This window comes from Cyclopterus lumpus, chromosome 13 (genome assembly GCF_009769545.1).
Source record: "Cyclopterus lumpus isolate fCycLum1 chromosome 13, fCycLum1.pri, whole genome shotgun sequence".
Classification (NCBI taxonomy): domain Eukaryota; kingdom Metazoa; phylum Chordata; class Actinopteri; order Perciformes; family Cyclopteridae; genus Cyclopterus; species Cyclopterus lumpus.
In genome coordinates, this window is record NC_046978.1 from 12,085,093 (window position 1) to 12,226,864 (window position 141,772).

Consider the following 141,772-nt stretch of genomic DNA (forward strand, 5'->3'; position numbering starts at 1 on the left):
ATTGAGAGTGAAGCCGTGGGCAGAATGACCGTTTATTAACCGGTAATAAGTGAACCTCACACACGAACCCAGAGCGCTCGGTTACATTAATATTGTACAGGCATGATAGTCTCGTCTACAATAGCATAATTCCATTTCCACTAACAATCTATATATATATATAAAATGCAGATGACAGGCAATGACTGTTGACCGAATCCAAAATAATTTGTGTAATCTGTATCTACTGCCCACCGGTGGTCAGTGAGGGGAACTGCAACATTAACGTCATCAAATTTGTCGACGGTGGACACAAGTAGAGATCAGAACAGAAACGAACTGTCTAATTAGTATCAATGCAGATAAGAATCAGACTATTTCCGGTAAATATTTTAAAATGAAATAAACATGCAATCAGAAATATATATATATATTTTAATTGCCAGTTTAGGAATACAATTCACAGTAAGCAGGCAGTGTATAGTCGTGATGGAAGTAAAAGGTATCACCTCAACAACCCAGTAATATTATTAGAAGATTGCTTAAGTACGATTTAAAAAAAAAAACCTTTTGCAAAGCACTACACACAACTCAAACAACCACACACACATATATGGGGACACCCAAGACATTTTGCAAAATGAAAAACATATTATTGTATAGTCACAAAACTAATTTAAAACTATACAATAATTAATATTTTTTTAAATGTCACCGTACACACAGTTCATTCGATCTGATTTAGTTTTAACCAGTTATGCACTGCCGTGCTCAATCTCAACCCCTTTTAACATTTCTACTTTACTAATGATATAGTCTGAGTTAGATTTTTCAGCAATATTGTTAAAGTGTATGAATATGTTGACCAAACACAGCACACAAGACCAATAGCTACTGCATATATATTTATTGCTCTCCACATTGAAAAACAAAAGAAAAGAAGAAAGTCAATACAAACAGCTAAATATTTGATGAAACAAAAAAAGTAAACATAAATTGCATTTTCTTTTTCATATTTCTCATACACATTTTTGAAAACAGGACTCTGGCTGTTCTGTTGGTTTCCATTGTTGTTGTAAGGAGATCTTTTTAAAGAGCGTACATCCTGAATTACAAGTTGACCAATTGGCCAATTGGTCCAGGGGTATTTAATTTTGAATGTCAGTCTTTGAAATGCAAAACAAGTGGCTTCATGTCAGATTCCTGTGTCTTCAGTAGAGAAATGTGTGCAGTGTGTTGAATTGCAAATTGGGTAAAAAGCAGAAAACGTGTTGACTGTCAGTCTCAATAATGGTACATTTTTCTCTGCATTGTACCCATCCTTAGTTATTAAGGAGCAGTGGGCTGCAGTGAAGCGCCCGGGGAACAACTGGGGGTTCAGTGTCTTGCTCAAGGGCACTAAGACATGCATGGAACCGGGTACCTTGGTTACAGGACGACCACTCGTCCCTATGAGCTACAGCCAACACCTCATTACTGTTTTGAGGTCAATTAATAAAAATCCTCTCTGACGAGTGCTTTTTAACAACATGACTAAGGAAGAAATAATACTAGACACAATTGTACTACTTTAATAAACTGCATTAATCCTATTGTGTTTTTTTGGGATCAATGTGCAGCTACTTAAGTGTCTTTTGTGTTGGATACCTTCAATAAATGGAAATGAGCGCCACATTGCAGCCTATGTGTTTCCTATAGCCAAAGAAAAGGCAAAGTAACACTTGAAGAGAGTTTGACCCTTTTCTTACTGAACCTCTGTGAGCTAAAACGTTAAAGTAATTATCTGCTCGGTTGTCGTTCTCTTCTGAATTTTTGTTCCCACGATTAGACTCGACAAACAAACGTGTGCAAATTCAACTTGTTCAAACACGTCTACTGGCTGATTGTTTCAAAAATGAATAACCCTTTTGAGTGCCATGCCTGAAGCAACGATCACATTTACAGGATAAACGTCAGAGAGAAATACAACTGACAATTTAGGAAGAAAAGAAACGCGTTGGGGACGACATAATCAAATCACAAAAGGCTGATGGTGTTGTTTATGTGTGTGTGTGTGTGTGTGTGTGTGTGTGTGTGCGTGCACACACTCGCGCATTTGTGCAATATCCCCATTAATGCAACCAATTGAACAAAGAAAATGAGCTCTTTGTCCATTACATTACCTTCAAATTATCCCTCCGGTTGGATCATTTGCTCAGTCTTTAACATCCAGAATATATTGGTTCTATTCAATGAAAGAAGGGCAAAGCCTAACTAGCCCACTGGTATTCTAATCAAATAGTTTCTTTCATAAAGAAGAATTATTTGAATGTGCTGTTCTTCTTCCAAAAAGAAAAGCATTTCATTTAAACAGAAGTGTTGCACGAAGTATATGTGGACTATTTACTTACGTCGCAATACCACATTATGCATTATTAAGACACTCCATTACAAGTAAAGGTCCTGACTGAATGGTTACTTAAGTAAATGCACATACATATTTGCAGTAAAATACACGTATCTCTGAGAGACCCACAGACCCGTTTTGTCTTCTTTTTCAGGTGTGTGCGTGTGTGCGTGTAGAGGGAGGGGGGAGGGGGGGGGGGATCTTTATGTGGAGATAGTTGGTCAACAGCTTACAGTAAACTTGAAAGAATGGCCTTTTTCTGCGATGGGACAGCCTTCTGTTGTGTAAACTGCTCAGAAACCACCTTATTGTCCCTCAACCAGAGGGGAGCCATGCATCCTCTGAATGCCCTCCGTCTCTATTGTGGCTGTAAAGTTTCATGAGGCTGCAATTATCCTAGAGGTCACAGTAGGTCATTTTAAATAGTGATATCAAGTTGGAAAAAATGTTCTCGTCGGATGTGGCTACTATGGGGGCTACATCATCACGTACTAAAAGGGGGGTCATTGGATCAACACGACTCTCAGTTTTCCAGTCATACCAAATCCATACCCCATTTTAGCATAGGAGAAAACAACACATTTAGGCTCAATAAAAACAACTGAATTTTGGCCAAAATTCACGTTTATAGTAAGAGGTCATGGGATTCCCTCCAGAACTCACAATACCAGTTTTCCCTGGGTTCCCTGAATTTGGAGCGTTATCCAGCCCCCTTCACCATTTTAAGTCTAGCTCTGTCATAGTTTTTTATTTTCATTCTATATACTTCTAAATACATGTTTAATGTATCTTTACCTCTACTTCTCTCTGTCACTGTGATGCTGCAACACACTGACGTCCTTACACCACACCTTTATTGATCCCTATAAGCCTTAGGGATCAATACATGCGTATCTTATTTTCATTTCTACTACTTTTGTTGCAGGCTGAATCTTGCATTTCTGTTTATTTCACATAATTCCACTGCAGAATGTATATGTTGAGTAAAACATCACATGCAGAGGCCCAACGGACGGATAGACTTGATGTGCGCTCCCGCAGCCGGCCGCCCGGTGGCGCAGTGTGCGCCATTGCGCGTGGACCCGCTGAGCCGGAGAGGAGAGAGGAGGCAGGGAGGAGGCAGGAGGGAGGAGGCAGGAGGGAGGAGGGAGGAGGCAGGAGGCAGCAGAGCCGCCACACAGACCATAAACCCGCCGTCCACATTTACAGAGGACTCCGACACTCAGTCTGCCGCCGACATTCTCCCTCGAGCTCGGGTAACAAAACAAGCGGAGCAGCACTCGTCCCGCTCTCCGGGAGACATTACAGACTCTTCCCCCCGGACTCGCTCTTCTCCCGGCCGCAGCTCGCGCACGGAGCTCTCCCGGGATATACAAGTTGTTGTCGCTACAACCGGAGACCGTGGAAGATGGGTTCAGTCCCGGCGATATCCGTCCTGATTTTGGCCATTGTGGTCCCCGCGCTGGCTGGCTACATCGAGGTACGTGGTCTGAAGTGGTCTCTCGTGGTCTCTCGTGGTCTCTAGTGGTCTCTGCTTTATTCTGGGACGGTTAGTCTGAAACAATAAATCACCAGCGCGTGTTTTGCTCATGCAGAAGCAAATGTGTTCGGCCTGCAGATTTGTCCTCTGCTCACGTGAGACATGTGTGGCAGACACTGTTTTATCTTCTTCTTCTTCTTCTTCTTCTCCTTCTTCTTCCTCTTCCTCTTCATCTTCCTCTTCCCCTCTTCCTCCCGACAAGATTCCCACACAAGTCCGTCGATGGGCTAACGTCGGGATTCAGGCAACACTTCCGTTATCTGTGCGTGCACGGGGTGTGAAGGTTCTCGTGAAGGCGCGCGTGGTGTGAGTCCTGCTGGCTCCCAGGTCGTTCTCTTTCCCCCCGGGTTGTTGATGGGAGCGGAACAACGTGCGGCCGGAAGGTGCTTTACCAGAAAGACAGCGGGGGCTTTGCCAGCCTTCTGGGGACACGTTGGACCACACACTCCTGCTCCGTGTAACAGTTGTGTCCATCATGTCGTATATTTATTATACACAGAGGAGGAACTCCTTTTCCTAGGCATTCTAATTCCACCCTTTCCTGTGTCAACAGGTCGGCCCCCTGGTCTTTAATGGTCTATGTAGGCCTTATTACAACGTGAACCATTCAAATACAGGCAGGTTCTCCTGTACAAATTCAGTTTATTTTGTATAGCCCAATATCACAAATGTGCACACTTGCCACTTGCACACACTCACTACTACCTGATGTGTTCCCACTATTGTCTGTGGACACTGATGCCTGCAGTTTCAGACGCTTGTGTTATCGAATAACAATGCACCCATTTTCAGAGCCCCCCCCCCCCCCCCCCCCCCCCCCCCCCCCCACACACACACACACACACACACACACACACACACACACACACACACACAGAGGGTAAACACAAGTGTTCCTGCTTCACTGCTGAAGCAACCATGACAAAACATTTGAACAAGACGTCTCCCCTTGGTACTGTTGTGCAAAGTGGTCAGGCAATGTGTCTCCCTCTCCCGCATTTGTAACAACAAACCTCGGCCATTTTGAGGCAGTATGTTGGGCGGCATTGTGTGTGTGTGGGGGGAAATAATGGTTATTATGTCCCCAATAAAATCTATGCAGCTGCTGCACTCTCTCCACAAAGACCTGTCCCCTCTGCAATGATTGCCTCCTCACAGCCCGCCTTCCTTACCGCACAGACGTGCTCATACTGGACCGACTCTCCTGAGATGATTCGTGGAGGGAATCAATGAATTTTCCTGATCAGTCAACCAGATGCAATTGTTCTGAAGGGCAAGGCTTTTTTCTTGGTTTGATGTGGCTTTTTCATTTGCAGTAAAACATCACATGCATAGAATATGGATATTCACATCCTTTCCTTTTTTTTTGCACACATGCCTCCAAATCCAAACCGAAACTGAAGGCTTAGGACTAAAGGGGAAATAAAGAAACAACTGTAGAATACAAATAGGAACACCTTTGGAGTTGGAGAATGAAGACAACAAATCCAAAGAGACGACTGTATACATTTTATTTACATCAGGTTACAGCCGGACTAAATTACAGGAGTTAAACATTAACGTGTCATTTTCTCAGCCAGGACGCAAATGCAGCCAAAGCCTTTCCGTACATTTCTAAATTGTTGAACCGTGCCGGGACTGGACAGCACAAAAGCAACAGCCTGCTGTTTGTCAGTGAAGCTGCAGCTGTGTGCAGACCGGGCCCTGCTGATGAGGCTGAGGTGGATATTGCGATGCTGACATGCTGACTGACGACACTCCCCTGGACCTTGAGCTCGAATTTTACGAGCCGGTGAGAGCTCCTCACTGTCGGTCGGGGATGGTTTATTCCCTCTCCTGCACCTCTCTCCTCCCATTGTCCCCTCATCTCTTTGTGTGTCGAGGTGTCATCGGACCGAAGCGGCCCTCTTGTTTTGCAGTTTTTCCTTGTCAAACGTTTTGGGATTAGTGGGCGACCTCAGCTGTGTAAACGGTTTTGTTTTGTCAGATACCTGCAAGAGGGCCCGAGCTTTTGTTTCTTCAGCTGTTTCCCCCCTCTCGTCTGACCATCTCTGTGTCGCAGGCTTTAAAGTCTGCGGTGGCTCCAAAAGAGGTTCAGCATCGGTGATTTCTCGCTCTTGACATATAATTTCATATCCCTCATTGAATCAGTAAAAAACTAGGACGTTTATTTTTATTTCAATTTCACTCTCCCATGGAAACTCCAGGGTGAGCAGCTTCATTTTTTTTCTGAAGCTAATTTAGAAACTGGGCGCAGGCAAAAACCACATAGCAGGTTTACCCAGAGAATTGCCTCATACTGAGGCCTTCGCTGTTGTGACTCCCACTGGATTAATGGAAGACAGACAATCTGGAACAGTTAATGCAGTCGGCACATTTTATTCTCTGCTGATTTAAGCAAGCGCAGAGATTATCACAGCCATGACACACAGTGTAAAAAGGAAAAAATATGCAACAGATCATTACATTTGTGTGCCTGTCATAAAATACAAATTGTTGGTGTCATATAAATCTTCGCACCCTGCATGGAAGAGACTTGTTTAAAAACCACGGTGTTAACTCGTGCTGGTGGGTCTGAGAGGAGTGCACAAGCTGATCCAATCAACAAAAGTGCAGAAATGCTGAATACTGAAGACAGGAAAAAAATCCCAATGACTTGGGTGCTGTGCTTATTGCGCTTTGGTTGCAGTGCTCTTGCAGCAGCAGTTTTCTTCCATCATCTTAAGTCTGTGTGTGTGTGCTTTGCTGCAGGCGAGCATTGATATTAAAAGTTGGCCTCCCATGTCTGTATTTGCTCTGGATACGGGCTGATAGTGAACAATTACACGTGAATGAATGCCCAGAGTTGGCTGTGATTGTCGGGGCGAGTGCTGTGGAGCCGTCCTGAGTGATTCCCCACGAGGGCCTATTGTGTTTCCCTGAATAGCCCGGGACGACCCCGGGTGTTATTACAACTCAGAGGTGATCAAGATACCGAGGGGAGACGAGGACAAGGGTGTCTGTCGGCTGACGTTTCACGCCTGAACAAAACCCAAGTCAACATCCAGTGGCACTTGCATTTGATCATGCATCCTCATGGGTGGTGGGGCGGCAATAAAGCCCTCCGTTTGCTGTTCTCCTCTCCTTTAAAGCCGCAAAGATTACTACCTCTTTGACTTCCACGTTTTGCCATGTTAATCAAGTTGAAGGCAGCAGCATGCGCTCCATCAGCCGAGAATCAGCCTGACTCTGCCTTGCATTTGTAGATTAGCGCCTTAAAACCCTTGCTTTTAATTGTTGAGTGGGACAGCCCCATATCCTATTAAATCCTCTTAGCGACAAGAAACTCTGGGTGCTTATAGATCTGCGCAGGGAAAGGTGCTAATCCCGAAGCCCTGCCATATGCTCACTCAGTTCCGTCGCCCACTCAGTCAAAACTGACTTCACAGTGATACAGAACAATGTGAGTCACCTGTGCGTAATATCAGTGGCGTTCGCTCCACATTGATGTTTGATCTGTGCTCTGCGACTAACAGTAGGAAGGGATGTCTGATTGAATCTTTATTCTCCGTCCTTTCATTTCCTCCAAGACACCTTCCTGCCGCTCAGTTCATCTACAGTTTGTTTCTCCGTCTTCTTTTCATTGCCGTGGCTGTTTCTTCCTCTAAGCCTGTGCATGTTTCCTGGAGCGATTCCATCGACAGACACACTCTCAGCTCATCCTGGGGATTTAAATAGAGCGGCCTCATGGCGAGTCTTGTTCTCCCGATGCCGGGCTCTGTCTCCCAGGGTCTGTGTGCGCTCTAATTATCCAAAGTGAGCCCAGTTGCATCCTTTTCTTTTGCAACTGGAAATGCATGTTTGTGTGTCTGTATATTGCTCCACAATGTGTGTGTGTGTGTGGTTTTGTCTGCCCAAATCCTCTTACAGCTCAGCTCATCACATATTTAGTCAGTTCTTTCTCAGTGAGGGATCCTGGGCGGTGAGGACTCGGCGCAGAGTGAGTGAGTTCAAATCGGCACACTCATGACTGCACACCGCTTAAGTTGCACCAGGCCTCCTGCCATATGTAGGCCAATCTGCACCGCCATGACACTCCTCCTCGTGTATTACGTGGCCAACGCGAGCGCCACTACACCTGAGTCTGTGTTGTGGACAATAGCCTGGCTCAGCATGGCTGCATGAGAATTCCTTTTGTCGGCTCATATGCCAGAGTGCTCAGGAATGCATAGCCAGAAGTGCTAACGGCTCACTGTATTGTGCAGCGAGCGGCTCTCTTCCTCTGAGAGCGCCGTGAGCGAGGGACGGAGAGAGAGAGAGAGAGAGAGGGAGAGAGAGGGAGAGAAAGCAACTACACTGACTAGTTCAGTAGACAAAAACATCTCCTTTTAAATCCCTTTGATAGGAGCCCTGCCATCTCAGACTTTATTTTTTAATGTGTTTTCTGTTTGAGAATGAGAAGACAGTCAATGTAGGTGGGGTAAACCCTGTCACCCCCTCCTCAGTTTGTGTGTGTGTGTGTGTGTGTGTGTGTGTGTGTGTGTGTGTGTGCGTGTGTGTTTGTGTCCCTGTGGCTCAGTGAGTCACTCTTGCTGCTTGGGTTTTTCTTCCCATGAATAAAATATCTGGTGTGCTATCTATGAGTTATTGCGCTCCTGCACCTCTGCTTGTGGCCCCGCCCGTCTCTTCCTCAGTCCCCTTCTGACCACACGTGAGGAAGACCTACTGTCCCCCTCTTTGTCTCATTCAGGTGTGCAGATCTCAGTTTTATAAGATCAGTGATTCATATGCAAACTCTGGCGTGGCCTGTGCACTGATTTGTCTGCCTTTTTTTGTTTTTTTGCCTGCACACAAAGTGCAATCGAATGGAGTCAGGCAGCTGATAATCAAAGAGCCAGTTTAACTGAGTGCCAGGCATTGTTTCCTGCTGTTTGTGTGAGCATAAATTACTCAAGGGTTGTTTGAACCCATCTTTAATGGAATTTTGTCTCTATTGTCGAACAAGAGCTTTCGAATCAGACCCAGTTTTGCAAACTTCAGTTATAATAGATGTGTCTTTTCTTAGCACTTCGTTGATCTGCTTCTTTGTCTCAAGTGCGAGCTTGAGTGTCCTTGCATCATACGTGTCTGTTCTTATTTCTCGTGTGCTCCACGCTGGTGGGACATTTTATTTTGATGTTTTCGGTCCTTGGCATCATGTTCATCATGCTGAAGGATGATTGAGGATAGTCACATTTTTTAGGTGATTTGAGAGCCAATGGAAGTCCCTCTCTTAACGTATCTGCTCGTCCAGGTGTAAACACAGTGCCAGTTTTATAGCTGAAGGAGAATGGGGAAGGAGGTGAAGCTCTTGCCTTGATAAGCTGGCAGGATGCCTGGCTGTAGTGCTCTGTTTTGCTGAGCAACACTGCACAAATACGCCGTCCAGTGCCAGGGAAAACCCAGCATGTTAGTTCCAGCTCCCTCCCTTTCCATCTTTCTGCTTATCAAGCTTCCTTCATATCCCTCCTCTCTTTACCCCCCGTGACTGGAGTGGAAATGGTATCCTCCGGCCTGGATTCAACGGTGGCACGAAGTCATGTTTCCTTTTTCTACAGTTTATCTTTTTTTCCCCTCAAGAGAGTTGGGTGAACGGAAATTGTCAGAAGGGAAAGAGATGGAAGCAGTGCAGTGTAACGGTATAGCCCCAGAGTGAGGCCTGTGCTGCTGCTCACGCTATGTGGCGGCCCTGTTAGCAGCCTGAGACAGCACTTTTTCAAGGGGAAGGTGGCCAAGGGCAAACAGCAGCTCTGTAGGTCGGTCCACTTGAGACACAGACAGATTTCACCTTTGGGGAACAGGAGATGCTAGCATTCCACATTGGATGCTAGCATTCCACATATGTTGTAATATGAATTAGATATTTTTTTCTTTTTCTTTGAGTTTTCCCCCTCCTATTCCTTAAACTCCTACTTTAATTAAATCAGGTATTCAAGAATGAAGAGCTAAAGGTTGCAGATACCCCCCCCTGCCCTCACACATAATAAAAAGAAGGGTTGTGTTTTGATGATTTCTTCAGTCTAAAGTAGAAAACATCCGATGACTGAATGAGTGAAATTAATGTAGCTTGAATGCTGGCAGGAAAACTCTGGGAAATAAAAGGCACAAACTGATTGTGACACGTATATTTTCACTGAGGGCATGTGCTACAACTCCCTATTCTGCCTCAGTCCTTTATTTTCCCTGCATCCACTGTGCATACGTTTCAATAATACAGTTTATTGAAGGAGCAGGAACAATAACTTAGTCATAAATGTAGAACAGCCAGTTGCAGTGTTACAAGTAATGATGATTTTCACCACTGACTAATATGGTGAGTATTTTCTCAACAAATTTCAAACTCACTTAATTGCCAGAAGTGATTATCAAAAGGCCCTAGATCGCAACATTTCTTTCAGGTCGCTTGTTTTGTCCAATCGATAATTCTAAACCCAAAGATATACAATTCATAATTGCAATAATGAAAACAACACATCTTCACATTTGAGAAACTGACACCAGTAAATGTTTGGCCTTTTTTTCGCTTGATCAATGACATAACAGGTTAATCAATTATCTAAATGATCAGTTAATTGCCAGTTGATTGATTAATATATTAATTAATAACTATTTCTGCATCAGGCTGTTCACAAAGCCGTGTGTCAGTTTGTGTGCTGAGTGTTACTACAGGCTTATTGTTGCCAGCATAGCAGTCTGCACCAGACCCCCCCTCCACCCAGATCAGGCAGTGGCTGAGCTATGACCCTGATATTATTCTTGTCGTATCTCTCTTATTAATTCTCAAACTAATGACAACTATCTGTCACAAGAAGTTATTAGAAGACCATTCGCACTTATACATCCGTGGGGAATAACTCTGATAGCAACAATGATGTATGCAATAGTGCATCAAACCATGCATTATGATTGCTCTCTAATCACCAGCTGAAGGAGCACTCATGTTACTTGACATCATGTGTGCATGTTTGGTTTCCATGTCCACTTTCCACGCATCCACATGATAGTGCCCTAATATTGTTCTTTTTTTGGGGGGTCACAATGCTGCAGCTCAGGAATGCTGCAGCCATGCACCTCTATCAGCCATTTTGATCTGAGATCAAAACCAATCGAGAGAATTCCATTAGTTTGATGAGATATGAATATAGCTCCAAGCGGAAATCTGAAATCTGAAATAGACTGCTGTTTTCAGACAAACCCATTAAAAGTCATTTGATCTTCTGCAGCTAATTATAGAGCCTTCTGAGCAGCGGGCCACCTTGACCGGACACCCCCTCCATTCCCCACCTCCCCTTCAACCGCTCCCTTCAGTGTTCATCACATCCCGTCCTTATGTTTCAGGAGCCTATTTAGCGCCACTGCGCTATTATTGAGGTCCTGGGAGCTGACAGGCAGCCCAGTCACACGAGGGCTCAGGGATTCGCCCGCCTCACAATCACTGTCATTATGCTTATTTGGATTTGGGATTCCTCCCAGAGAAGTAGTAGCATGCAGCAGAGGGTTCCCACTTGGGCCATACACTGTGGGGAAAGACACAGGAGGTGGGGAGCAAGGTCAATCGATGGACAAAAAGCGAGTGTAGTGGACGGATGCTCCTGCTGTGAAGTCTGTGTCTTCTCCATAGAGACATGACTGATTAGCTGTTGGCCTCAGCATGGCTTACTGGAGTTATACTCTTCACCAGTCTGATTGAAATCCCTCCGCCGTCCCCCAGAGGAGAGGCCGAGGGAGGACAGAGCTGGGCTTAATGACAGATAAGCATATCTACATTACATCCATCATTTTCCCCCGGTAAAGATGGCCTCCCTTGCATTGCCCGGATCATCACAGGCTAATGCAGGCACGTAGGCTGTGTGTCTGCTCCACTGCTCAGTGTCTGCAGGGGAGAAAAGGGAGCGGGGAGCTCTGCAATCAGCACAGATTCATTTAAAATCTGCTTGGGTGGTGTTGGTCCAACTCAGCTGCCGTCTATAACTTATTTCCAATTGGTAATTAGAGTGGTTGAGTGTCATCACTATAGGACGGACAATTGTCATAAAGCCTAGTACGAGGGTGATGAACTTAAAATGTAATTGAACAGAAAGATTTACACGTACAATATGTTCTAAAAAATGTCTTTTGCTATCTGAAGAATTATTTTCACATCACCTCCACAGGGCATTTAAGTGCAAGGGAAATTGGAATATGTGAGTAATAAGAGATGTCAAACGTGACGAAAAGATTCAGTGTTCATGGGTTACTACCCGTGCTCCACATTTAAAAGGGCAAACATTTGGTGGGTTTATTATTACTGAATTATTACTGAAACAAACGAGCGTGGGTTGCAGACATGTCTGAGTAAAATGTGGGTGCACACGACTCAATCTCTTTTTTGTTTGTTTTGTAGTATCGACTATGAGTTCAAAGTCAATTCCCTGCTATCATGCCAATACAAGTAAGGTCAACCTGTTTCTCCTCTCTTTCAGCATTCCCATGCAGCACATCTGTCACCTGCTCTCATTTCATGTTGTCAGATCTTAGACACTTTGCATGTCCTTGATCTCGCACTCCTGCAGTCCTCTGGCAGGTCTCCTGCTCCAGCGTGACCTCACCACAACTCCTGGCGGCCTTATAGCGACTGAATGTGATATTTCCATGTTGCCCTTGAAACTGCGTTCCACCGCCTGCTCTCAATGTCAGCGCCCACTGTGCAGCATTCGCCCCGCAGTCCATCTAATTTAGAAACAGTGTTCTTGGCCCCCTCTTCTCCCGTCGCTGACTGTACTGGGCCACACATTTTAGGGGGAAAAAATGTCTATTTAATGTCTTACTTTGTTCCCTGGAACATTCTGCCCTTGCGCTTCCCTCTCCTCCCTCTTCTCTCACTCTACTATCTCTCTGTTACACCTCTCACCTCATGGCCACTTTTTCCCTTCTTGCCTCCCTAATTTCTCTTTTGCGTGCTCATTAACTGAGAGAGACGTCAGTGACGGGGCTGAAGGCCTCGCTGAGATGCCCTGTTACTGCATGTTGTTCCTTTATTGACAAGTCTGCCTGCCTGGTCCTGAGGAGCAGCCGCGTGGTGCTGCATGCTGATAAGCGTGGAGTCATCCAGCAGGGAAATGAAAAGGAGGGAGTGGGAGTGACGGAAGGAAGGATGCGGCACTGTGTTTTCACTCAACTAGGAGGGTATATGAGGAAGAGAAGCAAGAGGTCATTTCTTCCAAATCCCTTCTCCTCAGCGCCAGAGATTAGTAGGCAGTGCTCTCCAGCAGACGAGAGAGAGACACACTCCTGTGTCTAATCCTCCTCTTTTAAACTGCTGAGAGTGCAGTACAAAGTGGGGGAAGAGTCAGTGTCCACATAAAGCGCCCCGCAGAAAACACAGGCCCACAGTTCAAAACAAACTGAGCCCTGTCTAACAATCGCCTAAGCCCTAAATCTCCTGCACAGCCGCTGCCAGAGCCGAGCCCACCGTTGACTTTTTCCCGCCTGGCTATTGCTTCCCAACAGCCCCCCTCCCCCCTGTCCCCTGTCCTTCACCTCACCTGAAATTCTACCACAGAATGCCAGCACTGTGTCAGAAATACCCCTTGCAACCCTCATTAACTTCTCCGCCATGGTGATGTCAGGCTTAGACACACGCATGACAGCGATACACACCATGTACACACACACACATACACACACAGCCTGGCCCACTCCTACTGCACTCACAGGCTGGATGGGTCTCCCACCCAGCAACAAGAGGCTTTATATAAATGGACAGGCTATGGCCAATTTAATCATGCTGTTACAGTGGGTTGCTTATCGGCTATTTGATCTCCATACTGGCTTATTGGAGAGAGCTGGGAGCAGGAGCTGCAGGAGGAAGAATTGAAAAGCGTAAGCTTGTGTGGTTGAAAGGAAACAATGACGTGAAAATTTAAAAAAAACTAGTCAATTTAGTTTCCTGAACAATGCAATAAAGTCAGCAGCTCTGATTCCAACTTGAAAAAGGTGGACGTTAGAAACAAAGCAGGGGAGATTATTAGGCAAAATGAAACATGTCCTATGTAAACAGAGGAACCTGTTTAAGCTTAAATGGGAACTGTGATGTCAAGTGTTGGCTAAGTGCATTGTTTGCCTTAGTGGTGAGGATAGTTGCTCTGTCTATTTTAGTCATAAACATCTGGCACAGTGATGTCAAGAATGTAATCCGCTCTTGGCCACATGGACGGTAAGCCCGGATAAAGAGGGCTGAGAGGGTCGCCACAGCTCACATGGCTCTGAGAGAGAGAGAGAGAGAGACGGGCTGAGAGAGTGTGAGAAGCAGGAGAGAGGTAAATGTATAGAGATAGTTGAGGCAAGAGGAGTTGGGGGCACAAACAGTTGTCCAGAGTGCTCAAAGTGAATAGAGATGAAAGGAGGGCAATGGAGGATTGAAGGGGTTGTTCATGCAAAGGGCTTTTAGTGGGCAGAAGGAAAGAATGGGTCATTGTGCTGACAGGAGCTCTGCAGAAGAGCTGGGCATATTCAGCCCTATTGCCAGCACACCATGCAGCTGTGAGGCTGCCGCAAAAAAAGAATGACCTGAAAATGGACCTTGATCATCACAATCCTCGAAAAGCAATTATCTTCTTCCTGCAAGAAATAGTTTTTACACCCCAGCGCTTTACTTATGCAATCATGCAACTGCGTAGCTTAGCAACTACACAACAAGCTCTGTGTAATTATCTCTTTATCGCTGCAGCACACAGTTATCAGTTATCAGTTGACTGACTTTAATTCGTATACCAACCGGCTCTGCAAACAACAGCACACACTTTGAGACTTTTTGGCTTGTTTTGTTGTATTTCTTTCAGAGATTTGATATTGGCTCATATTCACGCCTCTGATAAACCCCTCAGTCAGAACTGCTGCAATTAGGTATCTATTCACAATTCATTGAGTCTGGCGGTGTTTTTGTTTCTCTTTTTACTGATGACAACTCATCGTTATGCTAGCTCAGGGATGGATAATTATTGAGATGGCCAATAGCAGAGTCTGTGCTTTATTGGGTAATCCTCACACTCGCCTGCCTCTCCCCTTTCAGCCCATCTTTATTCCTGCATTCTTTGCCTCCTTCCCAACAGGATATGACAATGATTGGACTAACGAGGAAGCCCTTGCTCTCACTTGACATGTCTTTCCCCAAATTCGGCAGCATACACTGCTAATAGTAAACCCGGAGTAGAATCGAAAGATATTTCCTCGCTTGCTACCTCCTCCCCTACATCCCCTGTCCTCTCTGCCTCCTGCTCCTCCACCAGCCAGAAACCAATCTGCTCTGGATCTAATCGAACCAGGTGGGTAAGGAAAACCCAAATGCAATATTATGACGTCTGCGGATGACCCTCAAGGCTGTGTTTGATGGGGCTGGCGAGGTGGACGGAGAGGAATAATATTCCAGGGAGATGCGTGCAACTGAAATCTGTGTCGAGAGGGGCCCAAGGGGAAATGTCTCTTCGGTCCTCTGCCCTGCTCTCCTCGCATCACTGCCAGTCCCTGCCCTCAGTATAAAAGAGTACCGAAATGTTGCTGTTGTCGGCCGTCAGGCACTCGTTTCACAAGCAGGCATCCGAACAGCAGCCCTGTGTGTGTGTGTCGCAGCGCAGAGAGCGGCTTCGACAAAGACGGGGAAACCAAACACAGGATGGACAACGCTGGGTGTGTGAGGAAAGGTGTCACAAGGGACAGCTATGTAACGTGAGGGAGGGGAAAGAGGAGACGTGAGGACCTTTGCCCTGTGATGACAGAGTGGCTTAGCTATCTCTACCAACTGACATTTCTTTCCCATGACTGACTGCCCTTTGATCACTTGGACCTGCGTTATAAATATGTGAACTGCACTTTGCATAAGTTCACGAGTTCTTTGATTTGTCTCTGTAGAAACGCTCGTGCAGTAAAACCTCACTTGTGAAAATACCAGGAGCATCACAGTTCTCTAGGATGTCTCCCACGAATATGATTACTTATTAAGCTGTGAATTCACGATTCAAGCAAAAAACAACAAGTCAATTTCTTTATCTCCATTATAGCTCAGCAAACTCGGCTGATGTGTGGTTTGTGAACAAACCACACAGTCTTAACACGTGAACTTTTCTCAGGGTTAGCTGAGCTCCTTAGCTCCCTCCCAGGGGCAGTACCTCTGCCCTGCGTGTGCTTCCCAACAAATGTACTTGATCATGTTCACAGGTGTGAAACAGGTGGGGGCTCTTGTCCTTGGCTACAATTATAACTGTAACTGTTTCCAATGCAGAGGGCTCTGGCAACAACAACATGTTGCAGTCTCAACTTCTGCCCGATTGCAACACAAAGACATTTAGCAAGGAGCTACAATATAATACAAACGTGCATTCCTTTGTTGTAACTTGAAAGCTGTACTTTTCGTTTTACCTTGCGATTGTTCAAACAAAAGATTGCAGCAGTGATAACTTTCCAGAGCTGTGAAATCCTGTGTCCGTGTTGTGAACTGACGTGCAGTGTTTCGGCACCTAATAAACCTTCAACTCGTGGATTTATTGCTTAAACCGGACTTCATGTCTCAAAGGTACCTGAAGCTCAGACCCTTCCTTTATTCTAACACGCTGGTGTAAGTGGTGTTTGTGTAAAGGCCTCCTAAAGCTCCTCCCTGGCAGATGAAAAGAAGCAACTGTCAACACCATGTGAGCTAGCACACACCACACGCCTGCACAAGTCGTTCTTTAAATGTTCCCAAAACAACTACTGTTAAAGTGTTAACTCATCGACATTCAATTTAAGCAAGATTAAAGACAATACCAAAACTGACACAATTAATACTACTACTACATTTCTGATATTTCTTGGTCACAAACTAGTTGCATGCAGTAACTTCATAGATTTTAACATGCACTACCCACAGAATTAACCCGCTGTGGCAGCACACCATTGCACATCAGAATCACTGTGAATCTTTAATTTGACACTGAAAATAAATGGCTGCCACATGAGCAGGTTATTACACTTTTTAATCAGTCTTGTGACCGAATTTTCCATTAAATAGGATAAAGTATATTACCTTCAGCTCAATTCTGCCTTAAAAATTGCACCTGAGCTCTCATTTATAAAACCTCTTAAGATAAAATAGGGTTCTAATTTGGATGATACCCCTTAACAAAAAAAGATGTCAGAATCCTTGTGTTAATGAGGGTTTATTTCTTAGTCTGAAAAAGCTCTAGTGGCGAGGGCAGGCCTGGAAGACAAGACCCCACTGGTCCACCAACTGGAGCTTATAAATAGCCCAGACACACCTTCTCCCTGGTGAGAAGGCAGTGTGCCACAGGAAGGAAAAGAGTACTTTGCTCTAATTAAGAGTGTTTTTTACTCTTCTCTTGGCCTAGTATCTCTCCACGTCACTACATTGACAATTACATGGCAGGCTTTTAGTTGACACTCTTATCCACAACCACTTAAAATGAACTGGTGGAATTATTACGGGATCACAACGATTACAAGCAGCCAACAGTAAAGCGTGCAGGGGTGAGGAGAGTGACAACAGTATTCATGTAATACGACAATGATCCTTTAAGAGAGGTGTGTCAGGGATATGTCGACTGCTTCATTTTGTTATGTGAGCAATTTACAGCAAGCAGGGAAGAAAGGTTCCAGAGAGAGGATGTGATTGAGCAGTGAGAGGGCGGCATGAGGTTCTTCTTAAAGAGAAAAATAAATGTGAAGTGAAGGCCCACTAATGGGTGCCCCGCTGCTCGACAGTACTACACTCACTGGAAACGTTGTGTGAAATTGTTAGTGTGAGATAAGAGTAAACCCTTAAAAATACATAAAATTTTTTCTGCAATGCTTATTCTGGACCACAACAAAAACATGTCTTTTAAGAGCAAACATGAATTAAATAAACAGCCACAGTACTTTTGTCTTTGTTAACACGTAGACGTGAACTAGTTAACTTATGCCACCCTCTCATTGCTACTCCCCGATCATTTTAAACCCTCATACCAACGAGAAGAACGACAAGTCGATGCATGATCTTCACAATGTGACAATGTGTATTGCGGAGCTGGTGTGGAACCAAATGCCAAGTAAATCTCAACAACATGGCCGCCCCAGTTGAAGCAGTTTCTTTTTGTTCTTCTTTTTTTTAAAAGTTCTACCAATTGTGCTCTGCAGTCGGTTTCTTACGGCCACAAAAAGTAACAATGGACGTTACCAAAACTCCGGTTTCAGTCATTTTCATCCAGACCGCTTTGTTTCTGCTCCTGTCATGGATTTATACAATTCACAATATCATTTTTGTCTTGAAGTGCAAACCGGAACCATGTTGTATCATTGACTTTGTTTCCATTTATGTCGCCACTAAACATTGTGTCAAGTTCAATAATGCAACAGAATGGGAAAATGTGCCACATCTGTAACCAGCTCTGGTTATTGGGTGGGTCAAACCAAGATCAGACATTTTCATGTGTGTTTGTTTTTATTCTTACATGTTGTTTTATGAAGATTCGTATCTGGTTGTACAACAAGGTTGTGTATTCCTTTAAGGGGGAGCATTTTATGCGGATGGTGAAATTGGAAAACAAAAGTCGTTTTTTTTGCCGTTACAATTTGGGAGATATATTGCGAGTGCATGTAACAACACCTTTTGTTACATCCCTGCTTCCCACAATCCTTCACCTCTAAACCTGCAGAAGCAGTCACCGCTGACTGACAGCCAGACGCTAGTGTTTCAGGCTTTCTGTGTGGCACAAACCTGCCATAATGCATCCAAAAAGTCACTGGTGGGTTTCACTTTTCCTACTCATGATTCCTCTGTCAGAAGTCAAGCTGTGACTTACTGTCTTGTAAATATTTTAAAAGAAACAAGCGGCAGTTGGCCCAGGAGCACATTGCTGAACAAACGAATGCACACTGCCATGGCAATGGGCACAGTTTGTTTGCTCAGGAGGGGACTGAGCAGAGGCACGGCTTTGTGTACTGTGTGGCTGTTAAATGTGGGTGTGGGTGTGTCAAGGGAGATATTTACAAAACTATGGAGCTGAGGGTCATTTTTGTGTTTGCACGCAAGGACACGCACGGTGTTGCTAAATGCACCAAACAGGGCAGAGCAGCTGTTATTGTGAGTGTTGTCCTGTGTGCCATATTAACACAGCGCTCATCACTACGCCTCTCTTCTCCCTCCTTGTCTCATATGCCAGTCTCTCACAACTATGGCCTCATTCCCTCTTTCTCCATTATTGTTGTTCTCTTTCTTGAATCACTGCTCTTCTTTTTTCTCTCTATCCCCCGCTGTCGCTATGAGCTTCTGATTATCTATCTCCCTGCTTTCTTCACCCGCCTCCCCTCGTTCTTCCCTGCTCCACTTCTTCAATCTGTCTCTCTCTTTTGCCCTCATGTTTCCCCTCCTCTCTCACTCTGTTTCCCTCTGCCTCTCTTTCTTCTGCAGCCTCAATGTTCCTCTGTGTGAATAGCTGGGATGCTTTTGTGGACGGTTTCCATAGTGACGGGCCATTTGAACAAGTTGTCATTCACGTCTTCTCGCTGTAAGCAAGAGAGAGGCCATGTTATCTCCCCATGACACACAGGCAGACCGACGCCACTCAATCAGCGCAACTGTTAGCCTAGCGAGCCGCTACCCATATTCTAACCGAAGCTTGATTACGAACATGTCTCGCTTCTCTTCACCTCCCTTCACTGAGCAGGGCGACGCTCAGTGACATCACGTTGCAGCTTAATCATTATTTGTCAGGTTTATTTTGAAGGTGGAACATGTAGACTATTAATACCAGTAAGTAATTACTGCGAAAAATAATAATATTTTACTTTGCAGTTAATACACAACCATACTCCGTTTCCATTTGCAGAGTTAAAATAGTTAAAACAAGGACTATTCATGACTTTGTGAATCTTCATGCTCTCTACAAACACCCTCTTTGAGATGGGAATCACAGAGATTTCTAGGAGATGGAGTTTACCTTTGGGGAAACATTTGGAGCGTTTAATCCGTCTGTGTGTATTTGAACATTGGAGTGATAACATCAATGTGTTCTCTTATTTAAATGCAGTGGAAACTGCGTATAGTGATCACTGTATCAGCGATCAACGACTTATATGGCTCAAAAAGCTCAGCAAAACTTGGTGATGGCCACTAGTCATGGCCACTAGTGATGGAGACGGAAGACAAATACACACGGGGAACACAGCTGTTGTTGAAACAGCTGACGCCGTGTTAGAAACTATTAATACAATCCTGTATAGCGAAGCTGTCCTTTCCTTTACTTTGTGTATACAAAGGTGAATTAGACGGTATTCTGCATGAACAATATAGTGATCAATTTGACACGGACAGACGTGATCACTATAAGAGGTTTCCACTGTAGTTTATCATGGTAATAATATTAGCAATTTGTGTTGTTTGTAGTAGCATTCGTAATATTATTAGTTGTAGTTGTGGGAGCAATACATAGAGTGAGGAGTAGCACATTCAACTAGGCCCCATTTAGTTTATTGTCTTTAAGGTAGACCTGCTCAGGAATGCAGTCAAATATATGTGTGCTTGCACTTAGCGGTACAGTTGAAATCAAATGATACAGAACTTGAATTGAGTTGCTCAGAAGGTGACAGGCTAATCTGATAACAGTTCACTGATATGAGGAGTCAAATATGTAGAAATATCCTTATTGAGTCTCCCTCAGATCCTTTATCACTTAGACCTCTTCTGGCTCGATCAACTCCTTTTCCCATCTGGAATAGTGGTAGTGGCTTGAGACATGAAAGGAAATACAGGACACTGCTGCGTCATAGTATTATGCAGTGTTTCTCATTTTGGACCATTTCCACACAGTCTCATTAACAAAGGCACGTTCAATCAAGCACAGGTTTAGCAGAAAGGATTACAGATAGGCTTACCGTCTGAATCGAGGCTGGTACCGGCAGGTCGGGGCCGTGCCAGTGTTTTTCTGCTCCCCTGTGAGGTAGAAGGAACAGCAGACCTTCCTTTTCCGCCTGGTCCCGTCCTGGCTATGAATGATGGGAGGTTAATGAGCCAAGCAGAGGTGACTGCTAGTGAACAGAAACATTATGTTTAGCTTTCTGTAGGGCATCTCTCTGTCACCTCTAACTCTGACAAGCCCTGGACACACACAAGCTTACAAATTAACCTCACGGTTTCCTTTTAGGCCAAGGCAAGTTTATTTGTATAGCATATTTCATCAACAAGGCAATTCAAAATGTTTCACATAAAACCATTAAAGGCATCACAACATAATGCAAAAAAAAAAAGATTTAAAAACTATTAAGAACATTCATTAAAACATTAAAAACAGTAAAAAGCAAGAAATATAATGCAGTTAAAGAAATAAAATGCAGTAGTGAGATGCAGAAATTAATTGATCTCCTTGAATCTTGTTCAATTAAAGGCAACAGCAAACCTGCAACTTTCGGGGACCTTGTTCCAGATATGTGGAGCAGAAAAACTGAACGCTGCTTCTCCGTGTTTAGTTCTCCGGTATGGTTAATAAGGTAGCAGCAGATCACAAATGTGTTTAGGCCCTAAACCATTCAGTGCTTTATAAACCAGCAGCAGGATTTTAAAGTCAACTCTTTGTTGGACAAGAAGCCAGTGCAAAGACCTCAGAACTGGAGTGATGTGATCCACTTCCCTGGTCATCAAGCTGCATCTTTCTGATTGACCTTTTACAGAGACCTGTGAACGCACTGTTACAGTAGTCAAGTCTACTGAAGATAAATGCATGGACAAGTTTCTCCAAGTCCTCTAATCCTTGTTATATTCTTCAGGTGATAGTAGGCTGATGTTGTAGTTGTCTTGATATGGTTGTTCAGGTTAAGGTCTGAATCCATAACTACATTTAGATTTCTGGCTTGACTTGTTGTTTTTCACATCAGTGATTGAAGCTGAGCGCTGACTTTCGATCGTTCGTCCTGGGGAACAAAAACAATTACTTCTGTTTTATCTTTATTTAGTTAAAGACAATTCTGGCACATCCAGTTGTTGATTTCTTCAATGCATTTAGCCATCCCTTGTATGGGATTATAGTCCCCTGGTGATATAGTTATGTAGATTTGTGTGTCGTCTGCATAATTATGATAACACACTTTGTTGTTTTTCATAATCTGAGCCAGTGAGCATGTAGATGTTGAACCGAAGAGGCCCCAGTATTGAACCTTGGGGAACCCCATATGTCATCCTAGTCAGCTCTGATGTGTAATTAACTACAGACACAAAGTATTGTCGGTCCTTCAGGTAGGATTCTAACCAGTTAAGTGCTGCGCCAGAGAGTCCTACCCAGACTTTTAGTCTGTCTTGTAGTATGTCATGATCAACCGTGTCGAATGCTGCACTGAGATCTAGTAATACTAAGACTGAAGTTCTGCTGGATGTCGTTGAAAACCTTAACAAGAGCAGTTTCATTACTGTTTTTAACAGTTTAACACATTGTTTTCATACAATGTATGAGTTTGAACTGTGAGAGGTTTATGGGAACAAAGGACAGTATTATTTACTTTTTTTGTACTTAAATATCTATGCACATTCCCCTAGATTGTTATCTTTTAAGAGACTGGTTTTCCCAGATGTGGAAAGTGTCTTTCTTTAAAGAAGAAGAGTAATCCCATAATGGCTTTACGTGGTACTGTAAATTCCACAGATTTATGTTGTTTTCTTTGGCAGTAAAGTGGCACTTATTGGACTCCACTGTTCCCCAAACTGTGGGAGCAGTGACTCAAATAGGGTGTTTCAAGAGCAGTCTCGGGACACTTCAAATGGTGAAGACAAAAGGCCATTTCACTAACACAGAGGAGCTCATTTGCATTGCTGTGAGAGGTTGCCCTTTTGATTCAGAGTCTAAGAACATGACACTTTTTTCCTTTTATTATTCTGCTTTTACAGTCTGCCTTTTTGAGGGTAGGAGGTGGTGGAGGTGTTTGGTCAGTAGAAAAATGTCACAGTATGTCTGTTGCTGAACATCCTCGCCCTCTCTTCTGCTATCTTTCGCTGGTAAGCTGGTTGGGTAGTGGTGGTTTCAGTGGCTCAGGCCCTGGCCTTCCCATCGGCTTCACCTCTAGGAGTCACACCAATGTCACACAACCTCATTCGGCATGTGTGGTCTGGATATTGATATATAAGACTACTATTGGCCTCCATCACTGAGCAGGGCAACATGTATGATGGCCTGTAGAAGACATGAATATAAAAAACACATTTTCAAATTATATAACAAGTATGATTATTGGAAATAGATCATGACCAGATACTGGGTATACTGTATTACTATCAATACAGTGTATCAGAAGGTATTGTTTTACATTTTAGTCACTATACCATATTAGTTTTTTTTCTTAGTCTTGTTAAGTCTCTAGTTAACTATTCTAGAGCTGAACCGATTAAATAAGAGATCTGCAAAAATGATCAACAACTATTTTTGTAACCAGTTGAACTTTTAGCTATTTTCCCAGTGTAACTAGAGGGGGGAAATGCCAAACAATATTTCACAGCGTAACTAGAGGGGAAAAATGCCAAACAATATGGATACAACTTCTTTAACGAGAAGATGAACCATTTTTTATAATATCTTTGATTCTTGGATTGTTTGTTGGCCAAAACAACACATTTGAAGATGTTGCCAAAAGGAAGTTGTGATGGGCATTTTTTCACACTTTTTAATGAATCGGTTGACCCAAAGAGATAATCGGCAGATTAATCAATAATGACAATGTTAGTTAGTTGTGACCAAAACTGTTCAGTCAATGAGTTCATTGTTGATCGCCACTACCTGTAAGGTTGTCAAGTAAATCTTAAAACACCAAGAACGCCAAACACTGGTAGAAACGAAACACTAGAAACCAAGGCTGCATCAAAGATGGGAGCAACTAAGGCAGACAACCTTACTACTGAACGAGGGAACTCACACAGGATAAATATACAAGGATCTAATCACCCAATGAAACACTGGGGAGGTAGAAAACAGTCGGGTAGTAACATAAGACATTACACATGAGGAGAGTGACTATCAAAATAAAACAGGAAATAAATCCAAGGACCATGACACATGTGCAAAATGAACCAAATGCAATGCTGTGCTGAGCAGCATGGATACCACTGGAAACAGCTCATTTCTCTGCAGCGACAGCAAAGCAGCTTTCATGTCAATGCACTTGAGCTAAGCTGCTCTCTGAATTCTTAAACGTGAAAAACAATAAACACCAAAGTCCATATAACATTTCCTTCACTTTAGAGCAAACATTAGCAGGTTGCTGACACACATCCTTCTGTACTCTTTACTCAAAGTAATGATGGTGTTGAAACACATGAAAATGTCTCCTTTTCACCGTCAAGACAAACTTTGTGGGGTGTCTTTAGACAATCATAAATCGTAGCACATGGCAAAGTATTTGTTGATCCAACTTCTGCATAAATATTGTGGTTATTTAGATTCATGAGGCATTAAATCGTAAACATTGTATTTTTAAACTATCCAACAGGGAAATTTTGTTTTTAAGAAGCAATAAACACAAGACTCTAAGCTAATGAAGAATAAACAACACTTTAATGAATCCCTCATACACGTCAACACTTTTTATTGCAAGCAACAAATAGGAAAAGGAAATCTATGTTCATTTTGTGCCGACGTATATTGTAAATTTAGATCATATACAGAAGTACCTGCGTGTGGCTTTCTCACCACTGCCTATCTTGTTTAAGTATTAAGTCACCACAGGGATGGATTAGGTGGATTAACGATGCCAGGCATTTCTCTGCAGTCACATGGACACTAAGCATTCTGGGAACCCACGTGTCTTGACCGGGGCCTTATTCTGGAGCTTTACAAGGGACATACTGTCGGGCTGGCTTCACCATACCTCTGCCAAAGATTAGTCTAGTTGCCACCAATCAGTGAGTTCTGTAGACGAGTTGACAGTGGAGCTGCTTTTGTCTGCAACACAGGCGATATTTACCAGAAGTTATGTTTACAGAAATGTCAGCCAGGCACAACCACCAGACCTGTTCATTAGACTGTGACAGAGGGTTTCGTGTTTTGGCTCATTTAAAGTACCTGTGTTTGTTTTGGAGGATCATCGCAAGGGCTCAAGCCCAGGTGTTTTGAACATCATGGCGCTCATTATTTATTTACCCTCTCCCAATATCCTCCTGCAGTGTGTCCTGAGTTCACACACTGCTAATCATGCTGCCCTGGGTGATTGACCTGAGACCACACACACACACACACACACATAAACACATGCTTAAATACACACACAACACACAGATTGGATTAGCCTCTTTGGAGTTTGCCCAGATGCTGTCTGGTGGGTCATGTAATAACTGACCCGTACTGGTCCAGGAGTATAATTTCTTTTATATATTAAGAAATATTACTTGTGTTTAATTTGAGCCATTATTTTTTGCTGCTGACTGCATACCATCAGCATGATAGATAGATATATAGATAGGTAGGTAGGTAGGTAGATAGATAGATAGATAGATAGATAGATAGATAGATAGATAGATAGATAGATAGATAGATAGATAGATAGATAGATAGATAGATCGATAGATAGATAGATAGATAGATAGATAGATAGATAGATAGATAGATAGATAGATAGATAGGTAGGTAGGTAGGTAGGTAGATAGATAGATACTTTATTCATCCTCATGGGGACATTTGTTAAATCAGCATGTGTACAGAGCGTAAAGCCCTCTGAGGCAAATTTGTGATTTTGGGGTATACAAAATGAATTGAATTGAATTGTTGAAGATACCATGATTCACTTCCTTCATTTAGAGTCTTTTAGAAGTTTTCTGCCTTTTTATTCAAACAAAACTGCTTCAAAAGTTGCCTGAGCTGAATAATCTATCGCGGTAAAGCCAAAAATGTGATTTTGTTGAAATCTCTCTGATTCAGCGTTATTTAATTGCACCGGCGTTCAGCTTTCTCAAACGTTGAATGCATTAATTTACCACTGCCCACCGTCAATCATCCACAGGCCGAAATGAATTGTCATTAAAGATACAGACTTGTGAGGTATATCTTTTCTGTTGCAAGGATTAAAAGGAGTTAAGTTTGTGTGTACATGCAATGCTCCATGTGTTTTGTTTTTCTCCTGACGAGCACTGTCGTGTCTTAGCTTGTTTCATGTGAAACTTGGCTTGGACCACAGAGCAGGCTAATAAAACACGTTTGTGTGCTTGAGGCAGACCGGGAAAGCAGCAACAGACTGGTGTGTTTGCAGTAAAGAGTGAAAACGAGCGAAATGATCCTCACCCCACATATCTTTTGACAAGCCTCTGTGGTGGGAGGCCCTGTCTCTCCCGCGTTCACGGCGTTCTTTATTGCATTACAGTCCTCGCCCATTTGAGAATAAAAATAATTGGGACATAAGCCAATCAGCGCATGTTGCCTGCTGCCATTGTATATTTACCCTATTAATCAGTGCCCCCCCTCCCCCCCCCTACACTTACTGCCTCTCCCTTTTCCCAACTTCCACTCCCTCTCTCCCTCTTTTGTCTCTCCCTCCCTCCACATAGCAGCAGGTGTTCACACTTACACATGATATACCATCTCATGGTGAGTCAGTAATGAGAGATGGGTGCCCGATGACTATGCTTTTTAGGTGTGGTGGCATATGTTTCTCGTACATGTGTGTTTGTGTGTATCTATGCTGCATTCGAAACCAAAACAAGAGCTTATCCAGTCTGTAAATCAAGAAAAAGTAGAACAGTTTATAAAAGTACATTGTTGTTACCCATGTTTTGTTGACTAAATCTCAAAAGAACTTTTTTTACAGGAAGTATTTTTACATCCACATCCCACCCCTCTCTCTTCCCGTAACCTGTCGAAATGTTGATGATGACTCATCTTTTTGATCCCAGTTGGTAAAATGCGATTTCAGATCTTGGAGCAATCCACCCAACCCTTCTCATCACATAAAAGCCTCAAGCGTGACTGGTGCTGACAGTTACATGAGTCTTAAGGTGTGTAGGTGTTGGTATGCACCAGGATCATCAATATCATCAGCCGCTAGGTCAACCTACCTAACTAAAAGAGAAGTGGTCCTTAAGGGCTGTTTTAGGTTTTTTGTGTCTCCACTTTTGAACTTTAAAAGGAAGTCTCTACTGAAGCTCTGTTTCATGTAGAAACATGGCAATCCGCGGAAGCAAATTACTGTCAGAGTTATTTCATGTGTTCAGTAGCATCAAATCACAGCAAAGAAGAAAAACAAGACAACTCTCTGGTCTGCAGCTTTTTACTGTGGCCTGCGCTCTGTATTCATCCAAATACTTCTATTTATTCGCTGGCCGACGGAACAAATCAGTCTGGGATGATGTAAAAGAATGTGTATGGATGACATTTGTTGTGCGCTCCACTGGTCTTGAAATACATTTAATTTGTCACGGCTGTTCAAGACTGAGTCACGACCCAGGAAAAATGCTCAGCTTTGAGATGAGGCCAAAACTCTGAACATGTCTCAAGGAGAAAGTTGATTGTGTGTTTTCCCGAGGCCAGCCATCGCTCGGGTTCAGGTAATGCTGCTGATGAGACAGGGACCACAGACAGACTCATTTCTTCTGCCCTGTTGTTCCCCCTCAAGCTCTCTGTGTCTGTGTGTGTCACTTGTTTTACTCTCAGCTCCCCCCTCCATTCCCCAAGTCTGACCCAGAGCAGCTCTTTTCTTAAGTACTAAACAGGCATGTGACTGCAGATTTAAGGCATTGGTATAAACCGCCTCCACTCTGCCTCTGTGATTGTTGCACTTGATGAATTCGAGACACACTGAGACTTTATCTCTCTAGTGCAGTCAAAGTAGAAAAGCCTCCAACACTTGTTTTTCCCGGCCACAGAATCTAGTCAGACTGTCACTACCTCCCTTGTCTTCCTCCCTAACGTGCTTCTCTGTGTCCCTCATTTCCTCCTCACCTCCCTGCATCTCACACACCCCGAGCCAATCTCACAAAGGAATGAGAGGGAGGCGAGCAAACAAGCCTGTGGTGGTGCAGAGAGGGAGGAGTGCAGCACAAAGACATGGAGATGGAGGAAGAAGGGGAAATGAGGTTGGATCTGAGGCTGTTGTGCCTCTAGGACCAAATCAAGAAAGTCCAGTGTGTACGTTCGCTTGCCTACATGAATGAACATGTGCATGTGTGGCTGTGTGCATTTACTTGATTTTTACGATAGCGTGTCATATGTTGTTCGAGCGGGCACCAAAGAGCTTGTGCGGCTGGAGCTGTATTCAGTTTATGTGAATGCGTGCAGACTCAGCTCTGGCTGGCTCTGCGGCTCATCACACGCTACAGCCAACTGCTGATTACACAGCACTTGTTTTGTTCTCGCTCTACTCTGTTCTGCGCCTATTATCAGCCCGGGAGCCTGTGCAGAATTAGACAGAGAGCTTTGTCTCACACACTGCTCCTCAAGACTCCACACGCTGTTTTCTCCTCGGCTCTGCGCTGCAGACGACACCTCTGTCTGCGTCTCAGTCAGACATTTGAGACCAACACTCATTCCCTTGATCTCGCTATGGGGCTAAAGCCTGTTTACCCAGCCTGATGACATTATCACAATCAAGAGGGGATCGGTTCCGTTCCACTTCCTGTCTGGAGGCTCCCTGGTGTGTGTTTTGCAATAGTTTTGCATGCAGAGCTACATCGCCCGACTGATTCATAAGAGGTTCCTGCGCTGTGACACCCCTAGCATTAGGCGAGTGTTAGCAGGCCGTGACTTATTGTCTCAATGAGGAGCTGATGAGTCGCCTGATGCAAGCACTGCCCTTTGTCATTTGAAGGGCAACTGTGTCAAAGCTGAATATGCAGTAGTTTTGGACAGTTGGTGTCCATTTTCTATGCAGAGTGGTTGTATATTGAAGGGTGTTCCTGCTTCCTGCGTGCTGAAGGAACCACAGGGCTTAGTAAATGATGACAGGAAGGACAACGGGGGAAAGATAGCAGATGTCCTCTCGTGTTGAGCAGGTTGGGAGATAAACAATGATGGGAAATTATGGCAGTAGATCACAGAACTTATTTAACAAATCCTGTAGTACCTTAGACATTATGTTACATTATATATATATATTGCTGTTCACATGTGTATGTAAAGCACAGTAGTAGTAGTAGTAGTAGTAGTAGTAGTAGTAGTAGTATAGTGGATGAAGAACCATCAGTGTTTACCTTGAAGAATAAATGATCCCTTCTTTTTTGAAAGACCTGGATGAACGAAGCTCTGCCCTCAACTAGGAATGTCCTGGTTTGTGAGGCATGACGGACTGCAGTTTTTGTTCTACTCCCTTTCTCTCTGTGTGCAACCTCTCAGTCACTCAATGGGCAGCAGAGCAAAAAGCCATGTGCACAAATCTAATCAAACCCTTACTTGTTTAACCATCAACCAAGCCAAACATTCCCAAGGTACAATTAATTTGTCTCCTGTCTGAGCCCCTCTGCTAGGCACTGCGGCGTTGAGTCACTGTAGCAGCCGAGCGTTGACAGGCAGTTCTGATGTTGCTCCATCACATCGAGCACAGTTATCCGTTGCAGTACATGAGCTCAAAGTGTTCAGGCTCCTAAAGAAGCTTATGAGAAAAGTGAGACGAGCAGACAGTGTCTCTGAAGTCAAGTTCGCCACAATACTTCCCAGCTTTTATGGTCTCTATAATTATCAACTGCTTTAACCCCCATTTCTCTCACCCTCTCTCTCTCTCTCTCTCTCTCTCTCTACCTTTGTCTGTCTACAGGCGCTAGCAGCCAATGCAGGTACAGGGTTTGCCGTGGCAGAGCCACAGGTGGCAATGTTCTGCGGAAAGCTCAACATGCACGTCAACATTCAGACCGGCCGCTGGGTACCCGACCCCTCTGGAACCGAGAGCTGCGTCGGAACCAAAGAGGGCGTGCTGCAGTACTGCCAGGAGGTGAGTCACTGTGACACAGACACATCTCTAATCCCTAATCTCTATCCAATCCGCCTCAGTGAGGTGGTGATATCCAAGCGCCAAAGACAGTTTTAAAAGGGCAGAAACAAAGTGGGTTGTCATCATAGGTACAGCAAATTTAATTACTTTTTGGGGAATTGAAGGTGGAGGTCCTCATGTACAGAGGTGCAATTGTAATTTTATTCCATGAGCTTGACATGAAAAAGTTCTGGTAATGTGAGATTTACAAAAAGATTTAGCTTTAGACGGATATTTTAATATGCAATATTTATTGTATTTAAAGGTCCTAATTTTATGATATCTAGTTGAGTATTAAGTCTTAGGACTTGCTGTCTAGGCTAAATGGACTGCACCTTTTATAAAGCACTCAGCTCATCTTCTGATCACTCAAAGCGCCGTACAGTGCATTCACACACACACACACACACACACACACACACACACACACACACACACACATCTATACTCTGATGGCAGATGTTGCCATGAAATTCACACACTCTCATGCTTACAGCAATTTGGGTTCAGTATCTTGTGCCCAAGGACACTTTGACTTTGAAGGACACTTTGTCGCAGACTGGAGGAGCCTTCCGATTCGAGGGGGACACACTCTTCCTCTAAGCCACAGCTGCCCCTATTCTATTTTGAGAGGTGCTGGCAGATGTTGTTGCATTTAGTAGCATTTAGTTGTTTTCCCCTGTTTTCAGTTTTTGGGATAAGATCAAAGAAATAGTGGTAGATTATATCAACCCAGTGTCAAGGAAGTACCTTGAAATAGTCTCAAAAAGTATTCTATTTATTTGTTTATGTGGACATGCATTTTCCATTTTATTTTGTCGCTCAGCACTTTAAAACTAAATGAAAAAACACGTCCCTAGGTTTAGGAAAAACGTTACGAAGGCGTCACTTCACAACAACACTATGGGACGTGAAGACCGGTCTCCTGGTTCAGTGCCCTGTGTTTGTTTGATCCGTCCACCTCCCCACACGTCTACCAAAGTCTTTGTCTGCATGCAATACCACCTCAGACTGTTGCATAGTCATGTGGAAGCGTTTCATTTGTGTGTCCACCACGAAAAAAGGATCCTGACTGACTTTACAGTGGCATTGTGTTTGTGGTGCCGACACATAATGTGTTGTTAACACTTCGGGCCATTTCATGTAATTCTGTGTGAACGGGCTGATTGCATTGAGAGGAATTGGCCACCAAGGTGGAAGAAGTCAGTTTAGTCATTTGTCATGTGAGAGACTATTGAGCTGTTCCAGAAAGACAGACAGGATTTAAAGTGTAGTGGGTAGCATTTTTATCAGCAGTTCCTGTAACTGTCATTTCCTCTAGCTGCTAGCTGTCTTTGATGACAGGTTTTTCCATGACATGGATATTCTGGCTCCTAATTATCTGTTCCTACTGCATCTCCTGAACCGAGAGGCTGCTGGTATCTTAGTGTATTATGCAGCTGTCCTAGAAGAAAAGCAGTGTAGTGTAGTATATTTTCAAGAAGCCTTCCCCACAAGCTTCGGTTACATTTATTGATGACATTTTGATGGCATTTGGAGAAAATGTAAATTGTGTGCTTTTTCATGGTTGAGCAGATGGCATTTAGAGACTATAAAGCGGGGTTTGAAGAATCCTATTGAAGCTCCACTTATCAACTCTCTCACTATCTCACACACATACAAAATATCTCTCTCATTATTTAGTACACACTCTCTGCTGTTTCTTCCAACAGATGTATCCCGAGCTCCAAATCACAAATGTGGTGGAAGCCAACCAGCCAATTCGAATTGAGAACTGGTGCAAGAAGGAGAAGAAGGTGTGCAAAGGGCACGCCCACATTGTGGTCCCTTACAAATGCTTAGGTAAGCTTTTACTTTCATAAGTAGTGCTGGCGGAAACCACTTTGATGGCTCTAACTGACCCTTCATATCAAGTGTGTCTATATTGATCCTTCAGTCAATGTAGAAAAAGAAGACATTATGATACATTTTAGCTATGGGCAAAGAGCAATATCGGGTCTGATGCAGATGACTAATCCTTGCCTTCAGCTGCAGATTAAACATATCCCGGCTGGATGGGAGCTAATGTGAATGGATGCCAAAGGAGGGGGGGGGGGCATTATTGCTGGGGAGGCTTGTTGAGCAATAAAGCACAATCTTTTTTCCCCCCTCAGACAGTGGCCATAAACTCACAAGGACACACAGGGTCAGCGAGGGGGAGGTCTGTGAGGACTTCCTGCTTTATTGCTCCCCATTTCTCCATTCGCCTGTGCTATCAGACACACCTCTCCCCCTCCTTTGTCTCCTGCAGCCTCACTGTAATCAGCATGGGCAACATGACTATCCTGGTTTATTAAATGCCAAATAGAGCCTCCGACTTTGCAGGCCACATGTCTCTGTGCTCCCTAACTTATGAAACCACAGCACACTCCTGCTGCCTCTGAGGATTACAATAACAGAGAAATTCAGCTCTGTAACAAGACTCCTCTTTGTACTTGTCCAGCAATGTCAGGAAGGAAAAGACATCTTCCTCTCTGCTGCAAATACTTCCCGGCACCCTTCCTCTGTCCGAAAAGGCTCTTGCTGATTGAGTTGTGTTGCTTTCTGGGGAAAAAGCCATTAGCAAACGCACTGAACTGTGAAAAGGGCGACCATTCAAGAGAATTTTTTGGCAAATGCCGAGAGGAGGCTTTTGGGAAATTCATGGGACAGCAAACACCACAACTGTAGTGGCTGAGACAGGAATACAGATGAGAAAAGTTCACATGCAGAATCAGACTTCCCTCAGTTTGCTCTCATCTTACATCACAAAGCTGTTTCCCTCCTACCTGCCACACCGGATGGCCTCTGACTTCACTGGGGCCGACTGTTGCATCCATCAACAAACCAAGACCTTGGATCCTGATTCGGCAACAGTACCATGTAATTAAAGAATCCAATAACCTAATTGAATAGCTCGATGGCTTGTTCTTGCACATTGTTTGTCATCGTTGCTAACGGTCTGTGCGCTCATGCCTCATCACATTGTAACAGCCTTCTCGGCTGCTCTGCTGATTTGCAAATGAGGTTTCTGGACAGAGAGAACAGAGAAGACAGATGGAGAAGGAGAAATATACATAAGGATGTTGGCGAGAAGAAGGCTATTGAGAGGGTTTCTGCCTAATTATGTAATGGAGCATGTAATGGGCTTAATTGGAGGGCTCTGATCATATGCTACAAGCCACGGCAGGCCTCTGCCACCTCACCATGCCTCACCTCTGCAGCTCAGTATTTGTCAGGCCTCTATCATATTAAGTGCGATGAGGAGTGCTTTTGAATTATTCGTTATTCGTGATGTTCACATAGTGTTACAGAAAAGTGGACATGAGAGGTTCTGCCTTATATTCATCAGTGTACATTAATTATAGTAGAATCAAAAAGAAATCAAATAGACCAAAGGGGGGTGGGCTCTAGCTTAAAGGATGTGATTAAAAGGGCCAGACCAGCACCCATGTCAAGTTAATGACATGAATAATGGAAGTGCAAAGGAATGAGCTCAATATAAAAAGTGAGATATGGGTTATGCTGTATCCCATCTTTACATGCAAAGGCTCAGTCTCAGAGCCACAATCCCTGTTTCCTGTCCCCAAACAATGGCATTGGAAATGAATGTGGGTTTTGTCCCATGGCACTTTAATCCCTGCAGCATGATGTCTTTGTCAAACAGCACAGGATTATTTTGGAGACTTTTTTTCTATTATTATGTCTAGAATGGTGAGAACAGTCAGTGGCAGTTGTGTGACTTTTAAATTGTGGGGGAAATGCACTGGGACAATACAGATTGCAGCAGCTTCTTGCTCAAAAAGAGCATGTGTGCATTTTCTGTGTAAATACAGATTCATATAGATCTTTCAAAAGACAGCTTTTACATTTAAATGATGTTGCTTTATGTCTAGAACTATTGCTCTTGGTAGCTATCAGCAATATATCATAGGAGGCATATTCTTTGCTCTGATCTTGACCGTTGAGCTACTTTCTACCCCGTAGACCTTTTCAGTGACAATGTTTCTTCTGGCCGGGTTTTGATAAGATTCGAATTTGTAACATTTACAGACATGACACATACTTTGCGTTTCCTGTTGACTAAGCCTGTTGAGTTAATAAAGGTGTAGTGCACACAATGACAACTCCTGATATCATCAGAGGGGCGGGATCTTGGGATTGTGAATACGTTGATAATAGATACAAACTCAGACTTGTTTTAAGAGCTTTAAGAGAGCTTTTAAATGTGATCACATTCCTTCACAATTGTAAGATTACGTGACAGTATCACATATTTAACCATATGTGAACGGTTAGACTTGGGCAAGTGCTACAGTGTTGGTTAAGGCTAGGTGTTGTCCATGTTTTAAAAGTGTTTGCTGAAATAAATAAAAAAGATATTAACATGAGCTGGAACCCAATGCAAATGTTCTTTCCATGTAAGTAATATCAACCTCCAGCTTCTTCCTGGTTTCAGTCACGTCTCCCCCTTTTAGTCCTTTCATGGTGGCGGATCAGATGTTTTATACTTTAAAGGTGCAATCCATGATGAAAATATAAACAAAAGGGTAGCCACACTGTCAAAAATCAAAGCACAGGACTGGGACCGGATGTCATTCTCAAACTGTATGGCAAAAACCATCTCTAGACAACAACTACATTTTCAAAAATACTGTTTTACGTTTTGTTTTTTTACTGTTAAAGAAATAAAAACTAAATATTATATAATCTATTACAGATTAAATCATTGAGTGCACTTTCATTTTCAGATCTCCCACTGATTACACTAAATGTAATTACAGCAGGCTTCCTTTGGAAAGTCCTTGAAACACAATAGCCGTGCTGCCGATGGGCAGATTTTGGTTGGTGCTTAATTTAATTCCCCGCCTCCCAGTCCTGAAGGTATCATTGGTGCATCGGGTGTATTCTTACCTTCACACCAGTGCAGCCAATTCTGGGGACTGGAGAGAGTTAGTGAGGGTGTCTGATAGGCGGAAGGTTAAAGGAAAGGCGGATGAATAGAGCGGGTGGAGAGGAGGTCACAGAGAAAGAGGAGTGTGTGCTCTCGTACACACAATCACACACGCACAGAAACCCACCGAGGAGGAGTGCTTGCGAGGCACAGCTGCTCTCCAAACACCACCATCCATCACCGACTGCAGTGTGACTGCATATGGCATCTGCTTGAAACCCACTCTACTACCTCACAACCAAAGCAACCTGGGAAGGAGAGGGAGTGAGACAGATGAAATGAAGAGGCGCTGTGTGAGTGAATGAATCAGTCAGCATCCGGTGTGCAGGATATGGAGCTGAAGGTTACTCGGAGTCAGTTTCTCTCTCTCTACTTTTCTCAGGACGTGAAGAGAGGAGGGAGGGAGGTGGGCACCAGAAGACATTTTCAGATCTGCTTACTTCAGCAAAAGTAGCAATAGAACAACGTAAAATAACTCTATTAAGTAAGTTAAGTAAGCTATGCAATAAGAATGTAACTTATATAATGTACAGAATGACTCTTATTCAAACTAAAAGCAGAATGGACACTTTCAAAGTGTTGTTACTCTATTATATTATGCTCTTTAAATGCAACAGCAAGTCAAGATGGTGGTAATTCTAGCTTAATACACTATCGGGTATAGGCAAGCTATAACAATGCATCATATTTTATAAGCTTGTCATGTGTTAAACATTTCACAAATTCTTAATTAAGAAAATATAGCTGCCAAATAAATGGAATAGATATACAATATTACCCGCTAAAGTGTAGTGAATTAAAAGTATGTTTAGGAGAATGAGTTGAGTGTTTGGTCAGAAAAACGTTACAATTTTGATCCCATGGTGAGAAATTTTCAAATGTGTTGTTTTAGTCCTAAACCCCAAGTTTTCTATTGAAAACAATAACAATATAAACAGAAAAATGTAAATGTAAATGTTCTTATTCGACAAGCTGGAACCAAACAAGGTTTAGCATTTGCAATGAGAACATTTGTAGCTGTATTCAAGTACGGTACTCGAATAAATGTACAAAGTTACTTTCCGCCAGCACAAAGCAGAGTAGAAGGAGAATGAGGGTCTGGGGTTGGGGGGCATGGGGTGGTTACTGTATCTCCTGGGCGGAGATGAGAAGCAGCTGCTGAGCCTTTTGCTATTTCCAGCTCTCTCCTCTTCCTATCCTACCCTCTCATTTTCCAAAACACTGCTTTTTCACCCTGTGCCGGCCTCACCTCGCCTTGCTCGTATGAAGCGATCCAGCAGCTCTGCCTCGGCCGAGGTCCCAGGAAACCACTAAATGAGCAGTTACAGGACGGTTCCCAGTCCTCGCCGTGAAACCTTTAGACCCTCATTTGTGGGTTCCTCAGCCACTCGGATCTGGACTTTGCCCCAAACCTTGTATTCATCCCTTCCCCTCTCCACCTGGATTTCCATCTGTTTCTGATGGCAGTGTTTCTACCTGAGAGTCTCGCCACACTGCCAGCCAATAAGCAGTCGCCGTCCTTTTTAATCTTTCTTATGACCCCTGCACCATATGCTTACACACACACAGGGTGTTCAACCAGTAGCCGTTCATAGGAATTCACAAGATAGCTTTCATGTCATTTATTTTTCCCAAGATCTGCTTTCCACCGGCTCGTTCTATGAATATACATCACCGAATGAATTGAATTCATCAAGCAAATGATATCATTGAACTGCAGGGAGAGTACCTTAAAAGAGTCGCTGTGAAACCTGATTTTCTCCACTGCCATTTTGATTGCAGAGTTATAGGTTTGGCTCCAGAGGGGGGATGAATCCCTCTCGGCTTCAGGTGCACTGGCAGATGTTCAAGTGTCAAATGCCCTTTCTGTTATACTGCGGTAATGAAATGTAAAGGACCAGGCATCTATGAATTATTGAATCATACCCTTTTTTCCCACTCCTCTCGTCTGCTAGTCCTTTTTTTTTTTTTGTCCCTCGAGGCGATTTATTGTTTCTAACACCGGCTCTGTTGTGAAGCAGTGACCTGTCAGGGGGGGGTAATCCTTTCAGTTTTTGGACAGATTTGTGGTGTGACTAACGGCCGTATTGGACCGTGTGATTTGCTGTTACAGTGGGCGAGTTTGTGAGTGACGTGCTTCTGGTTCCAGAGAAGTGCAAGTTCTTCCACAAGGAGCGTATGGACATGTGCGTCAGCCATCAGCAGTGGCACGGTGTGGCCAAAGAGGTAAGGAAGGAATTACTTCATAGGAAACAGTGGGAGGCTGAATGTCCGAGATAGCAGTGCAATGGAAGACAAGCGTCATGTGGGAAGAGGAAGTGTTGAGCATCAATTGGACCTTTAGAAATGAAACTAAACGGATGTTTGGTCCCTTCTCACTGTCCTGCTGGTCACACTTTTATTGCTTTTCAATCTTTCATATTCCCTCCTTAATATCGTTCCACCTGCCTCTGTGAGAGGGTTCAGGCTGGCTGGGAGCCCTCACAAATCAACTCCTAATCAGATTAGTGTATTGCCTGTAATGCAGCTAATCCCCCATTGGCCGCTTCATAGTTCCTGTATACTCTTACAAATCCTCGGATCATCTGCAGCCTTCAATAGTGTGGCATCCCAAACGACCTACGTTCAATAACACATTTGTTACAGCCAAGCAGTAACAAATCTTACCGGTGGGAAAATCTGGGTTAGAGAAATGACTCCAAAACAATCTCAGCTCCCTCACCAACTTGAAAAATAGCACATCAGTTGTGGCCCATTAAGGGTTTGAGAGAGAACCAGCTCCTCAATCATGTATGTTTGTATTCTGAAGGTGGATAAATACAAGAGACATACACTAGAAGTACTCAAATAGACTCTGGTGGCCTCTCTGCCACAAGATAGTGAGTATACATACATACACCTGCCAGGATTGGCGAACCTAAAAGATAACGAAAGTTTAAATACTACACAAATCCTTTTCAAAGTTATGCACAGGTATAGAATAAAGAATACCGACGTTGGATTATTTTTTTTCTGACTTTTTACTGATTGTGATACACACGTTTTCTACCAAAAGCTAAGAAACCCTAATGCAGCATGTCAACAATATCACGTGACTGGATTAATAAAACCTCCACAGTTTCCTCCCACCTTTCCCTTGATGAATAAAGGTTAAACAAATGTCACCTTGTCAAATCTAAAGTTGATACGTAGTGAGAGGCCTAGAAACCACAGCAGAGTTATCCGCCTGGAGCGCCGGTGCCCATGTTCAGTGGATATCCTCTCTAGCTCACTCCCTCCACCCTGTCAGGCCTGTGCCAAGAGCTCCACGGTGCTGCACAGCTACGGCATGCTGCTGCCCTGCGACATTGACAAGTTCCACGGCACCGAGTACGTCTGCTGCCCCTCCTCTCGCGCCGGGGAGTCCGCCAAACCTTCCCTGCCCTCCCAGGAGGACGACGACGAAGAGGAGGAGATAGAGGATGAGGAGATTGAGGAGATAGACGTGATTGACGAAACCGACCTGGACGACGAGGACAGGTGAGCAGTCTGTGGTTCTGTTCCCGATCAAATGCACATTCTTGAAATATTGCGGGTGTGATATCCTGTCTCTTTTGCGAAGGGCAGATATTACTGGCCATCTGGATGAATTAAAGTGTCCTGACATTGACCCGCGGCAGCTGCTCTGACTTGTTTGATGAATCACTCATCGCCCTGGCCTCCATCCCTTCACTCAATCACCTCCCTCTCCCTCTCTCCCTTCCTCAGTGAGACACCAGCTGATGAGGAGCCCACACAAAAAGAAGAGCCAGTGGACGAGTACGAAGACGAGGAAGATGAGGAGGAGTACCACTATGTCTATGAGGACGAGGAGGCAGATAAGGAGGACGAGTATGAGAAGAAAGAGAGCAGCAAAATATCAGAGAGCCAAGATGAGGACAAGACTCTGCAGGAAGTGAAAGGTTTGTAATATAATGTACTGTCCTCCTTCTCTCTCTCTCTCTCTCTCTCTCTCTCTCTCTCTTTCTCTCCCATATTGGCTCTTTGCCTGCCACTTAAATATAATCAAACTTTTTTAACTTTTAATCTATAGGCAGTTATATCTAAATCTCAGCCAGACTGTAATCAGTTAAGTGTATGCATCAGCAATAACCCTTTCTTCAGCTCACAGCGGACACTGGGATGTAACTGTGCTGCTTTATCAGAGTGCAAGGACAAATCATCCTTCCTTATTTGTATCCAATTCCTGTACATGTACAAAAAGAATTTGCTCCGGTGCTTTTAAAAAAATGTTTTCTTTCATCGTATCTGTAGATGTAGCAGAGGTAAAGGAGTGTTTATTGGTAGTTTTCTGAGTGTGTTGTCATTGAGACTGGAATTAAGTGCTGCCCCTAGTGGCCGGATGATCTAACAAGCTGTCCCCTGGCAGCGGTGTGCACCCTGGAGGCTGAGACCGGCCCCTGCCGCGCCTCCATGCCCCGCTGGCACTTCGACATGAGCCAGAGGAAGTGTGTTCGCTTCATATACGGGGGCTGCGCCGGCAACCGCAACAATTTCGACTCAGAGGAGTACTGCATGGCCGTGTGCAAGCGCCTGAGTAAGTCTCAGCAGACAGAGGCTGGTTTGACAACACGCCTCCCTCTCTCTCTGTTTGTGTCTTTACTGCAGACTCTTCACTTCAGAATAGTTTAGGTTCAATCTGTCACTGTCTTCAGCTGTCACTCATCAAATCACTAGCGCTGGTGTTACCATGTCACCTCCACAGCAACAACTGAATTCACTAAATCACTATTTTTATTTTAATTTCCTACATTATTCCACGGACACGTTAAATGTGTGTGTGTCCGTTATTTTTTATAGAAAATGTTGCATGTTGCTTGCTTTGTCAGGGCAACAGTTCTAAACTTAAGCATATTTGGTGTTTTCGCTTGAATTTATCCAATCTCCATTTTCTGTCAATATATTAATTAATTAATAGTTTAGCACTGTATTACTGAATAAAATGTCACTTAGCGTTCAGATATTCACTAATAGAGCTTATTTTTTTCATTTATGTTTCAATACTAACTATACCTGAGAGAAAGAAATTAAACCTATATTTCAAAGACATGTATTTTATAAGATACCAATGTGCTGTTTTATTGAACTCTTCTCAACTTACCATGTAATATTTATTCATGATTCTATCAATTTTAGACAGTTGTGTCTCAAGGCCAATGTCTTGTACAGCTGCCTTCATGTGTTCCATGTTACTCAAAGTAATGCATCGAAAAAAGTATGTTTTTTGTATCTTGACGCCCAACCGTCATTAATACTACCGTTCAAGTTAGTAAATTAAAATGTAAGTAAAAACTCCCAAAATAACAAAAATATTACATTTTTCTTCCATCTTAATTTAGTGTTCATTCATATGCATGCAAGAGTGTTGTTTTCTGCTTGCCTGTCATTGTTCTCCCCTGCCATTTGTTTCTTGTTCCTGTCTGTCTGTCTGCTCACAGAGCACTGCCACTCGTCACTGCCCCCAACATGTGTCACAAATCACCTTTTCTTTTGCACATTACAATGAATGACTCACGTTTCATCAATTCAAATGCAGTTCATGGCCAACACCACATCAGAAAATACTACATTTCATAGGAGCTGCAGCATTAAAGGTCAGAGCAGGAGCTATGCGTTTATCCGTTGACCTGTGCCTCCTGTTTTTGATGGTGAGGTGAAACGATGAGGTCTTTCCCTGTTTGCGAGCCTGGAGCGTGATCCTTTTTGAGAGTTGCAGCGACGCAGGGAGTGAGTCCTGCGTGACTGTGTAGCGAGGAACCCAGAACGGAGCCCTCTGGCCTCGCCCCAGATGACCCCGCTATCAAACACAGAGATATTTCCATTAGTGTCCGAGACACGGCTTGTCAGCAGAAAGCCAACGGGAAGATGAAAGGAATTCAAAAGGAAATACCGTCAGATTCTTTTACATTTATCAGAGTTACTGAGGGTGAAAGAACGCCAATGAGAGCAGTGCTTCTGTGAGGATTTTTGTCCAACTTCAATCTTCTACTTTTAACTCTCTCTCTTTCTCGCTCTCTCTCTCTCTCTCTCTCTCATCCCAGTTGTCGTTCTGTCTTTGTCTTTCTGCCTACTTGTGTCTGCCTGTCTGTCTGTATCTGTGTTTGTCTGTCTGTCTGCATGGTGGTCAGTTTGCAGCCCTGAACACTCACCACCTGCCTCTGAATTTGCAGCCATGCCACCGACCCCTCAGCCCACTGATGATGTGGACATCTACTTTGAGACACCAGCCGACGACAAGGAGCACAGTCGCTTCCAGAGGGCCAAGGAGCAGCTGGAGATCAGGCACCGCAACCGCATGGAGAGGGTGAGTAATCGGGCCGAGTTGAGGACACTGCTACCCCTAATTAAAGAGGCAATATGTAAAATTTGTGTTGCTAAATTTCACAATATGAACATAATATACACAACCATTCAGGAAAAGGTTATTGTTTCTGTGTTAAATACACAATAATGCAGCTTATGACAAGCTAGCATTAACAGGCGTGTTGCTTTCGCAAAGTTATTCTTCAAACTTCCCAGTAGAAATAGAAATGATAAACGACTTCTTATAGTATTTAAAGCCCAATTGCACCATTTGTGTTCAATAATGGTTGAGGGTCACTTCCGCTTTTCAGGACTGAGACAACTAATTCATTAAAGATTGCTTTAAGCTTTTTGGTGTGCAGCTGAGAGGAGCTTCTGCCTGAGATAACTCACAGCTAAACAATTGAGCTCGCTAAGCATTCCTTTGTGCAATAGACGGCTTTCTTTTCCATCCATCTACATTTACAAAAATCCCTGTTGGACGCCCTTTGAGTGAACAGGTGCAATAGGAACATCCTGCATCTGGCTTCATTACTGTCTCTCTCACTCCAGGTAAGAAAAGAGTGGGAAGAAGCTGATCGCCAGGCCAAGAACCTTCCCAAGGCTGAGAGGCAGACATTGATTCAGGTAAGACACTGATCCTTCCCCCCCCGGGAGTCCCTCTTTTGTCCCTTTGTCTGGGTGAGATATGAAGGCTTAGGTCTCTCACTCCCCGTGCCTTTAAATATTCTTTTCCTCTGGCTGCTCTATCTTTATCACGCTAAGGCTAAATTAGGCCACTGTCTGAATGGGGAGACTTCTAAATGAGGCCTCAACTCTCTTGACAAGCCTGAGAGGCGACATGAGTAAACCCGAGAGACGTATTTACTTCTTGTATATATATATATATATATATTCAAAAGAGCTCTGTTATGCCACACTGTTTAAGGTGCATATTGTATATATATTTACGTATGCGTATGCTTTTGTTTGCAGCACTTCCAAGCCATGGTGGAGTCCCTGGAGGAGGAGGCAGCCAGCGAGAAGCAGCAGCTGGTGGAGACTCACCTCGCCCGGGTGGAGGCCATGCTGAATGACCGGCGCCGTCTGGCCCTGGAGAATTACCTGGCTGCCCTGCAGGCCGACCCCCCCAGGGTAAACACCACACACTGGCCTCTGAGTTCATCTTTTATCCTCTCCTCTCCTCACCTCTCTACTTGTCTCTTGCTTTTCCTCCTTTCAGTTACAGAAACGCACCTTTTTATCAGACAACACTTGAACCGTAGACTACTTATGGCCTGTGGCTAATACCTCGTCAAAAGACCCTCCGTCCACTTGCAATTCATCATGAGGAGAAGGGAGTCAATCACATTTGAAACCTCAGCTATAATCTCTGTCTTGTGTTTTTGTTAATATATTCCTCTTACTTAATAGTCTGTTGATCCTTTTTCCAGCACACAGTTTGGCAATCTGTTTCAAGGAACTTGTGGCTTCTCTAACCACCGGTGTTGGGCTTGTCACCCAAAGAGGACTCAAATATTGATATTTCAAATGTTACAGTGCAGTAAATTCTAATTCGGCTTCTATTACACCTCAGAAATTGGTAATTGCATCATCTTGTGGTGTGAAGATTTAATGTCATGTCATACAGCCGACCCATTTAATGATGTGGGGAAAAGAAAATGATTATAGTTATTTTTCATCTCAAGTAGCGCAAAATGTGCTCACTACTAAGTGTTTTTTGGATCATATCATTTTATCGTTTCATGGTTTATTAGCTAATATCAAATAAACCTACAATCTGAATTAAAACATGTTAATAGAGTGAGAGCAATAAACATCACTTTGATAGCTATGAAATTAGAAGAGAATAATTGATTGATACAACTTCAGAGAAGAAACTATCGTCATGTCGCTTACTGTATATCGACACCACATCATACTGATGTCTCTGAGAGTCAGCATTATACAGACATGTTTTTTGAGGCTGTTTGTCCACCCAACACTATAAACCACCCTTCTTCTTCCCACGCCATGTCCCACTCAGCCCCACCGCATCCTGCAAGCCCTCAGAAGGTACGTCCGCGCAGAGAACAAGGACCGCCAACACACCATCCGCCACTACCAGCACGTCCTGGCTGTGGATCCTGAGAAGGCTGCTCAGATGAAGTCGCAGGTCAGTGTTATATCCACATTTTACTTTGGTGAAAATGGCCAGGGGCCTGGCCATTTGGGCCCTGGCCACATTGTTTCCATGTCCAACCCCTCCATCAAAAACTCCCAAATATTCCATGTAGAAAGAGAGAAAAGCATCAAAACCACACATTTGATAAACTGTAACCTGCAAATGTTTGGCATATATGCTGGAATTAATTATCTAGGATGTATACATTTAATGTATTAACTGTGAAGTCCATTAGGTCTTTATAGTTCAATTTGGTTAATTGGTACCTTCCAATAATGCATCATTCCTACACTAGTTTCAACAGACTGTATGAGAGGCTGGGTCACTAAATGTGAAAGCTCATGCAGAGCTACTCAAGATCCTCCACTCCTATTCCCGCTCAGACAGGGGAGGGATAATGATGTCTCAGCGCCTCTCTGCCCTGTTTCTAAGTGTGTAGGAGGTAGAAAGAGTGTGTGTTTCTCTGAGTTGAAGCCCAGGATGAGTGAGTAGCCCTAACCCAGGAGAGGGGGGGGGGGGAGATGTTTCATTCACTTAAGCCTCAGCCGAAGATTAACATTGCACGGGTCTTGTATAATGCTGGACTCTGAGCCACTGCGCGGGGATTTGTCTGGAATCTCCTTTGTTAGATGTACTCTAACATACATCTAATGTATGTTAGATGCCTGTTTGTGTCAGAGCCCTTCAACACCATTTTTAGTCCTCCTCCACCATTACAGATAAAACGACAGATGGACGAAACAGCATTGTGAGGAGGGGAAGGGACCAGTGGGCTACTATTTGGATGAATCGTAGGCTCTGGGTATTTCTTCACCCAGCCAATCATTCAGCATGTTCAAATCTGCATTTTCAGTTTGTGCAACTGTTTGTGGATTTGACATAGAAACGCATTACACAAAGACTCCTTTGTAAACAGAGGGCGTGCTGGGCTTTATGTAACTGGGTTATGTGGTTTTCTGGGATCAAGAGGATTCTTTGCTTTCATAAAAGCCTGACCTGTTTATTTTAGGAGAGGTTTCTTGATGCATTGATATCTCTACTCCAACACTGGGACATGTCATCTTCATTAATGAGGATTGTTTGTTAAAGGTGCCACAGGGTAAAGGTGCATTGTTGCCATCTGTTGCCGGCTCTGGTGCACTGCAGCCATGTGTTGGAAGATTAAAACAGTCGATCATCACAGTGGGAAATAAACACCAGTTACCTGCCCAGAGCTGGTCAGCTTTTTCAGTGGCTGGTAGTTTCTCATATTCTGCCAAATGTTGAAATGTTCCTCTGCTCTTAACATCATATTGCGAGTACAAAACCATATTTAGGAGAATGAAGAATTTTTGGAATACATCAAATTTTGTATCTGTTGGATCAAAAGAGTTTGTTGTTTTACCCAGAGCACTGGGGATCATTGGGACTGACAGGCAGTCAATCCTGTCAAGTTAGTTCAGAGCCTCAAGACTGATTTGAATATTACATGCAGCAACTTGTTTTATGTCTGCAAGCTGGCTGGCTGTGAGCCAGTCTGAGTTCATCTTCGGAAAATATGCTCTGAAGCAGAAAGCACAGTTCTGACGGTTCTGCTTACATTTGTGAACATGTACGACTCTCTCGCTTAGGAACATTTACATTCTTGTCAGAGAACCGCTTGCTCTCTGTAAAGTACTTTTTCAATAACAAGTATAATTGTTTTAATTTGGTTGGCAATGATTGATGTTGTTTACTAAATGAAGGATCGACATGCATTTTTCATCTTTTTGTTTGGTTTGTATTTTCTCTTCCTCCTGACACCTGTTTCTGAAGATGAATTTAAATCTTCTCATATGCATTATCTCATTGCACCGCCATGTTTTTCCTGCTTCTCCATGCAAATCTCCAAACATGAAAGCCAAGACTGTTATCTGTGAATCTATTATGTGACACAACTTGTATCCTCACCAGTAAGCCAATAAACTCAACAGAATTTCAGGGGGACTCTGTGGGATAAGAGTGTATTTTCTTATTCATTAATCTTTTATCTTTAGGAACTTACAATGGGCATTTACCCTGTTTTATGGCATTCTACAGACTAAACAATTCATCCATTAATACATAGAATTAAGTTTGATCTAAAATGACAATAATTTGCTGCAGTCTTGGGTGGAATTGATAACATCGTACATCAACATCTTGATCCTTTGTTTTTAATTATCCATATAAAAAATAAAAAAACATAATTTCTGTACAGTAAAGCAGTTTCACTTTGTTGTCATCATAAAAAGACAGCAGGATTTTGGTTTACATGACACCCTCTTTGTCTGTTTTTCCAACACCAGGTGATGACCCACCTGCGTGTGATCGAGGAGAGGATGAACCAGAGTCTATCTCTGCTCTACAAAGTACGTTATGTGGCCGAGGAGATTCAGGATGAAATTGGTGAGTCGTGTTCCGTCAGAACAGAAGCCCCCAGGCAGCTCGGAGGAGGGACAGTGTGCTGTAATAAAAATGAAGTGAAATGAAAACAGTGATGGAATTCGCACATATGCCAGACAGATAAAGCCAACACATTTCCTCTGACCCTGTCTTCTCCTTGTGCAAAAAGGAGAACAAAACACAAATATAGCTGGAGACTCGTAGACAGGCTTCAGCGCTGCCTGGAAACCAATTATCATAGACGCAGAGAACAGCATTGTCTTTTTCCCCCTATGAATATGTGCAAGGAAATATACTACTGCTACGCTTTTTTAAGGGTCCCTGCTCACCCACCAGCTCTCGTTTCTACAATTAGATCTAGAGCTGGAAACTGTATTTGGAATGTACAATTTGTGGTACAATTTAAAACTGGCAATGTCCGGCATGTTTTAGGAATTTGCTATTTTGGTTCATCAAAAGATGATGGTGTTGCAGTGCAGATTAAAGTGGAGCAGGTGCAGTGACAGAACTGGGTCACAGCTTTCACCGTGCAACATCCTTGTGGGAGATGTGCAGATTTACACGGAAAATAGCTCTCAGAAAAATAGTAATTGGTAGTTAGCAGAAATGGGAACAGACATCTCTCTTGCAGCAGCAGCTCTGTTAACAATAATTGGGGAAACTCTCATTTTACACGTTGCTGCCATGTCCCACATTGCCAGGCCATCTCATACTCTGTCATTTGCCCTGTTCTGCAGACGAGTTACTCCAGGAGCAGAAAGCTGACATGGACCAGTTCCTGTCGTCTATCTCTGAATCACAGCCAGATGTCACCGTGTCATCAGAGGAGAGCGTGGAAGTCACCGTTGCCCGAGGGCAAAACCCTACAGGCCCCTTCCAGGTCACATCCTTGGGGTCCCGTTTAGAGCCAGAGGGTGAGCAGCTCCAGCCTCAGACACAGTCACGAGCAGCATCATGAACAACACTGTGGCTGTGTGGAGGACAATAGGGCCATGCACACAAGTCTCCCTGAAGGAGATTGGTGACAAAGCACACCAGAACTTTTGCACAATTAGGGAGAATAGGTTTACAATGTGGAGCCGTGGGTTCATGCACAGTTCCCTGTGGCCTTCCCTGCAGCACGACTGTAGTGCAGATAAATGCACAAAGCCTCAGGCTTTGGTGCTGAGCTGCAGCCAAAAGCTTTGGGTAATAAACGAGCAGTTATGGCTCTCTTCTTACTCACATCTCTGCCAAACAAAAGATTGAATACTCAACGAGAGAGAGAAACGTGATGGATCGAATGCTTCCTGCGAGATGGAAGGCAAATTACTAGTAAATCCCCAAGGAACACTTTATATACACGCCAACACCCCAGAGGGCTTAGACCGAGCCAGCCAATTTGAAAATTGCTCCCCTTCTTTGGTTCCGTCTCAAATTTATTTTCAGACTCTTTCCTGCTCGACTCTTTTCTTATTCAATTAACACAGCTTGATAATCCTGCCTTTTCTCTTCTCACCTAAGTTAACTCTCTTCTCTCCTTCCCCATTTATTTTCTTTTTTTCTGTTGCTCATTTCTAACGCCAAGGCGATCTATCAGACTCCCCACGTGCCTTCAAGAAAGGTTGGTGCCTCTGTTGCGTCGTGTTTTTCTGCAGCCACCCCCCCCCACTCCTTTCTTCTCCCATCTTCTTTTTTGTTCCACTGCTCTCTTTTCCCTTGGTGCAATTTGGGATCCTCTCTCTCCCACCATTTCTATTTTATCAAAAGCCATCTGGTGGTTCATTTTCTACTTTTTTTTTTATGACTGCGTGGTTCAGTTGATCTTGTGCTTTTCATCCTACTAGGATTATCACTTCATGCTGAATAGCCAAGCAGTGGTAGAGAACGTCCCAGCCAGCTGCCCCTCTCAGAGAGACTCTCCAGTTGTGTGTTCATCCCGTCCGCAGTGCATTTGTCAAACCACCTTGCTTAATTATTCCTCCACCCGCACATTCATTCCCCTCATCAGTCACCCTCTTTCTGACAGGAGCTGTGTGATTTAGTGGTCCTGTCTGAGGCTCAGCATTTCCGCTGCTGACCCATGGCCCAATCTTAATTGGCCCAATTTGTCCTCTAAAATCTGAGACAGGGATGTGGTTACGTCGCCTGTTTGGTCTGATCTAGGCTTAACTCTGCGAGCTTTCTCAGAGAACACTGAGACGCCTTCCACTTGTTGTTTATGCATAACCTCCTCCTGCTGTTTCTTTTATTTTTTCATAGAACTTTGTCCCTCTGCTGCTGTTTTTTGCATTTGTACTCGTCCATCATTACAGTTAGAGAAAACGAGTGAAAAGCAGCAAGAGTTTCAGCATTCCGACCCAGTAAATATTTGACACATGCCTATAAATGCTTAATTGCCGATAAATAGACTGATTGTTTCAGCACTTTCTCAAATCCGTGCAGATGAGAGGTCACATTGCTCCCGTAGAGGTCACTCCCATTGTGCTGTGTGTTATTGTGGCTCGCTGCGACACTATGTGCACCCTGCAGTACCATCTGATAACCTGCCACCGTTTCAGACGTCACTCCCGCTTGAGTGAGGATCGCAAATACACGTCATTGTTCCTCGCTTAATCCAATTGTACTAATCTTGAGCGTTTGGCATTGGCTGAGCAGCAACAGCAGCAACAGCAGCAGACAATAAGGCGAGGCCAGACTCATTGCTGCTGTCCGTTGCTCAGGAGGACCTCAACCCCGTTTGCTCTCTCTTCTCTCAATTCATGATTTATTCATGGCATGTATAGTATATTAATATATGCTATCCCTATTCCAGATCCATCAGTCTCACATGCATATTTGGTTTAGCCACTCACTGAAACCCACAGTTTTGTGTTAACTAAAAACGATTTTGTACATGAGAAACTCCCGTGCAGAGTTTTGACCATAAAATTGGAAAAAGTGAGGAATACAAGATACCTGGGGGACCCCTAATTGTTTAATTGAATTAGTCAATGAGTGTTTATAGAGCAGATTTATGCTCCACCACTCTGAGAGGGCCTTTGTAGAAAATGTGCGTTCAGTGTCATGTTGGCGTCACAGTGCTCACTCTGTGCAGGATGGAAGAAAGGGCTTTGTTGTCCACAGTGCACGCAGGAGACTGATGCGACATTTGTGAGGAGAAAAGCTGGATATCTATGTGCAGCTGTCCACCATCAATACCACCATCCCTGTTTGTTTGTTTGTTTGTTTGTTTCGTGCTGCTCTGCTGTTATTGACTGCGCTCCTTCACCTCCTGCAGGCTCCGCCATGTCTGGTTTAGACGGCCTGATAGGTGCTGAGGAGAGAATCATCAACAGCAAACCCAAAATCAGCAACAATGTGGTAAGAGCTTCGCTGTCACGTTCATTATTCTGTTTGTGCCTCAAAGCTTTTTCTTTACTTTCCAACTTGCTCAACACGTGAACTGAGAGCAGCATTGTTAAAGCCGGATCAATTCTGTCAAGATATATAATTGTATTTCCTTTCCTAAATATCCTAAAAATACAACTCTCTGGACAGTTTAATTGAATTCCCTCGACCTCAGCCTGAGGCAATGGAGCTGATGATAGCTCTCTTAAATCCATCTTTTAATGAGACAGATTATTCCAGTAACCATGTTGTCATAGTTACGACTATCTCTAACTGGGCTATTTGCATGTATCCCTTTGGCCTCTACCAAGCGACCCTCATTCAGATCAACTCCACACAGTCATCGCATGCTACCTTTCTTTGCCAGACAGGCTATTCCTCCTCTTGGATTTTCAGACTACGCTTGGCTGCAGAATGCTTGCTGTGTTTCGCATGCTAATGCAACATCCATCTGCAAAGCTGTGTATTTGTGTGTGTGTGTGTGTGTGTGTGTGTCTGAATATGAGTCGTGCAAGTTTTTGAATGCATGCATGTTTCTTTTTCTTCTCGGACGGAGCAATCTGAGGTAAAGAAAATAAAATAAAAAATGACGGTGACATCGAAAATGGTCTTATCGTGATAAAAAAATGAAATCTTTTATTATCTTTAATTCTGCCTCCTGAACACACCCACCCACTTCCACAAACAGCGCTTCTTCTTCTTTAGATGAGAGCTCTCTGTAATGAGTGGCTGTTTAGAAAGACATGTTAACTGTGTGCCGAGATGAGTCTGTTGTTGATGCTTGCAAACCCCCCCCCCCCTCTCCTTCCAGTCTGGACAAGACAGCTCCAAGTGTCCCATCACCCAAACACAGATAATCTTGACAGTTTACGCCTCTGCACATTCACACCCTCTCGCTCTCCGCCTGCCTATCTCTCTCTATCTCACACACATGCAATCTCACGCGCACTGTGGTGAGTGTAACCTGGGCTCCCCTGTCTCTGTTGACAGGTGATTGATGAGTCTCTGGATGTTAAAGAAGTGGTTTACAGTGCAGAGAGAGTCAGCGTTATGCATGATGATGAGCTGGTGAGTATAGCGGTGCCCTCCACAGGGCTCTTTGGGGAACTGTAGTCATCAGTATTGGGGAGAGGATGAAAGAAGGAGGGAGTGTGCACAGATACTAGTTCTGCAGCTGAATTAAAACACAGATTGGGAACAGATCACAAATCCCCTCTCTTGTTTGTTTGTTTCCTGTTTTGGTTATTTCTGCATGGGTGCATGTGTGTTATGTGATTGTATCTGAATGTACACATTTAAAATCTCAGTGACATGATACGATGAATGTTAATCCACACAAACGGAGTGTGTTCAGTTTGTGTGTGAGGATGAGCAGTAAAAAACAAAACAGGATTCCCCCGTGGCTGTCTACATATGATTAGTCTGTGTCATATGTGCCAGATTACATTGTGAAGATGAGTGCAGGTGACTTGTGTGTTTTTACTGAATTGGCCACGATCTTCCACAAAGACACATTCCATGCACGTGTACACACTATCACAAGTCGGTCATTTCTTACACTTACATTGCTTGTATTTGTCAACCTGGGTGCTAATCTTGTGTCTTTTCCGTTATGACTATTGATCATGATAACAATTCACTCACCGAGTCCCCTGGAGATATTTGGGAACACACATTTCAGCAAGAACACTATTGATCAGATTAGAAGTGCGATCCTATTGCAGCTTTGCAAAAAGACTTCAAATGAACAGAAATCCTTGCAAATGGTTGTATTTGAGTCTGACTGAAGTAAACACAGACAGGCGCCTTAAAGCGCCTGCAGCTGATGAAGTGAACTGCACAGCGAAGCAGATCCACGTCATGCAGGTTAGAGAAGTAGCAAAAGTGAAATGTTAAATGACATGATAATTACGTTATCTACTTATCGTACTAAAATATGGACATGACCTTTTTGTTGACCTCAATTACATGCGTGTCTTTTTTACATGAGAATGTAAACAGGATGCAAGAACAAAACAGCAGGGTTTTAGATTTGGCATATTTTTATTGATCGTTATGGTTGTGTGTTTTTATTTTAGAGATGTTTTATTTCTTTATATATTATATAATATATTATTTTCATATATTTTTAGATTCCAATGCCTTAAAGAATTAAAAGCTCTTTGAAAGCAGCTACTGGCATTATTATGCTTTTAATTTAGTATCATATCAGTGGCATAAAATGTCAACAACGTCATTAATCGCAATTATTTCTGGACAATAGGGCCCAGCAAAAGTAGTTATTGTGACAGGCCTACATTTTGGTATCAAAGTTGTCATGCTCCTTGGTCATAATGCATATTACAAATATGAGGATAATAGTGCACATAGATTTTTTTTTGATGGCTGAAGCTTTATTCAAATTGGTCATATAACAGCAGGATAACAACAACTTGAATGTCCATTCAGCATAAGAAAATGACCTGATTGAGGTAACGACTGTATTGTATGTGTACTACAGCTAAGATAACTCTGTATTTCTTCAGTGGTTAGCTGCACATGTATCGTCTCCTCACTGTTGCTCTCTCTGTCTCCCTCTTCCCCATTTCAACCTGTTAGGAGTCCTACCGCCCCCTGGGAGAGGACTTCAGCTTCGGCAGCAGTGCACTGATTGGCTTGCTGGTGATCGCGGTGGCTATAGCAACTGTTATTGTGATCAGTCTGGTGCTTCTGAGGAAGAGGCAATACGGCACCATCAGTCATGGCATCGTGGAGGTAAGCCACCTGGTATTTGCAGAGTGTGAGGATTTGGGAACAGACCAGTGCTCTCAATGAACTGCTGTCTGTCGTATTTCAAGTGTCAGATTTACATTAAATGATCAGGGGTTATGTAAATGAGCATTGGGATAATGTGAGGCACATTAGATTATTGTCCCTGCAGCATTTGCATACAACACACACAGCATGTTGTTCTTAGTGTGTTCTTGAATAAGTCAACCATTTAAAGAGTGCTGTGTCTGTCTTGCAGGTTGACCCCATGCTAACACCAGAGGAACGCCACCTCAGCAAAATGCAGAACCACGGCTATGAAAACCCCACCTACAAATACCTGGAGCAGATGCAGATCTAACCAGAGCCCACAGAGGGCGCTGTGGAGTCTGACAGAGGACAACAACCGAGGGGAAACATACTACTGACCAATAACACATGCTATTGTTAAAATCATTTGCATACATCCAAACTCCATTTACTGGTTTGTTCAAAACAATTCTTAAATAATGCTACTACTTCTACTACTGCTACTATTGTACTATAGAGCTCTTTTTGATCATGTTTCTTTTGAGAAGGTGAAGTATCTGCCATTTTGCATTATGGAAAATGTGATTCTGCAGATTTCTTTGTAATTATCAATACAGCTATCTCAGATCAAGGTGTATAACATTTCTTCAGACATTTTCTTTATTTTTGAAAGTGAAAGGCAAATCAAGCAAAGTGTAAATGTTTTTGAGTGGCCATCATCAAACCAGCATACCAGACACTACACTTTAGTTTCATGCCAGTGTCATTCATGCAGTTTCTGATGGTTTTCTCAAAAATAATTGATGTTTTATTTTGTTCTTCTTCCTCTCAATAGATTGCTTGTATATGAAGGTTCTTTGTACCGATTAAAATGTATAGTGAAACAACAAATGAGGAAAAAAAAAATGAAATCATGAATTATTTACTTTCTGTTCTTTGTTATGATAAAAAAAACTAAATATACATATACAGTTCAAATATATATAAGAATAGATGTTTTTATTCCGCCTTTCTTCCTCCAGGAAAGAGGTTATGAGTTGGTTTAAGGTGCTTAGCTTACTGGTCATGAGTCACACTGTTAGACAGAGTCGGGGAAGGTGAAGCTGTGCACAGACCCCCAGCTCGAACACATCACACAAAACCTACTCTGACCCCTTACTAAGTGAATGTGATAATATATCCCCTCCTACACACAAACACAACCTTTTATCAAAAGGAACAGTATAAATCGATAGATTAACTAATACCTATTGATGTGTGTTACATAGTTGAATGTATCTTGGAAGCTTTTTTTTTCATACTCTGTATCTGACAGGTTCCTATGTGGCTTTGATTTGGAATACATTGTCACAAACACTGATATGCTACAAACAAGTGTTTTTAGTTTTGTTTCCTGCACAAATTATCTAAAGCAAAATCCAAGTAGCAGAAAAACGGCTTTGAAACATATTTTGGGGATAATGTGTACACGTTTTTGGAGCAACTGTTGGCTTTGCTGGTCATGAAGCGTAGAACAGTCTGATAGATCAAAACAGGGCCGGCACAGGGGCACTGACAACATAAGCAGCTGCCACCAGGGGTCCCCCAAATTAAGTCAAAATGTTCACAATGTTGTAGATTTGGGGGTACTATAAATAATTAGCGAATAACAACAAATGCCAAACAATGAATTATGTTTTTTTCTGAACCTGAATATATCACATTTGGAGATTATTACAAATAATTCTGATGGGCACTAAACACTTTTTTGAACGACTTGGGGCACCTGTAACAATTGGGGATTTGGGAACCCAGAAAGGCTTGGGCCAGCCCTGGATCCATGCCAACTGAAGGCAACTTGGAGCTGGAGGGCTCTCTCTCTCTCTCTCTCTCTCTCTTTCTTTTTCTCTCTCTCTCTCTCTCTCTCTCTCTCTCTCTCTCTCTCTCTCTCTCTCTCAGTATTGTCTTTGTATGCCTGTTTTTTCCGGAGGATTACCTGTGGTGTGCATTGTTCTTATATGAAATGATATGATATATATTTTTAAGTTTGTTTTCTTGTTTTCTATTTTTTCCTCTTCCTGTGACAGTATCTCTGTATGTGACTGTCTCACTATGCACCCAAACGGCTTCAATCTTGTAACCGCCTGTTTGATTGTGGGAAGGGACTGGGAACTAATATAATATGCATATTAGTGATTTCTCCCCCAAAAAAGATTGACACCAACGGAAACAGATTTATGGTTACAGGGGGGATACACATCAATAAACTCACAACTTCCATATGGATTTGTCATCTTTTCATAGACAGACAACATGTGTTGGTATATAAACAGAACAAAAGAAAATGCCCACCTCACTATCTCAAAGCTTGCCTTGATATATTCAAATTGCTTGTTTTGTTAGATCAACAGTCCCAAACTCCAAACTATTTAGTTCAATATCAGAAAAGACAAATAAAAAAAAGTCAAATATTCGCATTTGTGAAATTGGAACTGGAACAGTGGCCATTATTTAATAAAAAATACTTGATGGAGCACGCGATTATCAAATATAGTTGACTTTGTCTGTTGATCAATTAACTAATCATTCCCGTAAGGCTAGTTTTCGTTTCAGAAATAATGTCTTTATTTCAAGTTTGTTAGGGATGTTTGTAAAGGCTCACGTTGTCCTGTATCTTGTGAAGAAGTAGTGCTGCCTCAGTATCAATCCGCTTGTTTTTCGCGTGGATGTAAAGGGTTCCGACTCGTGTCGCCTACCATGACCAACTCAAAGGCCTACTTCCCATGGTCAGCTAACCACTGATGAGGCTCAGTGTGGGAAAGGCAGTTTGTTCCATGAAAACTAAAATAAACAGAGGGTTATCCACTGCGGTCAACTCAGCGAACACTCGGATCTCGGTGGTCAAATCAGCCGGCACTTAAATTTTTGTGCGCCTATATACTGACATTTATGGTAAACACGTTCAAACGACCCAGATCAGGAGCGAGCGAGGGTTTTTGCGAAGTTAGCAGAAAGATCCACGAAACACAATATCCGGTTTTAACAAAGTTAGCGGAAACATCCACGTGACAGAACATCCGGTCTTCAGAATAAGATATGGACGAATCGTATACTTGCAAATAAGGACGTTAGATTAAAATAATTAGATTCACTTTAACTATAAAACATGTGACTTTCAACTAGTGAGTTAAAGATAAAATAAACCTCAGTTGTGCATGAAGTGTATTTATTAATTAATTTATATCTGAGCAACTGATATGTTCAGGACATTTTCTGACCACATCCAAACAAAAAGTCAATATCTTTACTTTACCAATTTTGATATTTTACTAAATAAAAGCTGAACTGATTTTGTACCTTTCAAATAGATCATTTCTGCAATATGTAGGTAGTATAAAGATAATTGTCTCAATAATTCAAAGTAAGAGATTCTTCAAAATGAAAGTCCTACAGTTGTCATTTCTGAATATTATAGGTGCTGTAAACATATTTGTATCAATAAATCCAGGCAATGGCTACTGCCGTCGTATCTTTTTAATTCGGAATGAAAATATATTGATATTAAAAGTTAATTAAAAATACATTTTGCAATAAATCCAGGCAATGGCTAATGCAGTTGTGTTAAGGACATGTAGGACTTCATCCATACTGACAATCAAACATTTTTACTGTCTAGATTATGAGATAATTAACATTAAATTCATATCTTTTTAATTCGGAATGAAAATATATTGATATTAAAAGTTAATTAAAAATACATTTTGCAATAAATCCAGGCAATGGCTTATGCAGTTGTGTTAAGGACATGTAGCACTCCATGCATACTGACAATCAAACATTTTTACTGTTTAGATTATAAGATAATTAACATTAAAAGTCATATCTTTTTAATTCGGAATGAAAATATATTGATATTAAAAGTTAATTAAAAATAAATTTTTCAATAAATCCAGGCAATGACTGATGCACATGTGTTCCGTATCTGACTCCACCATATTGAGAATCAGATGGACCAATTAAGATTTCTTTCTAAATGATCACACATTTGTACATTCATACTTTTGGTGCAATAATTATTCACACAGACAACAATTCCAGTTGGAAGTTGTTGCTTTTTGTAGGGTTGTTGTGTCCATTCCTAGGCACTGGCTGTGGAACCAGCGGCAACAGCTGTCACACTGAATCTAAAAGAAAATGGAAAATTAACCACTTTTACCGTGAACACGGTTACTTGCTCTTTTGTCATATTACATTTTTTTTTTTTATATTACTTTTTTTACAATTTTATAATATATTACATTACAAACCAAAAAACATAATCAATTCAGCACATTGTGTAATAAAACAAAAAGAGTACTTTTCTTGTATTCTTAAAGCCTAGTGACACAATGATACATTATGTAAGTGGAATCATAAATACATTTTCTTTTATTTAAGACAAATTTAAAGTGCTACATCGCGAAGATGTTGGTCCACTCACAGATAATAATTTGTACGCTTGTATAACCTAAACACGCAAGTTATTTATGTGCGTGTATTTTGAGACCAAATAAACGGCATACTAGAAATAACTAATATTTCACAGGATAAGAATCAGACAGTATATTAAATTCAGCATCACCTCCATAAAAGTTCTCATTTGTCCAAGTCACTGAATACCTGGTAATCGTGAACTTGACTTGATTAATTAAAATGTAAACAGAGAAGGTTTTTTATATTTTATATTACACAATGTGCTAATAAATGCATTATATTATTCAACCTGTAAGTATTGTGTACTTACAGGTATACATTTTATCATGAAGTAATACTTTTTTTTTCTAGAAATTGTTATGTGATGCTTTTCTCACAATAGATGCTTGTTTTTTAATTTTGAACTTTTATTACATTTATATATTTATAGTATGGGATTTGTGTGTTGAAATGCAGTCACATACTACATATAAATAGAAGGTCTTAGCTACCTGTTTTTGAAAATCTACAAGGTAATCAAAATCATATCCATTATTGCATGTCATTCCCCATCTCTCGTTTAATGTAATCTCTCTATTGTCTTTCTAATAATATGTAGAAAATGCCCAAACAAACAATGACGTCAGTCAAATAATTACTTACCCAGTCAGTGACAGCAGGCCCTGGACCGGGTGGTTTTTTGGCCGAGCACATTGCACATTTGTACTCTGATTCAAACACTAAGATACAAACACACTTATTAGATCTTGAGTACCACACTAAAAAAATATGACTAAGAAAAATTCTCACTCACCTGATGCTTTCAGTATTTGTAGAGCGAACAGTTTTCGCTGATGTACCATCTCTTTTCTTGTCGTACCAAAATCCATGTTTGGCATATCTGGGAAGGCCTCCATTACTTTGTTTGCCATCTAAATAATGGCACAATGTGTGATGTGCATGTGAGCGATTGTAGATTCTGGTAAACCAATTTAAATCAAAAACACAGAATTTATTACATTACATTACATTTATCTATAATCATTTAGAAAAAGCTTGTACTTAGAGAAATATTAATCTCACCATGATTACCACCAACCCACAGCTACTGCAATCTTGCTGCATTGGGTGTTCCATAACAGCTCCCTTCCATTTGGTATCCACCCAGTCACACCATCACCTTGAAGTACTCACTGTGTGAGGACAATTCATGAAAGTGTCAATGTACTATATGTACATACACATTCAATTTGTATATAATATGTGAAAACAACATCAGTGTCTCTATAATTTGTTGGGCTCCCACATTTTGACATCTTTCTGGAAGCCTCTGTAATCAATGCTTTAAGTCCTGAAATATTAAACCTAACCAACAGTGCATGATAGACTCCCAGTGTTTCTCTCTCTGTCTGTCTGTCTGTCTGTCTGTCTGTCTGTCTGTCTGCCTGTCTGTCTGTCTGTCTGCCTGTCTGTCTGTCTGTCTGTCTGTCTGTCTGTCTGTCTGTCTGTCTGTCTATCTATCTATCTGTCTGCCTGTCTGTCTCTCTGTCTGTCTGTCTGTCTGTCTGTCTGCCTGTCTGTCTGTCTGTCTGTCTGTCTATCTATCTATCTGTCTGCCTGTCTGTCTCTCTGTCTGTCTGTCTGTCTGTCTGTCTATCTATCTATCTGTCTGCCTATCTGCCTGTCTGCCTGTCTGTCTCTCTGTATGTCTGCCTGTCTGCCTGTCTGCCTGTCTGTCTCTCTGTATGTCTGCCTGTCTGCCTGTCTGTCTGTCTGTCTGTCTGCCTGTTTGTATGTTGCAACGCTCTCCAGGGTGCTGATCCTGCTGCTGGGAACAGCAAGGGAGCTATCCAGCAGTTTGAAAGCTTCATGAACTTCAACCAAATAACATCCTTATCTAACCTTTGACTTCAACTGTTTCCTAGCATATAGACTAAATAGGCCCTCTTAGTGTTTTCTGTTTTCTGAATCAAATCTCATTTCACTCATGAGTGAGAAAGGCTTCTCTTTTCTTCTTCACTTGTTTTCTGTCTGTGTTTGTTTATTTCTGTGCAGCACATTGAAGTCACCAAGTAACTAAGTTAGAAAGCCTGTTTGGCTAAATTGTTTGCAAAGAAAATTAAACTCCTTAAACACGTATGTTGTCTCCTGCCTCTCACTGCACTTTGGTTCTCCCTGCATTCTTACAAAGTCCCAGGAAAATGCTAAATTGTAACTTAGGGTGACACAATGTAAAAGGTTTAGAACCTCTGTTAGAAGTTATTCCCTGATTATAGGGTTTAGCTCTGGTTTATGGGGGTATACATTTCAAACCATACCTGCTTCTGACAATTTCCTCTATACTTAAGTTTCTTTTATCATAATTATTACAATAAATGATAGATATGAGGAAATTAAAATGATGTATTTAGGCTGACAAGCTCAAATTAAAAAAGTACCTGAATCTTTTTGCAGCATTGTTGGAGTCTGCCAGCTCTGTGGATATGGGAAATGGGTCCACCAAATAAACGCTGCTTTGTGCAGGATTGATGTACTAAAAACATAGAAATGACATGAAATATCAGTCAAAGATTATTCACAACATCCATAAAACAATGAAAGATCATAACGATGAATACAAATGTCGTCACTACTAACCAGAAACTTCCAGTGAGAATTTTGTACGTTCACATTGCCTCATAGTTGTCAAAGTTGATCTGTAACACATAAAAAAATTAACTTGATAAAAACATTTTCATATTTAATTTTTTGTAAATACCATACTGTTAAAAACTTAGATCTATTAAATGTAATCTGCTTTATCATAATGAAGACACAGTCATAAACATCAGCTAACATGTAAACAGTTATAAAACTCTGTTTGGCTCCCTGACAGACACAAGTTACCTTTGACAAACTGTTCCTTCTGACCGCTTCTCTCGTCCCAAAGAGGATCACACTAGCCGTGTAATAGTTTAGAATATACAGTTTACTCCCCAAATGGAGCTTGTTGAGAGTGTGATGGAAGAGACACTTAATGATCTTAAGAGATTAAGAGACAGTCTATTAAACATCATCAATTCATTTACATTTCAGACAATTACAACTGAATGGGTGACTGCGTGGTTGTTGTTAAAAAACACTTGGTCACCAAAATAGTTTGCATTGACATGTTTGAAGTTTAGAATCACATTCAAAAGTATGTTACTATAGAACAAAAATGTAAATGCAACTGTGGTTGCATTTAAAAACCAACTGAATAGTCAATCAGTTCAAGGGCTCAACAATCTATGTGGTCTTCATATATAGTGGCCCATTAAAGCAGCATGTCAAGGGTATTAGATACATGTGTAGTGTAGCGATTTATTTAGTTTTTCCTGATAATTGTTTCTGTTCTACCATTACAACTACATACCTCGCCTGCAAGCCACGTTGAGGTCTAAGTGTTCGTAGCTCACTGTGGTGGATAATGAAGCTGTTTCCTCTTATTTGTGAGGAGATCTCAGACACAACCACTTCTGTGTCACTTCTTTCCACAGGTCCTTGAGCTGAGGGTCATGAAAGTAATATATGTTATTTAAGTAGATAAATAAACACTACTTTACATATTATGAGTTACACATGAGCAAATACATTTACACATTTTTAAATTATCATTCAATCACTGTTTCCTACCTAAACCTTTTTTTTCCTTTATATTTTAATCTTTGTGTCCTTGCTGTTTCTCTTACCACATTACCTTCTTTCAATATTTTCTCCGCTTCATAAGCACTTCTTAGCTTTCCCTCTTTCTCCACAATTCCTTTTTACTAATCTTCCATACCTTTTTTATTCATCGATTTTCTTACATTAGTTATTACGCTATTTTGATTCCTATTATATCTTTTGGGTCTTCCCTCCTTTATTTCAAATGACCCTTTAAATATGTTTGTATATATTGGATCCTTTGGAGAATGATATATACTTTAATAATACTTTCACCTAGAAATGTATTTACATTACAGATACATTTATTACATTTCATGTATTGCTAAAACATTAACAATAAGTTCACCTGTGATGGAGCATCGACTGTGCTTCCATGTGCGTCCTCATCGTCTGTTGGGTTCTAGATATAACAATTGCAATATCAATGTAACGCTTTAATTTATTTACTTACAGACTAACATGGTCAAATATGTATTGGTAACTGCATTTCATGGCAATTCAGTAAATCATGCAAGTGTATTACGTACATAATGTAACAATAAGCTGATGATTTACAGGTGTTTTACATTACTGTTCATTGTGTAACCATGCCACAATGGATTACCTCTGAAGGAGTTTGAAAGCTTGTTGACAGCCCTTTAATGCCCTTTTCATTAAGGTCAGGATTTGGTTGTTTTGTTGGAGCTTGTGTTGGTATTTTTTTGGGTGTGCTCTGAGAAAAACACAAATATTGTATTGGACAAAAAACATTTTGTTATCACATGTTATCCTATTTAAACATATTGAATAATAATGTATATCTAAAAACAAAGATGTTTACCTTTTTTTTTTGGAGTACCTTTTTAATGGCTTTATTGCACTTAAGAAAAATATTTAACAATACAAAGAGCTTCATGTATAATGTCAAAGCATTTAAACGCTTTACCTTCTTCTTCTTCTTCTTCCTCCTCTTCAAAGAGTCACTGTATTCCCTAAGAAGGGCGTTCAGGGTGTTCTTGTATGTGTGGACAAAGTCGTCCAGTCTGGTGAGTCGTCTTCGTTGAAAACGGATCTTCTTCAGATCCCACTGGCTTTTTTCCATTATTCCTTGGGTTTTATTGTCTTGAGTGTAATTTTGGAGTTGAACATATACAGTACATTATATAGCATAAACATTTCTTCGTTCACCTGATTTAGATTTAAATCTGTAATATCCAGGATGAAAAAATGCAATTTTATTACATTTATTTTAGTTCCATTTTGGCTTATAGTACCTGTGTGGGTTTACTCTTTTGAACATCTGTGAAAGTCTGTCGTACACAGGACCTGTTCCGTGGCGCCCAAGGTCACCTGCCAAAAGATAATTTTTATATAATTTTCTGAAATAGCTATGAAAAGAAACATATATCAAAAGCACATGTAAAAAAAAATAGCACTAACCCAGGAGTAAGCCAGACCACAGAGCAGCGTGAGGTAAAAAGTACTTCACCAATGTTGGGATGTACGTTGGGCTGAAGTATGCATTTGAATCCCCATTTGTCTCAAGCTGTTGCCTCTGAATTAGGTCATTGAAATGGTGTTGAAATGGTGTTGGTCCCACATCATTCTAGCAACAACAAAAAAAGTTTAGTTTTATTTCTTTAATCTTACATCTTGGAAACAATGTAAACCCTGTAACCACTTAAGAATGGTTGTCCGTTTGATTTTGGCAATAAATATGCAGGTGATTACAGTCCTGACAAAAGATGATATTTGTAAATCCAGAGTTAGGATCAAATAGTTGTGTTTCACCAAATGATTAAGTTACATACCACAAAGTCTTGCTCCACAATGTTTGTGTTATCAATGTCACAATCTCCTGCTTTGGTCAATAATGTCTGGAGATTTTTAAAATGTTTTTCAACATTATTCCCACTGTGGGAACTGGAGAAGACCACTGCACTGATGACAACTTCATCCAATTCGTTGAGGATGAAGGACGACTTTTAATGTCAATTATCTCCTAATCTATACAGTAAAAATGTTTGATTGTCAGTATGCATGGAGTGCTACATGTCCTTAACACATCTGCAGTAGCCATTGCCTGGATTTATTGCTAAATGTATTTTTAATTAACTTTTAATATCAATGTATTTTCATTCCGAATTAAAAGGATATGACTTTTTATGTTAATTATCTCCTAATCTAGACAGTAAAAATGTTTGATTGTCAGTATGCATCGAGTGCTACATGTCCTTAACATATCTACATTAGCCACTGCCTGGATTTATTGCAAAATGTAATTTTATTTTACTTTTAATATCCATACATTTTATTTTTTAAGTAAAAAGGTACCTTTAATTTGGAATATCTCCTAATTGGTAAAGTAAATGTGTTTAATTTGCTGTACATGTGAAGACAGAGATCCCTTCAACATCACTCATATTTGGAATTATTGAGGAAAGTATGTCTATAGCACCTAAAATATACCAAAAATAAACTGTTGTATAATACACATGTGAATTAGACATTGCTCGATATATTGAGACAATTATCTTTATACCAGAAATGATCTATTCGAAATGTACAACATCAATTCCGTTATTACTTTGTAAAATATCTGAATTGGTACAGTTAAGATGTTTGGATATGGTCAGAATTCTAAACACATACATATCAGTCAGTCATTTAGATTTTATTCAATTTATTATCTTTCCATTAACACTTAAATCAAAGAATAAAGACACTTTACACACAATTGAGTTGTATGTTCACCTTTATTCACTAGAAGCAGGTCACATGTTTTATACTTAATGTGAATATTGTTTATTTAATATATTTTCCATACAAGTATACGATTTGTCGACTTCTTATTTTGAAAACCGGATGTTGTGTCATGTGGATTTTTCCGCAAACTTTGCAAAAACCCTCGCTCGCTCTCGATCTGGTTCGTTTGAACGTGTTTACCATGAATGTCAGTATATAGGCGCACAAAAATGTCAGTGCCGGCTGATTTGACCACCGAGATCCGAGTGTTCGCTGAGTTGACCGCAGTGGTTATCCATACGCAATAATGGACTATGAAAAGCAGACCTTCTGCTTGCAATTACTAACTTAAGTTGCACTAACTACTTAAAGGAGTCAAAACAAAAATGATCTAATTGCAGGACAGACTAGTGGAGCTGTAATCTTACTAGGGCATAACACACAATACTTGAGCAATAAAATTAAAATACAAAAAACTGTAAACTATAACATGGCTCATACAGAAATATTGATCCATTTCCCCACAGATTAGGGGGGGGGGGATTTCCGTTTTAAGGGGGTGCTATTTTCTCAAACAGAAACCTATGGCTCATCATGGAAGCAACAGAAATAGAGATGATTTAAGAGTGAGTCATCGTATCATTGCACACACAGTAATTAAGAAGAAGCAGAAAGCGCGGATACGGTCATCGTCCTGATACTCAGAGGAGGCAGATCGATGGCGTGGAATTAGTCTCAAAATGCTTACAGGTGTATATTATTATATGATGTTCAACTTCACATATCTTTTTGTAATGTAGTCAATTAACGCTTTTGAATTTAGTCCAATAACGGTCATTTATAATGGTGTAAATGCTTCGAGACACGACAACGCATTGTGAACTATAAGCACTGTCAGTATTATAATAGCGCTTTTGTTTATTTCAGCATTTTTCTGTAGTCGTGTCCCATAAAAGGTAATTTACATTTTTTTTTTTTTTTTAAAGTACCTGTGGCAGGTAAACAGGAAGTCGCGACAGGTGCGGGAGACACGCCCACAGAAACCTGAAGCTCTCGGAAATAGTTTTTTCTTGGTAGTCTCGTCCAGTTTCTCTCAGTAGGAGACGCACTCATATTGGGGCCCGACCAGCATTCGTGAGCACGTCGACTGGAGAGGAGACTTCTTTCGAAGACACATTCTTCGTTGTAACCAGACTGCTGTAGATTTTTATTTAGTTTTTTATTTCAGTTTTAGTTGCTCGCAGGTTCATTCCGTCTCGCGGCAACCAAAGGCCTGCAGGTTCACCTCGGAAAACAGCCCATGAACGCACCACCGCAAGAAATAAACAAGAAGGGAGGAAGAAGTTCAGGTGTGCTGAGGTCGTTTTGCTTTTAATCGGAGGTTACCCTTGATGGACTACATGGACAGTGGACTGAGGTACACCCCGAAGTCGGTAAGACACATGTAGGACTTCTGTACGGCCTCGAGGCCATCCGACTCGGGCGCATGCTTTGTTTTACCCTCTTAAATATTGATTGGTGTTCTGTGAAAGCGTTTGGGTGTTAGCTGATGGTGCATGTGTGTGAGCATTAGACAGGAAGTGAACCAATCTGATGCTTAAAGATCAGTCAAAGTTAGTGTGACCTGTAGGTAAATGAGCCGCCCCGTAGCGAAACTGTCATGCATGAAGTAGAAAGGTCACTTGTTTTCATTCCACACAAAGATGTTATGACGTGAAAAAAGAAAGAAATCCAGCAAGAAAAAAACCCAACCTGGTTTCCTTTCCTCGCCAAGCTTCTGGTTCCGTCCTGATCCGAGGCTCTGCCAGGTGTTTGATTTTATATATTTCTGGGCGAGCTTTTCAACTTGTTGTTCCAATGTGAAAAAATACATTTAAAAAAAAAAGCCCAACAATGTCATTTTAAGATGAGCAAATACTACACAACCCCTCAAAAGTGTCATTTTGATACACTAAACCAATAAACAACCAACACATAGTGATGATATTCATAGGATACATGTCAGGTTTTTTTTCCTCTCATTCAAGTAAAAGCTTATACAATCGTATGTCCTTTGTCCCATGGTATAACTTTTTACCACATTTTCTTGAGATATCCTGTGAACAAACTAGCCCGTTGACGCTGCACTCGTCCAGCTCATTTTCTCTGCATTGTACTTAATTTCTATGAAGAAAAAAATAAGTATTGAGGCATCTTACCACCTGCAGTTTGAAGTAAGTCATACTCCAAAACCCTACAAACAACGTCTTTGGATAAAACCTTTTTTAATTGATGATTGTAGAACTTTCCTGAGCTTCATCAGTGAAGGTCCTCAGAAAGCGACGCCTGAATTCCTCCAAGTTCCTCTGCCCTGTTGTGACTTGTTCACTCGAGTCCTTCAATTCTGTACACTAACATCCATTCAAGATTACTCCACACACACAGCATCACAGCATGGTGGTAAACATAAATGCATAATGTTAGAAAAGCCCTCCAGATTTCAATCAGAGGATTTGTCAGGACACTGGTTCAGGTCTGATGAGTAAAGTTGGTCATTGACAGTGAGGCTGGGTAATAATTTAAAGCATTTTAAATATATTGGAATTGATTACATGGTTTGTGTTTTTAGATTTACATTTCTGTTGTCTCCAAGAACAATAACCAGATTCCTGTCAAAGGTGGACACTTTAGGTATTTGACGTTTTTAAAGAATGTACTTTTAATTTTTTGAAGTTGTGTGACGGATTGTTTTACATTTTAGTTGTATTGATTGAACTGTTAATAAGCCCACTAAAGTTGTATACGTAATCAGTTCATCGTTATGGTTCATTTGAAGAGTTCTGAGTCACAGTTCTGGTTATCAAAAAAAAATATTTGTTGCCAGGAAAGCTCCATCTTGTTTTTAAGTAAATTGGGTGTTCTGACACATTCTCTCTGTTTCTTGAGTTCAAATCTTTTCCGCTTTTTAATTTGTAGCTTGTTATCTAAAAAACAAACAAAAAAAAAACACCTTGGGCAGTAAATGTGTGAAGCACGTAACACTATGTTGGTGAACAAAGGACACAGAACCATGCATATCTATTCCACCGACTGCAATGATCCTCTGAAATGAGTGATAGATGTCAAACCTGCTCTTTTAAGACAAACGCTTACCATCATAGGTGCAGTATAATTAATCGTAGTCATTCAGCTGGAGTATCAGGTTTATACGAGCAGAGACGGTTGTTCTTAGTTTATAAATCAGTAAATGGAGTTGTAGTTGTGCACTGCTGACAATCTTCTCATAAGCAGCGTGTAATTGTTAAACTTGCAGGCCCAAAGTTTATTAGATGTTCTTTTGTTTACCTGTGAAGTTTTACAGGGACCTTTTAGTTTTCTACAACAGTGCAGTGAGCACACACACACTTGTTGTTCCCCTAAAGATCGGCAAGTGGTTTGTTCCCAACAGGTTTGACAGGATTGTTCATGGTGAAACCTTTGTACTCCCTCCCCCCTCCGTCTCACTTCTTACAGACAACCACGGGGCCGTGACTCATGCATGACGTTCCCTTCTAATTCATTTACAGTCACTGTAACGGTCATTTCAGTTTTGCGAGTAGATTTTGAATGAAAATCTGCTCAGATTTCTTGCAATAGTCGAAGAAATTCATTTTTTTCATATATTAGAAGATAGTTTATCTGTTTGTAGGTTAGCACTGGCTCGGGGCATTCCTAAACTACACAACTACCTACTTGCTGTCTGCTGCTGTCACTTGTCTCTTTGCAGCTTTATGTACACAAATGTCTTCCCGCTCCTATGAAATGGTTGGAATTCATATTTTGAGGTTGTCGTTATCTTAATATAGACCCTTCAGTTGTATGTGTCCGTCATTCATCCATCCATCTATCTGTCTTCTAGGACAAAGACTGGGACACCTCGGTCCAATTCCTGCCAGCATCAGATAACAAAAAGCTTGAGAAGAAAAAGGGTCCGGGGAAAGTTGGGGCTGTGATCGGTGTGGTGATCTTTGCCGCCGTTGTAGCTCTGATGACTGGACTGCTCGTCTGGCATTTCCACTGTAAGAACTTTTTCCTTGATGTTCATTTGATAATAGGACACAATAGCAAACAGTTAATGAAACAGGATGAAAACAAAAAATTCTACTGACTAAAAAGTCAAATTAGTTTGGATAAATTGCACATATGTACTTTGAACTCATTCCTCATTCTTTTTATTTTTATTTTTTTGATCTGCTGAAGTTTTGAAATATATTATTAAAAAACAAATAGACAAACAATGAGGACTAAAAAACTGCCCTTTTTGGTGCAAAAAACGTGCACGTTTTGGTTCAATGTTCTTCGGTAAGTTAAAATCTCTTTATTCTTCTTGATTATTTGCACATGCAAATGACTGAAACCTAGAAGGAGGGATTACAGCTACATCAGTTGACAAACAAATATCCCCCTGGGGATGAATAAAGTGTATATATCTGTAAGATAAGCTGAACTCCCGTGCGCTAAGAGTGTGGCTGTGTATCCTCACTTGTCCGTGTCGTCCTGCAGTCCGTAAAGATGTGCGACTCAAGAAGATGTACAGCGGCTCCATGCGGATCACTAACCAGGTGTTCGAAGATGCCTACGAGAAGTCCAACACCTCCGAGTTCAAGGCGCTGGCGAAGCAGGTGACTTCACAGGTAAGACTGCTGCTCAGGCCTCCACGCCACTGGCCTCTCCTCAAACATGAAAATGGGTGTTTTCAAAGCGCATTTGTGTCCCTCTCCGTTGCGATGATGCTCCTCTGTCTTTCAGCTTAAATCCATCTATTCCAAAAGTCCTCAATTGGCCAAATACTATGTTGGATCTACAGTTCAGGCTTTCAGGTAAGGCTCCTTCATCATTACCTCTTCCAAGAGGGCCATGTTTCCTTTCCTGTTTGTGTGTTGGTTAGCACGATATAAAAAACGATGACATTTGGAGGAAAACTATCTCACTGGATGCTTGTTGTTGTTTGATGTTGTGTGTGCATACATGCAGATCCAATAGTAACTCCATATTAAAACACATTAATCTCCGACAACGTCTGTTGTTCAAATTGTAAGTTCTGAAGATTCTTAAAGTTGGTGCCCTCTGCTTTTGAATGCCCATGTGAAGATTTCCTTCTCCAGAAATAGATTGGGTACTTTTGACATAGATGTGGTTGTGAAGAGAGACCAATTCCAAGTATTTGATATACGACTAATAAGAATACACCTGTCTGACCCTTGTGGTAGAAGTAACAATTATTTTTTTACTTTGCTCCACCTCTGCACTATTCCATTGTTGTCTCAGTGAAGGCAGTGTTATTGCCTACTACCTGTCCGAGTTCAAAGTCCCCACGGGCCAAGAGGCATCCGTCGACAAAGCCATGTCTACGATGGAAAAGCTTGTGGACAAAGAGCAGCGCTTCCTGTCCAGACCTGGCAACTCTCTGGTCCTTGAAGATGTGATATCTTCAGGTAGAGTCAAAGCAACTGGCATTGTTTGTGATTCAGTCCATAATCCATCGTGCTGTTTTGTTTATGGTTTGTTGTGTCATGTTCTGTCTGTTTCGCTGTCGGCCTCCTCATCTAAGTTATGTATGCATGTCATCTCACAGCACTTGATGCCCGACTGTTTTCAACATCATTCAGCCGTAAGTGCTCATCTTCATCTATTTATTTTTGATATCTCATCCATGTAAGTAGAGCACAGCAAACATGTGTTCACACATACTTCATGGGGTTTGAAACGTGTCACCAGAGCTGAAATCATTATTGATTATCGTCTCTCGTTCTTCTTCTGACATATAGTTGGCAGACAAGAAATAGTTTTTCGTTTGCCGCTTATCTTTCTACCCACCAAGAATTAGAAATATTGTCATTTTTTACAAGACTAGTTTGACTGGCATGATAAACATGTAGTTGAGCCATAGTTGGGAATTCTATTTGTTCTTTTTAATCTAAAATTTTAGAAGTGTACAAGGTTGAAACTCTTCTCTATATTTGGCAAAAGCATCATTGTGACTTGTTTACTTGAACTACAGTGTTTCATCATATTTATAAAATGTTATTTTCCTGTGATTTACAAAGTTGAATAGGAACACCCCTAAAAGTCATTGTGTCTGTCTCAGAATTTTTGAAGTTTACCGAACATACAAAGACCGGAACAATTGGGCAGATCCAGTCGCCTGGCTTCCCTAACAGTCCATATCCCCCCAACACCTTCATCCAGTGGCAGCTGAGAGCAGACCCCGGCTACGTCATCAAGCTCGAGTTCGATATGATGAATCTGGAAGAGAACTGCCAGAATGACTTTCTCAAAATCTACGACTCCCTGGTGGCCATCGAGAGCCGCGTCATGGAAGAGTGAGTTCTTCCTTTGGTCTCATCTAAATACAATTCAAGCAGATACGATACTCACCTGCCTTCATGTAGTGGCACACTGTATATATGTTTAGATTGGGATAGAGGACATCTAGTATGTAAGGCCCTCTGCTGGTCAGATGCTGTGTTTCTGATGTACACATACAAAGGCCTATCATTGCCTGGGTTAAGCCTCAAAATAAAGTTGTGTTTAAATGTGGGAGCAAATCAGATGAAAGAATTTGAGAGTGTTATTGCTCTTTCCAAACCGTAAACAATATAAGATGCAGTCAGAAAGCCACCAGGAACTCTACAGGCATAACTTTTCATGTGTGCATCATAAAATCATTCGTGGCATTCTTGCACAGGAGAGATAAAATGCCTTGTTGGTGCATAAGAGCCACAACAACAAAGGCTCCACATGAAGGAACTTTCAATTTATGTTTTAACTGAATCCGTATTAAAGGAACCAGGCTTCATAAGACTGTAATGTGATACTGTTTTGGGCCAACATTTTCTTTCTCATTTTTTACTGGCAGGAAAACCCTCAAACAGCGTTGCGCACACAAATATTGCCGTGGGCGTTTCAGTAAAAAATATGTTGTTCTGAAATCAGTTCAAGCCAATTACTGATTTATTTTATAATAATAATGGAATTTAAACCAAATTAGAAACTCCATATCATCACACCAGTGAACAGTGTATATAGAAACTGTATGTCGTCTGTTTTTTCTTCCTCAGGATGTGTGGGTACTACTCACCTAGTGAACCATTGACCTATCTGTCTTCTGGCAATGTCATGCTGGTGACGATGGCCTCTGATAAGGAGAAGAACTACCCAGGTTTTAGGGCAAAGCTCTCTCAAATCCGACGCGGAAGTAAAGGTGGGGATTAATGTTTGAACCTCTTTGTTGGGAGCTGCATTATAAATGTTTGATCATTGGACAAATCCTGACACAAACCTATTTTTATTAGGTACGACATGCGGTGGCCAGCTGACGGGCGAAAAAGGCACCTTCACTTCTCCCAACTTCCCAAATTACTATCCTCCTCGGACTTCGTGTCAGTGGTCGATCCAGGTGAGACGACGGAACCTAATCGACACGTTATACATATGTATATGCGTGTGTGTGTATGTATTGCTGCTTGGAAGGTCACTTGTCACCATGCCAGTTAGGTTTTTACTCGTCTCTGTCGATCATTAAGGTCCCTGCTGGTAAGGCGGTGAAGGTGACGTTCAGAAAGTTCCTCTTGTCTGAGCCCGGGCAGGAGAACAGTAAGGAATGTAGCAAGGACTACGTGGAGGTCAACAGAAAGAAGTGAGTCCATGCTTGTTTCTCTTAAAACCACATAGGAATGACAGAGCAGAGCAGAATTCTTACTTGTGCACGTCATCCTCAGATTTTGCGGAGAAAAGCCTGATGGAACGGTGACGGAAACCAGCAACACCAACACAATGAGCGTGGTGTTTTTCTCCGACGCCTCCTATGTGGACCGAGGCTTTGACGCGTCATATGAGGCCATCGACGTCAAAGACCGTGAGTGACTCCCCGACCGTGGATATTTCTTGACGCTAAGCAAGTGTACCTCGGCGTTAACCCCGTCATGTCATCCATAGCTTGTCCAAAGGAGTTCCAGTGCAGAAATCAACGCTGCGTGAAATTGGCGCTCAAGTGTGATGGCTGGAATGACTGCGGAGACATGAGTGATGAATTAAACTGCAGTAAGTACTCTGATTACACTCTGGAAGAGTCGTCGACATCGATAGTGTAATTACTCTCTGCTTTGTTGGCACACAAAGTGAGTTCTGTGTTTTCCTCCAGAGTGCAGTTCAAAGCACATCAGCTGTAAGAATGGGTTGTGCAAGCCCATGTTCTGGAAATGTGACGGCGTAGACGACTGTGGAGACCTCACAGATGAGCTGAACTGTGGTAAGACCGGTTTGCACTCATGGAGGCTGAATTTTACATGCGCTTTGACAGGTCAGTTTTCTCATGCCTGACCATTTCTTTTGTTATCTAAGGTGGATGCAAAACTGGACAAATAACATGCAAGAATGCAAAATGTGTGTCTGAGAAGAATCGCTGCGACGGTACAGACAACTGTGGGGACGGGTCAGATGAGCTCGACTGTGGGAGAAGTAAGCCTTCTTTTCTAAAGTGCAAACATATCTCCAGACATAAGTCACTGAATCTAACAAAATATCAATTTATGCTGCTGTCTTTATTAGTTTAAACAGTTTGTTTAAACCGTTTGCAACATGAGTAAAGAATACATTTTAGGGAACACATAATTGATGAAATGAGTTTTTTTCCCCCACGCTTGAGGAATTTTATACAGTGCCCGTTTTTTTCATAGTTTGGATTTGATTGTTCTTCCCTCCCCCTCTCTGTAGGCATGGATTTGAAGTGCAGTGATCTCACTTATAGATGTAAAAACAATAAATGCATCAGTAAAGTGAACCCCGAATGTGATGGGACGCAGGACTGCGAAGATGGATCTGACGAGCAGAATTGCGGTCAGTCCCAATGAAAACCTTCAGCGGGTGCACGTACTTCATCTCAGACATTCAAAAGTTGTTACTGTCGCCATCTGCATTGTTGAGCCTTACGGATGCGAACTTCCACCCACTTCAGGCACAACGACGAGCTGCAACATGCCAGCCCTGTGACTGATTGATTGTTTACATTGCAGACTGCGGCCGGAGCATGTTCAAGACGTCGCGTATTGTGGGCGGCGAGGATACAGAAGCCGGGGAGTTTCCCTGGCAGGTCAGCCTCCACGTCAAAGGTTTCGGTCACGTGTGTGGAGCGACCATCATCAGTCCGAACTGGCTGGTCACCGCTGCCCACTGTGTGCAAGATGACGGCCGGACAAGGTAGCCTCTTGGTTTTTATTTTATGTTCTCACTGGCAACAAGAAAGATTCTTTCTTTTTGCAATATGGCATTGTGTGTCAAATCAGAGCTCACAGCCACAAGATCTTTCGGCAGCTCAACCACCTCCAGATGTCTGGTTAAACTTTCATTTTACAGATATTTTTCAGATTCTTTGAACTTAAAAAGAGTGCAACAGTAGATTGACATTAAAGTCCTCTATCTATGTATTTCTATGCTGGACACATTATTTTAGAGCCATGTTTAGATATTAAAAACTTAATTTATGTCCTTATTCGAGAGCTTGAATACAGTTGAATACAGTTTTTACACAAAAGAACTGCCTTGAGAGCTTCTTAAATTCTTTGAAACATTAGGACAAAATAACTAATGCAGTTCGTTTATTTTTTACTTTAAATATGCTGTGAACAATTTGTCACATGCAAAGTGAAACCATAGACTAGACACAATGCTCTGGTGTCACATCGAATCAGGAACAACTCCCAAGAAATAGAAAAAAAGGGAAGAAACCTTCAGGAGATCAACAGAGGAGGATCCCTCTCCCCAGATGGACAGATGCAATAGATGTCATGTGACCAGATGAACAGCGTTCAATGAATATGACAGAAATGTATGAATAATTATTAGTAGGCATGGACCACAATCCATGGAACAGAAAGGGGAAGAGAGGAGGGCCATGGCAGGAGGCATCGCAAAAGAGGCCAGACCTTTGAGGCAGGAGGCGAAGAGAAGGAGGCAGGACCATTGGGAAGCAGGCCAGGTCTAGGCCAAAGGCTGGATGCAGGAAGCAGGGCCAGCTTCAGACACCTCCAGGTCCAATGGACCCTATGAGACGTGAAGTCACAAAGACTCCGGGGAGGAAGCAGAGTTATTAAGGTGCAATGGAGAGATGTAAATTCATACATAAGGAGAGAGAGAAGAGGAGATAGGTGCTCAGTGTATCCTAAAACATCCCCCAGCAGCCTATAAGCCTATTGCAGCATATCAAGGGGCTCGACCAGGGCAAACCTGATTCAGCCCTAACTATAAGCACTATCAAACAGGAAAGTCTTAAGTCTATTCTTGAATGAGGTGACTGTGTCTGCCTCCCGGACTGAAAGTGGAAGCTGGTTCCATAAAAGAGGAGCTTGATAACTGAAGGCTCTTGCTCCCATCCTACTTTTTAGGACTCTAGGAACCACAAGTAGCCCCGCATTTAGTGAGCGGAGCTCTCTAGTGGGACAATATGGTACTACAAGCTTCTTAAGATATGATGGTGCATCACCAATCAAGGCTTTGTAGGTGAGGAGAAGAATTTTAAATGTGATTCTTGATTTTACAGGGAGCCAGTGCAGAGCAGCTAATACAGGAGTCATGTGATCTCTTTTCTTAGTTTTTGTGAGTACACAAGCTGCAGCATTCTGGATCAACTGGAGGGACTTAAGAGACTTATTAGAGCAGCCTGATAATAAGGAGTTGCAGTAATCTAGTCTGGAAGTAACAAACGCGTGAACCAGCTTTTCTGCATCTTTTTGAGACAAGATGTGCCTGATTTTTGAAATGTTATGTAGATGAAAAAATGCAATCCTGTTCCATGCATAATTCAATTGAACTGTAATGGTAAACAAGATCTGAACAGCCAGGCCTAACTCAGGTTGTTTTCTCATGTGACGCTTGTTATTCTAGATTGAGAATAATTTTTGCAAATTCTTTTGGGTGTACGTCTTCAGATACTCCCAGCCCAGCACTTGGGAAGCTTACCTCGGCCTTCACACCCAAGGGAATGTTGGAAGTGTCGTGGAGAAGAGGAACCTGAAGCGGATCATAGCCAACCCGAACTACAACGCATACACCTATGACAATGACATCGCCCTGATGGAGCTGGACAGACCCGTCACATACTCGGATTACATCAGGCCCATCTGCATGCCGGCTCCTCAACATGATTTTCCAATGGGTAACACTGTGTGGATCACCGGGTGGGGCGCTACTCGAGAAGGAGGTGAGTTCTCACCAAAATCAAACTCTGTATTTCCCATTTTGATGAATCCTTGTAGCCACTAATACTGAAACTTTTTTTTATCATTTTTTAACCAAAACTTTAGCTCAAATAACTATCCAGTGAACTAACTATCCAGTGAGTGAAAGAATATAAAAATGTAATTACAGTTTTTGATTTAATTTGGTGATGCTCTGTTATATACTGGGTAGTTATCATTTGCAAAAATATTCAAATTGTAGCTCTATATTGGCTTACAGATGGATGTCATGTAGGTGCTAATACATTTTTATATCTATTATACCTTTTCTCTGATTATGTTTAGACTTCAACATAAGCGTAATGGTGTCCTTCTGTCGTTTTTGTGACTTAGGATTTGCTGCAAAAGTGCTCCAAAAGGCCCAGGTCCGAATCATCAACTCCAAGGTGTGCAACGATTTAATGGGAGGGCAGATCACGTCTCGGATGTTGTGCGCCGGAGTGCTGACCGGGGGAGTCGATGCTTGCCAGGTAATAAAAGGCCCTTGAAGCTGCCATGCCTTCTTTCTTATGGTTTCAGCTTTCTCCCAGATTGTTTGACAAAATAAGGCATATCAATATTTTATCAATGTGCAAATTTGACAATTAGCTAGAAATGTAACTGTTGTCAATTATACTGTGGTGATAAAAGAGTGTTAGGCTTGGTAAGTTCATTGAATTCATAACAAGGGCATGGAAAACACCTTTCTGACTTTAATTGCGGAGAAGGAAGAGGTGTAGCAGGAAAAGGCAAAGAAAGTAGTAACTCTCACATGTGCCCGTATTTGTCTCTGTTAGGGGGACTCTGGCGGCCCTCTGTCCAGTCCGTCCGGCAGCCGCATGTTCCTGGCAGGAGTGGTTAGTTGGGGCGATGGCTGTGCGCGCAGGAACAAACCTGGCATCTACACAAGGGTCACCAAATTCCGTGGGTGGATCAAAGAAAAGACGGGAGTGTAGACCACTGCAAAGCGGTCCAACCAGGTCATATAGAAAATGCACACGGACTGATGACAAACCAAAGTACGGGTTGTTGCTTCACCACTCTGACTTTCCAGCTGATGTAGTGGCGTTGACTCTGTCGCAGCTAAAGCTGAAAATGCACCGTTTGCTTAAAAAGCAATTGAAACACATTTTAAGACTGCTATTTTATGAGGGTGGGGTTGATGACATGTTTTTGAATGTAAATAAAGGTTTTATTTTTGTGTGGTTTTATTCTGCCATTTTTTTTTTAAAGCTTGTTTTGATGGAGACCAATGTTATGTGCTGCACATTAAGTAGATTGTAGGCGTGATTGTTACACATGTACACAAATGAATTGTGCATCTCTGTCTTGTGTTTTATCAGTAGATATATAAATGTCCTACCAGTTTTCCTTGTCAGAATTTTGTAAATTTAGAAAGCAAAATGGCCGCAAGCTCATCCATCTTACCTCCTATGGCTTGGTATCATACTCATCTTAGTGATTTTTCGTCCAGCAGAAATCCCTGAAGAGTTAGTGATGTGATTCTTCTCTTTGGAAAGCATTGTCCTGCTCATCATGGATGGCATTATATATTAACAGCCATGAACTGCAAAAAAATACATCAGCATGAACAAGTTTTGTTTGAGGTTAAGCTTTCATGTTTAATATATCTCATCCAGCACAATATTGGCTTCTCAGTTTAATTCTTCTTAAATCTTTGTAAATGTGGTTTTATAGCAGATGTTTTTCAATAAAATAATTATAATATATAACCTCCAATTCTTGGCATTTCTGTCTCCATACTCTGAATTATTTTTAGGAGATGTTTTTTTTATGACTTTGCTTAACATCCAACATATTTGCTTTGCATTGTGCCTTTATTTAAACTGAATTAATATTATTTGTTCACTCTGCAATATGTTCATTAGCAAACACATGTCCTTTTTGCTGTTGATAAGGTATTGTTATTATTATATATCATACTTTGTTCAGATACATTGTCATCAATATGACACAGCCATATCTTACGTATATTAATGTTGTGTTCTTTTTAATCTTCTCTATTTTGTGTGCGTAAATAAACTAAACTGAGGAGAGACTGGAGGGAGATTGCCACTATGAATGTGATGTACATTGAAATGATGGGATGTCAGAAAGTAGTGCTAATTTTGGTCCAGCTGCAGATTTTATTTTGTGTGTGTATTTTGCGTTTTCTACGTGTCTCCATTGTCCTCTGTTGAGTGTCTTTGTCTATTCAGTTCTAATTCGACTCCGGAACCAAGAACCCTTGAATCTCACCTTTACCGGAAGATATTTACGAACGGGGCGGAAACGGTCCCACCGTATTATTGTTCCCCAGGTTTTCGCAGCAGTCTCCATCATGATTTGTGTTCATCTATTCTTCTTTTCTTTCAGCCGTACCGTTTAAATGGCCGGTCATCTCAGATGTAAAGGTGTAAAACAATGTTGAGGACTCGTGCTTTGTTCGTCTCAGACACAAATGGTTTCAAAACATTACAAACGGTTTGACATGGATGTAGTTTATTGTTTATATAATTTAGTGAGGGCAGCGAGCTGCTGCATGTTTGCAAAGTCGGAGATGTCGATTTAATTTATCCGTTGTGAATTATCTCCGTGGTGAAGGCGAGTAACTTATTTTACACCAAACATGGACTCCGACCGAAGGAGGGACAGCCGCAGTTGGGACTGGGACAGCCCGCAGTGCCGAGCCCAGCTGGACGAGATCTTTTTCCGCCGACATGACTACATCCAGGCGGGACGGCCGGAGCACAAAGAGTTCTGGTCTTTTTTTGACCGCTTCCAACGGTTTAAAACCAAGAGGGACATGTCTGGGGCAGGAGCGAAGAGGGACAGCGAAGACGGGAGAAAGACTGGCGCAGGAAAGGTAGACCTCGGCCTTCCGAAAGACTACGACGCTCGTTACCGCATCAACGTGTCCGTGTGCACCAGGGATGTGGAGGAGCGCCTTGGGACGTCGGAGCACAGAGGTAGGGAGAGACCCTCGGGTCCGGGCAGTCAGGAGATCTCCGACTGCCGCCTGGCTCTCCTGCATTTCCTGGACTTCAACCAGAGACAGAGTTTTGGAAAGCTGGCCAAGCTCCGCCGGGAGCAGAAGAACCTGCCCATCTTCCAGTACCGGGACAGGATAGTGGAGCTGGTGCGACTCCACCCGGTGGTCGTGGTGGCAGGGGACACGGGCTGTGGGAAGTCCACCCAAGTACCCCAGTATCTTCTCTCGGCTGGCTTCAACCACATCGCCTGCACTCAGCCTCGACGTATCGCCTGTATATCCCTCGCGAAGAGGGTCAGCTTTGAGAGTCTCAATCAGTACGGCTCCAAGGTTAGTCACGCACGGTCCGATAAAGGTTCCGACCTCTGCTGACTGCACATTGTAAACAACACCTTGTCCACAACTATTCATCCAACACATCAAATACAAAAGGCAAATTGCGTTTTTCTCAGTGGTAAAAAGTAACTAAGTACGTTTACTCAAGTTATGTACTTAATTTGAAGGACTTGAATTTTACTTCCATTGTTCTGCTACTTTAAAGTGCCACTCCACTATACCTCAGAGATCAATAATACAAAATAGAATCAACAAATAACATATGACGTATTATTATCGATTAAGATGACTTTATTGATCCCGGGGAATTCACAATTCACCCAGCAGTATATCAAGTAGTTAAATTAAGCTCCACATTTACCAGCTGTAACATAAAAGTGACACCTTAATGCATCACCAATTATAATCCAATTATATAATATATATGATTATGAAATGGGCCACTCTGAGTACTGAGTAATAAGAGTACTTTTACAACATCTTTAAAGACCAAGAGGAATTTGTAGATATCTCCTTGACTCCACAATGTGTGGAAGGCTACAACCAGAAAGTCAAATAGATAACATACGTATAAAGTAATAGAACATTGTTTTATGCAGTTTTAGTCAATTACAGTCTCCTAGTTCGTTTGCAGCACTGACTCGATTGTAAACGCATATCAGAATAAGCTCATGTTTTGCAGGTGGGGTACCAGATCCGCTTTGAGACAACCCGGACCCCGTCCACCAAACTCCTGTTCCTGACTGAGGGGCTGCTGCTCCGACAGATCCAGCAGGACAGGACCCTCTCTCAGTACCAGGTGTTGATCGTGGACGAGGTCCACGAGAGGCACCTCCACTGTGACTTCCTTCTTGGGGTCCTGCGCTCCCTGCTGTCGGACCAACCAGACCTGCGTCTCATCCTCATGTCGGCCACCATCAACATCAAACTTTTCTCTGACTATTTCAGAGGTGCTCCTGTGCTGCAGGTACCAGGCCGGCTGTTCCCTATACAGGTAAGCAGAGGACACCGTCAATCACAGGTGTAATATGAATCTCACTTGAAGAAATTAGTTTTCTGGGCTTTGATGCAGGAATGCTCAAAGACCAATGCACTAAGTAATGGACACGGGTTAAAAATATTCAGTATGTTAGTTTGATATGTTCTTGGTAGTCCAGTGATTTGTCTCTAATTACAACATTTGAAATTGCGGCCTGCAATACACATTTCAAGCATTCGATTTGGAATATTTCAGTGTTTTCCGGGTTTGAGAATGTGTTGGATAATATTTCTTTTGAATTCCATGTCTCCTGAAGGTGATATACCAGCCCATTCCGAATGAGGAGCAGGCCTCGCGCTCAGAGAAACTGGATCCCAGACCCTACCTGCGCATCCTGCAGGGCATTGATCAGCGCTACCCTCCCGAGGAGCGTGGTGACCTGCTGCTCTTCCTCAGCGGTGTGGCGGAGATCTCCACCATCCAGGAGGCCTGTCAGGTTTATGCCACGCACACGCGTCGCTGGATTGTCTTGCCACTACACAGCACACTCTCTCTGGCCCAGCAGGATAAGGTACAGTCAGCTATGTTTGGATTGGAGTGGAGATGCAATGTTTGAATCTGATATGTTATGGATTTGGTTTACCAGTTCTAATTCTCTGTCGTCACGTTATTCTTCAGGTGTTTGACATTTCTCCTCCGGCAGTGAGAAAGTGCATCATCTCTACCAATATTGCTGAGACTTCAGTTACAATAGATGGAGTACGCTTTGTTGTAGACTCAGGTATACCAATACTAGTACACTCGTAGTTGGGGGGGGATGCTTTCTAACTTGAAAGAAATGTAAATAGTAAAAAAGGGGGGAAACAATACACGGCTCCGTAGTAGAATAACACCCACAAAAATGGATTGTTTTGTCATTGATTCTTTTACAGGGAAGGTAAAGGAGATGAGTTTTGATCCAAAGGCCAAGATGCAACGTCTGCAGGAGTTCTGGATCAGCCGAGCCAGCTCTGAGCAGAGGAAAGGTCGCGCTGGTCGCACCGGTCCAGGAGTGTGTTACCGCTTGTACGCCGAGTCCGATTACGATGCCTTTGCACCTTATCCGGTGCCTGAAATCCACAGAGTGGCTCTGGACTCCCTCATTCTTCAGGTAACAATATCTCATAGAAGCAGAATAGAAATTCTTGTTTTTCATTCTTCAAATTCTATAGTTGCATTCTAGCTTTATTTGTGCGATCTTGTTTCTGCAGATGAAGAGCATGTCTCTTGGAGATCCTCTTTCTTTTGTCTTCATCGATCCACCTCCAGCTGCTAGTATCCAGACTGCAATTACTTATCTGAAAGAGCAGGGAGCGCTGGACAGTCGCTCTGAACTGACCTCGATTGGTAATTTGCTGGCACAGCTGCCTGTGGATGTGGTCATCGGTAAAATTCCCTTCACCAAACTCCTATTGTAGTTTTTGTGTTTTTTGTTGCTAACAAAACCGTGGCAAACGGTTGAATCAAGTTTAAATCGCATAATTTTAGTCTTGGTTTCTCTTGAAGTAAGTTTACAAAATGTGTGTGTGTGTGTGTGTGTGTGTGTGTGTGTGTGTGTGTGTGTGTGTGTGTGTGTGTGTGTGTGTGTGTGTGTGTGTGTGTGTGTGTGTGTGTGTGTGTGTGTGTGTGTGTGTGTGTGTGTGTGTGTGTGTGTGTGTGTGTGTGTGTGTGTGTGTGTGTGTGTGTGTGTGCATTCAGGGAAGATGCTGGTGCTGGGCTCCTTGTTTAAACTGGTGGATCCCGTGATGACAGTAGCAGCAGCCCTCAGTGTTCAGTCGCCTTTCCTGCGCAGCGCACAGCACAACCCAGACTGTGCCACTGCATGCCAGCCCCTGCAAAGCAACCACGGGGACCCCTTTACCCTGCTCAACACCTTCAATGCCTGGGTGGAGGTCAGTAATGGAAACGTTGTTTGACGTCGGCTATTTGGTGAACAGAATAGTCAGATTTGATATAAAATGGTCTTCATTGTACTTAAAACTGTTCATCAACAGGTGAAGGGAGAGAGAGGTGGTGGCTCCAGGAAGTGGTGCAGGAGGAGAGGCCTGGAGGAGCAGCGTCTCTATGAGATGGTCAACCTACGCAGACAGTTCAAGGTAGGCAACTGACACAATAGTTCACACATTTAAAAAAAAACACATTTGAAAGGTTTCTGATGTGTGAACACTATTTTATTATATAAGCTTCCTCTGTGGTTGAAAGGACTTGCTGAAGAGCCACGGCCTGCTGGAAACGGAGAGCAGCACTCCCTCTGGTGGTGACCGCGGGCAGCGTAGGCAAAGGCTAACGGAGAGGAAGAAGCTGCATCAGCTAAAAAGAGATCATGAGCAGCAGGAGAGTGGCAGACGTAAAGTCCTGAGGATGGATGAGGGCCAGGACGGAGAGTTCTCCTCAGGATCAGACGCAGAGGGAGCCGGCAAAGGCCAGAAGGACAAGGGGGCATCTGGACAGAACTTGGACATACAGGTAACATGGAAAAAGATGGTTACAAAGCAGCCCTCAACACCAACGTTTTACACTTGACTTTAAGTCATTCCTTTGTGCTATTTAGTGGGACACTCATGATTTAATCAGCAGAATACAAATGTAATTGATCCGCCTGTTTGGCACAGTCACACTGATCAGTGGTCTCTCTGTGGTGCTGTTTGACCTGCAACAGGATGTGAAGTTCAAGTTGCGTCACAACGTGTCAGAGCTGCGGGAGGCGGCCAGCGTCAGTCAGGACATGTCCTCCCGCCAGCAGGTTTTGCTCAAGCTGCTGCTTTGCCGCGGCCTCTACCCTCAGCTGGCACTGCCCGATGAACACAACTCCACCCGCAAGGACTCCGAGCAGGTCAAGCCTCCTGCTGCACCCACCCCAGCTTCTCAGTTTAGATACAATAAAGGTATGTGTGTGTCAGTGTTTCTATAGTGTTGTATTGATCCACTTTTCCTTTGTGATTTTCCAATGTTCAGGTGTTTCACACAAGGAATAAGCAGGGAGTGGTGATCCACCCGACTAGCGTGTTTGCCAGCGACCCAGAGGTGTTGCAAGTGCCTGAGGATGACACCAGGGAAATTGGTAAATCTCTCTAATAACGTCTTTTTACTACATGTACTACATGTAGATTGTTTAGGTATATTCAAAACTCAGAACTCTGCTTTGAAAGCCAAAACTTTAAAAAGGTAGCACTGTTAAGGAAAAATGAGCATCAATAAAACAGACTGAACATAATATGAGAGGCACGTGTAACACAAAGTCATGCTTTGTATATATTCAATTCAATTCAGTTTATTTTGTATAGCCCAATATCACAAATTACAAATTATCCTCAAAGGGCTTTACAATCTGTACACATACGACATCCCTGACCTTTGACCTCACATCAGACCAGGAAAAACTCCCCAAAAATAACCTTTCACAGTGAAAAAAAGGGATGAAACCTTCAGGAGAACAACAGAGGAGGATCCCTCTCCCCAGATAACAGATTTACTCTTCATAAGAACAAAACACACCTTTAAATTGCAACGGGAGATAAACCCTATTTGTGAAATCCAACTTAAGATATTTAAATTCACGAAGCATTCGCACCTTATATTTCAATTATTTAATTATTAAGTAGCTCCTAACCAAAGATGTTTCTTTTTGGAAGTTACTTTTAGTTCTAGAGTAGACCACATTGGTTGTTTGGCATGTTTCTATGAAAATTCAAGTCCATTTCCTTCAAAATATTTTCTCTTCATGTTGCAAAAACATTATTTACAACTGCTTGTTTTGCACAGCGGTGGTTTTATGTGTTTGCAGTTCAACAACTGTACTGGAACATCTATTCCCCAGCCTCCTGATCCACTGATGAAGTCTTTTTGTTTTGTCCTCACATGTCTCTTCCTTTCACTCTTCTTGTCTCTTTGTCTTTGTTTCCTGCCTGCAGGGCCTGACAGGCGGGACAGCAGCAGACACCAGCTGCTGGCCTTCGTCACTCTGTTGGAGACCAACAAGCCATATTTGTCCAACTGCGTGCGGGTTCCAGCGCTGCAAGTTGGTACCCGATGTGGGATCCACCTTTTCTCGCCACAAATTGCTCAATGTTTTAGTTCTATTTAATCGTCTTGATAAGGTTATGTGTTATGTTGAAGTAATCTGACTCCGACCGGTGGTTACGATGTTTTTTGGGGTTGGCGTGTTTACTGAGTAGGACAAAGAGTCAAATAATTTTCTCCATAATTATTTCACTGGTTCCGGTATTGCAACATTGATACATCTGCACCAAATAACACTGTTTTAATGAAATACGGGAATACAAGTTTAGCTTCTTTTTTTTTTACTGGTGTTGATGTCTAATTTAGTTTTTTGTTTAAGTTCTCTTTCACAGATTGAAACATGTTCATTTAAAAAATATCTGTGATAATGGGAAAATGTAGTAACATTATCATTCTTATTGGGAGATTCTTTTTTTCTCCATGTTACGGAAATATTACACAGATGGACATAAAATGCAGACAAGCCGTTTATTGTACAGTAGAGCTAAATGAAATGTAATGTACTTGAAACAAAGATCCCCAGCCGGATCCAAACTGGGAATGCTGCTGTTAGCAACCTGTAGTAGAACACCAGATGTTATGTTTATCAGATTTAGACACAGATTTTAGTATTATTGATTACCTACATAATCACACATTTCTATATTATGTGTAACTCATATTGTGTCCCAGAACATCATTGTTTTGGGCAACATATCTTTTTTTCCATCATGATCTCTTCCATATTCCCAGTGCTGGTCCATTCATCCATCACGCATAGTATTACATCTCTGTGTGCTCATTAGGCTCTGCTGCTGGTAGCAAACTCCGTGGACAGCAACGCCGACTGTACGCGCCTGGTGGTGGACGGCTGGCTGGAGCTGGAGCTGAGGGAGCCCGAGGAGGCCCTGAAGGTGCTGTCCACAGCTCTTACACTCCGGGGTGAGTGGGAGCGTCTCCTGTTGGCCCAGCTGAAACAGAGCACAATGGAGGGACCTGCAGTCCTGGGGGTGTCCCGCAAAGTCATGGAGAAGCTGAGTGAAGGCCTGGTCCGCTTCCTGCTCTACACTGAGGTAGTGATGCAGTGCTGACCTGGTGGTTACAGTATGATGCAGCCCAAAAACAGGCGTGAAAAGTAGATCATACACAAATTCTTGATGCAAATAATACTGTTTGTATGCGTCAATATTGTTCATTTCTACCTCTCTGATGTTCTCAGTGATTCAGACACTCATTCTCATTTGACATTCTAATTTAATATAGTCTTTTTAGTAATGTTCTGCTTACCTTTCTTCCCAGATAACTTACAGCCTACGGCGACTCACAGCTTTCCAGACGCAGAACCTGTACATCGGCCCTCAGTCTCAGTCCGAGCTGTCTCACACCAAAGCTCGAGACGTCAACCCACTGTTTCCAGGAGTCGAGGCCAAGCCGGACCCCATTAAAGGAGGCCTGCGTGTCACCAGCTTCTTCAACTACAACTGTCTGGTTGTAAGTCTATCTGAAACAGTGGCAGTCTAGCCAAGCGTTCTCTTAAAAGTTAGGAAGAGATGGAAAATAAATGTTACAGCTGCCAGGAATATTGTCCCATGTCTGGATATGAAATTCCCGTTAAGTTGATGTTTTTTGGGAAATTGTGTATTGTTAGAGGTCGTGTTTAAAAGAGGTAACCTGGACATGACTTATGTTCCAGCTTGGAGCACCACATTACCTCCACAGCTAAACCAAATTGCCCCAGCAGAGCTGCAGGTTGACATCAGAATGCAGGTGTAAAATAGGGTCACGTGGCAACATACTTTTCCTGAATAAATACAGGTTACTATTAAATAAAACAGAGGAGTTTAACCCCCAAACAAAATATCGACCACTAACAAAATAGTTGCTAGCTCGTCAGCTCTTCCCTGACGTAATATACCACGCCTTCCTTGTTAAAGGCATTTAACTTGAAACACACTGATCTCCACATCTGACTCAACTTTGTCTTTGGTCTTTGTAATTTGCAGGACTCAAAGGATCTCTACAGTGAGTGTTTACGCACTTTCTGGAGCTGTCCTAACTGTGACCTCTACATGCCTCTGACTCCTCTGGAACGCATGCAGCACGAGGCCTCCTGCAGGCCAGCGGGAGAACAGCAGCAGCCGGAGGAAGGTCAGCAATTTCTTATGTTGATGTTCATTCTGAGGTATCTGTTGGTGTTGGATCACTTGAACACATGCACCAGCTGACTTGACACTTGTTGAGAGATGAATAACGTGAGGCTAATGGTAGGTTTGTGTTTTCAGAGCCAGAAGGTGGAAAGGCGGTCTCCTCCTCAGTGCCCAGTCTCACCAGAGTTTATCACTGTGACGTCTGTGATGAAGACCTGACCCTCACCTCCACTGAGATCCTCAAACACAAAAGGCAGCACATGTTTTCTGCTAAGTAACTGACTTCAGCATCTGAAGAGCAACAGCTGCTCACAACTTGTCTGTTCTGTTCTGTTGAGAACTTATTGGAGTTCATGGAATGAGGTTGTTATACATTTGTACTTGAAGAATGTTATTAAAGTGCTATTACTTTTTTCTAATGGTCACTGGGTGTATTTGTCTTCTGCAGCTCTCTTCGTAGTTCTATTCTTTTAGGAGATATACACATTTGTATATTTGTATATTCCAAAATAATTGTTCAAAAATGCCAACTTACCGTAGTCAAAAGGCTGCAAACAAAAGAACAAATTCCTATTTCTTCTCAAAATCATTATAGCATTGTTGAACATCTATAGATCACAACTTTCATCCAGTGTGAAGGAGGTCCAGTGAGCGAATGGCATGCACATGTGAGAGAGAAGAAGACACTGATTTAAAATATAGACTGAGGGTTTAATAATGATACAAACCCACGATATGTAACACCTCAAAGCAGCACATTGGCACAAAGTCAGAAGTAAGACAGCACGAAAAACGAAAAATAAAAACCTGTCTCAAAAAAATAAAGAATCAGAATAAATATCTCAATAAATAAATAAACAGGTAATATCTCATTAATTACTTTGAAACTGATAAATACGTACATTGGAAAATATGCACATTGGCAGAAATCAATAACCCAAAAAGTAACAGTTACTTAAAAATCATAAGTTATTGATTACTCAAATCAAAAGGCACATTTATTAAGATGTAAGAATGGCGCCTGCAATTGTGACCGCATGACTGTCAGTAGTGTACCCTAACACTATTTCTTAACCAGAAGTAGCAAACTGTGTGCAATGGCTTTACTAGTTCTGTATATCTGCACCATCGAGTGAACGTGTGTGTGTGTGTGTGTGTGTGTGCGTGCATGCAGTTCTATGCATTGCAGATTTGTGGGGATTGTGCGTGTGTGTGTGTGTGTGGTGTGGTGTGTGTGTGTGTGGGGGGGGGGGCAACAGGTTAATTTAGGATCAGGGAATGGCAGTCTTGTGACTGAGTTTGTTTCCTGCCACTGTGACTGTCTTTTACGTGGATCAACATTGTTGGCAGGCTGGCCTCGAAGTGAAGATGACTGTCCCATAACCGAGAGGTCAAGGGTCGTCTTCATCAGCAGTTGTGTGTCCTGACTCTGAACCCTCCTCACTGCCGGTTCATTCACTTTAAGTCACTTTGGATAAAAAAGTTCTTGGCTAACCTCAGATGTAAATAATCTGTTGACGCTTCTGAAAGGTTCATTCTGCCATAATTCAAAGTATACCAGGTGACTTCCTTATACAGAGTGTACGTATTGTCAAATTATTTTTTAAAGGATTTAGAGTAATCCCCCCACAGATTCTCTACACTCATGAGTTATCATCAATCAGTGATGTTCAGTGCATTTCATGAGTTATTTTGAGAATGTTTGTTTCAATGTCCAGTTCAATGTCTGGTTCTTCAGGAAAGATTTCAACAACTCAAAGAAAACCATGCATTCAGTATTGGTAACATTTAGATTTTATGAATCTAAATCTAAAAAAAACTTTCTGTGGACAAAATCAGTGGGAGCTGTGATGGAAATAGCTTTAAATCCATCCTTGGCCAGTTATTCACTTAGAGTAGAAACATATACCACCAATCGGCAAAATAGACACAGAAATGCACGGTACATCAACGGAAGAATTCTTTCTTTTTTCATGAGGAAAACACTGCAATTTATCTTTACGCCCAGCTATAAACTTACAAGAACCTTCCTCACACACTATTTAGCTTCCTCAGCACCTTGAGTGGAGTCAGAACTTCAACGATTGTTTGACTTTGCCACACCACCTCATCGATTGCTAAGAGGCAGCGTGAAACTTTTAATGGGTTCGAACAGGACTTAAAATAGCAGCTTTTTGATTTCATACTTAAAGCAACATTCAGCAAACACATCTGCCACTGTGCCCAAACAAAGACCTACCGCCATTCATCTTTTTCAAGTTAATGTGTCTCTTTTCTCTTCTCAGGGTCAGTAGACTGTGTAAATGTCACACATGTGAGCTTGCTGCTCAAAGACAAGTGTGTGTGTTCCTATTCGTCCTTCCTGCTTGCCAGCAAACACAGTAACACACTCCAGTATTCAGTTCCAACACTTTTCGATTATGTTTTTCCTAACTTGAGCGACTGGTACAAAAATACTCTTTCAATACGTTGTTCATTGCACTTACACATCGAAAGACCTATAAGCATCGGCAGATTGTTAAGCATGGGGCCCTGTTTTATTTTTCTTTGGGGTTGGGACTGTACGGTCTTTGTGTACATTAGGTAGAATAGACTCGCTCAGAGGCCTCAGTTAATAAGCACCGTGACTGATTCAACAAGTACAGTGGTGGGATGGGGTGTTTTCTATTATTAATATTGAAAATACATGGAAAGATGATAAAATATGTGTAGTGTTCAATGTTCTTAATTTTCTTTTCTTTTTTTGAAAACAAAATAACCTTTTGTTTGGTTACAAAGGACCCTAATGAATCACATTATGACTTTTAAGCATTTGTAGTTGTCATGGCAACTTCCCTTAACATGAATGTTCCCTTTGCATTTGATAACCTTTCTCCCACTGTGGTCTACTACTCTACCCGAGTGGTCTCAGACGCACGTACTGTCTTGGAGACTGCACTCACTCATGCCCACTCTCTCCAAACCTCTCTCCCCTTCCTCCTTTTCTTTTCTTAACCAGGGTCGAGTAACATCTGAGGTAAAATTAGAGGTAACGGGTGACATCTGTTTACCTGACTGATAAACAGGCCAACATGAAACAAATAACTTCCCCAAGATCTCTTGTTTGTGAATACGTGATAGTGTGTGCCATTGGGGGATTCTGTCAATATGTTTTACATTTAATAAAATATACCAATTAAAATGATAACAATCATATACATAAAGATCTTTAGTTTTTTGTGTTTTTCTTTCAAAATAAAAAAAAACAGACATTTGAAACAGTGTACACATCATTGTTGCCTCTGCCACTGTAATAAAGTCTATGACCGCTAATTCTAGATCAGCCAACCCTCAGTAAATCCAGTATGAAGGCTCCAGATGACTCCCACAGAGACTGGTCTGAGTGGAGTGCACCATCAGCAGGCAAGGACCAGTGAGGAAGGCCCCGGGAAGGCAGTGAAAGGCCATGGGGCGTTGGAGGTCTGGGTCTTCTGAGAGCACTGTTCCACCTACTCCACCTCCTGCATCCCTACAGATGCTCTCCCTTCTGAACACCTAGACCCCCTTGGTCCAGAGAACCGCTCCCACCCCCTAGCCTGCCCTCATCGGACCGCCTTGTGCTTCCCCCCACAGCAGCCACACCTCTCCCCACACCGCAGGCAGGCGCGCAAAGGCACGTAGCAGCACATGCAGGGCACGAAGAGCGACAGGGCCAGGAGGGCCAACCAGCGGGCACAGCAAAGGGGGTGCGGGTGGCCCCCCAACGAGTCCTCACAAGAGCAAGGCTCCCAGAACTCCCCCTCAGAGTCCGACATGCAGTGGTAGAGCAGACTCTCTGCGCACCACACACAGGTCCACTGGCGCAGGCAGTGCAGGGCCGGGTCTGGGGCATCTCTGCAGCGGCCCCGCCCGTTCTCCGAGGAACTGAAGACAGAGCGGCAGTACACACAGCGGGACGAGCACGACGACGAAGCCTGAGGACACGCGCTGCTGTCGTCGTCGGGGGAGATTGCCCCCGGGTCGCCCCCGCCGCTGCTGGCCCCTCCTCCTCTCTTACGAGTCCGCGAGCGGGGCGTAGCCAGTGAGGTGTGGACGCAGCAGGGAGGGGGTGATCCTTTGCGCGTCTCTTGGGGCGAGCCCGCAGCGGAGGAGGAGCCTGACACCGCGTTGGGCGTGGACATGCAGGTGGGCGAGGACGAGGAGAGCCGCTGGGAAGCTTTGCTGTCCAGGCTCACTGACACGTCGCAGCCTGTCGTCCCCACTCCTGCCAGGTCCTTCTCAAAGCGAACCACGCACAGCTCGGACTTGTCCTGCAGACTCCCTCTTGCGCTGACCACCACACCCCCGGTCAGCCCCCCAACCATAGTCCTGGTGGCCCCCGCCCGTCGGTAGTCCTCATAACCTCGAGAACCCCACAGGTCTTTGCAAGGATCCACACTGCGTAGGTCCCCCTCCTCCAGCAGAGAGATGGTGGGTGAGAGTGGGGACAGGGGAGACGAGGCTGGTTGACCCACAGGAGGAGTCGGTGGAGCAGGAGGTGGGGGCGGGGGCGTTGGCGGATTTAACACAGCCGTCATTTGTGAGAGCTCGTGCTGTCCCGGCCTGCTGTGGATCTGTGGAGAGGGTATATCATTACAGATTGAGTCAGGAACAGTGTGTACTGTGGCTGCAGTAAGAACGGAGACCACCATCTATTTTGTATTGCTCTAAATTACCATACATTTCATATCACTGATTTCGCACGGAACCCCAAAGACCCAACGAGGTTCCCACATCTTTAAGAACTATTCTTAGTAATCATCAACAGAGCAGGAACATGTAACGTGACAGACCAACTGAAAAGTGTATGTGGTTGTTCCTTTGATCATCTAACTGTCACAATGAAGTACCCATAGTAGACTCGGAGCGGCAGATGTTACCTGAGCAGGTGTCTGGGTTGTGACAGCATGGCTGGATCCAAAATTGAATTCTTCCGACCGTACAAAGCAGGTGGATGACGACTCGCTTGTCACTATGGTAATTGGCTTGGGAAGCATCTCCTTTCTGCTGTTGGACGACGACTCACTTCCTGTATGAGACTGGCAGAGGCTACATATCATCCAACAAGTAAACAAAACACCAATAACTGCACGGGGGCCAAGTGGCAGAATGAAATGAGCCGTTTCTAGAGAATCGATGCTCAACCGACGCACTGCTTAGATACTCACAGCTTGTCCATCGTCCTCAGTGTCGGCCTCTTCCGGTGTGGAGGACGAGGGCGAGTCAGAGCCTTGATAACATCAATAGAGGATTTAGGCTTTGCCAATTCAAACGCAACTGGTGAATTTCTTCATGTGACTCGTGTATCCCTACCTCTGTCGAGCTTGTCGATGACAAGTTGCAGCCCTTTCTCAAAGGAGATGGCATCGGCAGGGCTCTGGAAGGTAAGGCCAAACTTCCGATCTTCTACCCGCCAGTGATGGAAGATGGGGTTCACCTTATTGTACACTAACCCCCTTTGCACTGCACACTCCAACACCGGCTGAAGACATACATGGCAATTGTAGCAACATAAGAAGTTAGTTCCCCAGCCACGAGATGTATCTTTTCCTCAAACCACGGCCCCGACACAACATGAATCAGTATGTGGGTTGTGTGGAGGACCAACGTGACAACAAAGACAGCCATAACACACACGCACACACTCACTGCTCGATCTCGCAGCCGTTCTCCGCGTATGATGTGTTCTCTCCGCCCCCTGCCGTCATGACTCCGCCCTTTACATATCACCACATGACTGAGGCCGCCACCTCCAAGGGGCACCCAACCGCCACTGGAGTCATCACGTGTCATCACCACTGCGCGAACACGCACACTGCCAGGGAAGCCAAGAAAGTGAGCAGAGGCGCAATGATAGAGGCTGCACTGTCAAACACGCACACATACACGCAAACATGCATGCACCAATACGCACATTCATTCAGATGGGGAAAAAGAGATCAACTTGCACAATGCAAAAATGCAGTACTAATTCCAGTGTGAGGCCCCTGTTTCAGCTCTGTTGAACTCAAATTGCATGATGAAATTCACACAAAGAAGACAGAATTGACAGTTTGGCATATGAATATTGCGTTGCAACATGTGACCGGCAAAGGCCTATCACACAGCAGCCTTGTGTCAAGGCAGTATTTACTAATCTACGATCACGTGAGTGATGTAAATTAGCATGCAGTGACGGTAAAAAAAATATGAAAGATCAAGACAACTGTGGACAAGGTGGTTTGGTGTTATTAATGCATGTCTACAGTTAAGGAGCATAATTATGAGAATTAAACCTGCTGACTGTGGGCGATATGCGCTGAGAATAAAGGAAGTATATCTTGAGCAAATGGATAGAAAGAAAGCCAGCGTTGAGGAGAGAAATGGCCAAATGGGAGGAGGGAGGAAGATGAGTGTTTCCCAGATAGATGTATCAATGAACGCACATTCGCCATCAGAAGCCGCGGCATTCTTGCAAAAAGGAGCTCTGCCCTCGCCAATAGGCTGAATTATGTAATAACGAGTCAAATCACACTGATGTTTAAGTGTTGCAATTATTCTTCCCATGCAGACGCTCTTTTTCTCCATTCCGCCCCTGCTGCACGCACTCATTAACACCCCCCGATATTATGTTAGATGTTTTTATGAATGGGGTAGCGCCAGATTCGCTTCGACATCGCGCTGTGGGTTAGATGTTTTGCCGGGAATATGTTTAAGGCCTAAGAAACAATGCTATCTCGGGTGGAAAAAAAGGGACGGAAAAGGGAACGGGGTGAGAGGATGAACACGGGAGATGGGGGGAGGCTGCCGATTAGAAAAGGGAAGGAGGAGAGGAGGGGTAAGGATGAGGGAGAGCGAGCGAGAGAAAAAAAAATCACATTTCATTCATAAAGTTTGGCTTTAAAAAATCATAATGAAACCCCGAGACACGTTGATAAAAATCCCAACGCCTCCATCCCTCCCTCGTTTCACTGTAGCCATGTCTTGAATGACGCGATGCTGGCCATATTTCGCTTTTTCCCCCCCCATACATTTTACACATTGACTTATTTCGTGACTGTTTTAACCAATCTGACCACGCATTTAGTTCTGAATTGTTGCATAGCTTCTGTTGTTTGTGTAATACGTTTTTATTGTAATGTGTTTGCGTGTATGCGTGCCAGTCGTTTAAAAGCACAGGTCCAAGTGTATACGGTGGTTTAAGGTGTATCACATATTGGCATGGATATATCGGAAATGAGTGTATGCTGTTGATTCAAGACTACGTAATGGTGTTTTTATTCTCGTCATCCTGTAAATTGAAGAGCACCGATTGTGATAATAGTGCATGATGCTGGATTGGTGTAACATTGATGGCGGTGGCGTTCTTTCTATCCGTTTTGGCGGATGGCTGAATATATATTATGTGCAATGTTAAAAATAAAATGTAAGGACTTACTCGCCCTCCATGGCTCGGTGTTGCCCGCCGCTTGCAGCAGCCCACCCCAGGGTCTCCTCTCTCTCTCTCTCTCTCTCTCTCTCTTTTTATCCTCCTTTCAGGAAACACTCACAGGCTCACTCACATTCTCTCTCTATCTGCTATCATTTTCCTAATTTTTCTCTCTCTTCCTTTCTCTCTTCCTCTCGCGCTCTCTCTCCACCTTGATGTCGTTTCGGTGTATCAGGATAGGCTTGAGGTTGCAGCAGCCATTTTCCGCTGGCAGCATCCTCCCTCCCTCTCCCTCCCTCCCTCCCTCCGTCTCTCTCTCTCTCTCTCTCTCTCTCGCTCTCGCTCCATATCACTCCCTCGCTTATTCCATCTCTCACTCCACCTGCCCTGTGCCAACACATCAGGACTAATCATTGACAGCATCGTGGCTTTAGGTGGGCTAATTCTATAAAGCAACATAATATATATGGACAAATAAAATAAGATTTGCCCTTCATTGCATCTTTGCTGGAATTTGTGTTGTTTTAACATTTATTATTACACAATGCGTTTGGTTTAGCTGTGTATGCTTATTTAATTCTCAATTGTGTTAAGTCAAGTCCAACGCAGAGTAATAACACAGGCAAGTCTCCCATCGGATCCTAGCGTTGTTGCTGGCAGCAGCAAAGGTTTCAGCACCATGGACAGCGATACCTCTTTTGGCATCTTCGACGTTTGTTCATGAAATAACTGCCCCTGTTTGAATAAAACAAAAATTATGTTACTTCGGGGTCACTTTGACAAACTAAACATCTATTCTATAGGTGTACAGCACAACATCTTATATATACGGAGAGCAGTGGGTTGGAAGTAACTGTCCAAACTTCAGCACTTCTTGAGTAGGACAGAAATTGTTGAGAAAGTCGAACATTGCTGTCAACTGGCTTGTGGTTCTCGGTCTCTTATTTTCGTTTAGTGTGCGAGAGGTCTAGGGTTCAAATCCCGGACGAGCCCACTTCAATCTACCACTGTGTTTCTTTGAACTCAACGTTTCCAACGGTCAGAAACTGTATCTAGCCTTGGAGGAAACTCTGGACCTTATTGCTTCTCGAGTTGACACATTTAAAAGAAGACACTATTATAAGACCCACTTCTGGTTAAATCAATATTATAACCATATTGTTTATGTTAATGTTTTACAATGTTACACTGGTTAATCTAGATCATTTTTCAATTAGAGCCACTTATATTCCATCACTAACATAGCCCAAACTGGGATATTATTGTGTTAAAGCAACTTGTTTTTGAATGGTTGCTCATAATACAATTACAAAATTAACACAAACATTAGATTATGCTTTAATCCACAATAAATCAATAATATTAATAAATAGCCTAATGATGCTATTTTACAAAAGGCTCATTGAGGACACAGCATAATATACAAAATGTGTCAACTTTGATTATTGAGCACAGTTATGCATGCACTGTAAGTTCCTCTATCTAAACAATAATATATGAACTTGTATTTTTACTTCACCAACGGGAGGAAAGAGCAACATAATCCAACAAATGAAAACAAAAAAAGGATTCACCAAATCAAAAATCCGATTGTGTTCTCTCACAGAGCAAGCACTGACTTACTGCCATACAAAAGACAATGCTTACAACTTTGCAGAGTTAAACACAACCACACAACTTGGTTTGCTGAAGTGCCTGCCACCATGACTACAGAGTCAACTGACCAAGGCAAATATTAAGTCAGCCAAAAGCATTACACAAATGCAGATTGAACCACAACAGTATCCCCATCATAGCAGGACTATCAATATTGTTTAGCAGGACTATCAATATTGTTTAAGTGCCAGATGACGGTTAGAGCTCCCAGCAACAGCTGAAGAAACTGTTATCATTATGCAAGAGTTCAAAGCAGCAAGGTTGCACTTCCATGGAAAAAAATACAATGAGTTCAACAAATTCCTCAACCGAACAGAGCTGACTATGACATCAATGGGATCACATAAAAGAAGCCGACGTAAAAACACCGGCATCAGAGGTCCCAGTATTTAAAGGGATATCTACAGCTGCCCAAAATGATAATGCCACTCATAACCCAAAAACTGCAGAACCAGAAGGTTCCATGTGATGAAGGTGCTGGAGAGGCTGGTCTTGGCTCACCTCACTGGACCCTCTGCAATGTGCTTACCAGCCTCGTGTGGGAGTGGACGAGGCCATCATCTACCTGCTGCAGCGACCTCAGTCCACCTGGATGGAACCGGTGGCTCTGTGAGAATCACTTTCTTTGACTTCTCCATTCAACATCATCCAACCACTGCTGCTGAGTGAGAAGCTGTGGGGGGTCAACGCGTCCACCGTCTCCTGGATCACTGACTACCTCACAGGCGTCAGACTGGGCCGTGTGCTGTCTGGGACAGTGGTCAGTGGTGTTGTTCCCACTGGGAACTGTTCTGTCTCCCTTCCTGTTCACCCTGTACACCACTGACTTCAATTCAATTCAGTTTATTTTATATAGCCCAATATCACAAATTACAAATTTGCCTCAGAGGGCTTTACAATTTGTACACATACGACATCCCTGTCCCAGGACCTCACATCGGATCAGGAAAAACTCCCCAAAAATAACCTTTGACATGGAAAAAAGGGAAGAAACCTTCAGGAGAGCAACAGAGGAGGATCCCTCTCCTCGGATGGACAGAAGCAATAGATGTCATGTGACCAGATAAACAGCGTTACCAAGTTACAACACATTCAATGAATATGACAGAAATGTATGAATAATTATTAGTAGGCATGGACCACGATCCAGACCTCCACAATCCATGAAACAGAAGGAGGTAGAGAAGAGACGGAGGGGCATCAGCAGGGCCATGGCAGGAGGCCGGGCCACAGAGACATCGCGAAAGAGGCCAGACCAATGAGGACCCAGGACCAGCTTTAGACACCGCCAGGTCCAATGGACCCTACGAGATGAAGTCACAAAGACTCCGGGGAGGAATTAGAGTTAGTAATGTGCAATGGAGAGATGTAAATTCATCCATAAGTAGAGAGAGAAGAGAGGAGCTCAGTGTATCCTAAAACATCCCCCAGCAGCCTATAAGCCTATAGCAGCATATCTAGGGGCTGGACCAGGGCAAACCTGCTATAAAAGAGGAGCTTGATAACTGAAGGCTCTTCCAGGACAACTCGGGGTCATGCCATCTGCAGAGGTTCTCTGATGACTCTGCAGTGGTCGGGTGTATTAAGGACGGACAGGAGGAGGAGTACAGGGCAGTAGTGGATGACTTTGTGGAGTGGGCCAGAAGAAATCACCTGCTTCTGAACGTGGCCAAGACCAGAGCAATGGTGGTCGACTTCAAGAGGAAGACGACAGCTCCACAACCACTGAGAGTTCTGGGAGAGGATGTGGACATGGTGGAGGAGTACAGCTTCCTGGGTGTCTCCATCGACAGCAGGCTGAACTGGAAGGCCAACATCAATGCTGTGTAAGAAGAAGTAGACTCTTTTTCTTAAGGGAAACTTCGAACCTTTAATATGTGCAGCAAGATGTTGGAGATGTTCTACCATTCTGTTGGACCAGTGCTCTGTACATCTCCGTAGTCTGCTGGGGGAGCAGCATTGGAACCAGAGACACCAAACAACTCACTAAACTGGTGAAGAAGGCCGGCTCCATCATTGGCTGCTAACTGGACTATCCAGAACAGGTGGTGGAGAGGAGGACACTGAAGAAATGATTGTCCATATTGATAACCCGGACCATCCTCTCCATCACCTACTGCAGGGACAGCGGAGCAAGTGCTCCAACAGACTGCTTCAGCTCCGCTTCACAAAGACAGATATGGGAGAACATTCCTGATACAGGAGAACATTCCTGCTACAGGAAAACATTCCTGCTACAGAAGAACATACCTGATACAGAAGAACATTCCTGATACAGAAGAACATTCCTGATACAGGAGAACATTCCTGCCAACTGCTATTAGACTTTATATTAAATCTCCTCTTTCCAAATCATCCTCAAACTGATCATCAATAAACCTTGCATCGCTGTGACTGTATCCACTTTCATTTTCATTTCCTTTATTATTTAAGGTCTTAAATGTAATATGCCCTGCTACTTTATTTTATTTTACTCTATTGTATATTTGTAAAAAATGTTTTGCTGCTGCGTCAAGAAATTTGCCCCTGGGGATGAATAAAGTATAATCTAATCTAATGTAATCTCTATCAGACTCTTTTTTCCCTACCTTAAGAGACTGCTGTGACGACAAAATGCATTCAAAGAATTACTTAAAAACAACGTAAGAATACAAGAAAGGTCACTACGAAAGAAGAGATTCATGGGAAAAATGGTGAGGTTGGTGAGGGTCACTGGCACCAGTTTACAGTAAATCAATCCTGTTCACACAAGATGCGCTTTCGACATAACCCAGAGACAGGTTATTGCAACCCTGATTCAAAAGAAGCAACATAGTTGAATCCACCAACTTTGAATTTATCACATAAACAAAACCAGGAGCATATACTCTCTGAGCCAGCTGGCAGGGAGAGTGGTTGAGAAAGACTGCTGAGGGGCATTTGAACTCAGGTGCCATTCATCAACAATAGGACAGGTAGACAATAATCTGCCCTGGATGACCTTCAATCCAACGAAACAGAACGACAGAAAGCAATGTCCTTGAACAAAATAACCCTACCCTTAGTGTTGCCCACTAAGCAACCTAAAGAACTAACCCATATGACTTACCGAAATGGCCCATTATCCACTTGAGTAATGAGTAAATATTTAAGCTGGTATTTACAATATAAGTGCTGTAAATACCACTTATATAAGCATAGTAATACATTGGTAAGAAAACTACAGGCAGCTGAGACCCTGCAGTAGACTCATGGTGATTCAAGTTGGTCATGTTATGTATAACACCGAAGGGTTGTGGTCAGTGTAAACCACAACCAAGTACTGGAAGAACCTAGGGAAACACCAAAGTGTGCAAGTATGGAGTAACGATGGTGATGGCAGTTGAACTTCTTGGGGTCGCAGCAAACAAGATGCTCAACTCCCAATGTGTCATCCTGGAGAAGGACAGCTCCAGCACTCAAATCACTTGCATAAACAGCAAGTTAGAAGGCCAGACTTAAATTAAGTAAGAGGCTCCCAAAACGGAAGCCCTAACCAAAGGTGCTTTGATATTTATAAAGCCAACTAGCAAAACTCAGACCCAATGAAAGAGACCTTCGGGCTGAGCAGGTTAGTTAAAGGAAGAAACGTTTTTACAGAAAGTCCTGTAATAACCATCCATCCCACAGAACCTTTTTAATTCCAGCCTTGTAATCAGGGCAGCGAAGTTTACTATAGCCTTCACGTTGGCCTCTATTGGACAGACCGAGCTGTGCCCCACAACTCTACCCAACTAGATCACCGTGGATTTCACACACTCGTATGTCACCAGGTTCAGGATCAAGTATGCCTCCATCAATTGCTTTGTTTCTTCCTCACACCAAGTTACCGTCTCTGTTGAAGCTAGTTTGTGGCAGTGTTCCTACTTCAAAGCCAGGAACTCCACGAGTTGCGCAGGATATCTGGACCAGATTTGGATCACAGACTTGCTGGAAGAATCTACAGGTCTCATTTTCTGCTCACACTCTGCTACTTGTCTCAAACATGCACCCAGACCATAAGTGGAAGCATCAACTCACAAAATAAAGGACGTGAGCCAACGCTACAGTGTGTAAAAGCCTGTTTCAGAGCGTGGAAAGCTTCTTGGCATTCTCTAGTCCAGTCAGAAGGAGAAAGCGTACGCCATGTTGGGTGCTGGGAATGAGACTGGGAATGAGACTTGGGCTCAGATGTCAGCTTGTACAGTGGTCTCACCAGAGTAGAAAAGCCTTCGATGAAGGATTGTAGTAGTCGAACATGCCAAACACTGATCTAAGTTTCCAACAAGGTAGAGTAAATCCATCCACCTTCATCAGGTCCTTCTCTAAAAGCTTTGCTCTGACCTCAACCTGGATCTGTGAAAACCATTCTCTAATTATCTGGCCCAGGGACAACAGCTTCTGTCTAAAAGGTGACATTTATTTGGAGCAAGTTTGAGGCCATGGTTCTGCAGGCAACTGAGCACTATTAATATATAATAATAATAATAAAGTTTCTCAAAGGTTAGCTCATCATATGGGGCAAAGACAAGGTGGTCATCAAGATAGCAGGTGATGGTGTAGTGATGGTCACAGAAGAGGGATGGCATTAGCCTCAAGAAGGAGCCTTGACTGTGGCAGTCTATTATACTCATAGAAGGCAACAGAGGTTGTGCATGCAGTGAACCTTTAGTCACCTTCATGGAGGGGGACCTTGTAGGAGCTGTAGGTCAGATCCATGGAGCTGAAAAAGCCCTACCTCAAAAGCAGCCAGTGCATCAGAGTGGTGAGGCAGAGCGAAAGCATCCTTGAGAGTATATCTGTTTCGCTTCCAGAAACCAGTGCAGTCTCAAAGATCCCCTTTCTTCTTCCAGACTAACAGCAGGAGAGACGCCAACTAACTGCAGGACTTCCTGATGATACCCTTTTCCTCCATCTCTTCGAGAACCACCTCGAGCTTATGGTAGTTTGTTGGAGAGTCTCTTCAGTGCTCCATCATCTCCTTCTCATTCACAAATGCTCGGAGCAGAATCAGTGCCCATACTCTCGGCCTCTAAATGTGAACAGACAGAGTAGCACTCTTGAGCAGGGCTGGGAGAGACACTGACGGCGTTCTGGTGTCTAGGTCCGTCTTTGATGCTGTGGTCACTCGAAAAGAACCACAGGTGGTCACAAATGCATAGAAACAGTGTCAATATAATTACGTTCTCTCTTTGATCAACTTTCCATTATTATTCAGATTTTCATTTAACTGTCACACACTCACCTGGAGGATACAAGTCTGATTTGTTCCCCCAGTGGTTTTTTTATAGCTGAATCATTACCTTGGATACTGTAACATACTAACAATTGAAGGTTCCACTTGCAATTAAGTCTGAGAGGTAACAATAAGGCAAGAAAACTAACCTGTTGACAATGAAGGGGCAAAACCCATCCAATCAGCATCATGGGCCTTGGAGAGTTGCACTTCTTTCTAATACTGGTTCAGGTGGTTGAACAGCAACAGGCTTAACGTGGGTTTGTTTCTTACTAAGAACTGGATATCGAGCAGCAATATGACCAAGCTTCATTCAATAGAAAAAAAGTTTTATGTTCATGATTTGCAGTTAGTAAACTTCTGGGTTCATTCAAAAGACTTCCTAGGAAAGTTGGAGCTGTAGTGTAAAGAAAGTGAAACAGTCATTCATTCATTTCTGAATCGTTTATTGCAGACAAAGATTTGCATTGTAATATCAACTGGATTACAAACCATCTAGGGCAGAAGAGGCATTACCACTTAGAAAACACACAAGCCTCAATGGAAATTCTGTCATTTGCTAGGATACAAGGCAAGGGCAAAACATGTATGTGAGACTTAAAGAGTAAATTAACTTTGTTTGCTTGAATTTGGAGGACATTTTTTCCATTTGATAGTTGTGTGTGACACTGACAGACAAAGTAACAGGGTGGTGATTGTAATTAACTCTCTAGTGGTTGTTGAAGAGCTGAGGATCCGGGGTATAAAATGTATTAGTTGGACTTGGTGTTGGCCATAACCCATACAAAGCTCAGTTTGAATGTTGTCTTGGATAAAATGACTAACTGGAACATTGAAACCCTTGAATGTCCTCGATAAGGGTACCCGTGTAGCAATTGCTGACAACAGACGGGTCACCTGTGACACTTTTAGTTTTGTTCCCCATCGTTTAAAATGAAAGAAAAACATCCAGACAGAAAAACCTGCAGATAACTGGAGCACATGACAAGTAAATGTTGATTGATGTTTGCGTTATGGGGAGAAAGAAAAACCCACTCTGCATTAATTTAAGTCATATTCCACAAGAAAATTTTTATTTGAGCTGACTGGATGTACACTGGATCAGCGGCCTGTGTGTCTGAGTGTGTTCCTGGGAGCGGACTACACAATCATTTCCAGCTGTCGTGCATATTCGATGACCTGTTGTGCCAGCTCCGTAGAGGGGATGGTCACCTCTTCTGTCCGCTGCTGCTGAGTGGTGAAAGAGTAATAGCCATCTGGGCTCAAACTCCATCCTCTCTAAAATGAAATCAACAATATGCATTGGCTGTTGGGCAATTTAATTATTTGTCGGCAAGAATCTAGGACATTTGGTTTCAACTTCGAAATGGAAATAATAAGAAAACCTGTTTAAGAAAATCTTAAGTTCAATAATCAGCTGTCTGCAATTCCACTCAATGTCAGGCTGCTTTCTCCACCTTACCTAATTTGTTAAATGTGCTTCTATTAAATTAAATACTACGTGTTGGACCAGATTATAGATACTTCTCTGAATTAGGCTTGGACAGACTTTGAGCTGCTGCAACTATTGTTTACATTTGTTAAATTACATGTATTGGCTGTAAACATCTGCAACAAACCAAGGACGATATGATAGAAATGACACCTACAAGGTGGTACGTTCTAATTCATAGTTTGTCTTTTTGTGTGTTTTAGTTACCACCATAACTTCTATAAGTAAAGTAAATAAAAACTCGGTAAGACAGTTGGCCACAAGCCTGTATTAATTTACCCTCCCATTATATTCAAATGCAAGTGGAAAATACAAACACTGTTAATTTTATGAAACCTGCAGAAATCCTTTTTTTTCTTCTTGTAATCTCGGCATACAACTGACATTTGGCATTACATTTAAACTCATTTCACAATCGAAAATATACATACCTTTTTGGCATAATCTGTCATCTTTTTTGGGGAACTGAAGAAAAGCACACGGGTGGCCTCACTGAACTGGATCTGCTCATATGCTTTTTCTATGCAACCTGCGATCTCATCACTGCAATTGAAAGGGTCACAGATTTAGTTGAAGTGTTCTTTAAAGACAAGGGCATTTTATCACCTGGTCTTTTTTTTGTTTTACCTGCTGATTACATAACAATCAAGATTAAACAGTCAAATAAAGAATAAATGGAGGTATCCTTACTGATAATTGAAAATAACAGATTGAGTTGTTTCCTTTACAGAGTCCATCATTTTCTATATCGAGACATCAAACCACTTACAAAAGGAAAGAGAAGGGACCATGCATTTAAATTGTGTGTGTGTATATATATATATATATATATATATATATATATATATATATATATATATATATATATATATATACATACATATACACACACACACATATACATATATGTACACATATATATATATATATATATATATATATATATATATATATATATATATATATATATATATATATATATATATATATACATATATGTACACATATACATACATATATGTACATTATATATATATATATATATACATATATATATACATATATATATACATACGAGTATTAGCTGACATCCATCAATGGCCAATTGACCGGAGCACAAGTGACCTGATCAAATTGGGTTAATACGCTTCACCAAAGAAAACAAAAGATTCTGCATTTACAATATGGCTGTAAAGCACACACAAATAATTGTATTAATTAATCAAACATCGAAACAATAGCAGGCACAGTTACCATATTCATTCTTACCGAATTGTGTCGAGCAGAATATCTATAAAAAAGGTGTAGCTCTCAGCAGGGATGTTGCCTTTGGCAAGAAAGACCTTGTTGTAACTTCCTTCCATCAAGTACTGAAAAGGCCAGGAGAGGATATAAAACATCACAATGGTATTTACACATTATTATTACCCAATGTTGATATTTTTGTGTTAATAGACAATTAGACTAAAAGCCATATACATACACACACACACACACACATATATATACACACACACACACGTGTGTATATATATATATATATATATATATATATATATATATATATATATATATATATATATATATGCCAAAATGAAGCCATTTGAATATGAATGTGATAATTTGAGGGCACCAAGAAACAGCTGGTAGCCGGCTAATAAACTAATTGGACAAAAAAATATCAACATTTCACAACAGTCCAATATCAATTCCTTAATGTGTGCTTTGCCAAGAGGGAAATTGCAGCACCTGCTCTAGGGACACTGGGTGTCTGATGTATACGTTGGCCTGAATATCTCTTGCACTCAGTCTCTCAAGTTCTGTGTGAAACTCAGACACCCGGTTCTGTGAGAGCAGGAAGAGCAGATTGAGTCCAAGTAGCTGATGCATGTAGGCAGCTTCAGGCAGTTCCTCCCTTAATGACAAAAGGTAAAGAAGGAGTAATGTTAGACTAGCCCAGTAAGTACTGTATAGCAGAACACTCTATATTAAAAAAACATGAAACGGTGACATTACTTGTAATCAAAGTAGTAACATTTAAGCTGGGCCATGTATCTCTCAAAGGATGGGATGTCCTTCTTGAGGATACTCCACAAAGCTCCAATTTCAAGGATATCACCTGAAACACAGACACAAATTGTTCTTAATTGGGGATATCTTCTTGATAACAGGAATACTAGTTAATCAAATGCTAATCCACAATTAACATGAATATTGTCTGTTAGTTCTACATGCCACCTTTACTCACGGGCTAAAATGAGCTGCTGCTTCGTGAGTGCAGACCCACTGGTCGGTAAGAAGTTCAGCTCCAGTAATGAAACCTGCAAAAAGAAGTTTGCCGATTTCCACATGTTTTTTCATTTAATGATACTTAATACCTCTACATTTAACAAATAATGTATGTTTACTTCCTTATATTTATTTGACATCTTAATTACTAGACTAGATTAATACAACATATAAATTGACTAACGAGTTATGATCATAATAAATTAAGTTACCCTGCAGTAAAGTAATTAAAATGAGCCCTACCAATTCCAGCTGCAACATTTAGTAACTTAGCTGTAGACATTAAGGCATTCTGAATGCACGACTTTTACTTGTAGAACGTATTTTTTACAGCGTGTTGTACTTAAAATTATAATAAATACATTTTAGATCAATAAAAGATCTGAATATGTATTCTACCTCTGTCCTATATTACTGTATCAAATGTGCCTTCAGGTCCTCCTGCGACTTAACGAGCTTTTGTCAAATAAAAACATAATCAAGCGTTGAACGACGTCATTTTAACAGAGGGGTTGGAAATAAATAAACCAAGAAGTAGCTAGCTAAACGCTAACGTGAGAGAAACGAAGAAGCCGATTGACGTCTCAATTATCTTCCGTTTAAATGATTATCTTGGTTGTCAGTTCCAGGTTGACACGAACTGGACAATGAATTAGCCAGCAGTACGTTAACGTTAGCAACACAGAGATCCAATTATTACCCCATTGTCTCATAAGCTGAACAACAACATATTGTGAACACGGGTAGTTCAGTTACATCCTTAAAGGAACGATGTATAACGCTCGTTGTCCGAAGTGTAACGTTACTTCATAGAAAACTATAAACAACATTAGCAAGGCGAGCCTAAGTTAGCACGCTTAGCTCCGTTTGCTAACAGCGCGGAAGCTTCCAAAAGTGCGCCCCAGTCGACTCGTAAAGACAAAAACAGACACGTCAATGTGTGAATCTACCTTAAGTTTGCTCAGAAAGTCTCCACATTTACTCAGGTTTGGGTTTTTCTTGTTCCACTCCGTTTTGAGTGTCTCATACAGCCCTGCAGTCTCTTTCAACGCCATGGTGATTCTGCAAAATATACGACACCGGCCACCGTAATACGTTAAATAACTGTCGTAAAGCACTCTCGTTGCCATGGACTGTTTTTTTTTTCCTTTGGGGAGACATACGACGGATCAAGATGGCGGCATTCGGCACAGAGCGGTGGTTGAATGACCTCCCAAACCACGCTATCTTCCAAAAGATACGAGCCAAGTTGTATTTGGAACCCAACGCGAATGAAAGAGGGGTCGCTAAAAACCTCACGTTTTGTTTGGGCGGGGACTTGTTCGTGTGGGACGATGCCGACCGCGTGTTTTACACGACCAACTTGCGACATCTCAACACGGATGAGAGTCTCGGCAACGCTAGCGGGAACCACCAGACCTTGCTGTGTATCAACCCTCCGCTCTTCGAGCTGTGCCAGGTGTTGCTCAGCCCGACTCAGCACCACGTCGCGCTCGTCGGGCTCCGGGGTGTCTCCGTGCTGGAGCTCCCGCAGCGCTGGGGCAAGAGGTCCGAGTTCGAGGGCGGACGGAGCGAAATCAACTGCAAGACCGTCCCCGTGGCGGAGCGCTTCTTTACCAGCTCGCCCTCCGTGAGTCTGCGGCAGGCGGCTTGGTACCCCAGCGAGACCGACGAGCCCCACCTGGTGCTGCTCACGTCCGACAACACCGTCAGGTTTTACGGCTTGAAGTCGCCCCAGACGCCGGCCAAAGTCCTGTCAGTGTCCCAGTCGGAAGATGACATGAGCGGCCATCCTCCGGCCCGCTCTTACGCGGCATCTTTAGGCGAGATAGCGGTGGCGTTTGACTTCGGGCCGATTTCTTCCCCGCTTCGGCAGCTGGCTGCACAGTGCTCCAAAGAACAGCTGGTCTACCCTCTGTACATCCTCTACGAAAACGGGGAGACCTATGTGAGCTACACGAGCCAGGCAAAGGGGGTGAGTCTAACTAAACCCGTTGGACCCCTCCCGATGTATCCCGCAGCAGAGGATAACTACGGCTACGATGCTTGTGCCATCCTCTGCCTGCCATGTGTGCCCAGCATCCTGGTCATCGCCACAGAAACGGGCACGCTGTATCACTGTGTGGTGCTGGATTCTGAGGAGGAGGAAGAGACCAGGGCGGTGGAAAAGTGGATCCGAGGCACAGAGGCAGTGCCAGCTCTCTATGTATTCGAGTGTGTTGAGCTGGAGCTCACCCTCAAAGTAGCCACAGGAGAGGATGAAGAACCTCAAGAGTTTGATTTCACCTGCCCGATCCGACTGCACAGAGACCCCCTATGTCAGCAAAGGTATCACTGCACCCACGAAGCAGGAGTGCACAGTGTGGGGCTGATCTGGGTCAACAAGCTGCAGACGTTCCTCCAGTCGGGTGAGGAAGATGAGGACAATCTCCAGGAGCTGGCTGCCGAGAAGCGCTGTATTGTAGAGCACATTCTTTGTACCAGACCACTCCAGTCTAGTCAGTCTGCTCCAGTTCGTGGCTTTGTGATTGTGTCTGACCTCTCATTGGGTGCCACCATGATCTGCATCACCAGCGCCTACGAATGCATTCTGTTGCCCCTGCTGAGCTCCATTCGCCCTCCCTCCCCTCCCCTGCTCTGTACGCATCCAGGACCAGGCTCTGGTAGCTCCCCTCTGCGCGGGCTGGCCAACGACTCATTTGAGCAGCACATCCGCAACATCCTGGCACGCAGCTCCACCAATCCTCTCGTACTCAAGGCCGGGGACAAGGACACGTCGCCGCCACCTCCAGAGTGTCTGCAGCTCCTCAGCAGAGCCACACAGGTCTTCCGCGAGGAGTACATTCTCAAGCAGGACATGGCCCGCGAAGAGATGCAGAGAAGGGTAAAACTCCTGACCAGCCAGAAGAACAAGCAGCTGGACGAGTTGACTCTGTGCAGGGAGGAGAGGAAGAGTCTGAGGGAGGCGGCAGAGAGGTTGGCCGACAAGTACGAAGACGCAAAGTATCGCCAGGAAACCATCATGAACGGGGTCAAAAAAGTGCTGGGCAGCCTGCAAAGCCGACTGCCCATACTGTCAAACAGTGAAAAGGATATGAAGAAGGAGCTGCAGACCGTTGGCGATCAACTGAAACACCTTGACAACTGCATCAAACAAGTGAACATGAAGATGGAGTACCAGACGACACAAGTGGACAAGGATGTGCCTGCAGCCAGGACGACGGTCTCGCTCAATGCCCAACAGAAGAAGGTTGTTCAGGATGTCCTCAGAGAGCAGGGACAGCAAATTGGTGACATGATGAAACAGATCAAAGACATCAAAAACCATTTCAGTTTCTAAGCGCTTCAGAAAGCAGTAAAAATAATTGCAAATAATTGAAATGCTTGTTTGACTACAGTGATTTAAATCTGCTTTTTGTGACATTTGATGAGAAGCTCGATTGTGTGCTTTTGTTATGACTTAATTGACTGGAACTGATATTTGAATTGAAAGATATTTTATATACCCTTGTATAACTTTACCTTTTGATACTACATGTTGTTTGTCTCTGAATGGGTATACGATAGGGTTTCCTTCATGTCTTGCATAACATTTAGCATATTTCATACTTTAACTTTTCTAAATGTTAGGGTTTGAGTCAGAGCAAAATATGCCATGTATAGGCAGGAACTATTTGAGTTTTTTGTATTGACAATAAAATGTAAAGTTCTCTGTAACCGTCTTTACTCATTTGTGACACATATCAGCCATTAACTGATGTAAAACTGAATAAAAAATAGATTGACTTAAATAATATGCGGAGAAAAAGCAGAGATGGGGAGGTTATTTGATACGTCCCATTTTCTGTAGTCCATTGTAATACAACATGCATACGCTGCCTGTAAATGCCTGTATTTATCACCTTAGTCCATGATGGCCATGAAGAGATCACTTCCTTATGCAACTATTATGCAAATAAAATAGGCAGTCCAAATCCACAGTCCTTGTTGTCCAAGAGTGTGAATTTTAAGTACAATCTTAAATTCAGCAGAAGTATATATGAAGCTGTAGCTGCTATAGAAATTGTTGTTTTTCACAAAAGAAGGACACTAGATTTTGACCCACCTCATGGATTACTTCTGGCCCAGTACTGCCAGGAGGGACCATCGCAGCGACCATCACTGCATAATGCAGCTGCATACCTCCAGTTGGACACTGTAGAGTAGTTTCAGTGTAAGGTTGCCAGAATCCCTGTATCCACCAGATGTCACCCCTCCCCAGTGTTGTTGACCTCAGTGGCAGGTTTGAGAGCGAGGAATTCCCCCACGTAAACACTGGGTGACGTATACGAAGACCCTGGTTTTGTTGAGTAAGCTTCATTGTTGGGGACGTCTGATGCCGGTTGGGTTGGGGGGGCTCTGTTCAATCCCACCTGCAACTTCCCCCCCATGGCTGTAGCTTGAGTGGCGATGGTTTTGGCCTCAGGCCAGCCTGAATCTGAATCTGTAACAGGCGGGCTTTGTTCAGACCGCTATGGGGATATTTGAATCTACTCTTTAAAATGACCTAAATATCCACAAGAACCCGACATGAGTTCATTTCTAGTCAAGAAACTTTATTCATCTCAGTTGTATCACCTTACTTGACTTTTTCCACATATCCCCTCCCTCTTTCTCTCTCACACATACACATACACATACACACACACACACACACACACACACACACAGGAGAGGGTGTGGTGTGCCGCAGGTCTGGCTGAGGAATTCTCCAAATAGGGGGATGTTGTTAAAGTCTTTCATAAAGGTACAGTGTCTAGATCTTTTGTATGAGCTTGAGGAAACTTAGCGGACCCTAGGAAAGGAGATATTAATAACTCTTGGGCCAACCCACCACATTCTTCACAAGTGAGTCACTGTAAGCCAGAGAGGAAAGGGCTGTCTTGCCTCTGTTTCTCATTTGTGTATGTTTCCATGGAGGAGTGGAACAGGGAGGCAGGGAGGCCACCCCTTCTTCTGCGAACCTCGAATGCCTTATGTGAAGCACACACGGCTCTACGCGGGGCACATATTTCTGTGTTTATGCCGCATAGTGTACGCAGGATGAAATCAAAAACATACACAGGTGTGCTACCGAGGGAGTGAATGCAGAAGTAAACAGGGATGAAGAGGAATGGACTGTTAAACTGTGTGTGTGTGTGTGTTTGATAGAGAGAGAGAGAGAGAGAGGCGCAGAAAAGGCTTCAGATGGTGGGAATGAGAGGGCAGAGAGCCTTGGAAAATGGTGGTATGGGGACTTGGCAGGGGAGAGGGTGACTCACTGTTTATCTGGTGTGTCACCGAGAGACCAACGAGTTCAATAGAAAAGCAAATCTTGTTAAAAGAGAGCCAATGTATATGCACTCAACTATCCGGTATGTCTCATACTGTATGTTTCATTGGAGACATTTGAAGAACTTCATTCTTTCAAGCTCTGTCCATTTTGTTTTTTTTGAAGTTATAAAAAGGTCACTGAACACACAAAACACAGTCAGGGAATTTTATTTGGTTACAATAAAAGTTAACGTAAGAACATTGGTAGGAGTTGTGTACAGTAGTCAGTAATAGATGAGTCAAAAGTTAATCTCAGCATGTCATGTTCTTTTACACAACTGATGTCTAGCTCCGGCACATAAAAACAACAGCAACCATTACAAAAATAATGTATAACGTTGATGCACAAAACTGTGGCGTGTAAAGCATCAAAGAGTGAAATGCATTCAGGTTATTAGACTTGTGCTGCCAGTTTGAGTTGAAAATGTTATAAACAAATCATTTTCAAGTGTGGTCATTCTCTCTGAAATGCCCAGACCTGAAAATAGTAAAATCCTACATATTATCAATACTGTGCCACTCTAATCTAGTCACTGAAGGAATGTTTTATTTGAAGGATTAATTAATTATGCTATGCAAACACAAGTAGATATATTTGAAGAACTCATCGTAAAAAGCTAACTTTGAGGAGCCAAAGGGAAGAAGTAACCAGACCCGTGATTGCTTAATACGCAATCTTTTGCAGTCAGTCTCAAAGGATTGACTTAACCTTTAATACAGTATGTTCCATTGTGCAAGGCCAAAATCATTCTCGGAGGAGAAGTTGAACGCATTACAAACAAACATTTGGACTTGGGTCTGGGGGGAAAACGAGCAAATACAAACAGTAGCACAGCCAATAGAGAAGAGTCTCTCTCAGCTCCCGGGACTTTGTGACATGTCTATGCATCAGAGCCCTTCTGCCTGCGCTTGGAGGGCGGGATCAGACGTGTGGGAAGCTCAGGGGGCAGACCATGGCCCTCCAGCTTCACCTCAATCAGGTGGCCGGCCAGGGCAAATTCTTCATCATCCAGCATGCCGTCGTGGTCCACATCCGACAGCTTCCAGATGCGCCCCAGCACCGAGTTGGGCAGGCGGGAGCTCTCCATCCAGTCCTTAGCCTTGTTGCCGCTCAGCTTGCCCTCATTGGGAGCGAGGTTGTAGAAGATTTCATCATATTTGGGCTTGTCTTTGGTCACCACCCAGTCCTCCTCCTCCTCACATCCTTCTCCGTTCTCCTGCGTAAAGGGGTCACCCTCTCCGAACGGTCCGGCCCGGGTCCCAATGAAGGCTCCGCCCTGCACACCTAGTTGCTCGCCTGCATCGATCTCCTCCTGCCGCAGGAGAGGCATCAGCTTGGCGATGTCAGCGGAGAGCATTTCATCCAAGGCCGTCATCAGGTTCGGCTTCAAGGTTTTGAACTTGGTGAAATCATGAACCATAAGTTGCTCCTTCAAAAAGGGAATGATTGAAATGTGTTAGTGTTAGTTCAATTTGAATATAACTAAACTGTTAGAAGTAAAAAAAAAAGTCTTTGTATTGTTGCCTCCCCAAATGTGCTCTTGTAATAAAAAAGAAAACAGACTTGCCTGCATTTTAGCACAATCTGGGAAGTCGCCAGCAGAAATGTTGTGCTGCAGCTGGATCTTAGAGAAAATCACTGGAAGCTGGTAGATCAGATTCTTCTTTTTATTGTCCTTCCTGAAGACAGAAGGCATCTCCTGCTTCAGGTAGCTGATGATGTGGGCATGGACCTGGATAAAGAGAAGGCACAGCACACAACTCGCATGAATAAAGTGCACATACATCAACCTGTCAATAAGCATTTAGTGAGCACACGCCAATAAAAACCCACCCGAACAAGACGTGCCCTCTTGACCAGGTCGTTGAGCTTGCGCAGAGCTGCATTGCGAGGAAGGTTTTGGATGTCAGCGAACAGATCCTCCTCCTCCAGCTCAAACAGCTTCCGGTTGTCTGCAACCATCAGTGGCTCGGACCAGAAGGAGCCAATGTAGACGCGCAGAACCTCTGGGGTGCCGAACACCTTCCCCAGGGACCACATGAGTGCACCGTACACTCTCATCAGCTGCTGGGTGCCCACCATGTCTGCCTTGTTGAGCACCACGCGCAGCTTGTCCTCGTTGCCCTTCAGGGCGCCGATGGCCTCGGAGAACTCGTCCGATATCTCCAGTTTGTGGGCGTCGAACAGCAGGATGATGCGGTCCACGCGCTCCGCAAACCAGCGCAGCACCGCCGGGAAGTCATAGCCTGTTGGGATAGAACGAGGTTGAAGAACTGAGATATTCAGAAACCGAAGCGGTGCGCACTGAACAGAAAGAGAAGGGGGCAGGAGAGGGGAGAAGGTCGGCACAGACACAAACCCTTCACACCGCTTATCTGTATCTGTCCGACATGCTGCACGGCCCAGACACCAGGCTTCACTGTCACCACATGGACAATGTACTCAAGTACTGTCCTCAAATACAATTTGACGATTTACATCAAATTATGTTACACTATACTTCTACTTCACTGCAGTTCTGAGTGAAATTTTGAATTCTTTTTACTCCATTTATTTGATAATTGTAGTTGATATAGTTACTTTTAAGATCCAGACTATTAACACAAAATAGCATGAACTAATAAATATAATATGTATTGTTCAAGATTAAGCTACACAACCGTATGTAAAGGAATTAAAATTAGCCCCACATTTAGAAGCTGCAATATTAACGTGATATGCACATCAATCTATCAATTATATTTCAAGAATACACCAGAATTATATTATTTTGAAACGGGCCATTTGGCATAATCAGTACTTTTTGTACTTTAAGTACATTTTGATGCTTTTGCACATTTACTTCAGTACCATTTTGAATGCAACACTTGTACTTGTAACAGAGTATTTCTACACAGGAACAGCAGCATCTTTTTAAAAAAAACAATATCCCATGCAGTTACTGTGGATAACCAGTAAACTTCACTGGGAACTACGTCGTACCAAAGAAATAGTTTGGATTACCCAGAGGAACTGGGACTTCTTTTGTCTTTTTCTTTGGAGGCAGAAATCTTAAGAGATATTTCAAAAAGATACCACCTTATGTGAGGAAATGTGTTTTTTTCACAGTTTTGATGCACTGACCTTTTAAAAGTATTAGTTGCTCATTCCGATTAACGTCAGTAATAATGGGTTATTTAAAGCATGGATGAACAGAGAAGTGAAACAACTCCTGTGAGATGATGATGATGATGATAGTTATTTTTGCAACGGTACATTCCTCCAGATGTGTTGACAGAATCTCCGCCTGTACCATCTCTGCTCCTGATTAGGATTCTTTTTGGCGGCTGAGTGTACAGCTGAGATGTTTCCCCGCCTCGCTGCCAAGTGTTATGGTGACAGAGTGAGCCGGTCCCATGGGTTAGGTCATGAGTTTGTGAGCCGATGGTCACGGATGTGTGTCTCTGCGCCCCCCCATTCCCTCTCCTCACCTTTGTAACTTCCTCACCTCGGCTCACTCTCTGCTTAGCACCGGACAGGATCCCCGGCGTGTCAATAATGCTGATGCTCTCCAGGACCTGGTTGGGGATCTGGGCGCACTGGAACCTGTTATTTTCATCAGACAGGAGCCAAGTCACACACACACAAGGATACGACCAAGTTCAGAGAGGTCAGTTTGGTTTGGTCTCAGAGCAAGAGGAAAGAATCGAAACCATGTGAAAAATTGTTAACGCTTATCAAAGAAGCCAATGTGATCCGAGGAGCAGATTGGAAGCTGCCCCTTCCCCTTCCCCACCACCCCCGCCCCTCCCACCGCAGGCCATTGTGTTCAAGCAGGCCCCTCATTGCTGTGGGCTTCCTGAAGGAAAATGACCACTTCTGCCAGAATCAAACAATAAGGCCCGCTAACGATGTGTGGCTTAGAACAACAGCACCACTTCCTGCGGCTCATGAGCTTAACGAGCCCACCGGTCCCCGAACAGGAAGTCAAAGCTAACGGAGAGACGCAAATACGTTCGCAAAAACACACCCTGTAGAGGGAGAAGGGGGACTCCGGAAAACTGGCATCAGAAAATTTCACGTTTAGAGCCCGATCGACAGGACAACTGTAAGTTCACTTTCAGTCTGCGTGTAAACATTTCTAAAAGCTAACAGCACTTTATTTTTTAAAACACGTGACCTCTTTCTTGGTTTACATCAGTGGAAAACCATACACCAGAATCTGGCAGCTCAGACAGTAAACAGAGTAGAGGAAAGAGCTTCAGTGTTAAGCTTTCTCTTGCAGATTCCCTGGGCCTCACAAAGTATGTGACTTCATCTATTTGTCTTTGCCCCGAGGGGCCGTGGAGGCCTCTGACCTCCTCTTTGAACTTGGGTACCTTGCAGTTCCTGTCTAAGTACATTAGCTTTCATCACCCTCTCGGGTGATATCGCTCCCTTTCCCCATTTTTCCACAAATAAGGAAAGGGCCTCCCCGCTCTGACATTTGGCACAAGGACTTAAAATTCCAAAGAGCTGAAAAAACGTTCTGTTATCTCTCCTTCCCTGTTTCCCCTTCGTCTTTCGTTCTCCCACATAGTCCGTCCATTTCGGTCAGGAATCATGACCCAACGCACTGAATAAAACCCCCGCTCTCACCTGTTGAGAAACGTGTTTCCAAAAGGGTTGAGTTTGCGGAAAGGCTTGTTGGGGTCTACGATAAGAGCGTTCCCGGGGATGACTCCCTCCACCTCCCCATGCATGATGGCAGTGAAGCAGTCAGTGGTGGGTTCAGGTCCTACCCTGCTCCCAGGGATATCCTGCTCCAGTAGATACCTGTTACACACATACACACAGCTTGTGATTATTTAAGTAGTGGTTCTGAGATAAACTCAGTAATCACACAACATCTTAACGGTGAATACATGTTTGATGCATATATAGTCTTACTTGATGAACGTGGTCTTTCCAGTAGAGTACTGTCCCACCACCAGCACCATAGGCTTATTATCAAAGTCGGCATCCTCCAGGCTGAGAGAGTGGAAGTCATGGAAACCATAGTACTCCTCCAGAGGCAGCAGCTTCTTACGATACAAGGACTTGAGCCCTTCTGTGACGGTGCGGATCACCTCTGGCGTCTTCTTCACATTCTTTCTCCCCCAGCGTGACATGTTGTTCGACTAACGTGAAGACAGGGAGCCGCTTACAAAAATCAATGTCTGTTGTTTGGAGCTGTATTTCCTTGGAAAACCTTCAGGTGCTTCCTGTATTTATGTGAACACTGATCACTTGTCCTTGAAACTTCCTCTGCAGATGGCGAGAGGGACGACAGGGCTTACGTCTGAAGCCTGGATCTTCCCCTTTGCCAACAGTCGCCACGCTGATCACTTAGAGCCCCCTGTAATGTTAGGACAGAATAGGAGACAAGTAGAGGTTAATCAGAAGAGAAAGGAAGAAATGATACAGATGGCAAACAAAGTGTCTTCGTGTTCTTGCACCTGGTGCTCATCATCTGCCACAACCTAGAGTAAAGATGTGGAATCTGGAGTAAGCCTCAGCCCACCAGGAGACTGCCAAGCATCGACAGTGCAGACCTGGAAAAAATTGGTGTTCACGCTGGAAAAATCGAAAAAACCCAACCCTGCGTGAGGATTCGCACAGGCGCAGCTCATTTCAAGAGTGAAATGAGTAAGACATTCCTTTTTATCCCCGGCAGTTTACTCTTGCTGGAACATGAGATACGTGCACAACTTAATTGTTTGTTTCAGCAAGAAAATCTCTGTGGGCAGCCTTTACGTGCAAAACAACCTGAACACAAGCACAACCACTGGATTAGGAATTGAAGGCACAATTTCTTATTAGAAGCAGAGTGACACAAAAGACACAAGGGTGAAATATGTGTCAGATGATGTGGACAGATTTAAACAGAAATGTAAAAAAATAAAAAGAATCTGCCCAGAAGAAGAATAGACAACACAGTCCTGACATGTCACAAGACCAGGGTGGGAAAAACTTTTGTCAAAATGGCGAAGCCTGGAGATCTAAAGGAAAGACATTAAATGGGATTTGCCCGCCATTACACATAAAAGGTACTGTGACAGCCGTGCTGTACGAGTACAAGTTGCTTTAAAGGGTTTCTGTGAGAATCAAAGGTTTGGTTTAGAAAGTTTAAGGATGGTGGAAAATGCCTTGTGGGTTTGCGCACCACAATTGCAACAGCCTTGGACTTAAAACAAAAAATGTAACACGCAGGAGCAACAAGTATTAGGGGAGGCGTACTTTAATATCCAAATGAAGCAATGGAAAAAGCTGTTCACACATACTGTCTAGTGTGAAGTTTCATTCTGCAGCTTAGTTGTAATATTTGCACTAAAAAAAAACAGCGAGTCTCGGTTTTACTACTATATTACTACTATATTTTACTACAAGTTAAAATACATGCTGATCACTATAGTCATGTTTGAAGTTGGATAAAGAGTATTTACCAAGTTAATATGGAGAAAGCACGGACTTCTTGAAGCGCCTTGATCGCTCCTTCTCTCTCTCTCTCTGCAGACTTGCCCTCTGGAAAATATTTTGACTTGAGACACGGTCTCTCCGAGGAGCTGCTGCTACATGTATGGGTGTACGTCTGACAGCGAATAGGAACCCTCCGTGAAGCGTCAACGCAGCTGGATTACAGAGGATCCTTCTTCTCCAGGGCTTAATGTATTTCAGATGAGCTCCAGGTCTGGCGAGGTTCCTTACTGCGCTTGCTGAAAGAGCACAAGGCAACCAGTAAGACACACAGGCTCACCACACGCAGGCAAATGGGCCTCTCCCCTTGCTCGCTTCTCCAAGTTTGAATGCACCTCCTCTTCCAGGGATGCCGGACAACACTGTGGGCAGCACCAACACTCTGGTGAGGACAGGGATGAGCAGAGCTGTGGTCAGAGGGAGTGGACCTGGAGGAGAGGGGTGGGGTTGTGAATAAATAATTTGGGTGGAGTCGTCTTTTTTTCTTTCTTTCTTATTTAAAACATGACACGTCAGCGTCCTCTTGCATATTTTGAACGATAAACACATCCTCGTGCTGCACCCCTCCAACTTTTTTTCTTCTTTCTACTGTAAAATGTCATGCGTTTACAGATGTGACCGTGTTTCCCCTCATCAGTTTAACCTCTCTTGCTCCTCCCAAACTGTGAACCCTCCAGGCGATGAAGCACACACACCAGCTCTACTTTTCTACTTCCATACACCGCCTGCTGGCTGTCTGATAGAAAACACACCCCACTGCCCCCACCATCACTATCTTTCAGTCATCATTAGTCATCCAAAAGAATGCACCCCGAAGCTGGACAAATGACTAAAAGGCCCTGCAATGTTTCATAAAAGAAGCAAGGTTTAATTTACAGTTTTACTAAATGTACATTTCTTTTTAAAAAGTGTCATTATACACAATAAATACAATACAAAATTAATCTGTAATACTATACTTCAAATTCTCTTACTGTCTTTTTGTACATTATTATTGTTCCTTTTTTTCCATTTCAATGCTTGTGCTGTGTTTGTGTTTGAATTGTCCACCAGGCTTTAAAAAATACAAAAAGACACAAAAAACAGATGGGAGGCTGTGATAGTGGCAGAAAGAAGACCACAGAAACGGTTCAAAATGGCCTGCCCCCTGCTGACTGCAATGCATAAACTCCTAACCTGGCATCGCAGGCAACAGGAAAGCAGGCGTGTGTGTGTGTGTGTGTGTGGAAGTGTGGTCGAAAAACCAAAACCTGGAAAATCATCTGACATTAGACGCAGAAAAGAACCAACTATCCTCACATTTCATTTACATCCTGACAGTACAGTACTACAGTACCCAAGAGAAGTCAAAAAGAAACCTCACCATTTTTCAAAAGGATTTCCTCAACATGTCAACACTTCAAAATGCATGCGATGCAAAATGCAGACTGAAGGGAGGCTGAGGGTAATTGATTTGTTTCCAGACAAAGAGTAGTTGCCTTGTGAGCAGTGTGACTAAGGACATTCATTCTAGATAAAGAGGTGGTCTATATCAATTTAGCATGAGCTGTTAACCCTTTGTGACAAGATAATCAAATTTGATTGGTATGGGAAGACACTATATGTATAAGCCTGGTTGTATTCTCTTCTGTATGAAACAACTTAACTGTTTAAATGAGCTGCCTTAAGCTCATTGAGTGTACACCAGGAAACGAATCAATGTGATTAAGAGACTCAGGCCACAGGAGAGGAATGTATGAATACCAAATGAGAAAAAGAAAAGATCAAAAGTGAAAAAGGAAGAAAGAAATATCTTGACAATTTCCTCATTACTTGAGCTTGGCTGAGGGAACACGTACAACATGACAGACATCTTAAAGTCTGCAATTCACAAATACAGTTTTACTGTTGACCACACTCTCACTTATTCCACCACAGGTCTTCCTCAAGCTGTAAATGACAAAGAAATGTCTGGACAATTCAAATGGACAAACAAAGCCAACACAGCTTGGCAGAGTAGTACAGTGATACTGTTTTCACAAAGCCCCCCCTTCCCCTGCCTCCATATCTGTCTCTTAGTTCCCCCATGTCAGTCAGGCCTGGGGCTGAGGGGCTGTTATCTGCTTTGAGTCTGAGGAACCAGGCTGCCATTGTGGCCACGGCCACCGACCTGAGGGTGCTGGGCCAAGGAGGAGGATGAGGAAGCAGAGGAGGAGGATGGTACTGAGGGTCTGTGGGATGATGCTGCCGAGCCCCCTGGGCGCTGGCTTTGGTGTGACCTGCTGTTGCCCCCTTTAATGTGGTGCCCGCGGGCAGAGGGCTCCTGCTGCAGGTTTAGGATGCTATCAATGGCACACTGCAGGTGCTCGTTTAGAGAGTCATCCGGAGGGCTGCCGCTGGAGAAGCTGGCGTTATCCATGTCGGGAGAGTCTGACTTGCAGCGTTTCGCGGGAAGCAAAGAGTCTCGTGTGAAGGAGGACTCCGGAGAGGGAGGCCCAGGGTCCATTCTGAATGTCCCACCTGCCCTATGTCTATTTTTCCCACTCACCCTCTTGTATTTACTTACGTCTGTTTCTAAGTCTGTGTGCTCCTCCCCTCTCTCCTTTGCCCCTTCCCTGTCTAGGAGCTGTGGGACATGATGATGGTGTTGTGCAGTTTTGATACCACGGTTAAACACCTCGTCCATTTCGTCCAGCCCCTGCATTGCACTCCCCAATCGGCACGTTTCGTGGCTTGACTCTGCGTGAGTGTGTGAGGCCTCCCTTCCTCTTTTCTCCACCTTCACACTGGCTATAACTGTCCGCTCTGAGGGGGGAGAGGGGGAGGCCTCCTGCCTGGGGGGTGACGGCGTGGGTCTCGGGTAGGACAAACTTTCGTCTCCTCCCCCTGGGACACCAGGTCTCACCCGGGGACTTATGTTTTCCCGGTAGGTTTTTCGAAGGGGGAGACGGCACGTTGTCTGTGAGGGAGTGGCAGTGGAGGCAGAGTTGTGTTTGACCCTACCCACGTTGCTGTGATCCAATGTCCCATTCATTTGAGTAGAGGAGGAGGTGGACAATGACCATGTGCGGGAGGAAGAGGTAGAGGAAGATGGGGCTGCATTGGGGGCAACATTACCTCTCAGTGGTGGGTTACACTGAGTGGTTGTTGTGGTGACCGATGAGGCAGAAGAAGCAGTGCATACAGGAGACTGAGTTCTGATGACTGTAGAAGGAGGGGTTGATAAAGGTTGGGACTTTGGGTGCGGTACAGCAGTTTCAAACTGGGGCTGAGTCTTAGGCTGGGGTATGGACTGGCTGCTCTGCTGAGGTTGTGGTGTGTGCACTGGGTCTAAGGCAGTGTTGTGGACCACCTTACTGAACCCTGTTTGATCTTGTTTGATTTTCAGCTTCAAGCCAATTCTCCTGCGAGCCTCGTAGGTCTTCATAGGCGGTTTGCTGGTTCTTTGTGGGAGAGCGTCGTCATCATCGGCTGCCGTAGAGTTGAAGGACGAAGAGGAGGAGGAGGATGCTGTTGGAGCGCGACTGAAGGAGGAACTCTGGCTGGTGGGTTCAGCCAGCCTGCTCGCTGCAGCTGGAGGACAGCTGCTGGACCAGGACACAGAGGCTCCGCCCCCACCCTGCTTTATTACTAATTTGGTAGGGGGGAAAGGGTTGGTGGAAGGAGGTGCTGGAGCTGGGGCAGGAACTAGAGCAGGGGCGGGTGCAGAAGGAGGATTTGGGGCAATGTTTGGGAGAGGGGCTGGGGCAGGAGCGGCAGGTGGTGGAGCAGGGACAGCAGCCGGTACACCTCCACTGAAAGACGTGGCCTCAGAAGAAGATGTATGTTGAGATGAAACTCCACTCCCCAACATGCGTGCGTTTGCCACAAACTCCTCTGTAATTAAATAAACAGAAGTATATTATTAGCATACATCTAATTTAGATCAAAACAACCACAAAGCCATTTTTGGCCACAGACCTGGTCTCTCCTTGGCCAAAATCCTGTCCTGACTCAACGCAATCTTCTCCTCCTGAATGAACATCCGGTCTATCATCACCATCTCTGCCGAGGGGCCAAGTCTCTGCTCAGGTTTAAACACCGAAAAACATCAGTTCAATATCAATTCAGGACAGAGACAACATAAGAAGGCACATGGTAAGAATGCTGGTTTATAAACTTACTTTTGACTCGGCAAAGAGCAGGTAGCGATACTTATCCAGCATGGCCTGGGTCCTTTTCAACAGATGGCTGGAGACAGTCTCAAATTCATCATCCACTATGCAGGAGAACCAAGATGTTCATTAAGATTGCAAAAATGGGGGAGGGGGGTACTAAAATGTGGCTGCATGGAGTTTATTACCTCTTTGATAGTCTTGAGAAGAGTTGGCAGTTCCCTGGTAGAGATGGTAAGGCAGCAGTCTGTGCAGTGTGTCCTCAACAGAGTGGAAAGGTGCACTGTAGTTTGGGTGAAGCACTGAACCCTGCTGTTTCCTCAGCTGTTCTAGCATCCTGCATGTGCGTATAGAAATACGATTTATAATAAGGCTATTTTGAGACGATAGAAATGAGCCATTAAAATGAGTGTGGCACATACCTGGCCTCTTTGCTGGGCTCTGCACTGAAAGGCATCTTCATTGTTGTTGTCTGTGATGTGGACAAACATTAACAACAGAAGTTACACCATCAAGCTTAGAAGAAATTTTTCAGTACCTCACGAGCATGCAGTTGCACTCCTTTTACCTGAGTTTGGACTGGAACTGGAGGCTGTGGAGCAGGCATTTGAGTAAGACTAGCTCCTAACACCTGTATTTGCATTCCTTTCCCCAGAGTTATCCCTCCAACTGAGCTGATCACCCCTGGCTTTGGCTGAACCTGTGGGGAAAATCAGGAGGAGGATTGGAAACTGACAAAATACACAAAAGTACACATTTTACACACAATGACCACCTTGCATATCCTACAAAAGGAACTGGCTTTGAGATGTGCTTTGTACCTGTACAGGCTGGGTAAGGCTGGCAGGAATGACAGTCTGATTCAGCATTGCTCCAGCTGGCCCTTGGGCTCCTGAGAATACCTGTAAGTCACTTGATGCTAAAACAAGAGGAAACAAATCATTACAAAGGGGAATACTTGAGGTGTGTTCAGGGCCCTGCCGCGTTGCATCATTTGTGTCTAACCTGTAACAGGTGTTTTGACGAGCATCGGTGTTGGCTGCAGCACCGAGAGAAGCTGAGCAGGTGGACCAGTGTTGGCCGATGGTGCAATCACCACTTTATCAACAGGCACGTCTTGCTGGGAGCTGAACTGACTGGTGACTTGAGGCTGAGTCGACTGCTTGGCCTGCAGCAGGATGTTATGCTGAACCTGAAATCACAACACGACAGTTGCCTTACGTTTAAAAAAAATTTTGGACCCAGGAGATTCTAGATGAACTGGTTTGGTTTCCCAAAGCTTACTCCGACTTCTGGTAAGTTGGAAATTATGCATTTAAGAGGAAAAACATACCAGGTTTACTTACCTACTGCAAATAGTAACATATGGGATGTTATTGCCCTCTTTTCAATATATTGAACTTGTTTGAATGGTGGAAAATATTGACAATCACACATATGCATTGCATTCAACAGTATGAGCTGTATCAGATCGAAAAAAACACTACACGGTTAAAGTGGTTCTGAATGCCGCAAAAAAAGATCATACTTTTACAGCATGTGAAGTCGAAATACACAAAACCTCTCATTATATATACCTGGTGTAGCTTCTCCAGCAGCTGTTTCTGCTGAAGTGAGGGCTGGGTGATGGTTGACAGGGTCTGAAGTTGCGCTCCTATTAATTGCAGGTGGTGCTGCTGCTCTGCTGTCAGGCCCTGGATGGGAACCTGGGCTTTAACTGCAGCAGTGGCAGAAGTGCTGATAGGAATAACGGTAAACTGGTGCTGTGCAGGTGGTGTAGGAGGAGGCTTGGGCGACTGTGACATGGGAGGCATATCTTGTTGATAAGTGGCAGGCTGTGAGGCCGGTCGTGGCTGAGGCTGAAGCTGAACTTGAATGTGTGTCTGCTGCGGCTGGCCTTGCTGAGCGGTTTGGGGGGACTCTGCCATCTGGTTATGTACAATAAAGAGCTGAGGATGATTTGAGGGTGTGCATGAGCGGGAGGGAGTTTGAGACTGCGGCTGAGGCTGAGAGGGTGGACGAGGATGCTGTTGATGGTGCGGTGACTGGATCTGCTGGGTCAAAGTGAGAGGAGACTGGAAAGGCTGGGGGCTGTCTGCCACCAAGGGTAACGTGGCATGAGCGGACAATGCCGGTGACATGCCTTGGATCTTCAGTGACTGCTGATGTCCACTGGGTACCTGGAGTAGCGGAGTTACAAATTACTGATATGCTTATTTGATCCAAGAACGCAAACACTATTTTAACAGGAGGGAAAACCAGCACAAAATCACACAGTGATAGTTCTGCATGCAAACAGTATAGTAAATATGATTCTAGTTTATGGTTCAAGATTTGATACTAGAAATAAGGGCTGGGCGATATGAGAATCTAAATTAAAATTAAAAATATATATTATGATATGCATGATAGTGTTTAATACAATGACAGTGTTCCACTGTTTTGCATTAGACAAAACTCTTCACACGGGTAAAACGAACACCGCAACACTTGGGGTTCTTGGGGTTTAATCATACTTTGTTTGAAATGGTTAACTTACAATTATAATGATAATCAATATTATTGCAATTCCACAGTAAATCAATATATATGAAAATATGGAATTATCGCCAAGCCCTGATACATAATTACACAAACATGGGTAAAACAACACCAAACATTACAAAAGCAAAGTGTTAGACTTTAAAATCTAGCAGTTGCTGAAGTAGAAGTAGCCCACTAATTTTTTTCCTAGCATTTGAGGAGGATCACACATAAAAAGGGAGCATTGATCATTTGGCGAGCAAAAAGAAAAACAGTTGACGAAAGCAATAAGTAAAAAATCTGCGGGCTTGTGATGGAGAAGTAAAAAGGTGGCCTGAAGACTTCAGGGACTGGGGTCCGGGAGCATGACTTATCGTTTTGAGGTTATTACACTGGTCAGACTAGGGATTACACGGTGTAGTGGCACTGGGAGCACATGACAGTCTAAACTATAAGGGGAGGGTTGACAGAGGTGTGGATTGATTGATCAGTCATTGGTCAGTAGTGCAGCAGATGAAGGTGAGTTGAGTGATTCTGATTGAGCAGAATGTTAGTGAAGAGGTGAACAAGTGGCCCGAGGCCCTTTTCACAGCAGGGTAAACACAGGTGTTATTAATCAAATTAAATATGGGCCCATTGTATTTTGTGTTTCACATTCATTCCAGTGAGCCAGAATGCACAATACCAGAGCGATGGCGCACCTAAATGAAACCCAGGGCCACAATTAATGTTACTAACTACATCTGTCTTTCCCCAGCAATGACATGTCAAAATGGCAGCTGTGAAAAGGGACTCCTAGCACCTTGCTGTCTCATATATTCAAAGCATGAGCTTGGTTTTTGTACTCTGTTTCCAAATACAATGGATGAAAATTACCAAATTATTTTAACAATTTCATAAATTAAAATAAATGAAAACTGGCACTTGATTGATAGTCTTATATTCTTTTGCCATGCATACAGCTAAATATTGAAATGGCCCAATGGCTGACACACAATACATATGGCCAACTGGAATGATCATGCCTTTACATATAACAAAGCAATGTTAGAAAAACACAGATGCTGCAAGCAAGTAATTATTGAGCTTAGGAATTGCATATGATAGCCATGGAAGCAATGACTAATGCAGAAGAGAAGAACAGAACAGTGATGGGGAAAGGTACGATATACCCTAACACTGTGGCGGCAGCAGCAGCAACAAGTGGGTGGGGCTTAACATAAAGGGGCATTTCTACCTGCTTTACCACAGCTGTCATGTGGGAGGGGCCAGGGGGAGGGCTGTGGCACTGACCCACCCAAGAGTCAGTTAATTGGCTGTCATGGACAGCAGGAACCGGAGCAGTGACGCTGTTGCTGCTGACGATTACAGACGCAGGTACGCCCACAGAGGGGGTTGACTCATTCTCTGATTGGTGGTGCTGCTCCTGATAGGAGTACATTTACCATTTCAGGACGAGGGAGGGAAGGAAGAAGGGGATTGGAGGGAATGGGGAGTAAAATAGTACACCAAAGAGGTCAGAGCAAGATAACACTCCGTGCATGTTATATATATTTTTTTCAAGACAATGTTAACTGTTCAGTACATAATTAAAGCAAACATGCAAAGAGTGGAACACTGACCTGTTGCAAGAACATCTGCAGAGACTCCTGGCTCAGGATCATACTGGAGCCCTGGTTGGTGAACAGTAACCTCCCTGGACTGTGCTGAGCCTGATGGGGGACCAGCCCCACTGCTGTGACAGAGGAAGAGGTGGACACAGACATGGACGGAGAAGAAGAGGGTACTGTGGTAATAGTGGACACAGAGGAACCTGGTTGCATGGCGAGGATAGAGGATTGCGCTGCATGCTGCTGAGTGGGATGAGCAGCCTGGTCTGTGGAGCTACCCAGCACAGTAACACACTCTCCAGGCTGGCCTTGAGCCATGGTTGCAGCTCCTGTGCTGCTGCTGCTGCTGCTGGGAACACCACCGAGCTGAGGTTGCAGGGCTGGCTGAAGGCTGACCGCAGGACTCAGCCCCTCCACCTGGCTAAGCATGGTAAGGGAGTTCTGGATCGGCATGCCCTGTATGACTGTCTGGGCATGACCTGAGACAGTGTGGGTCTGTGTCTGGCTTTGACTCTGGGCCAATGAGACCGGCATCTGAAAGAGGGTGGGTGTGCCCATCTGGCCAGGTTGGAGCTGAATGGATCCAGATAGGATGTGGGCAGCTCCAGGATGGCCCTGTGAAGTCAACATTTGACCCAAGTTGATGTTCTGGTTTGCAGTTAAAATCTGGTTTGCGATGAGCTGTCCACCAGGTCCCTGACTAGTTATGATGTGCCCACCAGGGTGCTGGGTCAGGATCTGCCCACCTGCCTGTAGCTGTGGCAGGAGAAACTGGTGATTCTGACCTTGCAGAACTGTCTGAGAGGGAATAACGATGCTGCCTTGTTGGTTTAACAAGTGTACACTGAGGGGCTTGCCAGATGGTTGTGCTGCTTGTTGCTTGAATATGGTTTGCTGAAACTGTTGGCCTTGTGTTGTTGCTTGAGTACTTAGGACAACATTTGAGCCTGGCTTTCCTGTCAGGAAGGCTACATTCTGAGCAGCAGAAACTGGAATTTGTTGCAGTCCTAAAGCCTTGTGGGCATCGTTTTGCAACGGTTGGGGTGCTGGCTGTGGGTGCTGCTGCTGCTGTTTGAAGAGTTTTGGCTGGATGGCTCCCCCCTGAGGGGGTTTAGGCTGAATGGGTGTTGGTGTGCGCTGGATGATCACGTTCTGCATTATTTGCCCTTGAGTTTGCACCTGGGGTCCCATTCCTGAACTTAGAGTGGTGCTGCCAAAGCCAAGAAGCCCAGCAGGAGCAGTCATTGTACCGCCACTGCTGCTGTTTGTGCTGCTGACACAAACAGCCGGTCCATTTAAAGCTGGAGATCCCAAAGTGGCTTTGTTACCTTGGATCAGAAGTCCACCCCCTGAGCCTCCAATTCCCGCCTGAGAACCAGCACCTGATACCTCTGGCCCAGACTGGTGCAGCTGGTAACCACCCATGGCTTTAGCCAGGATTGGCTGCCCAGACTGATTGATAGTCATGACTGTAGGTTGACCCACAACCTGAATCTGTCCGATACCCAAATGTCCAGACTGACTCCCATTAGGAAGGGTTTGGAGACTTGAAATGGGTTGAAGAGTCACATTTCCCAGGCCCATGGGCTGCATAAATGGCTGAACACTAATGGTCTTGTTCATGACCTGGGGTTGGAGTTGAAGGCCCTGCTGAGCAAGCACAGAGCCCAGCATGTCAGCTGTGGCATTGTGAGGAGTAGCCGTGGTGCTCGGGGCTGACCCAGGGAAAATTGCTGCTGCTCCCCCAACACCAACGCCTACACCAACGGCAGTGCCTCCAGCCCCAGAGAGGCTGGCATCAGGCAGTGTCTGTACCACCTGTGTAAGGCCAGGAATGCCAAAGGAGCCCAGGTCCAGCTCAGCCTCTGCCTCCTGTAAGCTTTGCTCTGTGATGTTGGCTTCAGCCAAACTCTGCTGCAGGATGTCACATGGCTCGTGATTTGTCCCAATCCCATTGCTCCCACCTTCACCACCCGGGGAACCTCCCAAGATGTCATCATCCTCCAGGAAGTCCAGGTCAACACTGACTCTGGGTAGGCCTGCTGGCTCATTGGCCGACAACTGGACTGCAGGCTGGACCTCTGGAACATGGCCCTTAAAGGAAAGCAGGAAAGAAGTGAAACAAGGTGATGGATGCAATTGATGGCTCGATGTGATGGTAAACAGTGCAACCGAGTTACTACAGAAGTACAGACACGAAAACCCCGCAAAAAAACATTGTTACATTATAACAACCACAAAAACCTCTTGTAACATTGCGGCAAGTCAAAGCTCTTAAGAATGTAGATATGTTAGTGGAAAGGGAGGGTATTTGGAGATGCATGCTACATAGAGGGATAGAAAACAGGAGGAGGAGGATTGGGGGATTTTACTCACCCCAGCGGTAGAGAAGAACGAGCTTGAGGGGTCACTCGAACCATCCAATAGGTCGTCAGTGTCCAACTACAGACACACCCACCAAGGATAGGACAGACAGAAACCAAAGGCACCAGCAGGCAAAAGCCACCAGGACAGAGAAACATACAGACCATCAACAGAGGAGGAGGACAAGGAAAGGACAGAAAAACAGTCCAGAGAACCCAGATTGTTAAGAACCAGCAAAAAGATAAGCGACAAAGGGGCAAAATGATAGGAATAACACAGAGTTGGGAAGCGTTAGTATTAGCAATTCCTATTTTGTGAATTAGCCTAATTAAAAGGGACGGCAGGCTGAAAGCATAACTAGTGCAATTAAAAAAAGGACAACCATTGAGCAGAGGAAGCCGTGAAAAAAAGAATACATGAAGGTAGTGCAGGACGTGGGTTTCAAGGTGCATGTTTGTGTAATCCAAAAGTGACTTGAGTACGATGTCATGCAAGCCCCAACTAAAATACGCACACCTAACACTCGCCATCCCGTCAATTACAAACACATTTTCTGTCACTACAAATCACAAGCCTGGCATACGTGTCTTTGTTCACTTTTTCTTCTTCTCTCATACTCACATGGGTCTCAGATCCATGAAGAAAGTCATTGAGAGCTTCTGGGTCACTGCAGGAGAAAACAATGCAGTACAAGACGAGATGAAAGAGAAGACTGAACGGTTTGTTCAATATGAAACTGATCTTGTCAGCAATAACTTACCAAATTACATCTAGAAGGCACCTGCCATCTTCATCATCCATGACAACTGTTAAAGATGAAAACGGTGAAAGTAATATTAAAAACAAAAAAGACTCCTAACCCACATTAATATTTCCAACCATATGTCCAGTTACATTTCTATTATATTGTTATTATAACTTTCCCATATCGTGTTTGATATTCTAGCTCCATATGTATTGCTTTAGTTTAGTGGGACAGTGAGATATTTAAATGCTTCTCTGCCTCAGTGTAACTGAGGCATGTTATGTCACGTGGTTATCCATGATCAACAATCATTTATATTAAAACATTAAAAAGGCATTTATTAGATTCCTTCAGAAATGTTCTGCAGAATATTATCATCACACATTTCTGTTGCTGTACTACACATTGTACTAGAATTACAACAAACACCCAACTTACCACCGAAGACTAAATATCATTCCAAATAACTTTTAATTAAGCTTCTTAATTACTCTGATATAATAAAGTAGTATGTGGGTACATGGTTTATTAACCGCAACGTGACTCCTTAAACTTTCTATTGTTAGGAAATAATTACTTTACTTACTCATCATTCTTACAAATCCCTCCAAATATAGAAACCTGTAATTCCTTTGACTAAACTACATTTTTTGTTTTTTCACGCTTTCCCACTTTGCACTGCAACTGCTGCACAACAAGCACCCTTACGATAATAAAAAAAAAAACACATTGCAGTGTGAATAGTTTATCTCCGGCCTGTTTTGTCACATTCAAATTACGAGGAATGAATCAAAACATTACGTCAGTATTGCTGTCAGACATCTATGCAGGAACAAGACAACTACACTTTAATAAAGAAAATGGGTTTACATTTTAACACATAAGCCCATCGTCATCATCAGTTGTAACATGTCATATTTCCACACACACTAAATAACAAAAAATCCGTCTCCACAAACCCGATATGAACTACAGAGATCAAGCAGCAGTTGTGTTTGTGACACTGAAACAGCGGACGGCAAAAGACAACAAACTGAAAACGCGCGGTTTTCACACAACCTGGAAAGATTAAGAGTGCGGGCTCTCGCTGAATTCACTCCCGGGTCCCCACAACTGTGCACGGCGCCTCTAGTGACACCAAAACCACCAGTCAAGGATGTTCCCTCATGTGTCCACGGTCCTGAAGGAAACGCATCCCCGGTTGCCGCTCTAAAAAGGCAGCGTACCGTAGCCATTACTCGGTCCGAGCAGCCAGTGCGCAGGATATGAATGGGGACTGCAAGCGGCTTGCTACATGCTAGCTGCTGTTTTCAGAGCTTTTGCATGCATATTTAGCCGATTCTTTACATTACGCAATATTAAACAGCGACGCGAATGGCTTAAGACTCTAATATAATAAAACGTTACATTTCAAACCCCCGTTTTACGTCTATTTACAGCGTGTTAATGCATCTGGATTGAATTTCGTTAGCCTAGCTAGCTAACCAGCTAAGCCAACCCAGCTATCAACAATATTCAGACGCACAGCTAGCTTGAGCCTTTGACATTCAAAACAAACCACCGAGTGACACAATTTTAACACTCGTGTTGCGCAGCAGCGCCCCGATTCAACCTCAACGTGACAGTACCGTTTGCTTAGTAGTGTAAACGCAATTGCGAAGCGAGCTATCTATCTCTCCTTGCAAGCAAAATATGAGTAAATGTAGGAATACTCTTGGATGAAGGGGGGTATGCTTGGGAATTCGGTGGAAAAGGACTATGTGTGCCGGGCCGTGCAGCAATGTGGCGGTTCGGTTGCTAGAGCTGTGCAGGTTGCGGCTTCGCTGCAGCGCAAGAAAATTGCAGCTTTGTAACAGTTATTTGGATAAATAGAGAAATCTCAACATTTGTAACAAACTCACCCGAGACGATAGAGGTGCAGGCAGCGCGGGGTCTCCAGGACAGCCTCGCACGGGCTGCTGTACAGGACCCAACGACAGGCAGGAAACAGGAGACTTTCGTTTTGCCTGAATGAAAATTGTTGTGCTTCGTCTGGAGCTGAAGCGATGATCTGAACATGTATTCAGAGGATCTTGTACTTTAGTAATACAAGTAATATAAGCATAACAGTACTAATACCACATCGAGAAATACTCAACGTCCAATAAAAGTCCTGCATTCAAAACCGTACTGTAATGTATGTAAACTGCTCATTAAAGTGTTCCCTGTCATAGTTTTACTATATGATGTTTCTGGATTCATATTACTGATACATTATTGTGTATTTTGCATTTTCCAATACATGTGTGTTTAGTTTTATTTAAGTGGATCTCATGAAAAACCTAATCATGTTAAAAACATTATGAATGCTTGGAAGGTTGGTGACCAAAGAGGCCTTATTTGTGTCCCTAATCAAAAGCAAATTATCAAGATATATATCATTAAAAAGGAGTCATGCACATTAAATATATAAATTAACTGTCCCATTAATGTACATTTCACACAATTCAAATGTTTCTAAGAATCTGGGGACTAACTTGCACGCATTGTTTCAGAAACAAAAGGTGTGCTCAGTCTTTGTGGACACACTGTCCAATTAGTTTTGAATGTTGGAAATTTAGGGACTTTTTCTCACAATAGCTGTCAGGCTAATGATTATACTTTTAATCATCCAAGAACTAACCGACTACGTTTTGACTGGCCAAGCTATAAATATAATATCCTGAGCCAAAGCATAAACTGGAATCTGGAACAACAGTGGCTGACCAGATAAACATGTACAGGGAGCTTTTTCAGACCGTTGGACAAAGATTAATTGATGGATCTCCAACCTCTAATACCAAGAATCAAATATGGCGGCAATATTGTCTTGTTTTCTGAATGCTTTGCTGATCAGCATCTGGGAGAAAGTCTCTTTTTCAGGCAGGAAGGGACCTCAAAACCCTTGGGCAGCTGTGTAAAACTAAATAATCTGGTTAAAGGCTTACATACTACCTAGTCCACAATGTCTAGTCACTTTCAGAGGAAATATTTGACCATCTAACCCAGTAACAAGACCTTTAGGTAGGTTAAAATGGGAATGGCAAAGTCAATGTTTGGTTCTAAATACTGAAGATGTTGTGCCAAGACTTTAAATAACCAGAGGATTTTTCTAAAGTTACTATTATCTGTTTGTTATTTCCCATATTTATATATATGTTTATTGTTTTTGTATCTTTTTTATGTTGTAATGTTTTATTCTATGTCTATGTTTATTGTTATACATTGTTCACCGAATCAAAATCCTTGTGCAACGCACTTGGCCAATAAATTATTCTGATTCTGATTCTTAAAATGAAATAGAGAGGCAGAGAAGCAGAACAAACATGTTTTACAACATGTACAACACTGTGAAATATAATTATTGTCATGAAAAAGGACCATGACTAACAATACTTTACTAATGTGACACAACATTGGTAAACATCAAGTAGGTGCTTTGAAGTTTTTCGGTTCTGCTCAGCTGAAGTATAGGATGAATTTCATTCTCCTTTTTGTTTAACTTCTTTAAATATGTTGTACCGACTGTTGTAAGATCTGACACAATTATTAAACAAGGGCTGGACTCGTAAACTATTACCCAAAATCTATTCAAATCAAATCTATTGCTCGTCTTTGCAGTTGAGCCAACAAGCATCCTAAGAGGAAATGAACGTATACTGTCTTTACATAATTTATTGATATCAAATAACCATTACATGACAACGAAACAAATACTACAATATTATTCACAATAAGAAGGTTGTGGGTGTCAGCCCTGTGCATGACTGGTGACCACAGCCAGGATGGATGTATTATTAAGGACTGGTCTTATGTTCATTAGAGGGAATGTTTTTGTGGTTAATTCCCATTTAACTATTATTTTATGAAATAAAACACGTATGAAGTAAATTAGTCACATAAATATGACAAGCATCCATTTTCGTAAAGTAAAAAAGTACATTTACTCAAGTGCTGTACAATGTTCAGGTATTTTTTACACAATCTTTTAATATACATGTTACTAAACTGGCACATTCTGCACAATGAGTAAATATATTTATATATGTATTACTGTACTTTTACGTAAGTAAAAGGTTGAATTCAGGACTTTGAATACATTTTCTACATGGTATGGGAGGAGAGAAGTTGGACTCTTACGAACAGCACCTGAACGCAGCAATTCCCCGTGTCACATGACAGGGGTGATGGTTACTTTGCGGCAGGTGACGTGACAAGGCGAACCAACTCCGCTTGCCGTTAACGCCGATTAGCAACTTTGTTGACTTTCGCATTTTCTCGGCCTTCCCTCAATATCAGAGCAGTGACACGAAAGATGGACAATAGCGGGAAAGAAAAGGAAGCGATGGCTCTCGTGGCCGAGGCTGATAAGAAAATGAAGTCGTCGCAGTCGTTTTTCGGAGCGATGTTTGGGTGAGTGTGTCAGCTAACTGCCGTGGAGCTAATTCTGTCAAAGCTAAAGGCTAACTACGCGGAAGATGGTTAGCTGACTAACTAAGGTCCCTGAAACAACCAAAGTGAGACCACTGTGTTACACCGGTATCTCACGTGAGGTTGTCGGGGTCAAGATTACGCAAGGAGGTTTTTAACGCTACAGTTTAGCTGACGTTTTATGTCGCGTTATCTTCGCGCAGATCGCTGCTGAACAGAACAGAACCGTCTCAAATAGAGAACCCAAAGTGAACGAGGCTCAGTGACGCAATGATTATATAATGGCGAGTTTAGGCCGAATGACCAGTGTAAGGTAAAGACACTTTAAGTATGATTTTAGTGTCGCTTCTGCAGCGCCATCTACTGGGGGGAACCGTGCATGGTCACTCAGTCTGTCGGTGCAAATCTCACACGCATCCCATATTTGTTTACAGTAGCAGGGGTGAGACGCATTCGTGAGTTGCAACGGATTAAGTAAACTAGTGCGTTAAACCTTCACCCACCAACATTGCTGAGAATTGATGCAGCAGTCCCCAAACCAGTTTTGAGTTATTGTTTCTGTTTCACTTAGAAACGTACAAGAGTTAGACAAGAGAAGATAAGATGAGCAAAGGTTTTATTGATCCCCAGAGGGGGAATTCACGATTTGCTGGGAGTAAAAAGAAGTCTGCAAGTCTAGTAAATAGTTATATGAACAGAGTACGTCAGAAATATATAACATGTAATTAAGTAGTGGATGTTCTCTGTGTTGATATATATAAATAGAGTGTCGTAAGATAAGATAATATAGTAGAGTATGGGATATCAAATATAGTATGAGGTGCAATGTAATAATAACAATAATAGCGCAACTTAATAATATACGGATAACACTAATGATACATATTTAATTATGTTCATGGTTTCACCGTCATGCGTTGCTCAGCATTATTAATTTAAACAACAGAAGTTTAAAACCAATAAAAACACAATTGGGAGTTAAATTAGATCGCTTTATGTGCTATATAGTATCTACATTCTTTTCTGAACTTCTTTGGACTGTTTTGTCTAAGTGATCAGTGAATGCCTCTCCATGCCCCAAATGTCTTGACATTATCAATATCTAGTTATGTACCATTATGGCACTTGATATTTGCCAATGTTCAACTAAGCATGTGTGCTTTCACACAGGGGTTCCTCCAAGACAGAAGAGGCCTGTGACATGTATGTGAGGGCAGCCAACATGTACAAAATGGCCAAAAATTGGTGTGGTAAGAATTAAATGAATGGGTGCAACAATCGCTCCCTTTTTTTAAACTTCGTTAGCTCTCTGCAGACTTTCAGCCCTTCTTAACATGCAACGTTTTCTTTTTAGCTGCAGGAAACGCATTCTCCCAGGCGGCTCACCTGCACCTCCAGATGCAGAGCAAGCACGATGCGGCGACCAACTTCATAGACGCTGGAAACGCCTTCAAAAAAGCAGATCCCCAAGGTGATCATTACTCATTACCGCCCTCGGGAGCATGCGACACACTCCCTTTACGAGCTGCTCTCCTAGTAACAACGGACACATGGGCTTGAAGTCAGTGTCAGCAGATGTCACTACGGTCGTCCATAGTTTAACCGCATTACTGACGGCTCCTCCCACTGTGCAGTTAGCGCATGGGAATGTGGACAATTGAGCGGTATGCACCAGAATAAAAATAAATAATGACAACATCAAGCCCAGCGGTCACCATATTTGAGGCACAGGAACATTGTAAAATGGACTTGAACCGTCTCTCATCTGGTTGCTTCTAATTGTTGTTGACCAGGGAAGTTTAATCTCACTTCATCTGAATATAATAATGACATTATATTTCTCAACAGAGGCCATAAACTGCCTAAATCGAGCTATTGAGATTTACACTGATATGGTGAGTGACGGGGAGCTCTTTCTTTACAGTATTACTTTCGAACAAATTGACTTTCGGAACATGCAACTCCTGCTGTTGATCCCCTCGCTCATGTTTTCTGTCTGTCTTTTGTTATAGGGGCGCTTCACCATCGCAGCCAAACATCACATCACCATTGCTGAAATATACGAGACTGAGATGGTGGACATCGACAAGGTCAGATATCTGTGTTTCATGTGTATTACTTTACGTATTCATTCCTTTTAAAGGCCGATTATTGCTTCTAATTAAACAGCCGATAATGTTTCAAACTACCCTGATCTCTTGGGAAAAGCTCTGTTTACCTTAGTTCTAATTGTGTCCAATTTCCATTACAGGCCATTGCTCATTATGAACAGGCAGCAGATTATTACAAAGGGGAGGAGTCCACCAGGTGACTATTAGATGAGCAATATGTTCTCTGGTCTGCTTTTAAGTTGACATTTTATTTATACATATATATATATATATATATATATATATACAATTTATTTATTTATATGAAGGCAATTTATTTTCCTTTTTGAATCTTTGTTTTATGCTTGTGCGCTTTAGTTACTTGGTACTCTTTGACCCTTGATGTCTGTGGATACATGTGTGCTGAGAAGCTTCTCTGCTTTTCAGTTCAGCAAACAAGTGCCTCCTGAAAGTAGCAACCTACGCGGCTCAGCTGGAGCAGTACCCAAAAGCCATTGAGATCTATGAACAGGTGAGATAGTGCCCAGCCAGCAGCCGTCACACCAACATGTGGTTCACTCGCTTGTAGGAACAAAATCCAACATGAATTGTGGTTTTAGGTCGGCACCCACGCGATGGACAGTACACTCCTGAAATACAGTGCCAAGGATCACTTCTTCAAGGCGGCGCTCTGTCACTTCTGTGTCGACATGCTGAATGCAAAAGTAAGGCTAGCTACACTCGAACTTGTGTGCAGAAAGTGTCACACGAGCCGCCGTCCTAATCTCTGTCCTCTTGTCACCCAGCTCGCTGTGCAGAAGTATGAAGAGATGTTTCCGGCTTTTTCAGACTCGCGGGAATGCAAGCTGTTGAAGGTATGCTTTGGTGTTATTTTAGAGTTGAAATTCGCAAACCCAACATTGAATAATCTTCTGGATGTAGAGAGACGAGGCGGATGGAGAGCAGTAGAACTCAGCAGACAACTTAACGGCCGCTTCCCTCCTGATTCAGTGGTCTCCGTAGTTTCCAATCAGGGCTGTTGATCACTTTTACGCGCTAGTAACGGAAAAAAACAAAAGTTGGATTGTAATGGGCATTATGCTTAAATGTTCCTCCAAAACCATTTCACCCCCCTGCATAATATTACAAAAGCACCAGTACAGTTTAAGCCCCCAGCAATTCGAACTGGAGTAAGGAAGCCATGCTGGTGTTCAACAACGCTGGAAGTTATCGTTTATTTTGTAATGCTTAAAGTCATGCAGACAGTGTATTATAGCCTGTTGTCTTGGCATCTCAGTTGTTGTGTTTTTTACCCCAGTGGTGTATTTCTGTCTATTTTTTATGCTCAACCTTATTGTTTTATCCAACCAGAAACTTCTAGATGCCTATGAAGAACAGAACGTGGAGGCCTATACTGACTCGGTGAGTGGACAGTTTCCTGTCAGCAGAATCAACGGGTTTCTGCAGCAGTTTGAAAATCCTGGACAGACACCAGTGTCCTAAAGTGTTTTTGGGTCCCTTGGCAGATAAATACATATAAACATACACACAGTCAGTGCCACAATATTTCTAATTGTGCCTCCTTTACACGACGGTGGTGTAGTGGCTAGCACTGTCGCCTCACAGCAAGAGGGCCGCGGGTTCGATTCCCGGTCGGAGCGGTCCTTCTGTGTGGAGTTTGCATGTTCTCCCCGTGGCAGCGTGGGTTCTCTCCGGGCTCTCCGGCTTCCTCCCACAGTCCAAAGACATGCTGCAGGTTAATTGATCTCTAAATTGCCCATAGGTGTGAATGTGAGAGTGAATGGTTGTATGTCCCTACATGTGCCCTCGATGGACTGGCGGCCTGTCCAGGGTGTCCCCTGCCTTCGCCCTATGTCAGCTGGGATAGGCTCCAGCGCCCCGCGACCCTAATGAGGATAAGCGGTATTGAAAATGGATGGATGGATATTCAGATATATGTGGTTGAAGTGCAGACTTTCAGCTTTATTTCAATGGGTGTAACAAAAATATGGCGTTATTATTATTATTACTACTACTACTACTACTATTACAGCCATTTGCACACAGTCGCCCCATTTTTCAGAGGTATGAATGTAATTGGACAAACTAACATATTCCTGAATATAATGCTATTTTCCTCTTATGAATCGCCACCTTAACGTGGTGGAGGAGTTTGAGTAGCTCAGTGATCCTGGGAGCTATGTTGTCCGGGGCATCAGCCCCTGGTAGGGTCTCCCAAGGCAAACAGGTCTCGGGGGAGAGCCCAGACTAAGAGCGGTTCATTAAACCCTGATGATAAGCAGCCCACGGACTGAAGCTACCTTGCCCGGACAAGGGAAACCGGGGCACCCTCCCGGAGCCAGACCCAGGAGGGGAGCTCGTCGGCGAGCGTCTGGTGGCCGGGCATTCGCCCATGGGGCCCGGTCGGGCTCAGCCCGAAAAAACACCATGGAGCAGCAGTCACCCTGTGGACCCACCACCCGCAGGGAGAATTATCGGGGTCGGGTGCTATGTAGACTGGGCGGCGGGCCAGGCGGGAGACCTGGGCGGGCCGATCGCCGGCGGCATAGACTAGCTCTAGGGACGTGGAACGTCACCTCACTAGCGGGGAAAGAGCCGGAGCTGGTGCAGGAGGTGGACTCTGACTGTTGTTTGTGCTTATGCACCGAACAGCATTTCGGAGTATCCGGCCTTCTTGGAGTCGGTGGGAGGGGTCCTGGAAAGGGCGCCGCCTGCCGACTTCATAGTTATCCTGGGAGTCTTCAACGCTCACGTGGGCAATGACAGAGAAACCTGGCGGGGCGTGATTGGGAGGAACGGCTTGCCCGATCTGAACCCGAATGGTGTTTTGTTGTTGGACTTCTGTGCTAGCCACAGTTTGTCCATAACGAACACTATTTTCGAACATAAGGTGGCTCATAAGTGTACCTGGTACCAGAACACCTTAGGCCGGAGATCAATGATCGACTTTGTAATCGTATCATCTGATCTGCGGCCGTATGTCTTGGACACTCGGGTGAAGAGAGGAGCAGAGCTGTCAACTGATCACCACCTGGTGGTGAGTTGGATCAGATGGCGGGGGAGTTGGCTAGAAAGACCTGGCAAGCCCAAACGTGTAGTGAGGGTGAACTGGGAACGTCTGGCAGAGGATCCTGTCCGGGAGGTCTTCAACTCCCACCTCCGGAAGAACTTCTCACAAATCCCGAGGGAGGCTGGGGACATGGAATCCGAGTGGACCTTGTTCAAAGCCTATTGTGGACGCGGCTGCTCGGGGCTGTGGCCGGAAGGTCATCGGTGCCTGTCGTGGCGGCAACCCGAGAACCCGGTGGTGGACACCGGGGGTGAGGGAAGCTGTCAAACTGAAGGAGGCCTTTCGGGCCTGGCTGGCCCAGGGGTCTCCTGAAGCAGCTGACGGGTACCGGCGGGCCAGAAGGGCTGCAGCGGCAATGGTCGCGGAGGCTAAAACTCGGGCATGGGAGGAGTTCGGGAAGGCCATGGAGAAGGACTTTCGGTTGGCCTCAAGGAAGTTCTGGCAAACCATCCGACGGCTCAGGAAGGGAAAGCAGGGTCTACCCCAGGCTGTTCTCAGCAGGGGGGGGGGGGGGGACTGCTGACCCGGACTGGGGACATCGTCGGGCGGTGGAAAGAGCACTTTGAGGAACTCCTAAACCCGGCCAACATGTCCCCCGGAGAGGGGGCAGCGCCGGAAGACTTTGGGGTGGATTCACCCATATCCCTGGCAGAGGTCGCTAAGGTAGTCAAAAAGCTCCTTGGTGGCAAGGCGCCAGGGGTGGATGAGATCCGCCCTGAGATGCTGAAAGCGCTGGACATTGTTGGGCTGTCTTGTTTGAACAGTGCCCATGGACTGGCAGACCGGGGTGGTGGTTCCCATCTTCAAGAAGGGGGACCGGAGAGTGTGCTCGAACTATCGTGGTATCACACTGCTCAGCCTCCCGGGAAAAGCTTATGCCAGGGTGCTGGAGAGGAGGCTCCGACCGCTTGTCGAACCTCGGATTCAAGACGAACAGTGCGGATTCCGTCCCGGTCGTGGAACAGTGGAGCAGCTCTTTACCCTCGCAAGATTACTGGAGGGGTCCTGGGAGTTTGCCCAACCAGTTTACATGTGCTTTGTAGACCTGGAGAAGGCTTTCGACCGGGTCCCTCGGGGGTTTTTGTGGGGGGTGCTGCGGGAGTATGGGGTGCTGGACACGTTGGCACGGGCCATCCGGTCTCTGTACGCCTGCAGTAGGAGCTGTGTTTGTCTCCTCGGTAGTAAGTCAGACACGTTCCCGGTGGGTGTTGGCCTCCGCCAGGGCTGCCCTTTATCACCGGTCCTGTTCGTGACCTTCATGGACAGGATATCTAGCCGCAGCCAGGGGGCGGAGAGGATCCGGTTCGGGAGTCTCGGGATCGCCTCTCTGCTGTTCGCGGATGATGTGGTCCTGTTTGCCTCCTCGGACCGTGACCTCCAGCATTCACTGGGGCGTTTTGCAGCCGAGTGCGAAGCGGCAGGGATGAGAGTTAGCACCTTCAAATCTGAGGCCATGGTGCTCTGCCGGTAACCGGCGGATTGCTCCCGCCAGGTGGGGGCAAACTGCCTGCCCCAAGCGAAGGAGTTCAAGTATCTCGGGGTCTTGTTCACGAGTGAGGGTAAGGTGGAGTGGGAGATCGACAGGCGGATCGGTGCGGCTGCAGCAGTAAAACAGGCGCTGTACCAGTCCGTCTTGGTGAAGAGGGAGCTGAGCCGGAAGGCAAAGCTCTCCATTTACTGGTCGGTCTACGTTCCAACCCTCACCTATGGTCACGAACTCTGGGTCGTGACCGAAAGAACGAGATCTCGGATACAAGCGGCCGAAATGAGCTTCCTCCGTAGGGTGGCCGGGCTCAGCCTTAGAGATAGGGTAAGGAGCTCGGACATCAGGGGGGAGCTTGGAGTCGAGTCGCTGCTCCTTCGTGTCGAAAGGAGTCAGCTGAGGTGGTTCGGGCATCTAGTCAGGATGCCTCCTGGACGCCTCCCATTAGAGGTTTTCCGGGCAAGTCCAACTGGTAGGAGGCCCCGGGGAAGACCGAGGACACGCTGGAGGGATTATATCTCCCGGCTGGCCTTGGAACGCCTCGGGATCCCCCAGAATGAGCTGGAAAGTGTTGCGGGTGAGAGGGAAGCCTGGTCGGCCTGCTGAACCTGCTGCCACCGCGACCCGACCCCCGATAAGCGGGTGATAATGGATGGATGGATGGATAATGCTATTTTGTAATACTTGGAGGACAATCCTTTACAGTCAATGATGGCCTGAAGTCTTCCACCCACACATCAACAAACTCTGAGTTTCCTCCTGTGAGAAGCTTGTCCAGGCCTTTACTGCAGCCTCCTTCAGGTGACTGACTTGGCCATGAAGAATATTCCATTGCTTTGCCTTGAGAAGCTCTTGGGCTGTTTTCACAGTATGTTTTGGGTCATTATCCACCTGTACTGAGAAGCACCGTCCAATCACTTTTGCAGCATTTAGCTAAATCTGAGTAGATCAACACCTCAAAACTCATCCTGCTTCTTCTATCAGCTGTGACATCATCCATGAACACCAGTCACCCAGTTCCATTGGCAGACATTCATGCCCGTGCCACAGCGGGGCCTTCACCATGTTAACCAGAGGATGTGGTTTCTTCAGATCAGAAGCCGTTCCTTTTCTTCTCGACACTTTTCTCTTCCCACCATTTTGGTTCAAGTTAATCTCTGTTTCATCTTCCAAAGAACCTTCATCTAGAACTGATCCGGCTCATTCAGATGTTTTCAAGTCTAAACTGGCCTTCCTGTTGTTCAGTGTTCCCAGTGGTTTGCACCTTGTTGTAAACCTTCTGTATTCCGATTCATGAAGACATCTCTTGATTGTAGACTGTGAAAAGGGGCACGGCTCCCTCCTCTTGTCTTCTTGACCTCAGTATGCATGTTATGAAGGGATTTGTCTTCACCAAGGACAGAATTCTGCTACATCTACTTCACATGTCTTCGTGGTCTTCTGGCCTTTTGGTGTTGGTGAGTTTTTAAATCTGCTTACTTTGTCATGAAATAACGAGGGAACATCCATTGAATTAAATCTGAAAGTTGACACTTCCGCCACACATTGACTGCTTCACTTCGAGTCAATGTAAAGTTGTGTAAAGGGGCGAAATCTGAAGAATTGTGTCGCTTGTAACCCCTGACTGTAAACATAGGTCACAAATTTGGTGTGAGGGATTTTTGTTAATATTTCCCCCTCATTTGCAGGTGAAGGAATTCGACACCATTTCCCGGTTGGACCAGTGGCTCACCACCATGCTTCTCCGCATAAAGAAAACCATACAGGACGATGAGAGCGACCTCCGCTGACTCCCCCACCTGCCCATGACCTCAAGCCCTCAGCAACCGACTTGCATCCTACTTCTTTTGCCTTGAGCCTCTCGCTTCCATTTTCGCGGCCATCTGAGTCGTTATATTATATTCCCCCGCATATGCTGCGTTTCTTTCCCACCACCTGCAGTATTTGTTCTTTCCTCTTTAATCCGCTTGGCTCAAATGATTCTCTTATAGCTATGAACACCATGTTATTTGTATATTGTTATGATCCAGGTCTTGGCCTAATACAAAAAAATAATACCAGCACACTTTTGAAAGTTTTTATTTATTTTTTCTTGTTACACAATGTTTGAGAGGGTGCCAATTTAATGACGTGGATCAAAATAGGTTTTCCCAGAATGTGTTTGAGAATTAATATATCTTACCAAGGGCCCCCCCCCCCCCCCACCCCACCCACCCACACACACACACACACACACACATTGGTCTTTGGTACGTTTGAGTGCTGGAGTGTACTGTCGGTCATATCAGGGCACCTCTAATCAAACAGCGCTTCATCTCAGCTGCAGAGCTCCTCTTCAGGTAGAGAGGCCAAGAGTTTCTGAGGTGACTCCACGACAAAATACCCACTTTGCCTTTTTCACGGCAAAGTTCTCAGGATGCTAGTAGCCCAATTTGTGGAAACAGTTAAAAGAAATCATGCTTTTAAGAAGCGTTCTCAATTGATTTGCTAATCGTTTTGTCATTGCCATTTTAAAGTGCTTTTATTTTACAAACGATGATGAAAGAAGCTTTTGTGAACATTTGTAAGTTTTGGTAAGGATGAGAAAACAAGAGCAGCCTTTTCCCTTCTGTACAGGAGTTGGTTCTCGTGTGTGTTTGAGTGTTTTCTTGTTTTTTGTGAAGATATATGTGCTTTTTTTTTCTTTTCTTCTTCTTCCTGTCATAACTAACGAGGCTGAAAAAATGCCTGCACGAGATGCAATACATCAGCTTTACTGATCTGAACACTGTGCTCATGTACCCTCCTGGTGATTTTGTCAAGAGACAATTGGTCTTAAAAAAAAATGTCAGTCGTTTTCCTGTGAAACGTTTGAATAAATCTGTCTCAGACACATCCTGGGCGTGGCCTCCATCTGCCTGCTCCTCTGGTTTGAGTTGGTCCCCTGATCTGATGCTCAGACCTGCATGCATATATATATATATATATATATACTCATCAGTAATAGAGAAAAATAAGAACAATCCCAGGGATCTCTTTAGCACTGTGGAGCCGTGTATTCCTATAGACCTCAGTAGTAATGACTTCATGAACTTCTTCAATGAAAAGATTTTAACTATTAGAGGCAAGATTGATGATCTCTTGCCCTCAACTACTGCCGATCTGTCATCAAGAGGAGTGGCCTTGGAAACGGCTGTATGCCCTGGTGTATATTTGGATGGCTTTTCTCCCATTAACCTAGACCAATTGTCTTCAACGGTTTCTACTTCTAAACCGTCTACCTGTCTCTTAGAGCCCATCCCAACGAGGCTGCTTAAAGACGTGTTGCCTTTAATTGGCACCTCTCTGCTGGATATTGTTAATGTGTCTTTGCTAATAGGGCATGTACCACCTTCCTTCAAAGTAGCTGTAATTAAACCTCTCCTGAAAAAGCCCACTCTTAATCCAGAGGTGTTGGCTAACTACAGACCAATCTCTAACCTTCCCTTCCTCTCTAAGATCCTTGAGAAAGTAGTCGCAAATCAGTTGTGCAACTTCCTACATCAGAATAGTTTATTTGAGGAGTTTCAGTCAGGATTTAGAAAACACCACAGCACAGAGACAGCACTGGTGAAAATTACAAATGACCTCCTAATTGCATCAGATAAAGGACTCATCTCCGTACTGGTATTATTAGACCTTAGTGCTGTGTTCGACACCATTGACCATGACATCCTATTACAGAGACTGGATCAGTCGATTGGCATTTCAGGTACCGCACTAAGTTGGTTTAAATCCTATTTATCAGATCGATCTCAATTTGTATTTGTAAACGATGAAGCCTCAATGACCACCAACGTTAATCACGGAGTTCCACAAGGTTCTGTGCTTGGACCAATTTTATTTACCTTATATATGCTTCCTTTGGGCAATATTATCAGGAAACACCGCATAAACTTTCATTGCTATGCAGATGATACTCAATTATATCTATCGATCAAACCAGAGAAGACCAACCAGCTCGCTAAAATTCAAGAATGTCTTAAAGACATAAAAACATGGATGACCTGCAACTTCCTGATGTTAAACTCAGACAAAACTGAAGTTATTTTACTGGGCCCTGAACACCTAAGAGATCAATTATCTGGTGATGTGGTTTCTGTAGATGGCATTTCCCTGGCATCCAACACCACTGTAAAGAATCTAGGCGTTATCTTTGACCGAGACTTGTCCTTTAACTCCCACGTTAAGTAAATCTCAAGGACTGCATTTTTTCATCTACGTAACATTTCAAAAATCAGGCACATCTTGTCTCAAAAAGATGCAGAAAAGCTGGTTCACGCGTTTGTTACTTCCAGACTAGATTACTGCAACTCCTTATTATCAGGCTGCTCTAATAAGTCTCTTAAATCCCTCCAGTTGATCCAGAATGCTGCAGCTCGTGTACTTACAAAAACTAACAACAGAGATCACATTACTCCTGTATTAGCTGCTCTGCACTGGCTCCCTGTAAAATCAAGAATCACATTTAAAATTCTTCTCCTCACCTACAAAGCCTTGATTGGTGATGCACCATCATATCTTAAGGAGCTTGTAGTACCATATTGCCCCACTAGAGAGCTGCGCTCACTAAATGCGGGGCTACTTGTGGTTCCTAGAGTCCTAAAAAGTAGGATGGGAGCAAGAGCCTTCAGTTATCAAGCTCCTCTTTTATGGAACCAGCTTCCACTTTCAGTCCGGGAGGCAGACACAGTCACCTCATTCAAGAATAGACTTAAGACTTTCCTGTTTGATAGTGCTTATAGTTAGGGCTGAATCAGGTTTGCCCTGGTCGAACCCTTGATATGCTGCTATAGGCTTATAGGCTGCTGGGGGATGTTTTAGGATACACTGAGCACCTATCTCATCTTCTCTCTCTCCTTATGGATGAATTTACATCTCTCCATTGCACCTTATTA

The 141,772-nt window shown here is 43.4% G+C and overlaps 9 protein-coding genes across 15 annotated transcripts; 5 read left to right on the plus strand and 4 right to left on the minus strand.

Annotated features, from left to right (window-relative positions):
• Window positions 1-3,466: 3,466 nt before the first annotated feature.
• On the plus strand, window positions 3,467-54,139 carry aplp2 (amyloid beta (A4) precursor-like protein 2). Its single transcript, XM_034547857.1, has 17 exons — window positions 3,467-3,845; window positions 29,640-29,813; window positions 31,565-31,694; window positions 36,938-37,050; window positions 38,114-38,343; window positions 38,572-38,765; window positions 39,233-39,400; window positions 41,034-41,167; window positions 41,719-41,793; window positions 42,142-42,300; window positions 43,193-43,321; window positions 45,637-45,736; window positions 46,471-46,647; window positions 48,993-49,075; window positions 50,093-50,170; window positions 51,701-51,856; window positions 52,110-54,139. Exons 1-17 carry the CDS (start codon window positions 3,774-3,776, stop codon window positions 52,209-52,211), a joined length of 2,274 nt encoding a protein of 757 aa, XP_034403748.1. The 5' UTR covers window positions 3,467-3,773; the 3' UTR covers window positions 52,212-54,139.
• A 9,253-nt stretch (window positions 54,140-63,392) lies between these two features.
• On the plus strand, window positions 63,393-75,686 carry st14a (suppression of tumorigenicity 14a). Its single transcript, XM_034549140.1, has 20 exons — window positions 63,393-63,472; window positions 63,951-64,155; window positions 66,600-66,759; window positions 67,244-67,374; window positions 67,490-67,560; window positions 68,009-68,175; window positions 68,316-68,351; window positions 68,829-69,063; window positions 69,802-69,944; window positions 70,036-70,139; window positions 70,267-70,379; window positions 70,462-70,598; window positions 70,679-70,783; window positions 70,884-70,991; window positions 71,084-71,200; window positions 71,456-71,578; window positions 71,755-71,938; window positions 73,666-73,937; window positions 74,308-74,444; window positions 74,751-75,686. Exons 2-20 carry the CDS (start codon window positions 64,114-64,116, stop codon window positions 74,907-74,909), a joined length of 2,544 nt encoding a protein of 847 aa, XP_034405031.1. The 5' UTR covers window positions 63,393-63,472; window positions 63,951-64,113; the 3' UTR covers window positions 74,910-75,686.
• Window positions 75,687-76,261: 575 nt separating this feature from the next.
• On the plus strand, window positions 76,262-84,860 carry dhx34 (DEAH (Asp-Glu-Ala-His) box polypeptide 34). Its single transcript, XM_034549127.1, has 16 exons — window positions 76,262-77,275; window positions 77,964-78,275; window positions 78,577-78,831; window positions 78,939-79,041; window positions 79,193-79,410; window positions 79,511-79,685; window positions 79,998-80,191; window positions 80,294-80,395; window positions 80,502-80,765; window positions 80,959-81,132; window positions 81,255-81,360; window positions 82,211-82,317; window positions 83,105-83,371; window positions 83,598-83,789; window positions 84,302-84,446; window positions 84,581-84,860. Exons 1-16 carry the CDS (start codon window positions 76,583-76,585, stop codon window positions 84,721-84,723), a joined length of 3,450 nt encoding a protein of 1,149 aa, XP_034405018.1. The 5' UTR covers window positions 76,262-76,582; the 3' UTR covers window positions 84,724-84,860.
• Window positions 84,861-86,010: 1,150 nt separating this feature from the next.
• On the minus strand, window positions 86,011-91,891 carry spred3 (sprouty related EVH1 domain containing 3). The gene is made up of 6 exons (XM_034548643.1): window positions 91,881-91,891; window positions 90,113-90,278; window positions 89,777-89,945; window positions 89,632-89,693; window positions 89,344-89,502; window positions 86,011-89,037 (listed from the first exon to the last, which is right to left on the minus strand). Exons 1-6 carry the CDS (start codon window positions 91,889-91,891, stop codon window positions 88,027-88,029), a joined length of 1,578 nt encoding a protein of 525 aa, XP_034404534.1. The 3' UTR covers window positions 86,011-88,026.
• A 7,298-nt stretch (window positions 91,892-99,189) lies between these two features.
• On the minus strand, window positions 99,190-103,695 carry psmd8 (proteasome 26S subunit, non-ATPase 8). Its single transcript, XM_034548372.1, has 7 exons — window positions 103,492-103,695; window positions 102,501-102,573; window positions 102,269-102,371; window positions 102,002-102,167; window positions 101,522-101,622; window positions 100,684-100,795; window positions 99,190-100,038 (listed from the first exon to the last, which is right to left on the minus strand). Exons 1-7 carry the CDS (start codon window positions 103,669-103,671, stop codon window positions 99,901-99,903), a joined length of 873 nt encoding a protein of 290 aa, XP_034404263.1. The 5' UTR covers window positions 103,672-103,695; the 3' UTR covers window positions 99,190-99,900.
• nup88 (nucleoporin 88) lies at window positions 103,635-106,258 on the plus strand. The gene has a single exon (XM_034548371.1). It carries the CDS (start codon window positions 103,716-103,718, stop codon window positions 105,879-105,881), a length of 2,166 nt encoding a protein of 721 aa, XP_034404262.1. The 5' UTR covers window positions 103,635-103,715; the 3' UTR covers window positions 105,882-106,258.
• Window positions 106,259-108,045: 1,787 nt separating this feature from the next.
• On the minus strand, window positions 108,046-114,780 carry ehd2b (EH-domain containing 2b). Of its 3 annotated transcripts, XM_034549187.1 has the most exons (8): window positions 114,704-114,780; window positions 114,338-114,607; window positions 112,803-113,250; window positions 112,512-112,688; window positions 111,382-111,479; window positions 109,728-110,140; window positions 109,462-109,626; window positions 108,046-109,323 (listed from the first exon to the last, which is right to left on the minus strand). In XM_034549187.1, exons 3-8 carry the CDS (start codon window positions 113,021-113,023, stop codon window positions 108,775-108,777), a joined length of 1,623 nt encoding a protein of 540 aa, XP_034405078.1. In that variant the 5' UTR covers window positions 113,024-113,250; window positions 114,338-114,607; window positions 114,704-114,780; the 3' UTR covers window positions 108,046-108,774. The 3 variants fall into 3 exon arrangements, with proteins under 3 accessions (XP_034405078.1, XP_034405077.1, XP_034405079.1); XM_034549186.1 differs by having other exon boundaries at window positions 114,338-114,775; XM_034549188.1 differs by lacking the exons at window positions 114,338-114,607; window positions 114,704-114,780 and adding an exon at window positions 113,351-113,457.
• A 435-nt stretch (window positions 114,781-115,215) lies between these two features.
• Window positions 115,216-127,714, minus strand: bicra (BRD4 interacting chromatin remodeling complex associated protein). 4 transcript variants are annotated; one of them, XM_034548094.1, is made up of 14 exons: window positions 127,645-127,714; window positions 125,759-125,804; window positions 125,620-125,665; window positions 122,647-124,728; window positions 122,262-122,450; window positions 120,079-120,681; window positions 119,507-119,693; window positions 119,323-119,420; window positions 119,070-119,201; window positions 118,924-118,973; window positions 118,690-118,838; window positions 118,511-118,605; window positions 118,308-118,410; window positions 115,216-118,223 (listed from the first exon to the last, which is right to left on the minus strand). In XM_034548094.1, the coding sequence occupies exons 2-14, from the start codon at window positions 125,797-125,799 to the stop codon at window positions 116,464-116,466; spliced, it is 5,535 nt and encodes a 1,844-aa protein (XP_034403985.1). In that variant the 5' UTR covers window positions 125,800-125,804; window positions 127,645-127,714; the 3' UTR covers window positions 115,216-116,463. The 4 variants fall into 4 exon arrangements, with proteins under 4 accessions (XP_034403985.1, XP_034403984.1, XP_034403983.1 ...); XM_034548093.1 differs by having other exon boundaries at window positions 118,308-118,413; window positions 127,645-127,706; XM_034548092.1 differs by having other exon boundaries at window positions 118,308-118,428; window positions 127,645-127,706.
• A 2,208-nt stretch (window positions 127,715-129,922) lies between these two features.
• napab (N-ethylmaleimide-sensitive factor attachment protein, alpha b) lies at window positions 129,923-139,730 on the plus strand. Of its 2 annotated transcripts, XM_034548627.1 has the most exons (12): window positions 129,923-130,174; window positions 131,363-131,442; window positions 131,547-131,663; window positions 132,041-132,087; window positions 132,205-132,282; window positions 132,444-132,499; window positions 132,730-132,814; window positions 132,903-133,007; window positions 133,089-133,157; window positions 133,654-133,704; window positions 138,173-138,313; window positions 138,545-139,730. In XM_034548627.1, the coding sequence occupies exons 1-12, from the start codon at window positions 130,077-130,079 to the stop codon at window positions 138,644-138,646; spliced, it is 1,029 nt and encodes a 342-aa protein (XP_034404518.1). In that variant the 5' UTR covers window positions 129,923-130,076; the 3' UTR covers window positions 138,647-139,730. The 2 variants fall into 2 exon arrangements, with proteins under 2 accessions (XP_034404518.1, XP_034404520.1); XM_034548629.1 differs by lacking the exon at window positions 138,173-138,313 and having other exon boundaries at window positions 129,925-130,174.
• Window positions 139,731-141,772: the final 2,042 nt, after the last annotated feature.

Coding starts and splice junctions, on each gene's coding strand:
- aplp2 (XM_034547857.1), top strand. CDS start 3,774: ATGGGTTCAGTCCCGGCGATATCCGTCCTGATTTTGGCCATTGTGGTC. Junction 37,051..38,113: donor GGCACGGTGTGGCCAAAGAG/GTAAGGAAGGAA, acceptor CCACCCTGTCAG/GCCTGTGCCAAGAGCTCCAC. Junction 42,301..43,192: donor TGCAGGCCGACCCCCCCAGG/GTAAACACCACA, acceptor TGTCCCACTCAG/CCCCACCGCATCCTGCAAGC.
- st14a (XM_034549140.1), top strand. CDS start 64,114: ATGGACTACATGGACAGTGGACTGAGGTACACCCCGAAGTCG. Junction 68,176..68,315: donor TGAAGATGTGATATCTTCAG/GTAGAGTCAAAG, acceptor GTCATCTCACAG/CACTTGATGCCCGACTGTTT. Junction 74,445..74,750: donor GGGGAGTCGATGCTTGCCAG/GTAATAAAAGGC, acceptor TGTCTCTGTTAG/GGGGACTCTGGCGGCCCTCT.
- dhx34 (XM_034549127.1), top strand. CDS start 76,583: ATGGACTCCGACCGAAGGAGGGACAGCCGCAGTTGGGACTGGGACAGC. Junction 81,133..81,254: donor CCCGCAAGGACTCCGAGCAG/GTCAAGCCTCCT, acceptor TCCAATGTTCAG/GTGTTTCACACAAGGAATAA. Junction 84,447..84,580: donor ACAGCAGCAGCCGGAGGAAG/GTCAGCAATTTC, acceptor TTGTGTTTTCAG/AGCCAGAAGGTGGAAAGGCG.
- spred3 (XM_034548643.1), bottom strand. Junction 89,694..89,776: donor CATCGACAAGCTCGACAGAG/GTAGGGATACAC, acceptor GATGTTATCAAG/GCTCTGACTCGCCCTCGTCC. Junction 89,503..89,631: donor CTGAGGACGATGGACAAGCT/GTGAGTATCTAA, acceptor AGCCTCTGCCAG/TCTCATACAGGAAGTGAGTC.
- psmd8 (XM_034548372.1), bottom strand. CDS start 103,671: ATGGCAACGAGAGTGCTTTACGACAGTTATTTAACGTATTACGGTGGC. Junction 101,623..102,001: donor ACCCAGTGTCCCTAGAGCAG/GTGCTGCAATTT, acceptor TGGCCTTTTCAG/TACTTGATGGAAGGAAGTTA. Junction 100,796..101,521: donor ATTCTGCTCGACACAATTCG/GTAAGAATGAAT, acceptor TTTCAATTGCAG/TGATGAGATCGCAGGTTGCA.
- nup88 (XM_034548371.1), top strand. CDS start 103,716: ATGGCGGCATTCGGCACAGAGCGGTGGTTGAATGACCTCCCAAACCAC.
- ehd2b (XM_034549187.1), bottom strand. CDS start 113,023: ATGTCACGCTGGGGGAGAAAGAATGTGAAGAAGACGCCAGAGGTGATC. Junction 110,141..111,381: donor TAAGCAGAGAGTGAGCCGAG/GTGAGGAAGTTA, acceptor CTATCCCAACAG/GCTATGACTTCCCGGCGGTG. Junction 109,324..109,461: donor CAGATTGTGCTAAAATGCAG/GCAAGTCTGTTT, acceptor CCCTTTTTGAAG/GAGCAACTTATGGTTCATGA.
- bicra (XM_034548092.1), bottom strand. CDS start 125,799: ATGGATGATGAAGATGGCAGGTGCCTTCTAGATGTAATTTG. Junction 125,666..125,758: donor TGCCTTCTAGATGTAATTTG/GTAAGTTATTGC, acceptor TTTCTCCTGCAG/TGACCCAGAAGCTCTCAATG. Junction 120,682..122,261: donor TGACAGCTGTGGTAAAGCAG/GTAGAAATGCCC, acceptor CCGCTACTCCAG/GTACCCAGTGGACATCAGCA.
- napab (XM_034548627.1), top strand. CDS start 130,077: ATGGACAATAGCGGGAAAGAAAAGGAAGCGATGGCTCTCGTGGCCGAG. Junction 132,088..132,204: donor TTGAGATTTACACTGATATG/GTGAGTGACGGG, acceptor CTTTTGTTATAG/GGGCGCTTCACCATCGCAGC. Junction 138,314..138,544: donor CTTCTGGCCTTTTGGTGTTG/GTGAGTTTTTAA, acceptor CCTCATTTGCAG/GTGAAGGAATTCGACACCAT.